Source organism: Chelmon rostratus, chromosome 1, assembly GCF_017976325.1.
Source record: "Chelmon rostratus isolate fCheRos1 chromosome 1, fCheRos1.pri, whole genome shotgun sequence".
NCBI lineage: Eukaryota > Metazoa > Chordata > Actinopteri > Chaetodontiformes > Chaetodontidae > Chelmon > Chelmon rostratus.
The window spans coordinates 2,144,103-2,265,998 of NC_055658.1; the positions used below are offsets into that span (position 1 = coordinate 2,144,103).

Genomic DNA, 121,896 nt, shown 5'->3' on the forward strand with positions numbered 1-121,896 from the left:
TGCAAAAAATATAATTAGATTGCTATAGTGCTGTTAAAAATGGCAGAAAACGCAAATGGGATGAAATCCTCAAATCCACCTCCCACATTACATCAAATATGAACTAAATTATGTTAAGTTACAGCTCTGGGCTTCGGAGACAAGGCAGCGGAACTGTGACAGTTGTGACTGGTTGTGACTGGTTCTGACTGGCTCTAATGTGTACCTTCGGCTGTAACTTCGGCTATGAAGATGGCTTAAAAAAAAAAAAAAAAAAAAGGTCCTGGCAAGACTCGTTGCACCAAAATGCAGAAAAAACAGAGGAGTAACGTCAAGTTTTTTTAAAATGTCAACAACCGACACATAGGCTAACATTAATGCTCAGACTTGCTAATTTTAGCAAGGTCTAGCTCTTTCTATGTAGAATCAGGCACACAATTGTATGATAACCTTTATTACGTTAGACTCGCCACGCTACTTAACTTTTATACAACCCCCTGTTGTTTTAATGTTGAAATAATATTAAATTGAGACAGAATGCTAGCACGTTTTCATTTTAGCTAACGTAATCTAGAAAAAAAACAACACTAACAGCTTTGTTGTAGCATTGTTAAATAACGTTAAACGGCAGAAAACTAAACGGATGAAACCCTCAAATCCCCCTCCTAAATCAGAGAAAACATGAATAATCTTAACTTACTCTGTGGACAGTGTGGAGGACGTCACGCAGGCAAAATCAAACCGTCTTGACCATTGAATTCCCACACTTTTCTTTCCCATCTTCCCATAATGCTTAGCTGTTTACAGTAAACATCTGAAATTGCTGTAATTAACTGTCTTTGCTATAATGATGTTTTTTTCTCCCAGAATGCATTGCAGTTTACAGTATGATGCTGTATGGCAGCAATACAGTAAGATACTGTTCATATTTTGCTGTAAATTTACATCAAAGGTTTACAGTGTGCCGAGCATAATTCTGTAGCGTTTTGGGATAAAGACCCCAGCTTTTCATCAATCACCTTGGTTGTGTTTGCTGTTATTTCCTTATTAGTTTGACGAAAAGCCGGGTCAAGTGCATCCTCGGTATTAGCTATTAGCTGTTCTTGCTCCTCTTCCACTGGGGAGGACCAGGTAAGCTAGCAGTAGCTTCTGGTCTGCTCGCCTCGGTTTTTTATGCTTTCTTTTAGTGGCATCTTGTCTTGGCATCTCAAAAAGTACTCAAAAATACTCATATTGAAATACACAACTTGAAAATCGTCGTAAATGTTAAGTTGGGCGGAGTTATGTTGAAAATATCAGTGCAGTGGTGCGAAGCTCAGAAAAGTCAACCACTCTCTACGCCGCCATCTTTCTTCCTCCCTTTTAAGCTTTTGAACCTTCACTGAGTACATGTAAATAGAAAGAGGTAAACTCAATAGATGGCCTTCCATCCCTCTCCATTGGGGGGCATCCTCTTCTCTAAAATAAAACATCCGCTTTTATTTTGTATTTCTCTATTTCTGTTGTTTATTTTTTGAAGAGTTTCTCAAGGACATTTCTCAAAGATGTTTTCACAACAGTTCAACATGGCTGTTAGTGCCCTCCAATCTCCATCAATCATTTGTCAGTATCTAAAATGTCAAATTTGAAATACACCAGGTGCACCAGGTTTCTGCACCTTCATATCTAGACACAAGCTCACCATCTTTGCTTTCTTTTTCCCCACCACTCATACTAGGGCCTTCATCTGGGTGAGAATCTTGTCTTGTCTTCACTAATTCTCGCAGAGGAACGAGGCAATCAGCTATGTGTTGCCACATGGACAAATATTACATTACTCTGCCAGTCATTACAGCACAGACACTCGACAATGATATAATATTTGCAGAAAATGATTAATAAATGTTAATTGCAAAAAAGGGATTATGGATAATCTCTCACGGCACACTAATCTTAGAAGAAAAGTCAACTGCTAAAACTAATGACATCTGAAAAACGTTGCCATTACTTCAACATCAATACCAAACATATCAATATCCCTCACATACATTTACACCATCAAGCAATGTGCCATCATCAGTCGCTGCATTTCGAACAGCTGAATAAACTCCCATTGCTCCATAAGTTGCCGGAACTGTATAGCTCTGCAACAACTGCATCAAGAAATGGTACAGTAAAAGTATGACATTCAATATTAGAAAAAGCCACATAGCATTCAACATCCATTTCGTGATGAGTACCAACAACTCCACATTTTAAAATCAGCAAAATATTTCTCAATTCGTCATTAGCAGCGTTGCAGCACTCTGAATCATCATCATGTTGTCAGCCATGTTTCAGACACACAAATGATATAATTTTCCATCTACGTGCAATCACATTTCACAATGTGTAAGACCATTTTAAAGCAAATCGCATGCTTACCTGGTAAGCATGTTACAGGACTCAGGTATACATGCCTCTCTAGGAGCAATGAAACAAAAATATTTGGCAATATATTGAAAAATAATACACACACACACACACACATATATATATGTGCAATGAACACCAAATCTGTCCTATATTTTTACATGAAATAGTTTTATTGAAACACTCAGTATCTTTACATTGACACAAGTTTACATAAAGCAGATATTTATCAACACTTATACTACTTTGCATACAATATTTCATGAAAATATGCATGATGGTATATATGAAAAAAGTCTTAATTGAAAAAAAATACTGTTAATCATTTTGGTAACATAGTAGTGTCATGACCCGTGCCATGCTCGCCGGTTTTGTTTAGTTTTCCTCTTGTTGATCCTTGCCATTGCCTCATTTACTTAGTGTTGTCTCAGTCATGCCATGTTTTATGTAAGAGAGTTTTTGTATTGTTGTATTTGTACGTTCATAACTTACTTTCTGTTTTCTTTTTCTAGTTCATAGCTTTGTCGAATTGTTCTCTCTTTTAAGAGTGATTTTCTGTTTGATTACATTTGTTATTTAGATTCTGGTTCCTCCATTTTTAGGACTGTATTTTGAGTTGCTACTTTTTCTTATCTAGTTCTTTCAGTTGGTCAGTTCCGTTTCATAGCCCTTTGTGTTTTCCTCCTTCGGGAGCGTTTTTGGTTTTCTAGTTTTGTAGCCGTAGTGTTTTAGTTTTGCCATGTTTCAAGTATGTGTGTTTCTTGCATTGTCTTAGTCGTGCCATGTTTTATGTTTACACCAGTTGCTAGTCTCGTCTGTGTCTTAAGTTGTCTTGCTCTAAGTTAGTTAGTGCTTGTGCTGTCTCATCCATGCCCCGTTGTGTTTTGTGTTAGTGTGTTCCTATTGCTCAGTTTTTCCCTGTGTTGCCTTGTTGTATGTATAGCCCTTGTCCCTAGAGTGTGTGTGTTAATTATAGTTTCCATAGTTGTAGATTTTCATTGTGTTCCAATAAATTAATTAATTTGAATCTAGCGCATCCCTTGGTTTGTCTGTGCTCATGTCCGTGCCATGTCCTGAGTGAGTTTTCATTTTATTGTATTGTCCATAGTCTTGCCATGTTGTGTGTTAGTGAGTTTCTTGTGTTGCCTTAGTCTTGTCCCTAGCTCCGTTGTGTTGCGTGTTAGTGTTAGTCTATGTCCCCCGTTGTGTCTGCATCTGGGTTCTATCCCTCACAGTTCTCCGTAAATCCCCCCTTCCTGACAAGTAGGATGAAAAAGACGTGAGTTTATACCTTAATGCATTGATCCCCAACCCGCACAGAAAGAAAAAATAATTGCCATTATTTTGTTTTTTCACATAATTTGCTTGATTTATTTTTCGAGTCTTAATGATGTTTTATTTTGAAAAGTGGCCGGATTCTCTCTGTTACATCCGTCTCGCTTGACGACACCATAAGTCACGTGATATAACCCGCTAAATTAAATCCCAAGCTAACAAAGATATATAATATACTATGGACAAGTAATTAAAATATTTTACGTTACGTTGCTTACTAATAAGATAAGATAAGACAAGATAACCCTTTATTGTCTCACAGTGGAGAAATTTGCATTTTATAGCAGCAAGAGAAATGGAAAAATAGAATATACATCACCACACACATTCCAATGTGGAAATATTAAAGAATATAAATAAAAATAAAATGAAGTGTAGGAATTTTTAACTGTACACAGTACAGAATGATATATACATCCATCTAATGAATGCATTAGTGAGAAAAGCGATGCTACCGGAAGTGCCCTCGCAATTTTATTTTGAAATATATCAGGTGATTTCCTGTACTGACAGTGGAGGTGCCTGACATTGCCAGTCTGCAGCCAGGTCCTCTTGACATGTTTAAAAAGTGGATTTATGTTCATTATTATTGTTATTATTATTATTAAAGAGAAAATACCACAGTTTTTAATTATTTTGTTTTTATCTGCTACACCTTTAGACTGGGCTGTGAAAATATTGTCAGACATTAAACTGGGCCATGGTACAGAAAAGGTTGGGGACCACTGCCTTAATGGACTGAGTAGAGTTTCCAATTTCTTCTTTTTTTTTTCTTTATTTAACACAATGTGGTTATACAGAGTGTCAACTGAGAGTGAACATAAAAAAATAAAAACTGATAATAATAAAAAACAGAAAAATGCAAAAATCCACTTATTCAAATATCAGTGTAAACACAAGGAGTCATGTAAAGGCAGCATAAACATATATGGGGTAGCAAATCATATTCAGTTGTGATCGAAAGAGGGTGAACTTAAATAATCTAACCACATTCTATATTAAATTGTATTAAATTAAAACAGGGAATTTTAAGTATTTAATAAACAAATGTGATATTTTTATGGCTTTCTTGTTTGAAGAAGTCATTATTGTGTTGAAGAATTGTTTGAGTTCATTTTCAGAGTGTTTTCCATTCGGCTTTTTCTTTGTCCATTTTGTTCTGTGAATATGAAATTTGCCCAGCATGATGATCGTCTGTAACAGGAGGGAAAGGTCGTGAGGTATGGAGGGGTTTTCAATGTGAAAGAGGATGTGGCTTTCCTGGAGGCTGATCCTGGGACCGGTTTTGTTATGTGTTAGGTTTTGTATATAAGTCCAGAGGTTCTTACTGTAACAGCACTGACAAAAGAGGTGGATGATGGTTTCTGGTTCTGTATGGCAGAAGTCCCAGTTGTGATCTATGTCCAGTTTAAAATCTCTCCAGGGTTTTTTTTGCCGGGTATACATTATGGCAGATTTTGTTTTATACTTCTTTGACTTTGTTGTGAATGAGCAGCTTCTCGCCAACCAGCCACACCCCTCTCCAGTTTATTTCCCCATAAAGTGAGTTCCAGTAAGAGTTGGCTGCCGGTCGATTTGAGGGTTGAATGAGGTTCCTGATCAATTTATTTGAGCAGATTTTAGTTGTTATATCTATGTTATGGATGAATAGCTTGGTGTCATTTTTCTTTGTAAGAGGATGGAACTGGGAACCTTTCAGAAGCTGCAGAGTTTCCATTGGTATTATATAACTGTAGTGTATTCTGTTTGTGAGATTGTCAGATGGTAGTTAAATATAAATAAATTGGTTGTATGATAAGACTTTCCCTTGTTCATCAATCAACTGATTAACCCACACTATCCCCTGATCAAACCATGATTTGTAAAATATTGTTTTGTTTCTGTGCTGTATGTGTTGGTTGTTCCAGTGTCCGTTTGTAGACCAGCCCCCAGGAAAGCAACGCCTGTTTATGAAAGTTTGACAGCTTAATAGGTATTTTGTTCATTTTACAGTTACACTTGAGTAAAAAATGAATTCCTCCTAATCTATTGAATATGTGATTTGGAATTGCATTCCATATATTAATCTTATCTCTGACAAGACAACATAACCAGTTGATTTTGAAGACATTGTTCATGGTTTCAAAGCTTAAGACTTCGAACCCTCTGTTTCCCCTCTGGTTACAGAGAATCTCTCTTTTTAGATAATGGGCTTTGTTTCTCCATATGAAGTTATAAAACACTATATCCAGTTCTTTGCATATGTTTACGGGTAAATCCAACAATAAAGACATGTATACAGACCTTGATATTCCTTCAGCTTTAGCTAACAGAACTCTACCATAGATAGACAAATCTCGCATTAACCACATATTGAACCTTTTTTTTTTTACCTGATTTACTTGATGATGGAGCTAAAGTTCAGATCAGATCGGTTGGACTGGTTGTTTATTGTAAAACCAAGGTACGTAACTGTGTTCTTGACAGGAATATCACAGACTTTTGGCAGGCTACAAGTTTTAAGTGGCAGCAATACAGATTTTCCTAGATTCATTGTTAATCCAGATACATCAGAGAATTCTCTGATACAATTTATTACTTTACTTACTTCTGTTTGCGTCTTAATGAAGATGGCAGTGTCATCTGCCAGTTGTGATATTTTAAATTCTTGGTCAAAAGCACAGATACCGTGAAAATTTGTCATCTTGACTTGTGTAGCCAACATCTGTGCAACAAGGAGGAACAGGTACAGGCTTAGAGGACAGCCCTGTTTTATTCCTCTGTCAATATTGAATCTAGGGGAGGTTCCATATTGTAGTTTTACTGAGCTGTTGCATCCCTTGTATAATGTTCCAATGATATTGTCATGCCCTCCACCTCTGGCTCCACCTAGCGGAGTTTCTCCCTCTCTTCTCCTTCTCCCTCTTTTTCCATACAGGTGACGGCAGACAGGGAGAGTGGCTGAGCGTGGGCAGGTGCAGCAGATGATCAGTGATCATTGAGTGTCTCCAGCTGCGGCGGGGAGTGGTTCTGCCTCTGTCATTGTTTCAGCCTCCCTTAAAAGACGCCAGCAGACCACTACACGACGCCAGACCGTAAACTTACCTCGTTTCCGACCCTCCTCGCTGCCTTGGTTTTCCTGCCTCATACCATCATCATCCTCCTGCTCATTGACTGGCTTTCCTCCACCACCGACATCCACGCCTCTGCTCCTGCCCGGCCGGCTCACCACTCTCCCCGGTCATACCACGCCTGCTGTCTGCCTACCTCCCCTCTACAGTAATCCCTCTGCTGGTTCACCCTCTCTTGCTTTGTCCATTTAATGTCCTTAGTCTTAGTCTTGTGTAGTTATTAGTACTTTCTCTGTGGTGTAATTTGAATCCTGGTTAGTTTTAGTTTCTCTCTCCCTTGTTGTAATTTCTCCCCTCCTTAAGAGGGTGACTTGCCTACATTCAGTTATATATGGTTGGGTGCTCCCAGGTGCTTAAGCAATGTAGCTTTGTATGGGAAAGGAATGCTTCAGCTGCCAGTATCCAGTCTAACAGAGGAGTTTAAATGCACTAAGGTTAGGACAGAACTCTTATTATCTGGGAGTAAGGACATGTTAGTTAGCAATGTGGTTCCGAATCCTTCTGGGGGGAGGAAATGGAACCCAAGGGCAGCAGTGCAGGAGGCAGAGGCAGCTCTCAGGCATGCAGAAATAGTAGGAAATGTTCAATTTGGCCGGGGAGGCTTGGGGCTTGGCCCAGGCAAACCAGTGTGGATTAAAGCAGGTCTAAAGGAGAAAAGAAAGCTTGTAGTGGAACAGGTGCGTAGGCAGGAGGAGTTGTTAAGAGGGGCAAAAGCAGTTGGTCAAGCCAAACAGGGACAATGGTTGAATTGGGAAGGTGTTGAGAAGAGGAAACTTAGTTGGAGGGACCTGTGGAATATGGAGGAAGGCCGTATTAAATTTCTGATAGGGGTGACATACGATGTGTTGCCAACCCCGCAGAACCTAAGTCTCTGGGTACAGGGCGATCAATCGTGCCCACTCTGCTCAGGTACAGCAAGTTTAAAGCACATTTTGTCAGGTTGTAGAATTAGCTTATCACAAGGCCGGTATACATGGCGGCATAATCAGGTGCTGAGAAGCTTAGCCGCAGGCATTGAGGAGAGAAGGAAGCAGGTGAATTCTGGAAGTTCTAGAAAGGAGAGGTTAGATGTGCAGTTTGTTCGAGAGGGGGAGAAAAATAGAGCTGCTAAGTCAGGGAGAAAGCAGGTAGGTGGCTGCCTGGTAGGGGCTGATGATTGGCAAATGCAGGTCGACTTGGGAGGAAAGCTAGTTGTGCCCCAGGAAATAATTTATAGTAATCTGAGGCCAGACATTGTCTTATGGTCCATGAGTAAAAAGACTGTGTATTTTATTGAGTTAACAGTCCCTTGGGAAAATTCAGTGGAGGCAGCTTATGAAAGGAAGAAGACTAAGTATGCAGATTTAAAGACAGAATCTGAGCAGAGGGGATGGAAGACCAGGGTCTGTCCGGTTGAAGTGGGGTGTAGAGGTTTTGTTGCAGGGTCAGCTGTTTCACTGTTGAGGGAGCTGGGAGTGCATGGGCAAAATTTAAGAAAGACAGTGAGGGAGATGTCAGATGAGGCTGCTAGGTCTAGTCAGTGGATATGGATCAGGAGAAATAATAGTAGTTGGGGGGTGGAATAGGGACAGTGGGGGGGGGGGGGGGGCAGAGGACATGCATGCCTAACCCGGCAAGAGAAGAGGTTAATGTCTGAACAAGACACCTCTCCTCTGCTCTGCTTTCCCCGCCCCATCTTCTCGCTCTGCCAATAGGAAGAGAACCAGGAAGTTTAGATAAGGTGGGGGTGTGGCCAGCTAGAGTCTCTCTTTGGGACCATGCGGCCTGTTCAGGTGAGTTTGCATGGTAAGACACAGAGTTGGCTTGTTTTTTTATCTTTTTGGTTGTTTTCCTGTTTTGTTTGCTTCTTGAAGGAAATGTTAGGGTTTGTTTTCCTGCTCTGTTTGCTTTTTGAAGGAAATGGTAGGGTTTGCTGCTTCTTGAAGGAAATGTTAGAAGAGGCTGTTAAATCTAGTCTGTGGTTTAGGCCTCCACCTTCAGCACCTTCTAAATTTTCCACCCCCTACCCGAACAAGGGTCTGTATCCAATCCCTACTTTCATCTTTTGACTCTACCTCTTTATTTTCTATCCCCTACCCGAACCAGGGTTTGTATTCCCACCCCGCTTTTTCTTGGTGCAGTTGGTGAGAGGCAGGGGTAGATGATGGTAGTGTGGCAATCGGCAGTTACATGTGGCATCTAGGTCTGTGGTAGCATTGTAGCAGCTAACAATAGCTAAAGCGGTGAGAGTATGATAGTATCTTAGCAGTTAGTATTGGTGGCTAGCAATTAACATTAACAGTATAGGTGAATCTAGCTTTATTGTCTTCTTCTGTTCCTCTTAGCGGTTAGCATTAGCATTAGCAATCGTTAAATGGTAGCATCGGTACTGGCCACTACCTGGAGCATCTCTGGGTCAGTTGAACGTGGCGGTGCTGTTTGGATTGTGTAGGAGCAGTGTGAACTGGCACTAGGGGGGGTGACTCTGGGACGCCGGAGTTCACTGCCTAACCTCCTGGAGGTGTAGTGGGACTAAGTAGGCAAAACACCGTTGAAGGGAGGTTTCCACCTGATGACCCCCAGAGACGTGTTAGGAATCACTGCTCTTTGGCAGGTATAGAGGCAGATTAGAGCTCCAAGGTTCTTCACTGAGAATGAATCCTCTTTTTGAGCACAAGTATCTTGTGTTTAAATTAACTAATTCCTGTATTTTGCTTCCCCTCCTTATGAGGGCGACCTTAGTTTACATTCAGTTCCCTTCCTGCATTTCATTGTATCCCTGTGTAAGTAAAATAAATTGTTATCTTGTGAACGTTTGGTCTGCTGAGTATTGTGTCTGCACCTGAGCCTCTGAACCTGATTCGTAACATTACGGTCTGGCCATGATGAGCTCAGCAGACATTTCGTCAGACCCTGACCAAACGTCCTCAGGACCTGCCCTACAGCAAGCCATGGCCAGTCATGGAGCTTTGCTCGGGCAACATGAGAATATTATTAAAGCTCTTGTTGATAGTAATAATGTCTTGATTAGTCAAGTTCTCAACTCACAGCTAAGGTTTCAGCATTAACTGCCCATATGGCAGCTTCCCCCAGTGATAGCTCAGCTGTTGCTGCCCCTGCTAACGATGCTTCTGCTAGTTCCAACTCCGCCCCCCACCAGGTAATTCGTGAGCCCTTCGTACCAGTTCCTGAGCGCTATGATGGTGATTTAGGTACGTGTCAGGCTTTTCTCACACAAGTTTCCCTTGTTTTTGACCTTCAACCATTTTCCTATTCTACTGAGAAAGCAAAGATTGCATATTTAGTTAGTTTGTTGAAGGGGCGAGCAAGAGAGTGGGGGACGGCAGTGTGGGAGAGGCAGTCTGTGGTGTGTTCATCTTATGCTTTGTTCTCCTCTGAGATGAAGAGAGTTTTTGATCACCCAGTCCGAGGAAGAGAGGCTGGCAACCGCCTCTCGTCACTCAAGCAAGGGAGCCGGAGCGCAGCTGAGTTTGCAGTGGACTTCAGAACCCTTGCTGCAGAGAGTGGATGGAATGATGTTGCTCTTCAGGGAGCCTTTTACAAGGGCCTCAACGAGGGTTTAAAAGATGAGCTTGCCACACGAGAAGATGTAGCAGATTTGGATGCATTAATCTCTCTCGCCATTCGGTTGGATAACCGAATTCGAGAGCGGAGGAGAGAGCGTGGCCAACGAATCACCTCAGCCCCTGTCCGCCATCTTGACACCCCCACTACCCAAACCTCGGCAGCCCATCCATCGGAACCTGGGTCAGAGCCCATGCAGATTGGTCGAGCGCAACTGTCACAGAAGGAGAAGAATCATAGACGCGCCACCCACCTTTGCATGTATTGTGGCAGTGCAGATCACTTTGTTGCCCGCTGTCCAAAGCGATCGGAAAAAGAGCTGGCTCATTCGTAATGGGAGAGATACGGATGAGCCAAACAACTTCAGCCCCTCTCCAAGAACTGCAACTTACTGCTACCCTGTGCTGTAATGGCCGTTCCCATTCCACCTCTGTTTTAGTAGACTCTGGGGCTGCAGAGAATTTTATGAACAGACAATTAGCGGAACAGTTGTGTATCCCCACGGGTCCTCTGGAAACCCCTCTGGAGGCCAGGGCCCTGAATGGTCAATCTCTGGGCCGGGTAAACAGAAGAACCGTTCCTGTCACTCTGATCCTAGCCGGGAATCATCGAGAGAACCTGTCCTTCCTCCTTTTTGACCGGTCCAACCCCTCTGTGGTGCTGGGTTTTCCCTGGCTGAAGAGACACAATCCCCAAATTGACTGGGTAAAACAGGAAGTCAGTTCTTGGAGCCCCCAGTGTCATGCCAGTTGTCTCCAATCGGCCCTAACCCCTGCCAGTGGGACAGAAAAGCCCCCAGCAAGACCCATAGACTTATCTTTAGTTCCTTCTGAATACCATGACTTAGCCCCGGTTTTTAGTAAAGACAGTGCTTTGTCCCTACCCCCTCACAGACCCTATGACTGCTCTATTGAGTTTTTGCCTGGAGCCACACTGCCAAAGAGCCGTCTCTATAACCTCTCAAAACCTGAGCAAACTGCCATGGAGACATACATCAGGGACTCCCTGGCCTCAGGAATCATCCGCCCATCCTCATCGCCTGTGGGAGCAGGCTTTTTCTTCGTGGATAAGAAAGATAAGACTCTCAGACCATGTATTGACTTTAGAGGTATCAATGACATTTCAGTCAAAAATACTTACCCACTGCCATTGATTAACTCTGCTTTTACCACCCTCCACAACGCTTCTGTTTTTACCAAGCTTGACCTAATGAATGCCTACCACTTAATACGAATTAGGGAGGGAGACGAGTGGAAGACCGCGTTTAACACCCCCTTAGGTCATTTTGAGTATTTGGTAATGCCTTTTGGTCTGACTAATGCTCCGGCGGTTTTCCAAAACATGATTAACGATGTTTTGAGGGACATGCTTAATAGGTTTGTTTTTGTTTATCTTGACGACATCCTTGTTTACTCTCGAAACCAGGAGGAGCATGTGCAGCACGTCCGTCTGGTTCTTGAGCGGCTCCACAAGAACAGATTATTCGTCAAGGCTGAAAAGTGTGAGTTTCATGCATCCACGGTATCCTTCCTCGGCTACATCATCTCCCGTGGAGAGGTTCGTATGGACCCCCTGAAGGTCACTGCAGTCAAGGAATGGCCTGTGCCTGAAAGCCGAAAGCAACTCCAGTGCTTTCTGGGCTTCGCCAATTTTTACCGCAGATTTATCCGAGACTATAGTAGGGTGGCCGCGCCTCTAACTGCCCTGACCTCCACCTCTCGGCCTTACCAATGGACCACTGAAGCAGCTCAGGCTTTCCAGTCCCTAAAAGAGCGATTCACCTCTGCCCCCATTCTGATTCAGCCTGATCCCTCTCTTCAGTTTGTAGTGGAAGTTGATGCCTCAGATACTGGGGTGGGAGCTGTTCTCTCCCAGAGGGCCAAAGCAGATAACAAGCTCCACCCTTGTGCTTTCTTCTCTCGCAGACTTTCCCCAGCAGAGAAGAACTATGATGTGGGAAACCGTGAACTCTTAGCCGTTAAACTAGCCTTGGAGGAGTGACGGCATTGGCTCGAGGGCGCAGAACACCCATTTATTGTGTGGACTGACCATAAGAATTTGGAGTATGTGCGTTCAGCCAAGAGGTTAAATTCTCGCCAGGCTAGATGGACATTGTTCTTTGGGAGGTTCCGCTTCACTTTGTCTTACCGGCCCGGCTCTCGCAATGTCAAACCTGACGCTCTCTCTCGCCAGTTTTCCGGTGAAGACTCTGCTGAACCTCCAGAGCCCATCCTGCCAAAGTCCTGCTTAGTTGCCTCACTCACCTGGGACATTGAAGACAAGGTCCGTCAAGCGCTGGAGCACCAACCAGACCCAGGTAAAGGTCCACCTAATACTCTGTTTGTTCCTGTCCCCGTCCGTTCCCAGGTGCTCCAGTGGGCTCATACCTCTCGACTGTCTAGTCATCCTGGCGCCTCTAGAACCCTGGATATCCTACGCCGACGGTTTTGGTGGTCCACCATGCGCAAGGACGTCAAGGAATTTGTTGCTGCATGCTCCACATGTGCTCGCAACAAGACTTCAAGCCAGCCAAGTTCCGGAGTTCTCCAGCCCTTGTATGTGCCCCATCGCCCTTGGTCACATATTGCCTTGGACTTCGTAACTGGGTTACCGCCCTCCAGAGGTAATACAGTTATTTTAACATTGGTGGACCGATTTTCCAAAGCTGCTCATTTTGTCGCTCTTCCCAGACTCCCCTCTGCCAAGGAGACTGCAGACCTTCTTGTGCACCATGTCCTCCGCCTACATGGGATCCCCATGGATGTGGTATCCGGCCGTGGCCCTCAGTTCACATCGGAGGTCTGGAGGGCTTTCTGTTCGGCCTTGGGAGCCAGTCAGTTTGACTTCTGGGTTCCACCCCCAGTCTAATGGACAGACTGAACGGACTAATCAGACACTAGACTCTCTACTCCGATGCGTTACTTCAGAGAATCCGTCTGCCTGGAGTGAACAACTGCCCTGGGTTGAGTATTCCTTTAATTCTCTCCCTAATGCTTCTTCTGGTCTGTCACCTTTTCAATGCTCCCTAGGTTACCAGCCACCCTTGTTTCCTTCTCAAGAGGAGGAGATCTCGGTGCCATCAGTCCAGGCATTTATAAGGCGCAGCAGACAGACATGGAATAGGGCACGGGCATCACTCCTGCGAGCCAGCCATCGTATGGAGGTCCAAGCTAACCGTCACCGGCGTCCAGCCCCCACGTACGTGCCTGGACAAAAGGTTTGGTTAAGGGCTAAGGATCTTCCTTTAAAAGTGGAGTCCCGTAAGCTGGCTCCACGTTTTGTGGGCCCCTTTGTTGTTCAAAAAGTGATTAATCCTAGTGCGGTGCGTTTGACCCTCCCTAAGTCCATGAAAATCCATCCAACCTTCCACGTTTCTCAGCTCAAGCCTGTGGTTGAGAGCCCTCTGGCCCCCCTTGTCCGTCCCCCTCCACCGCCCAGGATGGTGGATGAAGCACCGGCCTACTCTGTCAAACGCCTGTTGGATGTCCGCCGCCGGGGTCGCGGCCTTCAGTTCCTGGTAGATTGGGAAGGCTATGGGCCGGAGGAGAGGAGTTGGATCCTACGTCGCCAGATTCTGGATTCTGCTCTCATCCAGGACCTACGGAGACGGCGGCCGGATCGGTTTCAACATGTGCCTGGAGGCACACGTAGGAGGGGGGGTACTGTCATGCCCTCCACCTCTGGCTCCACCTAGCGGAGTTTCTCCCTCTCTTCTCCTTCTCCCTCTTTTCCATACAGGTGACGGCAGACAGGGAGAGTGGCTGAGCGTGGGCAGGTGCAGCAGATGATCAGTGATCATTGAGTGTCTCCAGCTGCGGCGGGGAGTGGTTCTGCCTCTGTCATTGTTTCAGCCTCCCTTAAAAGACGCCAGCAGACCACTACACGACGCCAGACCGTAAACTTACCTCGTTTCCGACCCTCCTCGCTGCCTTGGTTTTTCCGGCGACCTTAGTTTACATTCAGTTCCCTTCCTGCATTTCATTGTATCCCTGTGTAAGTAAAATAAATTGTTATCTTGTGAACGTTTGGTCTGCTGAGTATTGTGTCTGCACCTGAGCCTCTGAACCTGATTCGTAACAGATATTGATAAATAGATCTCCAAATCCAAAGGTATTGAGTGTTTTTACTATGAATTGATGGTTTACTGTATCAAATGCTTTGTAAAAGTCAACAAATAAAACAAGACTGTCCTCTTTGATGTATTCATTGTAATCTATTAAATCCAGTATTAATCTCACATTATTAATTATACTTCTACCTGCCATAAACCCAGATTGTTCCTCATCAATAATTTCTCCCAAACCCACCTTTAGTCTCTGCGCAAAGATGAAGGCAAATATTTTAGCATCATTGTTTAATAAGGTTATTGGCCTCCAATTTTCTATATTCATTTTGTCTTTATTAGGTTTGGGTATTAATTTTATAAGTCCTTGCTGCATAGAAGGTGAGAGTTTGCCTTTGGTGATTGCTTCCTCAAAAACACATGCGAGAAACGGGGTGAGGGCATCCTTAAAGCTTTTATAGAATTCGCCAGGAAATTTATTATCTTTTAGTGAATGAATAGCTTTAAGTATTTCAAAATTAATGATTTTTTTGGTCGCACAGGTCCTTAAATTTGTTATCAATTTTTTTAGTGTTGTGATTTATATTTTGACAGTACATATCCATTTGATTTTCGTCGAGAGTTTGTCTGGAGTACAGTTTTTCATAAAAGTTCACCACGTGGTTAGAGATTATTTATTGATCTTCACAAATTGTACCATTAATTTTAAGTTTGCTCACAGAAGACATTTCAGCATTTCTTTTTTCAAGGTTGAAGAAATACTTAGAGCACTTCTCGCCTTGCTCTAGCCATTTTCTTCTGGATCTAATGAAAGCACCTTTAGCCTTTTCTTCATAGAATAAATCCAACACAGATTGCAGTGAAGCAAGTTCTCTGACCTCCTCCTCACATGGGTTTTCTTTCTCAGTTAAGTTCATAATTTTTGTTACAATTTGGAGTTATTTTTCTCTTGTTGTTTTAGACATTTTTTTGCCCAATGTGATAGCCAATCTTCTGATGACATATTTTAATAACTCCCAGGACTCTCCATACAGGTTGGTAGTCACTGCTTGTCTCCAATATTTCTATCAATTTCATTGTTTAGAACTGTATTAAAATCCCCTCCCCAGATGATCTTAGCTAATGGAAATACTGACATCCATCCATTAACTGCATCTTCTATAGCCAAAAATAAATTAACATTTTCTTTTTTTATTATTGGTTGCATAAACATTTACCAAAATAAGTTGTGAATGGTCTGAGTTTATAATAACATAATCCATCGTCCTTTATCATCTGAAAGGTATTTAATAACTTGGTCTTTAAAGTTTCCCTTTAGAATAGCGACCCCTGCTGACGTGTTTGTACCAAATGAGAACCAGATGTCTTTTCCCCATTGATTTCTCCAGAATAAACTGTCTGACTTTTCGGCATGCGTTTCTTGGATAAAGTAGAAATCTGCTGGTTTCCCCTGACAAAACAAAAACACCCCTTTCCTTTTTAGATCATTTCTAATCCCCCTCGAGTTAATGGACAAAACAGAAATAGACATGACTGAACTAACGACTTAAAAAAAGACAAACAGATCGGACAAACAAACAAAATATAACGGGATCTCGATCCTCTCTTAGGTCGAGATAAAGAACAATAACGCTGCACCCTCTCGGTGTTTGGCAATAGGGCTAAATCAATATGTTCCTGTGTATAATTAATAATATCTGTTCATTTTAGTAAAGGAACAAGAAAAATATAATGTTTTTCAAAGTTTCGGCACGTGTAGTGTGAACTTACGTCACGCAGTCACTCTTCGTCCATCGATGTAGGCAAATGGCCCCCTGAAGCTGGCTCTCTTGCCCTCCTTGCCCCAGGCCTGCTCCACCTGGGGCCACAGCTTGTTGTGGGCATCCTTCACCTGTTGTGTGAGGTCTTCAAAGACCCTAATCTTACGCTCCTTAAGCACTGATCTAGTCTTGGCGTCCCTCCAGACGCGGTCCCGGTGGGCTCTGGACATGAAGAGCGCAATGATGTTGCGACTGGATCTCTGCTCTCCAGACCGGGGGCCCAGCTGGTGTGCGACGTCCACCGTCAGCTCCAGCTGCTCCTTGATTCCCGGGGAGATCTGTCCAAACAGGTCGGTGATGATCTTCCTGGTGTCCTCACTGGTTGTCTCGGGGATCTCGGCCACCCGTAGGTTCCAGCGCCTCCTGTGCGCCTCCTGTACACCTCCAGCTCGTCGCATTTCTCCCGCAGCTCCGCTTTCTCCTTTTGAAGTGCAGTAACTTCATCTCCAAGGTTTGAACTTTTGTTGTGACTTCTTCCAGCTGCTTCTCCATGCCGCCCAGTGTGTCTTTGACCTCTTCACAGTGTTTTCTACAGATTGTGTGCGTTTGAGTGTTTCCATCTGTAACCGTTCGATTCTTTCAACTGCAGCGAGAATGCGGGCGTTAGAGATCTGCTGGTCATTGTCCTCTGCACTGGCTAAAGTTTTGGATTTTTTAGATGGTCTGTTGGGTTGACTGGCAGTGCCTGAGGCATCTGTGGTGGAAATTTTCTTGAGCTCCTCGTCCATTTTTTGCAATTGTTCGTCCATGGCCTTTCTCGCGTAAGAGTGTATATCCTGAATATTGCTCATATTTGTCCAGAAGCAGCAAGTCCTGTTCAAAAGAGGCTTGTGACGCCAAAGTGCAGCGTTCAGGCTCACCCACACAGGTGCCTTCGTTTAACCCAATCAGCACCGCGGCTCTATGCCAAAGCTTCTTTGAAAACTTTAAGGTCTTTTAGTCTGTTAGTCCTTCTCAATGACGTCCTTCTAGCTTCTTAAAGCCCTTTCAAGATAAGACAAGAGTAAATTTACCGAGATTGGTGCATTGCATTGAGTGTCGCAACTCTCTTTTTTAACGGTCGGCCACTGGGAGCGGGCCTCGCAGAAACCGGCCGATTTCTTCTTATAAACACACCTGTGTCACACCAATACTTGTCAGTGCACTCTTTCTAATGCCAACAAAAGTACAGTTCAATTCGGTAAGAGACTGAGAAACAGCGATTCACAAAGGGAGTAAGACATAGATGCAAAAGTGATCTTCATTGGCCAGACTACCATAGATGAAGGATTATCTGTAATCTGTAATATCTTCTCTTTGATGTTCCAGCTGTGTTTGGATTGGTAAGTATATGAAAAAGTTTCCATTTTTCCGTGAACTGTTTTTATCCCACATTGTGTTGCACACAGTACACTGACCCTCATTAACCCTGTCCCCAATGTAATATTCAGATTTTGTATACAATATATGTGACATTGTAGGTGACCTTGTACTGTCTTAAATTCTGAGGTGCTTTGAGGTTGACGGAGAGTTTTCTGGACAGTGAATATTAATCAAATCAAGAAGATCAGAGAGAGCCACACCAGTGAGTGTGTGTCTCAAAACAAATGAAAGTATGAGTAAAAAACTCCGAGCTTTGGTTAGTTGTGAACCGGTGTATAGAGGCTCTTCATTTACCTGAGGAAACTCTTCATACAACTCTGGCAGATGTGATTCCTTGTTAATTGACTCATCAGTACTATTTTCATCTACACTGGAAAACTGATCTCCATGAACAAGGACTGATTCAGAGTCAGAGTCAGCAAAAGACTGCCTGGTTTCAAACACACTACTATCGACACTTTCATCCAAGTCATCAGGAATAAAGTTGTTTGATGACTGAGATGGTGGGCTCAAAAGTCCTCTGGAATATAATTGAAAACAACCATTTAAATATAGAAATAACAACAATAACAACAATATTAGTCTACGTAGGCCACTGAAAACAAAACAAAACATGAAGATCCGCTTAATCACTGTTTACAATTCAGCTTTTTTCCCACATGAAAACAGTGATGACTCATTCTTTTGATCTTTGGTTAAGGTTAATTCGACCTTGCTTGTTCAAGTTGTAGGTTCATCATTTGATGTTTAAAACCACATGCCTTTATTTTGAAATCTAGTGGAGTTCCTAAGGCTTTCAAAGATACCAAGTATGTGCTGCTGGGAAATGTATAAAATGATGCACAGGATATGTATGGTTTCTCTTTGATGCAAAACTGCAGCCATAAAACAATGGCAACTTGGTTTTGAATGTATCACTCAATTTAAGTGTGATGTGCCTTCAATAGAGCAGCAACAAGCACAAAACATTATGTGACATTGCTGTAAATTTGAGTTTAAAGGGTTGAAAATGGCATTAAATATTAAAGTTGCATAAATAAAACAGTTTATTTAATGTTGTCTTATCTCAAAATACTACCAGGTGAAACATACATTGTACTTATGGTAAAGTCACCAACATCATGTACATGCTCTTCTAAGATTTATTTTGAGGTGATTACTTGTAGTGTGCGGCACGTGCCACCACAGCTCAGTCTCTCTGCTAGTGGATAAAGTAGCACAGCTGAGCCGAGAAACATGCCATCTGAGGCGTAAAGTTACAGGACTAACTAGTAAAAAAGAAAATGCCACTGTTTACGAGTACTGAGATGATACAGGTAAACCAGAAAGCACAGCAGACTACTGGTCAGACTAGTTTGTCACAGTAGACGAATAACAGCTAAGCGAGTGTCAGACAGTGAGTAGAAGAGTGTGATGGTGAATTTGCACTAGCAGTAAATGTACTTACACTCTAGGCTTGAGTTTGTCATAGTTGCAGATTCTCTTAATCAAATTAAAACTCTTAAAATGTGTGCTGTTTCCCAACTACGGGAATAGCGTCACTATGATAATTGGCACTACCTCCAGTAAGGGACTACCATATACCCCGGCAAAATGTCAAGGAAAGTATGAAGGTATTAAAAAAAGATACCACCCAATCCTACCTAAAACCTATTCAACCTTTTAATATTTTTTTCTCTATGTTGTTGCAAACACAGGCCAGATTTCTGCTACGGTTATTAGTATTGCTACAAAATGCACTGTTATCTGGACATCAAATGGCTGACACTTACAGAGGCTTCTGCTCCTGACAGACTTTGTTGTCCACTGAGAGGAACCCAAGCTTCAGAATCATCATCAGTTATCTAGAAGACAAATGACACAATAAATCTTCTCACACAGTTTACGAAACAGCCTAAATGTGTTCAAAGTTGCTAAATTCTAACTTTGATATTTGTTAATTTTTCAGACAAAAAACTTTAAATATATAAAGAAAGTGTAAATAAAAAGAGAAAAGAAAAAGTAGACTATACTTATGGCACAGTGGGTGACATCAGGTGCATCTTTGGATTGACTGTCAAACTCGTGGTCAGAGGAACTAGGATTCAAGCTCTGTTATATGGGAATAATACCAACATTCTGACCAACTTAACATATTATGTTACAATGAAATATTAATAAAGCACAGAAAAGTAGGGAATACATTACTGAGCTATTATTGGTTATAATGTATCTCCACAACAAAAAAGTTCGCATTTGGAACTTACATCTACTTCTTCTGTTGTTCCTCGTAAACTCTGTGTAGATCTTCCACTCAGGAGGCTCCACACCTCAGAACTGTCAGGGGGTCTTGCCTAAAAAAATCAAAAAGGAAAAAGCTCCCCACTTATCATGTCCAAACATCTTTCTATGGAATGCATCTTCAATATTGTGTCAAGAAAAGTAATATTGTGAAGTTATTATGCATGATCACACACTATGAACTGGCAAGGCATTGGCAAAGTTTAAGTATCAAACATATTCCAAAATATAGACAATGATCTTAGCTGCAGGAGTGGGGTATGGCAATACAAGACTGACTATGAAAACTTTTTTGTCTTCCGTTTTTAGCATGTGCTATCACTTTACACATGTATTTTCCAAAAGGTTAACAAAAGGTGTGAATTTATATTGCCATTCAAAGTTCATCACTCACCAAATCCTGGGTTGATGGATGAATCTGAATACTGGCCTCTGCCTGTGCTTTCCTGTAATAATGCAAATGATAAGAAGGAAAAAAAAACTTTTCCTAGTTACTTCACTAAAAAGTTATTGAATTATTTTACCAATTACTGCATATAAAAATAATTATTTACTCAAAAATGTAACTTTAACATTAATTTAAATATTTGCTTTCATTTAATTATTAATGCGCACACACAGTTATATTATCTTAGTGTAGCTACATCAGGGGTCACCAACCTTTTTGAAACTAAGAGCTACTTCAAGGGCACTGAGTAATGCAAAGGGCTACCACTTTGATAATACACTTCTGAAATAACAAAGTTACACAGTGTACCTTTAATTTGATATTATTATTAATGATATTCTATGTGAAGACACTGATCGCATATGATCCATCACAATAGTTATTCAGAATGATTAAACAAGGTAGGAAACAGATACATTTCAATATGCAATATCCAATTGTTTCATTTTCAAATGATCACTTCCACAACATTTTGCAGGAAATCTTTTTCAATTTTTACTAGCCACTAACAGTTTTTATCAAATTATAAACTCTGAACCATGTTTGTACAAATTATCAATTATGTAAGATTTAACAAAAATGGACTCCTTTTAAAATAAATCTTATCACATTCGTACTAATCACTACATTTGCAGCAATTCAAACAAATCATCGCGTCTGTTACACTTAGTAACACATCTGTAACAGTTTTTCAACATTTTAATTTATCTTTGCCATGGCACTGACATGTTGCCACCAACAACATCTGGTATTTGTTTCTTTGTTAGTGGGAAGCCTGGCATTGCATGCTCTTCACCAGTGTACTGTAATCTGGGATGTAAGTTGACACTGCAACTCTGAGTGACTCTTGCAGATGTGCATCAGTGAGGCGGGTTCTGTGTTTGTTCTTGATGAAGTTCATGTCAGAAAAGGCTGATTCACACAGATAGGTTGAACCAAACATGCTGGCAACCTTCATGGCTGCTGTGCATACACCACTGTACTTTTCAGTGTCTGCAAGGCACCAAAAGTTTGATGCGTCCTGGTTGGCTTTGAGGTGGAGGTCATTGTGCAATGTTACAATTTCAATCTCCACCTGTCCAACATCCAAGTTGAACGTTGCACTTAGTTTCTCAGCAATGCATGTTGTATCCACTTGCATGAAAGGATTGGAAATGAATGACACACGTGGCTCAAGCTGATCAAAGTCACAAAACCTGTTCTCAAACTCTTGCCCAAGTCTGTTTATGACTTGAGAGTACTTTTCTGCAGCTTTGTCAAAAGTCTCAGATGCAGAAGCATTGTCTTTCAGCACTGACTGCACAGAGGGAAAGTGCAGCACCTTTTTCCTCTGTAAATGCATGGAGAAAATGCTCATCTTGGCTTTAAATGCATTGACAGAACTTATCATGTCAGCAACAGTCTTACCTTTGCCCTGCAGCTCACAGTTCCAAAGGTTTAGTTTCCCAGTGATGTCAGTTAAAAATGCAAGGTCAAGTATCCACTCAGTGTTCTCCAGCAGAGAGGTGTTTTCACCTTTGGACTGCATGAACTCTCTGATTTCACCCAAAAGCGACAAAAAACGTTGCAAAATCCGTCCCCTGCTCAGCCATCGGATTTCTGTGTGCAGTAACAGGTCACCATATTCAGCTGACAGCTCCTCCAATAGCACCTTGAATGTCCTGTGCTGTTTTGCTTTGGAGCAGATGCCGTTTAAGTACAGTGTTCGCAATAATCATCATTGCTTCTTTGAACCTCCCCGTCTGAGAATGCCTTCTTCTTCTTTATCAAAAAATGTGTAGCTCTAAATGAGGCTTCGGTTGCTTTTTGAGAGTTTTTCACCGGCCTCTTAAAAAAAAAATTGCTGTTTGCCCAAAGCTGCCTTTAACTCACGGGCTTTTTCCGTCTGTAGTGCGCTGCCTGGTGGGTAGTTAGCATGGTAGCTTTTGTGACATGTACTGAAGTGTCTCTCCACGTTGTGCCGCTTAGCCGTCGCCACAGTCGCACCACATTCACTATGAAAATGATAAGTTTTCTTCCTTTTTTCTGCCATGTTTTTGTGGGTAGAAAATGCGTTCGTCTCCTCATCTTTGCAGCGCAAACCGACCCATACTACGTCAGAGTTCGTATATTAAACTTTTTTTATGATATACATTTTTTTAATGTTTTTATGTATTCGTTTTTAAATTTACATCACTGTAAATGTAATTCAAAAAGAATAGCAACACACTTAAATAAAATTTTAGACAGAGCTAATTTGTGATTAGTGCTATTTTTAGAACTGGCTTACGGGCGACTGATGTGGATGCTGCGGGCGACCTGGTGCCCGTGGGCACCGGGTTGGTGACCCCTGAGCTACATTTTCTTCTTCTTGAAACTGCATTTGAACCCACCATGAGGGCATTTTATTTAGCATCACCTAATAACAGGCAATATATCCTGAAGTTAGCTAATCAGATATAACCCTGCAAATTTCAACATTTAATTTATATTTTTAACAGGACTAGTTATAAGTTAGGTTGCGCTTATCAAGGCTGCCCAGTTGGGCTCTGTCCTAAAGTTAAAACTGCCAGTTGTAACCATAACACTAACCTTTTTTTCCATTGTTTTGTTCTCGCTGGAATCTCTGTTTTATCTGAACCAGGAAGAATATATTTTCTCTTCAATCAGTGCATTCTTTTCTCCCTTAAGACATATCTGGGTCTAGTATAGTTTGAAATCAAAACCATCAAAACACACAGACCAGTGAGCTGTCATTGCTCCACAAAAACAGAAGCTCTAGAACCAGCGAATACTAGCCAATCACAGCACAGTAATACTAGCCAATCGCAGCACAGTAGGGCGGGATGATGCAGACACTGCGGTACACTCTACAGAGAAGGAGGGAAAAAGACGGCTAGCTAACTTCACAGTTTTACTTTGCTAATTAAAAGAGACAAGCAGTGGAAACTAGATCACAATAGGATGTGATCAAAGACAGTGCTACCATCTATTCAAGCCCTTTCTTTTAATTCATTAGTGTGCATTTCTACCATTTCTGAGCCACACCATGCTCTATAGTGTCAACAAATAATGTAATCTGATTAAATTTTAAGAAGAAAGGAATTGATAATTAAAAACATCAAGACTTTAGCTGATATCAGTTTGTACGCTTTCTATGTTGGTTCATCCATCATCAAAAGTGAAAATTGAATATCTTTACCCCATAGAAGAAGCCCAAACTTGCTGCTCAGAGATGGGCTGAGGATGAAATTCTTTCTGAAGAAAGCCACTTACCCCTGGATTCCAGAGTCCAGATGAATCTTCAAGCAATGGATATAATACCCAAATCACTGACCTCCAGAACAAGGTCAAGGCTTTGCAGAAGGAAAATACCAGACTCCGCAGCATGGTTGTCAAAGGTAAGTATCTCTTTTAGATTCAATTATAACAAGTGTTTTTTTGTTACAGATTAAATTCATTGATGTTTACCTCATTTTATTTCATGAAATACATTATTGTGGTAGGAGGAAATGGCTTTGCTGCCAGATGAATCTTGAATTTCAACCTGCATTTAGACACTGCATTCAGCAAACCACTTATTAGTTGCCTTTAGTTGAGCACAGGAGGCAAGAAGTAATAAATACAATTGCTGAATTGTATTTGAAATGCAATCTTCAACAATAACAATGGTTTTTACATGCTTAAAAGGGGACTGGTACCCAAACCTTTGAAGTGATGTGCAGTGCAGTTACCTACCATTGAAATAGATCCTGTTTAACACTGCAAACAGCTGTACTGGGATACTAATCTTGAAAATTCAGTAGCAACATGGAGAGCATTAACAGTAAAGTTTGTAACACTTGCAGCCTACAAAAGTAATAAACGACAAGCATAATACAAATCTGCAGCATTTAATGTAGCAATTCAACAAACATAATACATTTCCCACAAATGTTGTAACAGTTGCCTACTAAAAACGTAATACCTAATTGTCTAAAAATGTAATAGCTATTACATTTGCAGATTTGGTGGAGAAGGTAAAAAATCTTCAGCTTTCACAATTGGAATAACCTCCCACAAATTTAAGATGAAAATGAAAAATTATCTATGGTTAATGGGTTTGAGTCAGCTCATGAGAAAATGTCATGGATTTGGCCAGAGCAAGTCAAAATGTGTCAAAGCAGTCCACCTTCTACCTTCTCTTCCACTTCCACTCTCTCTCACACACTCTCTCTCAAACACACACACATAGCTTTATCATTCCTTCTCAGTTTACAGAATTATTTGAGGCATGAACATATCTTGTTCATATAGATTTATTTATTTATTTATCCCCTCTTGGGATGGGGATGTCTCTACAGAGGCTCATCTGTGTTTCATTAGCCTACCTGTTCAGCACCACAGACAGCACAACTATATATGTAGGTACTTTTATCACAGTTTAGAGAAATAAAAACGCTATTGCCTGTTCTGAACCATCATAACTGTATTTTTTTTTCTAGAGATTCCAGCCATGTTAGTGGACATGAGAAAGGTTCTCACCAAGAATAATTCCTCCAAAGACCTCAATGTCTCTGAGATTCAAAGTGAGGGGGAACCTGTGACACCTTGCCAACCTTCAGAAGTAAGTCTTTTTGCAATTGGTACATTTGGGTTGAAATGAAACCATAAAATAGCATTCTGCTGCTTGTGGTGATTTTGTTTGTATTTTGTTTTTCCTTTTTTTTCACAATTGTTTAGGTGAAACTGGGGAATGATGGCACCATCACCGTCTCACCCCATTGTTGGGAGACTGCAAAAGCATTCGGCCAGTGGGATGGCACGAGTTTTGCTGATGGGCCTCTTCAGTGTTGATGTTCTCCTGAAGTCCAACCTGACTGGAGGGATCAACAAGGTTGATCCCACAGCTGAGCGTTGACAGGCTCTTGATGGGAAGAAACTGCAAGCTTTACTTGGTAAGATATCCAATATTTTCAGAGCTGGCAGCAAGCTTTGAGGTGTTTGTATTAATTAATACATTATAAGGACAACTATTCTAAATATCAAGGACAAGTAGCCCTCTGAGGTTAAGTGTAGTAGTTTTAATCAGATGAGCACCTAATGTCAAAATCATTCCAAAGGAATTCTAGGACATACATCATATGGAGTAAGCAAATACTACAATACTAGCTCAGTAGAGCATTGTTTGACTTGTGTCAGCAGCATATGCATATACTTAATAGTAGCTAAATGTAGAACTATCATGACCTGTGCCATGCACGTCGTTTTTTTGTTTAGTTTTCTCTTGTTGATCTTTGCCGTTGCCCCATTCATTTAGTAAGTGTTTGTCCATGTGCTGTCTTTGTTCTCATCCAGGCCATGTTTCATGTTAGTGTATTTCTAATGTGGTCTAAGTCGTGCCACGTTTTATGTGAGAGTTTTTGCATTGTCTTAGTCTCAACCCTAGCCCCGTTGTGTTTGCGTGTTTGTGTTTTTTTTAAGTTTCCCATTGTGTGTTGTCTTTGTCTGGGTTTTCTCACATCCTGTTTTATTTTGAAGGTTCATGTTATGTGTCTTTGTGTTGCTTTACTTCCTGTGTTTTCCGTCCCTGTGATTGTCTGATTGTTTCCACCTGTGTCTCATTAGCGATCCCTCCTTATGTATTTAAGTCCGTGTCTTCCCCCCTGTCCTTGTTGGGTCGTTGTCTGCGCTACCTTGCTTTCTTGTCACCTTGCCGTATACCTTAGCCACAGCCTGAGCCACAGCCAGTCATAGTCATAGTCACAGCCTTAGTGACAGTCATAGCCATAGCCCCATAGTGAGTGTTATTTGTTGAGTTTTCTTGGTTCATGTCCGTGTCGTGTTTCAGGTGATTGTCTCCTTGGTTTGTCTTTGTCCTTTGTTTGCTACAGTCCCTGTAAGTTTGTTTCTTGTCTTTGTTCCTGTCCAAGCCTTGTTTCATGTTAGTGTTCCATCGTCTTTAATGTTTGCCATAGTCCCTCAGTGAGTGCTATTTTGTTGTGTTATCTTTGTTCATGTCCGAGTCTCTGTTAATGTCTGTGTAAACCCTCAGTTTGTCTGCGTTCATGTCTGTGCCGTGTTCTCTGTGAGTTTTCCTTATATTGTAATTTCGCCTAGTTGTGTTATTTTGGTTACCGCTAGTTATAGCCGATTTTCAGTTCTTTGTTAGATTGGTCCTTGGTTTTGTTTTATTTAATAGTAGTGTTATTTTCCTATGAGTTTTCAAGAAGTGATTTTTGTTTCTGTTTTGTTATTTAAGTTCTCAAGGTCTTTCATAGCTTGCTGATTTGTTCTCCTCGTTAAAGAGTGATTTTCTGTTTGATTACTTTTGTTACTTAGCTTCTTGTTCCTCCGTTTTTAGGAGTGTATTTTGAGTTGTGAGTTTTTCTTATCTAGTTCTTCCAGTTGGTCAGTTCTGTTTCATAGCTCTTTGTGATTTCCTCCTTCGGGAGTGTTTTTGGTTTTCTAATTTTGTAGCTGTAGTGTTTTAGTCTTGCCATGTTTCATGTATGTGTGTTTCTAGTATTGTCTTAGTCGTGCCATGTTTTATGTTAACGCAAGTTTCTAGTCTCGTCTGTGTCTAAAGTTGTCTTGTTCTAAGTTAGTTTGTTCTTGTGCTGTCCCTGTCTCATCCATGCCCCCGTTGTGTTTTGTGTTAGTGTGTTGCTATTGCTCAGTTTTTCCCTGTGTTGCCATGTTGTATGTATAGCCCTTGTCCCTAGTGTGTGTGTTAATCATAGTTACCTTAGTAGTGTCTCTCTTTGTGTTTAATAAATTTAATTATTTGTACCAAGCACCCTCGAGTCTGCATCTGGGTTCGGCCCATAGCTTCCATAGTTCCCCTTAGTCCCCAACTCCCTGACAAGAACTTCTTTTTTAAGATAGCATAATCACAGGCAACTCTCCTTGAAAGCCAAATCAGTGAAATTCAATACAAATGAGTCTGGTACTGACTCAAAAGTCTAATGGTAGACATATCAGAAACCCCAGTTTGCAAGACTATGTAGTCAAATCAGTGGTTCACAACCTGGGGATTGGTGCCCCTAAGAGTGTCTAAGGATAATTTCCAGGGGTCTCCAAATAGTTTAAGAAAAAATAAAATACTTAGCATAAACATTGCCTGTACCAGAGATATTTTTTTTATTTAAAATACATTTACCATAATTGAATATATTTATGAGAATCAAACAGCGCAGGTATATGAATTCTGATTGGACACATAAAAAAAATAAAAAAAACACCAGACAGCATGTACTGCAGAAGGCCCATGTTTAATTGGCAGTAAATAAATACATCCACATTAAAATGCTTCTATAGACTTCACTGAGGGGGCTGTCACTGTCATATCCAGGTTTTGGGATTGTCTGAGAACATCTGGATCCAGGGCTATGAGTAAATGTATCAGTTTAGTTCATTTTGTATCAGGGTTTGTCATGACTTGATAGCATATCCTGTTGTACCACTCTGAGGCCAATAGTAAATGATCTCACAAACTCTTGGGATGATTTCCATGAAAAATGATTGGCACTAAAGAATGGACCATTAAACAATAAATATAGGGACCTCATGTCCTGTCCACTGATAGTGACACCTTCTGGCCAAAATGTATAAACTATTCAATTATCTGTATTCTTCTTATTTAGCAAGCCCACCCACATTTTAATTTAGTATGGTTATTGTCATATCTATTTGTCATTGCCCTGTTCTGCAGATGCAGTTGTAAACCACCATCCAGGAACCAAGGTGTCAGACATAAGAAAATTCATCCATCACATCAACACAAGAATCTGTGAGTTAAGGCACCAGAGGTCCGTTTCACAAAGCAGGTTTACTGAAAACTCCGAGTATGTTAACCCTGAAATGAGGGAAACTCTGAGTTTTCCGTTTCACATAGGAAGGTAAGTCAAACCAGAGAAAGAGGGGTAACTCAAGCCTGTTTCACAGACAGAGGTAAGTTAAACTCCGAGTCAGTTACCGCAGTAACTGACTCTATGAACCTAACCTGGTCGGGACCAGGTTTTACTCAAGGAACCTCGAGTTTCTCTGTGTCTCCGCCCTCTTTCAACCGCACACCGCATTCATTTCCTCATTCATTCATTCAGTCGGCAGACGAGTTTTGGCATAGTTCTGCCGTCTGTTATTAAAAAAAATCATTAAAAATATCAGTCAGTGGAAGTCCATTAGGCACAGTAGGTGGTGACTTTTTTCGTTAACATGGCATGTTAACGTCTTTTGATCATGATCCCGTGGATGAAGGTGCAGCGATACTGCGCAGAGAATTAAATATTCGTCGGGAGATAGTTATCAGACCACGATGCTCTTGCTTTTCCAGACAGTTATTGATTATCGGCCACCACCCGTTCTTCGTGCATCTGCCTTCTTTCTGTTGGCTGAGTAAAAGTCTGTGTTATTTTAAATATAGGCTTAATTATTTAACATAACATGATATAGATGAGAACACTTTTTTCATTTTTAAATTTTATTTCATTCGTTAACAAAAAACAAAACATTATATGAACACAATATAACCAATTTTACAATGAAAGGGAGCCACTTAATATTTACTTTACAATGTAAAACATGATCAAAATGAGGTAGCTACCTCCATGAGATCATGCAGAGGTCTTACCTGTTTGAACCATGTTTTTATATTTGAATTTAAGCTGCTGCCAAGTGCGCTTCTCCCCCGCGGGATTGCACCTAAATGAAATAAATTAATAGGCAACCATTCAAGCAGTTTTGCCCTGTAATATTATTGTGATTTCAAAGGACTACATTTATACTCACGCATTGACCCGAGCAGCAAGGTTCTCCCACGCCGTCTCCCTCTCCTTCGCAGCTGCAGCGGTGTTGGACTTCCGTCTAAAAACGTGTTCATATTCGCTGCATGAGCGCATTAAAATGTCTAATTTCCAGTGGCGTGAAGTACGCAGCCTTCCGCTTCCCCGTTGCCATGGTGAATCCTTAAATCGGGGTTCCATTGATGCTGTCTTTTTAAAGTTGCGGTGCACGCGCTTAACTCGAGGTGAACCTACTCTGAGTTAATCAAACTAACTCAAATCTGCTGTTGTGGAATCGAAAACTCAGAGTTTCCTATCTCAGAGTAGATCAACTCAGAGTTCAGGGTTACACTCAGAGTTTGTTGAACCTGCTTTGTGAAACGGACCCCAGGTGAAGATGGACTGTTGAATAGGATAAGAGCCTGTTCGCTTTGGTCCTTTCCTTCTTTTATTCTTTCAATGTTCTGGACTGTGTCTGTGATAACTTATCATGTTTAAAATGTTAATTGTGAGAGTTAAAATTTATTTCAATGGCAAGGCCAGTTAAGTCTTAATTTTGGTGGCTTCCAGATGCTGTATTGAGTAGGATAACGAGATTTTCTTTCCTATGCAGGGCATTGTCTTAATGTTTGATCTTGTTATGTTTAAGGGTGGGGAAGGTAAGTCTGGAGAGGGTAGTTGATGAATGAGTCTAACTCCCAGGTCGCAAAATACCAACTTTTGGGTTATACTTTCTAGCTGAATACTGACCCAAAACGCTGGTACTTGAGAACCAGGAGAGGACACCCAACAATCAAGTATCTTTTGCCTTCCTTACCTTTGAAGCAGACTTAAAGAGTAATAAATAGTTCCAATGGCAAGGCAGAATAAGTATTAAGCTTGGCATTATGGTGTTGGTTCTGAGATGGTGTATTGTATTAAGGTTACCAGTACCATTGATGTATGGGTTCAATAAACAAAGATTATTTTGATTGGTTACCTATGATTTAGTATGTTTTTTTTAACATATATATATGTGTGTGTGTGTGTGTGTGTGTGTTTTGTACATACATACATTTTTTATTATATAATTGTGTATATTGTACATACATGTTCCCATATACATGTGAATATATTGTGTCAGTATATTTTGTATTATATTACCATATATTGAAAAATACATAAAGGAAGTGCCACTTTCCATATATTGAAAGATATATATATATATATATTTACTCATATATGTTAATATATGTAAGTATATACTTCGTAATATACTTCACAATATATGTATGCATATATGTGCACATATATACATATATTATAAAGTGCACCTTGAGGTCACATGACCCCAAGGCGGTCCATATAATGGCCCGGATGGTTGCGCCCTTGTTTGGCCAGTCATGCTTAGGTGTGGACGATGGAGAGACGGCAATGCAGCGTGCCTCTGCGACCGGTGAGTGAACTGATGTGTGTGTGTGTGTGTGTGTGTGTGTACGCACGGAGGAAGCAGGACGCCAAATGTGCACCCTTGACTGTGCTACTGAACGTTTAGGGGCTGGAAATTATTATATGTTGTGTAACTATATCCTGAGGACTGAAGAGCGCGAGGGCAAGCTGCCACTCGCAGCTTGCGACACCGTGTGGTGCGGGTGTATGTGTATGTGTGTGTGAGTGCATCTGCCCGCAATCTGCCATAGAGCCATCATGTTGGCTGCTTCATTACACCATCCTCCTCCTCCCCGAGATTAACAATGTTCGGTAACCTGGAGAGGTAGTCTGCCACCACATTGGCCTTGCCTGATTGGTGCTGGATGTTAAACCTGAATGGCTGCAGTGAGAGGTACCAACGGGTTAGGCGGCTGTTGTGATCCTTCATGGTGTTGATCCATGTCAGTGCCCGGTGGTCAGTCTCCAGATCAAATTCCCTTCCCAGCAGGTAGTATCAGAGACTTTCTAGGGCCCACTTAATGGCCAGGCCCTCTTTTTCCACAGTGGAATACCTGGTCTCACGTGGCTGGAGCTTGCGACTCAGGTACAACACCGGGTGTTCCTTGCCAGGGTCCCCTTGAACCGGGACTGCTCCCAGGCCAACCTCCGATGCATCCACCTGCACCAGGAATCGTTGGTTGAAGTCCAGACTCTTAAGTAAAGGAGACGAACACAGGCAGGTTTTGAGAATCCTGAAAGCCCTTTCACACTCCTCAGACCAGGTGACAGGGTTCTTCTGGTCCTTGCGAGTCAAGGCTGTGAGCAGAGCGGCAATGGTGGCGAACTGGGGTACAAAACGCCTGTACCAGCCAGCCAACCCCAGGAAAGACTGTACCTCTTTCTTGGTCCGTGGTCGAGGGCAGTTCTGGATTGCTTTCACCTTATCCATTTGCGGCCGCACCTCTCCTCGTCCCAACTGGAAGCCAAGGTACCATGTCTCCTGTTTCGCCCACTCGCACTTTGAAGAGTTGAGTGTCAGCCCAGCCCTCTGGATCTTCCCCAGGACCAGTGCCAGGTGTTGGACGTGCTCAGCCCAGCTGTTGCTGAAGATTACCACGTCATCCAGGTAGGCGGCGCTGCAGTGGTCACGACCCTGTAGCACCTTGTCCATCGGTCTGTGGAAGGTTGCTGGTGCTCTGTGGAGTCCAAAGGACATCACGGTGAACTGGAAGAGTCCAGCCGGGTTGCGGAAGGCAGTGTATTGCTGGCTTGACTTCTCCAAGGGCACGTGCCAGTAACCCTTACACAGGTCCAAGATGGTGATGCACTTGGCGGCTCCAATTTTCTCCAGCAAGTCAATTCAATTCTGGGCATAGGATAGGCATCAAACTCTGAGACAGCATTGAGCTTCCTGAACTCAATGCATATCCGGAGTGAGCCATCCTTCTTGAAGACAATGACCACAGGGCTGCACCACTCAGAGTTGGAAGGCTCAATCACTCCAAGCCTTAGCATCTCTTCCACCTCCTCTTTCAGTTTCCCTACCAGCTGTTGTGGGACACGGTAGGGACGTTGGCGGATCAGTTGTCCATCCTTGAGCCGGATGACATGCTCCACCACCGTGGTCCTCCCTAGGCTGGCAGAAAACAAGGAAGGGACCTCCTTGAAGACCTGGAGGAGCTGTGTGGCTTGGTCTGGCTCAAGATATACCAAAACAGGAGCAGCCGGGCTGGTGAGGGACTCCAATTCTGTCTCCATCTCCTCTCCATTGCCCACCTTCCTTGTCATGAGAACCTCCCCTGGAACTGAGGTTGGACGCTGCTTCCACTCCTTCAGGAGGTTCACATGATAGGTCTGCTTTGACTTCTTCTTCTCTCCATCTCCTCTCCATTGCCCACCTTCCTTGTCATGAGAACCTCCCCTGGAACTGAGGTTGGACGCTGCTTCCACTCCTTCAGGAGATCACGTGGTAGGTCTGCTTTGACTTCTTCTTCTCAGGATGGTAGACTTCATAGGTGACCGGGCCCATTTTGCGGGTGATTAGGTACGGCCCTTACCATTTTGCCAGAAGCTTGTTGTTGGAGGATGGGAGGAGCAGAAGGACTTTTTGGCCTGGCTGGAATGCACGGTGCCGGGCTTGTTGGTCATAGAAGATCTTCTGGCGTTTCTGGGCCTCACGCAGGTTGACCTCTGCCTCCTCCTGGTACCGAGCCAGCCGATCTCTTATCTCCAATACAAACTGCATGACTGCCCTGTCATTGTGGTTAGAGGAAGGGGCCTCCCAGCTATTTCGGAGGAGGTCTAGTGGTCCCTGGACATCCCAACCATACAGCAGCTCAAATGGGGAGAAGCCTGTCGATGCCTGGGGCACTTCACGGTAGGCAAAGAGCAGGAATGGTAGCCAGCAGTCCCAGTCTTTGCCTGTATCATCCACAAACTTTTGCAGCATTCTCTTCAGAGTCTGGTTGAACCTCTCAACCAGACCATCTTTCTGTGGCTGGTTCGGGATGGTCTTGATAGCTGAGATGCCCAGTTGTTTGTGGAAGAGCTGCATCAGCCTGGAGGTGAAGTTTGTCCCCTGATCTGTCAGGATCTCCTCTGGTATCCCTACCCTGGAAAAGAGCTGAACCAGTGCGCGTAGAACTGCAGGAGCCGTGATTGTCTGCTGCAAGAAAGCCTCTGGAAACCGTGTTGCGTAGTTGCATACAACCAGGATGTACTGATGTCCACCGCTGCTTCTCACCAGAGGGCCCACAATGTCCATAGCAATCCTGCAGAATGGAGTCAAGATAACTGGAAGAGGTTGCAGAAAAGCTCGGTCAGACTTACGGGCAGGGCAGGTTTTCTGGCATGTGGGGCATGTGGCACAATAGGTTTGAATGTCAGTGTACATGGCGGGCCAAAAGAAGCGTGAACTGATGTGCAGGTAGGTTTTGTGGCGACCAAGGTGACCAGACCATGGAAGTGTGTGTGCTTGGTGCATGACAAGTGGCCTACAGCTAGCAGGGACTACCAGGCATTTGTGGTTGTCATCAGCAATATACAGCACATCATTCTCCAAAACAAACCTCTCTCTTCCCACACAACTTCCCTCTGTACCATCCGCCACCCTTTCAAACACCTGATTTAAAGTGTCATACCCCCTCTGTAGCACAGAAACATTACTCAGTACAGTCCACATTTCATTCAGCAAAGATCCCTTGGTTTCAGGCTCTGGTGTCTGCAGCTGCTTCTCAAAGCGGCGTTGGCGACGGGACCTCCGTGGACCCTTTGTGCCACCATCGAACAGGCTACCGTCGAAGTCTGGGAGTGGTTGGCCACTGAGATCACCTTTGTCTGGGCCTGCAGTAGGTCCAGGAGAACAGGTAGATCCCAACCCAGGAGTGCAGCAAAAGCCAACTTGTCCACTACCCCAACAGTCAAGAGATAAGGCTGTTCATCAATGGTAATAGTTAAGTCAGCTTGGGATAAGGGTGCTTATCCCCGTAAACACACACAATGTCCTCCTGCCTGCTGTAGTCCACACTGCTCACTGGTACCAAGTCATGCCTAACCAAGGACATGAAGCTACCACTGTCCAACAGAGCAGTAACTTGCTGACCATTTACTGACAGTTTTGTAGCGCTTCTGTAACCAGGTAGAAATCTATCGTTAACATAACAAAGTCCGCCAGAGGAGTGCGTAAGTCCGGTGATGATGTGTTCCGTCATCACGCATGAACCTGGGAGGTCGCAGCTGTCCAATCGCGCCACTCGGAGCGCATATTACAAGCTGTCGCCCCGTCTCTCGTTCAGAAGGTGAGGGGAAGCGTGCGGAGCAGCTGCTACAGGTCGGTCGCTACAAACAATTACTATTTTTACTCATAAATTCTTGGTTATATCATTCTAAACACCGTTGTTACATCATCCAGCCCTTTTAGACATTAACCAGCGCGGGGAGCGATAAGCGCAGGGGAGGGATAAGTGGATGATATATTCTGGAATTGGTGAGTCTGCCTTGTTGTTGTTAGCGTTAGCATTAGCGCTAGCATCGGCACTTTCAATGCATTTATATGGACTGGCTACAGCACACTTCGTTTCTAAATGCTAATGCTGGCTCTTTCATTGATGTGATTGATGTGCCACTACAGCACAATTGCGCATGTGTGATTAATTTTGTGAATATGGACATGTTATTTAAGAAATGAGTGACATTTATTTGTTATGCTTATTTATGAAGTGGATTGATTGGTGTGTTTAAACAAATGCACTTTATTGGTAAATGTTTGTTCCTATTGTTACTTATGAAGTGTTGAGTCATGTATTAATTATGGTGTACATCTAACTAGTCAGTGAACTGTTTATTGAAATATGGTCCTGGAGGCAGAATCAAAATCGATGGCGAGCTAGACACTGTTTTGGAGCCGAGCAGTCCCAGTTAAGAGCTCTCCTGGTCTGGTAGGAGGCTCTGGCCGCCTTGTTTCCCCCTCACCTTCTCTTACACCCATACATACATACGCACACACACTCGCAATTTGAACATGGACAGTGGACATTTTGGACTCTACCCTTGCAGCGCACAAACTGGATTGTTTTCCCCAAGCACCTCATCTCCAATTAACTCTGTGTTTTGCGATACATAACCTGGTGTGTGTGGAACTGCTGCCTGCTTACATCAGAGATTAATGTGATTTAAATGTCGTTGATGCATCAGACATGGCAAGTGCACTGTCCTAGTTAATTATTTAATCTGCAAATTGTAAATATTGGGGTCACTGTATATATTGTCACACAATAATATTTATGTGCAGTAGGTGAATGTTTAACATCTCTTGCAGTAGTGCTAGGAATATTATCTTCCTCTTCGTCATCAGCTATTGCCTGGTGGCTCCTGCCTGATCTCTCGCCTCAGAGGCCTGTGCGGGGGTGGCTGGACCGCATGGCGGTGTGCTGCACTGCTGGGGGGTGCAGCTGATCCTCCTCATCCCCGGGCGTTGAGGTACTGCAGGGCTAGCTTGGCTGCCGCGAGCCCCTCAGTGGGCTCATCCTCCTTCACCCAGGTCCGCACCTCTGAGGGGAGCACCCGTAGCAGCTGCTCCAAGATGATGGCCTCCCCGGCCTCCTCCTTGGTGCGCTGCTCAGGCCGAATCCAGCGTCGGTAGAGTCCCTTCAAACGGTGGTAGGCCTCGGTGGGGATTTCACTAGGGGGTACCTAGATGGCCTGGAACTGCTGCCGGGCCATCTGCCGGGGTTCTGGTACCGCCTTCAGAAAAAGGTAAAGAAAAACAATGGCGTAGATGAAATATAGGTTGGTGTCCTTTATTTGCCAGCCTCCCAAGGTGTACGCTGTGCAAACTATTTACAAGTGACAAAAAAAGCAAAAAAAAAAAAAAAAAAGAAATCCCTACAAACATCGAAATGAGTTCTTCAATAACTCTTGCAGAATAGAAGAGAAATGCAAGTCTCTGCTGACATGACCACAGGGAGCAAAGTCAGAACAGCTTTGTTGGCCAGAATGGGGAACTCCTTGGCAACAGTCAACCAAAAACTGGCCAAAGGAAGATCAGCAAATCTTAGTTTGCACATGTTGTTGCCAGAGGTGCACCTTTAAACGGAATCCATTTACTTTATCTGTGCTTGTAAGCAGTCTGGCAGGATAGAGACCTGTGGATGAGCCTGCCTAATTGGCAACACCACAGCCAACCACTAGAGGCGCACCCTTCTATAAAAGGGATCGATCCCTCCCGGCCAGTTCTCTCTCGCCGCTCCTGACGGTAACGGGTCTGAACTTTGCGCGTGGACAGGTAACGCGGTTCGTCTGTTCACCTGCTGCTTTTGGCTCATGTGGCAGGGAGTTAATATTTGTGTGTCATGCAGAGCAGCTGACTTGGGGCTTCCAGAGACTCCTGTGTGTGTGTGTGTGTGTCACCTCGATGGCCTGCTGCGGTGAGTTTCTCTCCCTCTCTGTAACTGTTAGTCATAACTGCGGCTAATAATTGCATGATTGTAGGTGAACGCCAGTAGCTGCATGATTCTCTCCCTCTTCGTTTGGTGTGTCATATCCAGCCAACCCTGCTAACGGTATGTAGCCTCCAGCATTCCTAATTGTTGTAGCGTCGTTTGCCGAACCATGCACGAGTGACGTCGGCATCAGCTGATCGGGTGCGGCGGGTTTAAAGGGACACATCGCCACAGCTACAGAGGGCTGTTGCTGCTCTGTCGTACCGTAGTTTGTCTTACCGCTGTTTTTGACCACTGCTTTGTTTGCAGCTGTTTTCCTTGTTTTATGTGTTGCTTTTGGTATGATGCTTTCTGTTTTGCTTTTCATGCTTTTGCTTTGCACCAAGGTTTTAATTGCCATTTAATGCATGTATTTTAATGAAGTGACTGAATAGTGGGGTTAGATCCTCTCCACATTTGTTTCTTTCATTTTTGTTCTCATTAGTTACTTTATTCAGTTTCTCTGTCTGTTTGCTTACTTGGTTATTTAATTTCTTTGGTTTTGATATTTTGGTTGGGCAAAGGGCTATTCTTTCAGTATTTGTCTTTATTTCTTTCATTTGTGGTTGGTAGTTTGTATTGTTTAGTTGCTGATTTGTATATAAGTTTTGGATATTTCTGTTCATTGAATTTTGTTGCGACCCCACTAATTTCCTTTTGTTTTCCTCTTTAGTTGCTGAGGTCCGGTGGTGGTGGTGGTCCCCCCCTTCTAGTGTGCTGTGCTTCCCCTGGGTTCTGGGTCTCCTCACTGAGTGTGTGCTGTGTGTGACTGTCACGTGTGCCTGGGTGTTTATATTTTTGGTTGGGGATTCTCTACATCAGTCAGTAGCCCACGCACCCCGGTAAGCCTCAGCTTTAAATTAGTTCCCCCTGTTGATTTGTCCCCGTGTGAGTGGTGTTTTAAGTGTTTTAAAATGACTTGTTAAAATAAAGAACATGTTTGTTTGTTTGGAAGTGTGTCTACTGTTTTGAGTAAAACGAACTGTGTGCCTCAAAGGTGAACTTTGTTGAAACTTACTTCTTGGGGTGAAAGTCCCCAGGTGGCGTTGTCGGTTTAGTGTGCAATCTGACAAGAAACTCTTATACTTCTACTTCACCACACCTGTCTCCCTCGCCACAGCAGGTTTTCATTTCGGCCCTGTATCCGTGTGTTCAGTTCATACAGATGATGAAATATATCAGCCAGGTACGCCAGCTTTGCGCACCACTCACCACTTGCAAACAGATTTGAGTAATCAGACCTCTCATTTGTCAGAACACAAGTTCCTCTTGCAGCTCATACATACGGGTCAGCACCTTACCACGCGACAACCATCGGACCTCCGTATGGAGCAATAAGGCTTTATGCTTTGCTCCCATTTCCTCACACAAAGATGCAAATCTTCAGCACATATTCAATCTGAGCCTGGGACAGGGGAGGGTTCCCCAGCTGTGGAAGACATCCTGCATCATTCCAGTCCAGAAGAAACCACATCCTGGGGAGCTGAACGACTTCAGGCCGGTCGCCCTGACGTCACACGTGATGAAGATCATGGAACGGCTGCTGCTCCATCACCTGAGGCCACAGATCCACCATGCTAAATGAAATGAAAGCATACAGTACATCTTCTCATTATTATTAGTTTGCTTGGTGAACGCAACACACTGTTATCTTGAATATAGCATATAGCACAAACAAAAGAGGATCTACAACAGATTAAAGAACAATGGCTATGAAAAAAAAACCACTCTAATCGAGGACTATGAAACAACTACAAGCAAAGAACAGGAAGGCAAAAGCTTAACTATGAAATACAATGACTAAGAAACAAAACTCTCTTAAGGAGGACTATGGCACAAAATGAACAAAACAAAGAACAAGAAGGCAAAAACTAAACTATGAAACTTACAAGCAAAAAATCACTCTCAAAGAGGGAAAAGGCTTATGTGGTTAAATGCTGTGACTGTGGACAAAGACAGGCTCGGAGGACTCGACCAACGGACAAAGACACTCTGGCACGAGGCAAGGGAGACGCAGACTATTTAAACACATGGAGGGTAATGGGGAACAGGTGGAGACAATAGGTAATTAGGGCGGACACAATGGTGACACATGAGGATGGGCAAGTGCTCTGAAACGAGAGGAGAATTAGACTTTCAAAATAAAAACAGGAAATGACAAGACAGAAAACCCAAGACGATACAAACCTCACCACAGTGTGACATTGGGAAGGTGAAGGTGGAGAAGACACTACTGCATCCTGCCATCATGTCATCCTCACATTCAGTGTCTGATGCGTCACTGTCCACAGCCATTTTCTCTGGGGAACACACACAGCAACCATATGGATAAAACTAATAGATAGCTCATGAACCATTTTAAGAGAGAAACCCCTGTGTGTAAATAAATTTAGTTATTTACACAAACCAGTTTAACCTTGTGGATCAATGGTCATCTAGTCAGGATTAGATACCTTTAAAGTCAGACAGCTTTCCTCGTTCCAGGTCCATAAGAACTTCACTTATGTTTGTCAGCTATAATGTCCCCTCAGGCAGCCTATCATACTGATGATTCACTCTGATGTCATGGCCAAGGAGGTCAGCAAGGTCATCCATTTCATTGTTGTGGAGAACTCTGGACAAAGTGGCCGTGTGCTTCCTTAACATAGTGGAGGATAATGCTTCTGGGTTGCTTGCCCCACAGCTTTAAGCAATCTGACTAATAACATCTGATCCTCTGAAGTGACTGAGTTCTTGTGTTCTCCCAAACACTGATGGATTCTCATCAGACACATCACAGTTGCTAGTCTTGACGAGTAACTGCATCGATGCCTGTATATCAGGAGTGAAGAGAATGGGCACCTTTCGCCAACATTTGCCATTTATTTCTGTTTCCTAGAAATGCCTACAAAGCCTATTCTCACAATCACACAAAGCAAACTCCACATCTGGATGAGGTGACGAGGTATCTCTCAGAGTGAAATCATTAAGAGACGTCTTTCTCTTCTAAAAAGGATCATCTCACCAAGTGCATTTTTGCGAGTTCTTACTTGGTTTTATCTGGCCCTCCTTCCTTTGTATGTTGACATACTGGTGCATTTTTCATGCATCATCAGTAAAGGGAAGACATTGTAGTGCATTCAAGTTTGCCTCACTCAAATTCCTGAGGGTCTGGAATGACACACGCTCACTCTATATAGGGTGACATATTTGTTTACATTGCAAATGGCATTCTCATCACCAGAGATCACTGCTTCACATTCAATATCAGGTCATGGCTGGAGATGCAGCCGTAATCCACAGTCCAGGTTCAACCACTCTCCATGGGAACCTGCAAGACGAGAAAGCACAAAGACTCCAGGGAAGAAGCCAAGTTAGAAGTGTGTTGTTATGTGTAGCTTTAAGATACTACATTACCCATGATGCACGAGGATATAGGTTACCTGGGAGACCATGTACCGGGATACAGCGTTCTTCAGTAAAGTTTTCGGCATAAACCCACGCTGACCGTGTGTGTCTTTTCTTAAATGCACTACACGGCATAACATGGTGTCAGATAGTGAAAATCTTTAAAAAGATGTGTTTCGGTGATGAGTGAGAGAGTTTTGAGCCGTGAGGTCGTGTCTATGAGCCCAGAATGCGGAGTGTGCAATGCTAGCAATGGAGGAGAACAGCAGCGAGAGCAGGAGTAGCAGCAGCAGTGGCGAAAGCGGGGAGGAACTCGGCGAACACGAAGGAGAGGTGATGTCAGAGACAGCGCAATCGTCACAGCAATCGCAGCAGAATTCGTCGGCTGAAAGGACAGAAAGACGACCCACAGTCATGGAAGTTAAGCCAAGTCCACCCTCACCCATGCAGTGTAGTGGAAATCTCGCAGATAACTGGAAACGTTTCAAGCAGAGATTTGAAATATATCTAGCTGCTAGTGGAGCAGGGCAGGGGAATGAGAAATTGCAAGCTCAAATCTTTCTGCACATAATCGGGGAAGATGCGTTGGACATTTACAACAGTTTCCAAATTGCACCCAATGATCTGAAACTACCTACACTGTTGAAGAAATTCGAAGATTACTTTGTGCCTACCAAAAACATAACGTTTGAGAGATACAAGTTCTTTTCCTGTGACCAAAAGCCTGGCAATACTTTCCATCTGTACCTGGCAGAACTGTACACATTGAGCAAGACGTGGGAGTTTGGTGAACTGAGAGATTCACTAATAAAGGACCGCATAGTTTGTGAAATTGCTAACAATGGACTGAGAGAGAGATTGCTAAGAGAGAAAGATCTGACTTTGGATAAGGCAGTGGACCTGTGCAGGGCATCAGAAAGCTAACGCGAGCAAGTCAAGGAACTGACCAAAACGGAAATGGCAGTGCATGCAGTAAGAACAAAAATACAGCACAAGAAGCCCCAAAATAAACAAAACAAAGACAAAATGGCGGCTGTCACGCGCTGAGAAGGTGTCCATCCTATGGGAAAACGTACAATATCTGTGGCAAAAGAAACCATTATGCCAAATGCTGCACAGCTGAGATAAAGAAAAAAGTGCACACAGTGGATGAGGAACCAGATGAGTTTTTCGTTGATGTAGTGCAGGCATCCCATGCTGAGAAAGAAGAATGGATTCTTCCAGTGATTGTAAATAAGTCAGTAATACTGTTTTAATTGGATACTCATTCGCTGATTACAAAACGCTGAAAATAAAAAGCAAAATCCATACAGTGAAAATGAAAGTGACGGGCTACACTGGAGAAAATGTACCAGTTAAAGGCAGCAGTACAGCGACCTTCCAGCACAAAGGCCAGACATTAAAGGCGCAGTTACTAATTGTTGAAAAGAATGTGCAACCAATACTGGGTCTAACAGCATGTGAGAAACTTAATCTCGTGAAGAGAGTGTATGTGGTGGCGTCACAGACAGCAGATAAACAAAACACAGACACAGAAAACAGTGATCAAGAGACTTTAATGACAGAGTTCAAGGCTGTTTTCGAAGGACTAGGCTGCTTACCAGGTGAACACTAAATACATGTGGACGAGACAGTTGCACCAGTAGTTCACGTGTGCCGAAAAGTTCCGTTCGCACTGAGAGAAAAGCTGAAGGAAGAATTAGCAAGAATGAAAAAGCTAAACGTCATACAGAAAATCAATGAACCGACAGAATGGGTGAGTTCCCTCGTTATTGTACTAAAGTAAATGGTGCATTACGCATATGCCTGGATCCAAGAGATCTTAATAAAGCTGTCAAACGAGAGCACTTCAAGTTGCCAACCCGTGAGGAGATTATGTCTCAGTTCGCAGGAGCCAAGTGGTTCAGTAAACTCGATGCGTCTTCAGGGTTCTGGCAGATGAAGCTCGATGACGCAAGTTCAAGACTCTGTACTTTCAACATGCCAGAAGGAAGATATAGATTCCTCCGTCTCCCATATGGAATCCTATCGGCTCCAGAGGTCTATCACAAGACTGTTCACACCATATTCGAGCACATTCCAGGAGTCACAACCATGATGGATGATGTCATAGTGTGGGGATCCACAAGAGAGGAACATGACACAAGACTACGACAAGTGCTTGAGCGTACCTGAAGTGTCAATCTGAGGCTAAACAGAGACAAATGTGAATTCGCTGTCAAGTCACTGCCGTTCATCTGAGATGTCGTGTCTGAGAAAGGGGTGAGTCCTGACCCGAGAAAGACGTCAGCCATAGCTAATATGGAGAGGCCCCAGCACATGGATGAGGTGAGGCGGTTCTTAGGGATGGTCACGTACCTAGCTAAGTTCATACCCCAGCTGTCAGCCATTTCGGCTCCACTCAGGATGCTACTGGAGCAGAAAAATTAGTGGATGTGGTTACAACAGTGTAGAGAGTGTTTTCAGAACCTGAAAAAAAATACTCATCTCAGAGCCAGTGCTTAGGTTCTACAATCCTAAAAGAGAGACAAGAATCTCCGCTGATGCTTCTCAATATGGCTTAGGAGCCGTCCTTCTACAGTTGCATGAGGAAACATGGCAACCAGTGGCCTACGCGTCGAGAGCCCTCACCAGCGCCGAGGTCAATTATGCGCAAATCGAGAAGGAATTGCTGGCCACCACCTAGCATTTCCACCAATATGTATATGGGCAGACTGTAGAAGCAGAGACAGACCATAAACCATTGGTCAGCATCATGTCCAAGCCATTGACTGACTGTCCCCTGAGAATACAGCATATGTCAATACGACTGCAGAAATATGACGTGAAATTGACTTATACTCCAGGAAAACACATGTATGCAGCTGATACACTGTCACGGGCTGTTGACAAACATGAGAAACCAGACAAAGAAAAATGTGCTGACATACAGGCATATGTTGACATGATCATGACGTCACTTCCTGTGTCAGGTGAAAGAACAGAACGGCTCAAAGAAGAAACTGAAAAGAACGAGACATTGAAAGAGCTCAAGAGGATGATCAAACAAGGCTGGCCTGAGCACAAAAGCGACTGTCCACAGTGAGTTCGGGACCTGCAAAACAGAGCTGGTGGACAACATTGTGTTCAAGGGCAACAAGTTTGTCATCCCATCTTCAATGCGCAAAGACATGTTCAGGAAGATACATGAAGGGCACCTGGGGGAAGAAAAGTGTAAGCGCAGAGCTCGTGAGGTCATGTATTGGCCGAGAATGAACCAAGACATTGGCCTGACCACAGCCGCATGTGAAGTATGCTTGACTTACCGTTTGAAACAGCAGGCAGAGCCACTTATGACTTACCCTGTGCCAGGTAGACCATTCTACAGAGTAGGAGCGGATCTGTTCGACTGCCATGGAAAGAGCCACATAGTGGTGACAGACTACCTTTCAAACTACCCCGAGGTTGCGACCTTACAAGCAACATCTAGCAAGGCAGTTATTGCGTTCCTGAAAACTGTATTTGCAAGACATGGAGTCCCATGTAAACTGGTATCAGATAACGGTCCGCAATTCGCAAGCAGTGAATATGCTGACTTTGCAAAAGAATGGGGGTTTCTGCACATAACATCAAGCCCTCACTATCCGAGGTCCAATGGCCTTGCAGAGAGCTCAGTCAAAGTGGTCAAAAGTCTCATGAAGAAAGCACACGATGGAAATCAAGACTTTCATCACAGCCTGATGAGCTACAGGAGTGCACCCCTGCAGAATGGCTTGTCCCCAGCCCAAATGCTTATGGGATGACGACTGAGAACCAACCTGCCAATTCATGAGAATCTCTTGACACCCAAAAGAGCGCACATAATCAAAAAAGAGAAAGAAAAAGAGAAAGAGAAACAAAAACATCAACATGACAAAAGAGCAAAGAAACTGAGGGAATTAAGGCCAGGAGAACAAGTCAGGATCAGAGATCATGTGACCGGCATCTGGAATCTTCATGGATCAGTGCAGAAAGAGGTGGCACCACGCCCCTATGAAGTTCAAATGGAGCATGGTGGGTCTCTTCAAAGAAACCGCGTCGTTCTCAAACTGCAACTGTCAAGCCAGTGTAGTCTCAGATCTGAGGGTTACAAGACAAGATTGTGCCACTCCACTCTGTTCACTCTGTGCTCACTCTGTGCTCAGGGGCATGGGGGAGAGAGGGACATGAAGAGGATTTCTGAACATGTTATCTTTACTCTTAACTCTGTATACTCAAATCACATCTATGTTTATTTAGTGAAATCTCCATTTACTTAGTGAGTCATATGTCTGTTTAGTTAGTACTATCTCTGTTTTGCTTGGCCTATGTTCTGTTATATAAATCTTTTTTAAAAAATGTCCTAAGAGTTGGCTAGACACCAATAAAAACACTAGAATAGAGATAACTTGCTAAACTTAGTACAAAGCAGTAATCTGGAAAGTTCCTAAGATCCCAATAGATTCTGAGGCCAGAGGGATCTCAGTGGAAAATCCCCAAAGGCTACAGTGGAAAATTACCAGTAGAAATTAGGTAAGAGATTATTCATTATGCATTAAAGGGGAAGACCCCCCTCTATGTAAACACCAATAAAATCAGTGTAAAGATGTAACTTGACAAAAAGGATGTGGCCAAACTGTGTGGCCAAGCCCCCTGACAAATGTATAAAAGGTGATGCGCAGAACAGAAATTGGGCATTGTTTGGCAGGACTTGCCTGGGCTTTTTGATCTGTGAAGAGAATAAAGCTCCCTGGACTCAACTCTTCTGGACTCCGACTCTTTTTTCCAGACTCTCTGCATTTTTTGAAGAAAAGCTGATTTTTAAAGATTATAAGTGATATTATTAAAGAGCGCACCTGGAATGGAAACAGTCTCTTCAAGTGTGTCCCCTGTGTCCCTGGGGAGGCACTCTGGTCATTACTCGCATGTGTGGAACATTTGATTTAGTAAGTTATGTGTTCAGTAAAGCAGGGGTTCCCCCTGTTTCCCTTGTGCTGTCTATTACACTTTGTTGGCTTTTGTTTGTAGTCTTTCTTTTTGACCCCTGCCAGATTAATTTGCACTGATTTTAGAGTTGATAGCCTCTGTAACTTATTGTTTTTATTCTGTTTGTGATTCAAGAACTGAGACACCAAATAAAACACAGTCTTTTGTCAACCATTTCAATGAGTGTCTCAATTTTACATTCAGTGTGATGATGTGATTAATAGAAGAGGACCATACCTATCCACAACTTTAGAAAGGAGATGAAAAGAATGTACATGCACCTTTCTGCCTTTGCGCGTACACACAGTTATGTAATGTTGTTCATAGGCATGGTCCTCTTCTCTAAATTTCAGTCATCACGCCAAACATCATGACGGTGTTTTAAAAAAATGGAACATGGAATTTTAAGATAACTGGACAAGGTAACCAACAAACTTTTACACAGCAAAGTACAGGTGACCTGAGTCACCAGCAGGTGGAATACTGTTACAGAAAACTGTTCAATTTCCAGAGGGGGACAGTACCATTCAGGTGCTGCCGCTTATTTCACATGATTGTGTCTCAGAGTTATAGTCATGGACCACACATGAAATCTAAGCCTCTCAGTACAGATGACCACATGTATTTCTGTCTAGCTCTGAGGACCAATCAGGAGAGACTAACATCTCTGACCTTGCTGAGATCAGTGTCATTGTACAGAATACATTTTTCATTGTATTCTGCACTTTTATTTATTTTCACTTCAGCATATATATACATAGATATAGATTTAGACATACATTTTTGGTTGGGTGTCCAGCAAGTTGGATTTGAAAGCAGACACAGGAACTAATTTGAGTGTTTTCCACATCAGATGAACAGTGACAGAACTGGTTGCAAAGCAACAAAGAACAGATCACTGTCCTTTTTTACTTATTGTACTGTAACATTTTCAGCATCATACAAAAAGCTGTTTCTAATGTTCTGTCCATCCAATCACATTCATGAGGGAGGCAGAGTTTTTACAGAGAGAGCATGATACTAGTAAGCAATCAATAACATTATAATCAACCATACTCTATCAATGTATATGCGTGTATGTATGTATTATAAAAGTGCTGATCTGATGGTAAGGAGTGACTTATATTATCCTTCACCGTATTCAATGGCTGTGCTGTGAGGGGCAAAAAAGTTGATTCCATCCTATCATCCTTTATTTTAAGCTATTCTCTGTCATTCATTGGGCCATTTTTCAAAGCCCTGTCTCCTCCAGTGCAGAGGTGAAGCTTCTCTAAGTGAACAATAAACATCATCTGTCATGCACTGAATCTTCCAGACTGACAATTAAACCATCAGAGAGCCACTAGAGAGCGCCATAAAGCTGTATTACATGTTATCGTGTGAAACCTTCACTGTAGATGCATCCTGCATTTGTCAGTACACAGTGCACATAGAGGAAAATAAAATTTAGAGACTATTATCACAAACAGGATGCAGCACTGTAATGTTTTAATGCCTCACTGATTAATAGGCCTTTCAAAATGATATGCAAACATAAGAATGCTCCCTCGTACATTTTATTGATTTGTTTTTATTACCTGATGTGTTTTTAGAGATGACTTTGCACAGCTCGGCTATAACATCCCCCAATCATTACCCCAAGCTGAAATTTATGTAAATTGAGGCCCCTCCATTAAATGCACCATGTTTGTCTGATACATAAATGATGCAAATGGATAAAGCTAGAATCAGGCTAATGAATATTCACATTTGTTCACAGAGCTTGCTCTTTCTTTACAGATGTGAGTAGCTAAACTCTGCTTTTTCCCTGTCTTACCCAGAGGTTAGGTTTCGGACATGATCTACAGTATATCTGGTCATATTTAGTCTTGCTCAGCATAAAGGTAGGAAGCACAGGGAAACATCAAAAGTCAATGCCAACAAGTCGGTAGTAACCAACAGGAACCTTAGGACCAAAATTGCAGTACACCACACCAGTTCAATCAGGAGAGACAAGTGAATGAAGCAAAGATAATTGTTTATTATGACAGATGATATGTGATTATTAAGTCTTATCAGAAAGTCTTTGGTGCTCAGACTCTACAGAGTGACTTTGTAATTAAGGAGCATCGCTCTGAGCAGCAGTATATAAATCCATGGAGTCCAGACACTGGTGGTGGTGGTGGCTGATGGCACTGTTGAATGATGATGAAATGATGAAGCTGATAGATCTGTGAAGACTGGGCAGTGATGGGGAGGTGGAGGTGTGCTCATAACAGCAGCATGAAAGAACTAAGGCAGAGAGAGATTCACATTTAAAAAAGACAGCAGCGAGATGATGATGATGATGAGAACAACTGATATTTCAATTGACAGGCTCGGCCAATGACAGCAAAGAAATTGAGAGGAGTAATGCAGGATGGTATGGGAAATAATCTACAAGCCTCACATGCAAAACAATAGTTTTCCTGACTGAACTCCCACTAGAGCTTCATTTAGTTTTGATATTGCCTGGTGAATGTTGCTTGAACATTTCAGTAGTTGCTTGTATGTTCAGGTCTGTTTGCACCAAAAAGGCCACAGGACCAGATTGGATATCTGCTTTTCTGCTCAAACCCTGTGCAGAGGAGCTTACAACAGCTTGGTACCCCATCTTCCAGAGATCTGTGGATTCATACACCCTCCCAAGTCTTGCTAAAAAACTATGTCCTGTGGTCAACAATAACTTCAGGCCTGTGGCTCTAACCTCCATAGTCATGAAGTGTTTCGAGAGGATGATGGTGACTCTGCTCAGGAGGGAACTAGATACACAAGTGGACTCCTTTCAGTTTGCCTATAAGCAAGCATCACTCATCTGGTCAGCAAACACCTCGAGGACCCCAGAGCTTATGCACGAGTGTTGTTCGTTGATTTCAGCTCAGCGTTCAACAACATGCAGCTGCACCTGCTTCTGGGAAAACTGAAGGAGATGAATGTGAATTCTTACATTCTGAGTTGGTATCACTCCTTCCTGACACAGCGCACACAGCAAGTTAGGGTCAACAGCATCCTCTAGGAACCAAGATTGATAAGCACAGGCACCCCACAGGGCTGTGTCAGCTCCCCGGTGCTCTTCACATTGCACACAAATGACTGTGTAACAACACTCTCAGAGAACTGACAAAGCTATCGTCAGCTTGTTGCACGCTGACAGTAGCCCACTGGACTATTTCTCAGAAATAGAGGAATTTGTCCAGTGGTGTGACTAAAATCATCTTGTCCTGAATGTGGGGAAGACAGAGGAGGTAATATTTGACCCAAAGTTGTCATTAAGAACCAACACATCAGTCAGTTGGGTTCATGCGGGTATCTGGGGGTCCACATTGACAACACCCTCAGCTGGAAGGTACATGTTGGAAGCCTCTGCTCCAAACTCCAACAGCATCTCTACTTTCTACGCAGACTAAGGGTCTGTGGAGTGGAGCAGAGGATCATGTTGCTCTTCTACCGGGCTGCACTGGAAAGAATCATCAGATACGGCATTGCAGCCTGATACGGTAACCTGACTGTGCAGTCGAGGACACAGTCTGGTGCGGACTGCCATGAAGATTACAGGGGTCAGGAATCATCCTCCCCTCCAGTTACTTTATGAGCAGTCCGTCACCAGACTGGCACAGAAAATTGTGTCTGACCCGACGATCACCATGAGTCCCAGCTCCTACCTTCCGGCAGGAGACTCAGGGTCCCCAGAACCAGGCTGAACCGCTACAAAAACTCATTTCTGCTAACATCCATCAGACTGCTAAACAACCAACTACCTCTCAGTGCAATAAGATACATGGTGCAATAATTCCCTATCCGGGCAATATCATCTGTTTATAGCTCTCTTGTATGTAGGTAATGTATGTATGTATATACACACACATGTATATATATGTTTATATATATATATATATATATATATATATATATATATATATATATATATATATATACACACACGTATATATATGTTTATATATATATATATATATATATATATATATATATATGAAGTATGTCGCTGCTGTACTTTCTTGTTTGGTTCTCTCTTTTCTGTTTATACCTGTAAACTGCAGCTGGACGGAGTCCAGGAAAAATTTCTCCATGTGGACAATAAAAGTATATCTTATCTTATCTTATCTTAACTTTATTAAGTGTAATACAGTACAGAGGAAATTATGTAAATATTCAGAGAGAACAACACGATCCACACAGTTCACAGTACTCACTGTATTCTGGCAGGAATCATCTGTTTAATAACAGATAATAACAGAAAAACAAAAAATGTTCTGATTTATTGGTAGTTTTGTCCTTTGACAGCAATGAACAAAGTTCTGTATTAGTCTGTGTAAAATAATATCTGTAGAAATATAAAAAAGCAGAATATTGCTTATCTTTTTGAGAAATTTTCAATGCATATTTATGTTTTAAAGTGATGTTTATAGGACTGTGTCTATTACTTAACAGATAGAAAACAATTGATATTGATAGAATTAATCTTGTTGAAAGTGGAAAAAAACACATTTAACATCCAGGTGACTTTAACAGAATATGTCATTGTGTCACGTAAAGTCAATGTGTACATGCACTATTTTCAGATGGACTTGTTTGACTTTATTAGGAGTGAAATAAGCTGTGGGAACAGGTTTGCATGCTTGGATGGTGGTTTCTAAATAATTCAAATCAGATATACTAGCTAAGATAAACAGTTCCACAAGGTATGACAATGAAAGAAAGATGCTCTTCAGATGCAAAGAAGGTTCAGTTTATCAAACAATCTGTTATTCCTCAAGCTAACTGTATTTTGCATACTAGTTAAACAAATGACAATGATCCATCGAACAAAATGCTCACTGTCAAAATATCCCCACTCACCACTTGGAAATGTAACAGATTCATCCTTCTGCACCTGAAAAACCTCTTCAACCCGGTTTATAGGACTGAGGGATGAGAAATGTGTCAAGATCCAATGAGATTAAAACTTGCCTGTGAGAAAACCTGTTTCCATCTTAGGTGTGGGGTCATGACACTCAGTCAAAAATGATCAACGTCTGCACTTTAACCATGTTGTTATTGTTTTATTTCAAATCCAATGTACCACAGTACAACAGAACAGAAAATGTTTCTCCATCCAGTTACTTCCTGACTACGCTGCATGCTTAGAAACCAGCTTCCTAATCAACACAGCTTGCATTGTTAATTCTGCGGTTTTGGAGTTGCTTATGGTGGCTGGTGTTTCAGATGCTGACCTCATCACTGGGGAAACTCTGGAGAGGCCTGTTTATTACACTGGCCCACTACTGGCGTGCCCCACATCCATCACATTGTTCCAGCTTCCCCCTGCAGCTGTCCTTGCCCTGCTGGATCCTCACTTCAGTTCTCCATGAACCTGTTTTACTTCCTCTCTGTCTCTCTGTCTCTCCTCCATTCACAAGGACCTGGATGTCTCTGAAGACCCAGGGTTTGTGGTTTGTAAAACAGTGTACAGTCTCTGTCGGAACAACACTATCCACACATAAATTGATGTACCTTGTTATACAACTAATGATGTCATCAGCGTCCTCTCCATGTGCAAGACAGAATACATCCCAGTCTGTTGTTCCACCCTGGAAAGCCTCATTGGTTTCCTGTAACCAGTCAGTCCAAGTAGTCACAGGCTGCCATTGGACTACAGGTTTAAGACAGCACAAGATGGATCAGATTATAGTCTGATCTTCCAAGAGGGGGGGGGGCTATGGAGCTGTATGCCTCCTTCATATTTGCAAACAGCAGGTCTGATGTCTGACCCTCCACAAAATCTTGTGATGACTGATTTGGCTGAGGGATGAATGTGAACAGCCTGGGCAATGGCATGGGAAAACTTTCCTTTGGAGCTATCGCTGTGGAAAATAGTATAGAAATGGTCTATTTTAGCAACACAGTATAAATAGAAATTAGGGGTATGTGATAAAAATACCACATGATATATATGTATGGCATGTTAAGTACTGCTCTAGCAGCACTTTAAAGCAATAAATTATGAACACAAAAAGAAATAAAAATGTATTAAGTATGCAAACCTTTACATATGCATTGTCAAATATATGTAATCTAATCACTTTGAATGTATCAGTGCACAGGTCACATTTTCTTTCACATTCCACTACAGGAGGCTAACAAAACAGGGCAACAGAAACAGTCTCATTCCCACTCATCAGTATGATGCTGCCGTTTTATTTTAAAAGATTCAGAGATGACCAAAAGTCTTAAACAGCACTGTGAGCAAAGCACTCATTACATCACTTTCACAAGGAAAATGCAGTTTGAAATGATTGTTCACCTCTCAGGGGGACTGAGCACACGTTGCACTGACATATAACTATGATTTACAGTAATCCATTTGTAACTGTAATGGATCTCTAGACTGATGGATACACAAATATCTACAGAAACATTAGACAATAGGAGCACATCGTATCATGGTGACATAAATTGAAGTGCAGAGTGTGGTGCTCCTACAATAATAACCAAAGGTAATGTGATTTACAGCTGACTGAGTGTGATTGGTTGGGCAACCTCTACTTCTCAGCAAGGTCAGAGATGTTAGTCTCTCCTGGTTGGTCCTCAGAGCTGTGCAGAAACACATGTGGTCATCTGTCCTGAGAGGCTCAGCTTACATGTGGGGTCCAGGACTATAACTCTGAGACACAATCAAGAAAAACACAAGTAAACGATGAAGCGGCAGCAGCCGTCCACAGGACACTGAGGACATGATGCAACAAAGAAAATTCTTTTTGAAAGAATATGACTAAATATTGCTTTAAAGTAAGCATATAAAGCTTCATATATAATGTTCTCATATCTGTTGGAGTCATATATTTAAAAAAATGTATGACATTTGTCTTTTTCCCCAGAGATCCATGGAAGTTTCTATGACTCAAACAAAGCAAATACCTCTCTTTCCCCAAATGTTGCAGTCTTTCTTTCAGAATATTTGAGACAGAAAAACCTAGCAGCTGATTGTGGGTGGTCCAAACCCTACAAAATGATACATAGGTATTCTGACAGCAGTTAAACCTCAAAGAATGGGACTCATGGAAGATAATTACCATCAGAGGTGTTGGAAGGAAGCAGGTACTGTTCTTCATTTAATGTGGGATTGTGTTTCTCCCTTCTGGAAGTAGTCGAGGGTGAGAATGGTTGCATAAACCATTTCTAAAAAAGAAAAGTTGCTCATTTTAGCAGACAGGTCTCTCCTTCCACCAGGTGTATCCAACCAAAACTTTTCACTTGCTTTATTAGTACCTCAAAGATTGTTTTGTTCAGTTGAAGAAGAGTAGGACAAAAACCTGTTTTTGAAGAATAATTAAAATGAATGACTGACATTTCCTCTTTTAAGTATTTAATCACAAGGACTAATAATAACCAGGGGACGTTTTGTGCAGTCTGGTCTCATTTATTAATGGATTAGACAGAAACATAACAGACAGGAAATATTCCTATCTGTTATTTTATTTTTTTTAATGTGTTTCTTCATTTATGTTGTACTTGTGTGGTACTTATGTTTCCCCTTTTTTTATTACTGTGGTATGTTTTCCTTTAAGTACAGCATGTGACCACATTTGTTTCATTTTGTCCCTTTTGCTTTGTTACCTGTTCATTATTCATTTACTGTAATATGTTGCCTTGTGTTGCATGATGGTGTTTATCTGTTAAAAAACTTCATTCAAAAACTCAAATTACAACAAAATAATATTCCTGGATGTTCAAAATAAAATTCAAATCATTAATTTGCAGAAATTCGCTGAGACGTGACCTTGGTGGTCATTATCAGACCCAGATACCACCAGTTCTACACTGCCAGCTTCAGTCAGGGGTCACACATTGACATACTGGCACACACAAGCTGGCTGCCATCGCTGCAGCGGTGGGTGCAGACGTCACATCTGCTCCGGCATGGAAGTGATGAACCCCTGAGCATCCTGCAGAGCTTCAGGGATCAAACTCCCACACTGCTTCTGACAGCTGATGCTCTAACAAAGTCCTCCAGTGTCAGAACCTTCTGCAGGCAGGAGGTTTAGCAGATCAGTGCTGGACTGGGGAACTTGACACACAAACATGTGTCAGTGTCATCAATTCTTCAATGGCTAAAACCTAATTTTCTTCCACTAGCACTAGCACTAAATACCTAAAAGTTCAATTATGACGTTTACAGAATAATAAATGATGCTAATGTGAAGTTCAGCACTTCCTATCAAACGTATATCGTGACTGAAGATGATCTGTGTTATTGGTGGCAGCAGGAGCTGGTGGGAACTGTCTGTTGTGTTCTGTTTTATATGCTGTTGGGTAGTTTTATTTTAAACAATGCATAATTTTTGTTAACTCATCATGTTTTTTTTTTTTTTTTTTATGTAAAATCTAATTCTGTGATCTTGAAAGCCCCATACACATTAAAAGCAAAAACAAGTGGACCTTAGTTGTGGTATCTTTGTCCTCATCACTGGCAGAGAGACGTCTTCACCACGATGAGGAACAGCACAAATTTACTGCTCAAAAATTCAAGATTCAAGATTCTTTATTGCCATTGAGCATGACATGTCAATGAAATTTTCATTGCAACCCCCATGTAAGAAACAAGATAATAAGAAAGATAAGAAGACGAGAAAGAATAAAATTAAGATAACTACAATAAAATAAACCAACATGCAATAAAAATATTCGTAAATGCAAAAAAAAAATATATATATACCAGAATGAAAGTATACTAAGGCAATAAAATATACTAAACAATAAACAATAAAATATGGAAGTGAAATGTGCCAACAGAATAAAATATACAAGCAGAATAAAATATACACAGTGAAATGTACTGACAGCAGCTGAGATATACTAAAATGTATACGAACAGTAAACAATAAAATATACCAATGAAATTAAATACCAATGAAAATGAAATGTACCAATATACTCAGATGTATTTAATTTAGTTAAGTATGTGTGTATACTTAAAAGTTAAGTACACAGAAGGTGCAGGTGGAGGTGGAGGTGTAAAATATCTTTACAGTAGGCTCCATGAGGCCTACACAGCAAGAAAAATGCATCATTTATATTGATTCATTCATTTTATTCCCCCCACACACATCTTTACTGACAGTACAGAGCACTTTTCAAAACTCAGGCTACAAAATGTTTCACACAAAAACAGCAAGTTGCAGTATTTTTTACAATCATTACCCAGCACAACAGTTAATCTCCCATCCAAAATGCACTAATGCAACCAAAACCCATCTCAGGTGCATCACAAGAACACTGACAACATTTGTCTCCCAACACTAACAGCAATAATAATAACAGGTATCATTATAATGTGTATATTTAATGCATGGATTTTGCTTCCTTACAATAGTTCTCACAAATTAACCAGAAATTGTGCTCGTGATGGAATAGGCTTTTTTTGTTTGTTTGTTTGATTCAGTTTTCACATTGATAAATTCCAGAGTCCACAAAAAGCACTATAGTAATTCTAGTACAGCGCTACAAAATAAACATGTTACTATACACATCTGTATAGGTGAGACACAGATATAGAAACAAAACAGTACTAGTCAACCCTGCCTTCTGCATTTGGCTGCAAATTGTCGTCCATATCACACTCTTAAATCCACATGGGAAAGAATCTTTTTGCAACATGATAAACATTTTCTTTTAGCTTCAGTTGCCATACCGAGCTCATGTGACCTCAGCACGGTTGGACTCTGCTCAGTTAAAGGATAACTTTCGTTTTTTACAACCTGGACTTTATTTGTAGAATTAAATACGACCATTTAGACACCCAGACAACTTTGGTGGCATTTGGAGTCGTTTTGAAGAAATTAGCCCCAGAAGAGCGGCGCGTATATCCGTATAATGCGAGTAATTGGGGCACCCATGCATAGCCTCTATAAACGCATAATCTGCGGCGAAACTCGTTCATATTCCAATATTTTGTTATGATATGCTGGTGCTGTTCCCCTCTGAGCCCGTGGTGGCATGTTATCAACATCCAGTGTGTCTAGACAACTACTTCTGACGTGGATGACGTCATTTTCGAGCGCTGCGAGCAACCAGCCACAACACGGCTAACTCTGCGGCGGTCGGCTAGTTTAGCTGTAGTTTGCGACTGTTTTTTTTCACAAAATGGATGAATATTTTTCCGACTCAGAGGTGGTGGACGATGACTTTGTTTACGATGGATGTCCTCACCGTTTTGAGCCAGAGTACACGGACGAGGAGCTCGTTGAAAGGAGGACGAGGAGGCAGAGAGAGGAACAGCTGGCCAAACAACAACAAACGGCTGCGCGTCCATGAGTAGACGGTAACTGGTGGTGTTCTTGTGGACAATGTTTATCGATGACAACAGAGGAGGAATGCCTCTGTTGCTCAGAGTAGGAATTGCGGCCAGGAGATACGCGCCTGGATGTGTCAATAAATGTCTGTGTCACAACACTGGAGGATTTCCGCGCAATGATAAACTTCTGGCAAACAAAACCAAGGCAAATAAACAATCTATACGTGTATAAGCTACTTACTCAATCGAAAGTTGCCCACTTGGTCCTGCAGGCTTTGGCTGGGTCTTCCAGTTCACTTTAGGGACACGAAAAAACGTCTCCACCACAGCCCGGTTTGTCATTGCGCGGAAATCCTCCAGTGTTGTGATACAGACGCTTATTGACACATCCTCCTCTGTTGTCATCGATGAAGATTGTCCACAAGAACACCACCAGTTACCGTCTACTCGTGGACGCGCAGCCGTTTGTTGTTGTTTGGCCAGCTGTTCCTCTCTCTGCCTCCTCGTCCTCCTTTCAACGAGCTCCTCGTCCGTGTACTCTGGCTCAAAACGGTGAGGACGTCCATCGTAAACAAAGTCATCGTCCACCACCTCAGAGTCGGAAAAATATTCATCCATTTTGTGAAAAATAACAGTCGCAAACTACAGCTAAACTAGCTGACCGCCGCAGAGTTAGCCGTGTTGTGACTGGTTGCTCGCAGCGCGCGGCGCTCGAAAATGACGTCATCCACGTCAGAAGTAGTTGTCTAGAGACACTGGATGTTGATAACATGCCACCACAGGCTCAGAGGGGAATAGCACCAGCTTATCATAACAAAATATTGGAATATGAACGAGTTTCGCCGCAGATTATGTGTTAAATAGAGGTTACGCACGGGTGCCCCAATTACTCGCATTATACGGATATACGCGCCGCTCTTCTGGGGCTAATTTCTTCAAAACGACTCCAAATGCCACCAAAGTTGTCTGGGTGTCTAAATGGTCGTATTTAATGCTACAAATAAAGTCCAGGTTGTAAAAAACGAAAGTTATCCTTTAAATCACAATGACCTTTTCCATTTGCTCGATACCAGGCGCTGCTCATCCCGGGCATCTGAGCTTGTGATGCGTCCCCATGGACAGATACACGTTGTTCAGATGTTCTCCTCTGAAAAAAACGAGACATCTGTCTTTCATGGTCTCATTTAGCTCTATGATACCTCTGCCCCTCAGCTTCAAGGACAGCTGAGCAGTCAGGAGCCAAGTGAACATAAGGCACACACGCTATTACCGTAGCAACAAAAGGCCCCCACTTTTAATAGCTGAATAAAAACATGCTAATGAGCTCATTCCTTTATTTAGAAAAGGTTCTATTTGAAACAAAAAAGTCAGAGAATGTCTATGCACATGGCTGTCAGAAAGCTTCCTATAGATCAGCCATGTCCAAACTATTCCATAAAGGGCCGTGTGGCTGCAGGTTTTCGTTCCAACCAAGGAGGAGCACACCAGGCCAACCAATCAACATCAAGGGATCCCTTAGTTATCAGCTGAAAAGTGAGATCAGCTGATTAAATGAGTCCAGCCTGGTGCGCTCCTCCTTGGTTGGAACGAAAACCTTCAGCCACACGGCCCTTTATGGAATAGTTTGGACATGCCTGCTATAGATAGTCCTGCCTCTCATGAAGCACATTCATGATGCCCAGAAACGAGCCATTTTAAAAACCTTTTTCACCACCATCAGTTCTGACCAACACAGAACGAAGCTGAATGTATGACTCAGGGCTTTAACTTACTTTGCTCCCTGTTCTGGTAAATTGACGGAGCACTTGTTGAGGTGCCATGACATGAAAAAAGAAGGCTTTCTGCAGGTAACTATGCTAATGAGCAAACACCTTAATCATAAATCAGACTGTTGAAGTTAGATAAGAAAACCTTTAAGAGATATTTAGAGTTAAATTATGATATTTTTGGCTTATTAAATATTAATATGAAATATCATGAAACAGCTTATTTTTGATTGTGTGTTTGAAGAAGAATGCAATTGATCCCTTATTGATTGACACTCAGTTCTGCCTGTCAGTCATTTCAGCCATTTAATTTTCTTGTGGAAAGTCAACCAGAGATTTTTTAGCTCAGTAAATGTTGTTTCAGTCATTATGAACAAACTATACCCCTGTCCATCCTTTATGAGTGTGTGTGTCTGCAACTCCCCACTTAACTTCAGGTGGCTAAATGGAATGTGTTTGCCTGGATCATCATATATACAATTTACTTTAATTTTACATTTCCATAGAAATATCTATTTTGTTTTTATATAACCACATTGTAACAGCTTACTTCCCTGTAATAAGCTGTCAGTTCAGCTAAATAAGCTGAATAGAAGACATGATTGTCAACATGAACACTGAAGTCTGTCCGGCGCTGTCCCTTTAAGCAGTCAGGATGTCTCTGATTGGACTGATGAGGGAGTGTGTTCAGCCTCTGCTGCTGGAGTGTGTGATGCTCCAGCGGGGTTTCAAGCTCAGCAGGTAGCTCCAGTGCAGACACCCGGGTCCAGTCAGGCTGAGCAGCATGCAGGGTCTGACCCCCTCACACTGACTTCATGAACACAGTGAAGCGCGCCCACTCAGAGCAGCATGAGTACAGTATCTGAGCCTTTGGTTGGCAGCAGCAGGTCTCTGTCTGCAGCCAAGAGGCACAAAAGTATCAGGAAGAACTCCAGGAGGATTTATTCAGCCTACCAGGACCACCAGCAGGGGTGAGTGTGCCTGCGCCCATCCTGCTTTTATCTGGACTGCTGGGAAGCCTTTCTGCTTTTCCTTGTCTCTTGCCTCACACTTTATATGGCTGAGCCTTAAAAGACATCCTGTATGTTATACAATCAGTCATTTACTAAATATAATCACGAGAGAAAACTTTCCTGTGTGTAGAGTTGTGATTTACTGCCATCCAGGGACATCCTGACCTGTTGGTCCTCTTTGTAATCACAAGTGGTTATTTAGGAGTTTGACAGATATATTGATCAGTTTTTAACTAAATGTAATGTAAAGATGTAAACACCACTAAACTGTACCTGCAGGAATACAGTTCACAACACACCATAATCAGTCCATCACTCCACATTTTCATTGCTGTGCCATCAACCAGTTGGTTTGATTTTGATGATAGTTTGGTGATAGTGGAGGTCATATGTTATCAGAGTTAACCCAGTTAACACACTGTATTTCATTCTTAAAGGCCAGAAACACAGTGTGGTTTATAACATAATTCAATACTTTTTAGATGCTGCACAGGATCTATCATACACCCAGGATTCATAAGATGAAGTTGATGACATTATGTTTCTGCCAGTTTGTTATTACTACGCCCCAATGATGAAACAAACCACTAGCATTAGCCAAAATCTGAAATACCGATTGATCACATATTTTGCTCATAACTCAGCTGAGCAGATATGTGCCTTTGACCAATCCTAAATGAAGTCACTTGAGACGTCCTGTGCTATCTCATAAACATTCCCACCAAGCTTCATTCAAATCCGATGACGGGGGGAAACTCAGATGTCATTTGGACCATAAAAGTCCACCACAATGGTTTTTCAGTCATTTTGAATTTTCTGAAAAACAGAAATATCAATACAGTTTCTCAACACTCAAACTGGTATACACCACCAGGGGACTGAGATAAACATTTCTATGGCTGCCATCAGCCAAAAACCTTTGCAAGAAGCAGTGCTTAGCACTGAAGCTCTTAGCAGAGCTTGAGTGTGCAACTACTGAAAGGGTCCAGGCTTTGTGATGATGAAACAAGTGTGTGATTGGTCTTGCTCCTTCTTTGAAGAGAATTAAACTAGCTGAATTAACTTTGCTGTCATCTGTGTAGGCTGGAATCTACTCGTTGCTGCTCACAGCTTTAATTGTTGCCCATTGAGTTGCTTCCTTCTGTTGAATGTCGAAGGTCTAGAACCTGGAATTGCTGCTATATTTTTGTTGGTTTTATCAGAAAGTTAAAAAAAGCTGTTTTTTGCACATGTTTTGGTCCTTTCAGATTCTAATCTTTGGAAATCCATTGTTAATCTTTCATCCACGTGCACAAGACAGTTGGAATTCACTTGATATTGATATATATGATATTTGCAGTGTTCAGACAGGTTTATCTCATATCACTGTGTCAGTGTTGTTCAGACAACATCATAATTAATGTTGCTCCAGGACCGTCACTGCAACTGACCAAAACGTGACGACACACAGGGAGCAGGTCAGGATGGATTAACATTCACGAGAGATTCTGCGTTCCCTGTGTTCACATGGTTCCTCTATTAATCATCATGAACTATTTAGTTAATGTACAAGTGAGGAGATAAAAGGCAAAGTTGAGTGACAGAAAGTCTTCCAGTGTTCATCAGTGTTCCACCTCTTCTTTATCATTGTAATTGTAATATTGTTTATCATTTTATAACAATGTATCTCAGATTTCTTGCTCCAGCATAAAACACAAAGGTGGATTTGATTATTTCCATGTTGATCTTTGAGAAGGGACTGTATTAATACTATTACTCGGAGAGGGTTGCATTTCATTTCCACCTTTCTTGTGAGATTTCCTGTAAAAGCGTTACATCATAATGGCAGCTTTTGTGTGCTCATGAGTCATAAAGGTGCATTTTGCTGAGGATGAGGGATAGTGCAGGGGATAAAAGTTTCTGTGTCAGGTCTTTAATTCCCTCATTAAAATTCATCAGCCAAGAATTTAAAGATTCCTTTTAGACATTTTAGACAGACGAAACTTTTTGACTGCAGGGGGACTTTAAGCTTTTGGTTTTCCTTCAGACGCTTCATCAGGAGCAAGTGGAGGTGTGAGAAACTACAGCTAAGAATATTAGGTGTGCCTCTTGATTGCTCAGAGGCATCAATTAGACTGAAAGCAGCACCACAATACAATTAAATTCATATGAAGTCAGCCTGAAATATTCAGTTCAGCATTACATGTGCACAGCTAATCTACCCAAGTGAAAAAATGATATACTAGTGTATTCAAAATATATTTAAATATTGCAAAGTATGTCTCCACTACATTTATATAAAAAGATTGACAGCATACTTTTAATAAATATACAACAATAAAATATATTTTTTAGAAAAATTTAAGTTCAATTTTTAAAGTGGACTTTTAACATAATTGCTGTCAAATATTTTGCTAGTGTATTTTTAGTGTGTTAAAACACTACTTACATAACAGTGCATTTGAAAAAAACTTCAAAAGAATATGAATTTTATGTTGTCATGACATACTAAAAAGTATATTTTTACTCTCTAATCTGTTTATATCTATTTTCCATTCAGTGCAGCACAGTGACAAAAGCATGTCCTCACTAGGCCGACCTCATATTATTGCACAGACGATGCTAGTTAGTGTCACATTTTAAAGCTTGTTTTATTCTCGTCTTAAGATCAAACACTTAGAATGCTGAATCATGCTGTCAATGACAGTCGAAAAATAGGAAGTGAGCAATATTTTCAAAGGATCAGTCAATTAGAGGAGCCAAAAGACAGTCAGTCATTGAATGAAACAGATAATACTGAATGCATAATATATCAGAGGACGTATATGTTCAGTACGTCCTGTTCCTCCTTAGTTTTAGTACACTTAAAGCGTTTTGAAAATGCTTAAGAAGTACATTACTATCCCAGTGTAGATGTATTTGTATCTATTAATGTTAGATTTAATGTAAACTCAATGTACAACTTGCATTACATTATGAATGTATTTCAGTTGTACTGTAAGACGAATTGCACAAGCAAATATAAAGTAATTAGTATATTTGCAGTTTATTAAGTATACTGAAAATAGTCCCAATCTAGCACAGCCAAGTGTACGTAATGTGTTCTTGAGTTGGACTTTTGTACCACTAAAATATTATTTAAGTGTCATAAGTACAAAATTAGTTTATTCCAATTGTAGATGCAAGTACACTTTAGCATGCTCAGTATACTAATATTGGGTATATTTTAGTGTATTTTTCATTTTTCTCACTGGGGTAAATAACTACTAACTGGTTAAATCAAATATGAACCCATATCAGTGTTTTGATGCACACAGGTTCTTCAGTCTATGTGTGGTATGACGTGCATTTCAGCAGTAAGCTGAGCTGTGAAGTAACACACTTAAAGCTTCATCAGAATCCAAATCAGCGGGGCTAAAAACAAGCTCGCCTGCAGCCCGCTGTAGTGAGGGCTTCCAGTGAGAGCACGCTGGATTTTAACCATTTACAGACAGAGGTTTGTCCCCTCAGAGCATCAAACACTGCTTCTGTGACTCAAGTCTCATGTTAGTGGTTTGATGATGAGAGCCGAACATCTGATCTCTACAACATCATCTGATAATTAACTCAGATTGATTAATAACTAATTCAGATTTCTATTTAACTTTTGGGATGAATGAAACCATCAGTAACAATAGGAGCCTAACAGTGTTTCATTTAGCTTTCATAGCTTGCGTTGTTATAAAGTGACACAGAGACACAAGACACAAGAGTCGGCCCCCCTCTGCACCCAAATTATCTTCCCACAGTCCCAGTATTTTTTCGTTTCTTTACAACGTAAAAGACAGAGCTATTTTTCATTGTGCTCCTGTGTCCTATCCTGCAGCTCCTCAGATGATGAAGATAAAGAGGATGAGCGGGTGGACAGCAACGACCCAGAGGAGATGTTCCAGAACATCCAGTATCAGAAGGAGATCATTGCCAACATTCGGACCAGACCCTGGCCAATGAGACGCAAGCTTAAAGTCCTAAAGTAGCCCACTGTTTGTTTGTTCCCTCTAGATCTGTGGAGTGGTAGTGTGCTCCCTCCCTCCTCTTCTGCGTTTAACACACACAAACCAACACACACACACACACTATATTTGTATTCTTGAGAGAGGCTACTTTTCTTAATGAAAGTGCTCTGAAAATGAAAATGCCACTGAATTTAAAGCAAGTGTGCCAAAACCTCAGCAGTGCACCCTGCAAACCCTCAGGAGGTATGCAGTGCTATTATCATTTCACCACTAGTGTTGGATGAGTGGGCCTCTAACAGCAGAGACCAGGATTTGTGTGCACAAGAGTCCCACATGAGGTTCAGTGACTAAGGCACTTTGGGTAGAGAATATAGGTCATTTTGATTCATCTTTGAAAACACAAACAGAAAACACTTAAAATCACCTTTTTTAAATTAAACCAAGACATTTTTACCAAACTTGAGCAAGAGCTTTGCTTGCCTAAACATTACTATATGAAATGTTCTTCAGGCCTTAGTTGCCACAAGTGGATATTGAAGAAAGCAACTGAAATATGCTGTCAGTGAATGTTTTGCAGACACATTCATTAAACATTTGTCCTGGATTATGTTTCTCTCAAAACGTATTTGATGGTAGTTATTAGTGGTGCCTGATTGTGACTTTGGGCTTCGTTATAAAGCGTCCGCAGCTGCATCCCAATTCTTATTCCTACTTGTCACACTGGACTTGATCATGGATTAGGCAGAAGACATACATACAACCATACATATAAATGTATGGTTGTATGTATGATACTTTTGTGTGAGATAGGTTGAGTCAATGTTGTGCAGCAGGATCTGAACTGAGTTTTTCTTTTTTAAGGTACGCTTTGATTTTTTGCGGTGCATAGTCATTTTCCAACCATTTACCACAAACACCTCTGTGGAAAATGGCTCAACACATGTGAAATGTAAGCTAACATTCTGCCAGGTGTCCAAATGCCACATGAGCCTTGTGGAAGTCCACATTTGAAAAGAAGCTTATCCCTCGTGATCAGACACATAACTGTGAAGGCTGTGTTCTAACATTTGACTAAATGTAATTAGGCTAGTAGATAGAGAACAGGCTGAGCAACAGAGAACCAGAGGAGATAGAGAGCCTCTGAGATGTGCTGAGTATGTGCCGTGGATAACAGGTTTTATATGGGCAGTTTGTTATTACTGCAGAGGTTTTATTACCATCATCAGGGAAGGGATGCAAGCCTGCGTTTTTACACCCTCTCTAATCTCAGGCTGAATGTCTGCGATTACTCCCCCCGCAATAACAGCTCATATTTCACATCACAAATCAGAGATTTTCCAACAAAGTTTAGTTTGAGTTGTTATTGTAATTTTGACTGGAGTCTTAGCCGTCATGACATGATGAAACGATTCCAAAATTGACCAGGTCTTTTCCTCTGGCGACTAGATAATATTGAGCATGTCTAATGCATGGCTTAGAGCCGTCAGAATTCTTTCCAGTGCTGTGACAGGATGAGCGGGCTTCACTATTTTATGGGCTGTAAATCTTGACTTGAGACAGTTTATTTTAATGTGACCAGTCTGCTGTGATTGGTTTTAGAAGACTCTGAGTTTATTACTGATGTGCACCATAATTACAAAAAGGTTCAGGCCATAGATTTCAGTATAACGTTTGTAAAGCATTAAAGAGTAAATATTCAGGAATACACAAATCGTTCACTTATTCAGTTTGTTTTTTGTTTTCTCTGAAAATTTGAGAAAACATTTGATGACAGAACAAGTCCAATGTGAGTGAACATTCTTAATCTGCTTCAGCTTGTGTATATTTGTTTCCTAGGCAGGCCAGAGAGATCGTTCTGAGGTATGAGGGCCGACTGACCAGAACCAGAGGATACCAGACAGCAGGAGCTGATGTATGTATACCCCAACGTCAATATGCAGTAACACTGATCGCAGCTTTAAATGCAGCTTTATAGAGAATGAAGAACAGTTTGAAATATAGCTTCGAATTTCAGGTTCAAGCCATTTTGTTCTCAACAGAAGGAAGCAACTCAATGGGCCGAAATTAAAACTGTAAGGAACAACAGGCTTCATGTTTCTCATTTCATGTTTCGAGCTCATTCCAGCTGACATGGCATGAGACAGAATATAATAAATATAGCCAAAATTTGCTGTGTATGTTCTGGAGATATCGCGAGATGGCTCCAGTAAGTTTGGTCAGGACTGCTTGAGTTATGTGGAAATATGTGATAGGTCAAGCCAACTTGCACCAACCAATATGGCACTTCAGACTGTGACCTCAGAACATGTACAACTAAACTGGTGAAATTCTGTCTGCTGGATTTTGAGATACATGTTTTTGGTGTTTGTAGTGCCTCCTATAGGTCAGGCTTAAAATGCTTTGATAGGCCGGTCATGGTCTGAAGATATTTTCCCAGTGCCATGTTTGTCATGTGCCATGTGTTTCCATTTGTTTTCCTTGCTCATCTATAACTGAAATAAGTATCACATTCTTCTGATGCTGTAAATCCACTTTGGTGCTGATGCCATCAAAATCCTACAAGTCCAATCCATCATGGATGTTTGCTTGTAGAGCACACTGGGCTGGACTTTTTTGTTTCATTTCACATAAATAGGACTTACTGTGTGAGGGGTGTGGCCTTTACAACATTTTTACAGCGCCACCATCTGGCCGATTGAGGGACAGAGGGACAGAGGGTTTATTTACAACGTTGCATTGATGGATCAGGACAGTGCCACAAAGAAGTGAAATTAAAAACAATAAAGATGGCTCTGCTCTGGCTGACCTGACATCCTCTGTCCTCGAGTGTGTCTCTGTGGGCAGCTCCAGTGAAATATGTGCTCTGTACTGTAGAGTCACAGCTCCATTTATTCTAACTGTGTGCTGAGAGAAGCTTCTTTGTGTTATTTCACTGCACTGCAGTAATGATCAGAGCCAAAATAATAAAACATCTTGCTTTTGCTTTGTTGTTTATTTTTGCAAAGCTTTTCTCCTGCTGTGGACTGAACACACACACTGTATGTTGCCATGTCTGCTTTATCTGTCTCTCTGTATTATATGCACACATAGACAGAGAGGAAGACAGGCTATGCATAGAGAGCTATGCAGCCGTAGCACAGCAGCATGAGTGGATTTATAGCCTGTTATAGCTCAGTTTAATTAAAATGTTCAGGCTGCTCAGGCACCATTAGAATAAATTGACTTTTATTGAGCAGTCTGATTCTGAGTTATTAATTCTACAGTTTGGCCCCCAGTTAATTGAAAATCAGAATTTGAGGACCTTATCTTGATTAATAATCATCATGTCAGTTCTCATTTCATTTTTCATCACAAGATGTGAAAATGTTCACAGAGTCACGATGCTTCAGTTCTCATGTGTGTGCTCCAGAATTACATCCTGAGCAATGCAACGACACAAGACTTACAGTTTGTAAGCAATGTAATAACTTAAAGTTCAGCCATTCACCTGAGACAGCTGATGTGATTTTCTTGAAACCGATGCCTCATATTTACCTGACAGGCACTTCTCATGGACATGGTGATGACAGGTCTGTTGCAAAGGCAAAGGCAGAAGTAGCATTTATTGCTCTGCTCTGCAAAAACCAGCAGTCAGTGTTGGTTCCTTTTGATCATGACCATGAGCTTTTTAACCACTTTTCTATCATTTTTGTGGCTACAGTTAAAGCAAGCTTTACCACAGAGGTGATGGATCAGAACACTGACTGAAAAATATTGGAAACCCAAATTGTTGGAGGATGCCAATTTGTCAAAATATTATAATTAATCGTTAATCGTTTTTATAATAAATGCATTTCAGGAGGCACTGGCAAAGGGTCCTGCTGATAGGATCACCAGATCAGAACACTCATAGGTGTCATTTGGGGGACTATTGTAAAAGACACAGATCATCATGTTGGCCTGACAGAGGTTACAGTGAGTCCAGAGTTCCTCAGTCCTCTTTAAACCCCACCTTCTCCTCCTGTAGCTGCTGAAGAAACTTTCCCGTGTGCTCTACAATGTTGTGGTTGTTTTCATTCCCTGGGAAGTGAGGATCAAGAAAATCGAAAGTGAGTCGTCTTCTTTCTCTACAGAAATAATTAAAGCAATGCTTTGGCTGTGTCATGCCCAAAATATTGATATCTGTCACATCCAGGGATGCCGTACCTCTATATTACTGTTTGTGCATGGAGCGTACGCAGCATGTCAGTCAGTCTCACTAAGATGTTTCCTCTGTCCTGCTGAGGTCACTTTGGCTCCGGAGTGGCGTCCTACTTCATTTTCCTCCGCTGGCTGTTTGGGATCAACATTGTCTTGACCATAATGACTGGAGCCTTCATCGTCCTGCCAGAGGTCAGCAAGTCTCTGACACTGTATGATACACAAACAGTCATGTACAATACTGCATATCATATGTGAATAATGCTTGATTAGTTGGCGTAACAGTGATTTATCATATTGTGGTTGGTGACAGCGCTTAAGAATCCCCTTTATTTTCTTTCTGATTTGATTCTGCATGAACATCAGTACAACAACAATAATTTGAGGTACGTCTCTATTCATGATGACTAACAGGTGCAAAGCATAAAGAGTTAAAAATAGTAAACCATAATATATAATTGGAAACATACATCTGTATCAGGAATAAAATAAATAAAATAGAAATGTGGGGTTAGAAAAAGAACTTTGCCTTCTTAAAAAAGATTTGGTGTCATATGTGACAAACTGCTTTGAATCATTGCTCAATTTTTTGGTCACTCAAGTGCTAAAACAAACAACTTCACAACGTTTGATCACAACCGATTTCTTTCTGGCCGAGTTCAGTTAGAGTAATAAATAAAACACTTGCTTCCTTATTGATTTTGTTTTAACTGACTTCTTCACCTCTGTCAATGTGGTTCGTTCGTAAGTACAGATCAGAGGATCCTTTGTGATCGAGTTTGTAGCTGTTGACTCTCCAGCAGCTTCAGCTGCCGATTAAAGCACAAACTATACATGAGAGCAAAGCACAGAGGACAGAAATGCTGCTGGATTTATGTTTGTCACTGACATGCAGCTACAAGCAATTTCCCCAGACATGATTTATCCGATCGTTCCCAGGGCCTCATCTTATTCCTTCATTTATTTCTTCCCCATCGCTCTCCCTCCATCGTGGGTTAGGACTAACCCACCGCTGTCTCCTCTCATACATCCCATCTGTAGCTCACCTCTGCTTCCTGAGTCAAACATCATGGATGTTCTGTCAGACACGATGTCTGTGCCTGTAAGATTGTAAATAGGATGGAATAGAGGGTCACCTCAGTTATTCCTCCCTTTTTATTTCTAAAAATTGCCTTTTTTAGGGTAACGCTATAGATTCACTTGTTGTAGCACCACAGGCATGCCACACAGAAGATATTTCTATCACACTTTTTTTTCAGGCTGGTTATGTGTCTATATGAGGCATAAACTATCAAACATTGTTTTATTTATATTTATCTATCATATTGCACACAGTGCAACATTTAGAACATTTGAACTAAAGACAGTTGATTTTTTTACTCTGATTAGTGGGTATGTTGATGGCAGCTCAGTGAATTTGCATCTAGTGTTAAATTCTGGATTAACTATGACACATGCAACCGTTACCGTAACCATGAGCAAACCATTCTGTCTTCATCATCAAAAATGATGGAGGCTATCACATCATTTTACCTGCTGTTGTTTCCCTGCTTCTCTGGTGAAGTAAAAATTGCTATTATCATGTAATACTGTGGGGCCCCGTGAGTTTTAGTTAAATGTATAAAGTGTAATGTCAACAGGTGGAGCAGTAATGCAGGCCGCCAGATGCAGTTAGTTTAGAGGTGTTAGTAGGTGCATTTTTGAATTTTAGACAGAGCCAAGCTAGCTGTTTCCCCTTGCCTTCAGTCTCAGTGCTAAGCTATGCTAACCACATCCTGACTCCAGCTCTGTATTTAACACAGCAGCATGAGATTGACACCAATCCTCTCATTTTTACTATTAGAAAGAAAGCACAATGTTGAGCGATTCCTTTCATTAGCATATGGCCGAAAACCCAACAATCTGCTACCATCAATAATTACAATGACCTCCAAAGGTTTTTTGCTCCACTCTTGCCTGTTTTAATTTTTCAAGAAAGCCTTGTTTTCCAACACTTATTCAATAACATAATGTGTTTCACAAGATCCAAAGTTTAAATGAAAGTATGAGGTACTCTCTCTATGTGTTTCTCTGCCTGTGTATGCCATACACTCTTAATATATCGTTATTATTATGCATTGGATTGTGCTTGTGTGTACTAGCTGCTGGCTGGAGCTCCGTTTGGAACAACGAGGAGTAAAACTATCCCCAAGGAACATCTGGCTTCAGCCCAGGACCTAGACACCATCTGGTCTCTTGGGGTAAGCCTGTCTTCCCATTTTAATGCTCTGTCAATAACACATTACCAATAGATAGAATGGACCATTACTCAAACATTACTTTACCTGACCTCCAATCCAAGGCACTGTCACTCAGTTACTCGGCCTCTTCTGCCTAAACAAAATTCTGATTGTGTGTTTTAGGTTGTTGAGGAGATTCAAACTGTCTGCCTTTTTTTCTTTTCCTTTAATGAACAGCTACTTTTAAACTCACTGCTGAAGAACAGCAGGTGCCAAACATCACACCAACATCAGGAACTGTTCGGTCGTATCTAAGTGAAACCGTAAGGAACATTTCCATGAAAGTTACCCACGTCTGAATGACAAGAAGCCATCCCTTCAACAGACAGATGAAGCCAGCACTGTTACATATTCAGTGTCTCAAAAGGGCTTTTTGTATGTAATCCCAGATATCCATAGAAATTCACAGTCATCTGCCCATCACATATTAATATTTCACAAGACAGTGCTGTTGGAGGAAAGTCAGGGAGTCACCACAAACACAAACAAACCTCTGCATAGCACACACTCGGCAAATGAATGGCGTTCAGGTCTGTAGTTGTTGCAACACCTTGCTGTGAACCGAGTATGATAAGATCCATCCAACAGACGAAGCATTCATGATGATCTCTGATGATTCTCTACTTGCTTTGCTGTTTATGTGTTAGCTGTGTTAGACAGCATAGCTGTTATACTCCCTGTAGTTGATTTCCTTGTCATGTAATTACGTGCTGCACCTCCTTGAGTTTGTTGTGAACATGTGTTGTGTGTGTGTGTGTGTGTGTGTGTGTGTGTGTGTGTGTGTGCTTGATCTCCACAGGGCTACCTGCAGTACTCTGTGTTATTCTATGGTTATTATGGCAGGGTGAGGAAAATTGGCAGTGCAGGGTACCGGTTGCCTCTCGCCTACTTCCTGGTTGGGATGGCTGTCTTTGCCTACAGTTTCATCATTCTGTTAAGAAAGTAATCATTCCACTATTTACAACTCATACTGATGTGAGATAAGTTGATGATATAATGATGTGATGTAATGCCTGAGGATAACCTGAGCAGGTTTTCTGATCAGGTCTGTTTTCGATAGATGACTACTTCATGTAGTGTGTTATGTCACCAAACACCTGTTGGTCCTTGAAAGGTGATGTTTTGCGGACAGAAGCTGAATGAGCCATTCCCATAAATAATGTCACAGTAACCTACTCATTAGAATCGATGCTTCTGATTTTTGTGCCGGCTATAAATGTAAATACATCCTGATGGTGCCAGGGGAAAGGAATCATTCATTCTCAAATTACATACATTACATGACTAAGATCTCTATTCTAAAAAAGGTTGCTATGGTAATATATTGAACGATTGATACCATGCTTTGAATAACACTGCTGCAGAATGGCCAAGAACTCTCGTCTGAGCCTGGCCAGTGCCTCTGATGAGAACTTCACGTTCTGCTGGAGGGTTTTCTGTGCCTGGGATTACCTGATAGGAAACCCAGAGGCTGCAGAGAGCAAAGGAGCTGCCATCGTCAACAACATCAGGGTGAAAGACACACACACACACACACACACACACACACACACACACACACACACACACACACAAACACAGGACATCTCTTTTCCTCTTGTGTTTTTGTATTAATTCACCTCTAATATAAATCTAAAATTGTGACTTCGGTTTACTCTCAATCACACTGATGTTTTTTCTGAACAGGAAGCCATTGTCGAGGAGCAGGAGAAGAAGAAGGATACCAGTCTGTAGGAGTCTTTTTTTTAAGTTCATGTTTCCTGTGCATGCTCTTGATGTGCCTACTGTTCCTTCTGTTAGGCCAGTCAATCTGATTTGCATCACCCAGCATGTGAAATATCTGCAGTTTGTGTGCAGTGACGCGCACTAATCCTGACATAAATTATAAAAACTGACAGTAAATCCCAAAAAGGACATGACTGGATGGACAGAAGATGTGTCCTGTGTCTCCCCCCACTTCTCAGCTGTCATTGGTTCACTGTCATCCTCCACTCTGTCACACAGACTGAAACAGCTTCTCACCCCCACAAGCAAGCACCAAGTTCATAGTGGGGAGCGATGAAACCTTCCCCCCAAGAGAGAGTAGATTTTGAGGCTGCAGGTGGATGCTAGGGTGGAGGTGGGGATGGGTGCTGGCTATGTAGCAGCAAATGGCAAAATATTTTTCAAGTGAGTGCTGTTGCAGCAGGCCTGGCAGTGGAGGAGTGGGCAGAGCTCTGACAGCTCAAACAAAGGGTGTGTTGGGTTTATGTTGCAGTGAGAGGAGTGTGTCATGTGAGCGTAGCAGCACGCAACAGTCGGCTGCCACAACTAGGAATTACTGTGAATTTCCAGAATTTTTGACGGTGAAACCAACGCTCTCCGACTGATCAATGCCTTTCTTTGAATCTGTATGTGTCCACAGGGCAGTTCTGATCAGTCTGCGGATCTTAGCCAACATCCTGGTGCTGCTGTCTCTGGCCGGCAGCATCTACATCATCTACTTTGTGGTGGACCGTTCTCAGAAGCTGGAGCAGGAGAAGCCGGAGCTGACGCTGTGGGAGAAGAATGAGGTAGTAGAGCACAGCAGACATCACCATCATCATTAGCTTGATTAGATTATCGAACATATAATACAGTTCCAAGCAGGCGATCAAAGTGGAGACCTGAGACTGATCCAGTGGAAGACGACTGTTGAATGTCAGCTTCAATCAGTCCGCGACAGCTGATCATGTCATTCCCTTCAGAGAGGATCATGTTTCATCAGGCTAATGAAATTCAGCCTGACAAATTTGTTATCTGTTTAAACCAAAATCAATTTAATAGAATTTTAAAAGTTGTGAGTTTGAGTGCTGAGATGAAGTGTTTGTCCATGTTACCATAGTGAGGACTTAGCCTGATGAACACATTTCATCTAATTGATCAAACAGTGAAGACTTTTGCGTGTTTGCCGATAAAGGCGAGATAGAGGATGATGTTTTCTCAGGAGGAGGGACTTTGGAGCACACCCTCCATGTCAGTGGTGTCATGTCCTTCCTCTCTCCAGGTGAGTGTGGTGGTTTCTCTCATCACCATGATTGCTCCGTCTGCCTTTGAGCTGGTGGCTCAGCTCGAGATGTACCACCCGCGAACCTCGCTACGATTCCAGCTGGCCAGGTACCCATCACTCCGACAGCTGCTGGCTAATGCAGCGCTAATTACACACTATATAATACATTTTTCTTACTGCATACTGACATGTGTTATGTATTTACAGAGTGCTTGTTTTATACCTGGGGAATCTCTACAGCCTCATTATTGCCCTCCTTGATAAGGTCAACAGTATGAGCTCTGCAGTGAGTATAGATGCTGTAGAAAAATGGAAGCATGTGTTTGGGTTTTGATAACCTGGTTCTTATTCTGATCACAGTTACAATAAACTCATCTACAATGAACAGGAAAACCATGTTACACTGTATGGTTGAATGTGCTGTCATTATATCTTATTTCATTTTATCTTCAGTTATGATTTTTTTTCTGAGAGTGAGATGAGAAGAAGGTATCAAGCTTGTGTGTGTGTGTGTTTTGGAGCTCTTGAAAATGAGCAATCTGTTGAACCGTTCCTTTCACGTTACAAAGTAGCTATTGAATAATTAGTTGCCCGTATGAGAGAAGTATAGCACACAGCTGGCGACAGACAATACTATATTTGTCATCCAGGTCCCAGTGAATCCAGGTAATTGGTCTGACTCCAGCTCCTTCCTGGCCACCATCTCTCAGCCTGAGGCAGACAGCCTCTCCACCTTGGTTTCTGAGATCTCTGCCTCTGAGCATCGCAACAGCACCAGGGCGACCATCGCCACGGTGCTGGACGTTACGAACGGTGGCAGGAGCAGCTCGGGGAGCTTCTCCAACCAGACAGCTCTGTTTGAGAAGAACACCCGCTCCCAGCAGGACCAGTGCTGGGAGACCTACGTCGGACAGGTTCTCTCTTCTGTACTACTTCTTGCTATACACTTAATATTCACATGGCCTGTTTCTTGCAGGTTTGTAAGTAGATGATGTAGATTTTGGGGGTTGTTCCTGTAGCTGTATTTGATTGTTCAGACTGAGATAACATTTATAGAATTCAAATGTGCACCACATTAAGGACCATATCTGAAATGTGTGTACATGTTTGCATATTTCCATGATGTACCCAGGAGATGCTGAAGCTGTCCATCATTGACATGATCTTCACGGTGGCCAGCATCTTGCTCATTGACTTCATCAGAGGTTTGGTGGTTCGCTACCTGAGTGACTGCTGCTGCTGGGATTTAGAAAGCAAGTTTGTAAGTTGCACATAAGATGAGTTTTGTGTTTTTATGCTCTAAAAGCAGTTGATATGAGCAGTTTGTTCGCTGCCAACCAATAGTCCATCACATACTCCCATTCTTGTTTTTTTACTTTGGTTTTTATAAGCAAACAACACATACCATGTTAATTAGTGAGCCTTAAAGGTCAGGTAGGAAGACTTTGTTACCTTTGGACAGAGCCAAGCATGACATGTGTGCTTTTTAAAAAATGGTTAACCTCTCAATCAGCCTACTCTGAGTTTATGTGCACTGGGAAGTATACATTTCCATATTACGCTTGTGTAAGATGCATATTATACCATGAATGGATTCCAATCGTGTGGTGTCACAAAATCAGAAATCTGGTTGTATGTCCATGTGTTGAACTAATATTTAAGGCAGCATGGGGCAGATGAAGGTTGACATATCTCTCTAGCATCAGTGTCTGCACATGCATAATTCTGCACAGAGAATCCAAGTGAAGTAACAATAAAAGTAAAGTGAGTAGGTAAAAGGCATTTTTAAGGGTTTGGTGGTGGAGGGAGTAAATAGAATAAATGTTGGCAGAGATTATTGACAGAAAACGTGGGGAGATCGTAAAAACATTGTCATAAGACTCCTGTTTGACCATTTAATATCAATGCATTATTTAAAAACCTTATAGTTGAAAATCTGAAAGAGGACAAACATGAACAACACCACAATGATGCCTTTTCTGTCTTTTCGCAGCCTGAATATGGAGAATTCAAAATAGCAGAGAATGTTTTGCACCTGATTTATAACCAAGGAATGATCTGGTAAGATATCTTTCTGAGTCCACTCTATCGCCTTGGCTTTGCCGCTGTGTTTGTAATCGAGGATCTAATTCAGAGTTAATAGTCTGGCCTGACCAGAATGCGTGACCATGTTTAAAGGACTGTGACCCTCTATAATATCTCCATTACACCTCTGTGGCTTGCTTGACTGTATTTCCTCAACTCATTTCAGAAATGTCGCCTTGCAGCAATGAACATAATGAAGTGAAACCCTGAGCCGGTGGATATAATGTCTTTTATATGGGCTGTGACCCCACTGGCTGTGTGTGTGTGTGTGTGTGTGTGTGTGTGTGTGTGTGTGTGTGTGTGTGTGTGCGCTATGCTCTTTCTTTCCTCCAGGATGGGAGCATTTTTCTCTCCCTGTCTTCCTGCCTTCAACGTGTTGAAGCTGATTGGTCTGATGTATTTGAGGAGCTGGGCTGTCCTCACCTGTAATGTTCCCCATCAGCAGGTGTTTCGAGCATCCAGGTCTGACACACACACACACACACACACAGGCATGTCTGTGGTTCTATGTGGGTTTTGATAATATATTATTCTTATAGCACACATACTGAGACAACTATTAGTCTGACCTCTGAAGATAGATACAAAGACACACACTGCCAGTAGAAACAGTGGATTATGTTTATGGACACCTTTCCTACAGCTTTTAAAACTGATCTAAACTATTGCTTAAAAAAGACAATTAAGATTGGTCTAATCTCTTACTACAGACCACTCTCCAACCTGCTAAGTAAGATTAAGATTTCAGAGAAAAGTTATTTTTAAACAGCTGAATGACAACAAGTGTGTTTGAAAAGTCTGGTATTAGGGCCCAGCACAGTATGGAAACAGCTCTAGTCACAGTTGTGAATGGCCTTACTCGCTATTATCTCAACCAGGTGTAAGTCTGGAGGGTCATGTGTTTGGTCGCGTGTGTGTGTGTTTAAATGTCCGCAACCTAATATTTTTTTGCACATTTATGACTGTATGTTCAAGGACCTCTCGTGGTTTCAGTGAATCAATTTTTTGGAAAAAAAAAACATTATTGACTGCCGTGCTTCATACCGCTGTTAGATACTGCTGACTCCTCTTAACTGGCCGGTAGGGGCCTAATGTGATTAACTGCTTCAGCTTGGAGTCTTGTTTCTGCTATGTGCTGGTCATGTTAATGTTTGTGGATCCTTTTGTTGGCATTTTCACTTCGAAATTATTTTTACATCGCTGGTGTTTGAGAACCTGCATATTGTTCATTATGCATTCCTACTCTCATGCATACATACTGGACCCTGAGCCTGGCCTGCACTCTCTGTTCTCCACCCACGTGCCCCCAGCCAGACTTAAACTCCCTGGGAACACAATGCGGCCCTCAGATGTGCCAGATTGCAAACAGAAGATGACACAGCAGGGGTCATCACATATAATACACTATCTTTCTGTTCATGGGACACATATTACACACAAGGAGAACACAGCTATCTGAGGATGAACTTACAGACGTGGAAGAGTGATTTCATGTATTATTAGGGCTGCTATGGCTGTGTCCTGCATGCCTCGGGGCATTATTTCTAGATGAGTTCACCAGATAAAAAAATGTGTATGTGTATTTAATCTAAATTCAAAGGTAATTTTTATTAACAGCATCAGTACTCTGCTCTTATTATGGATCATCAGCAATGGTTTTCTAGCTATTCTTCTCACCCCTTTTCATTTTGCAGGTCTGGAGTAATGGTGACAAATCAGTGTGTAGTCCTACAGTACAGTATATGTATCTTCCTATACATTACACACATACACAGGCCTAAAGCGCTCAGCCCACTCTGATTTATGTAACGACACTGTCATTGCCTCTTTCAGTCCTTATCAGTCACTCCCAGATGTGCTGGAAAATCCAAGCAGCCACACACACACACACACACACACACACACACACACACACGCACACACACACACACACGCACACACACACACACGCACACACACAGAAAGAAGAGAAGATTTCATATGAGCCTTTAGATGCAGTTGTGCTTGAGGAGAGAGAGATTGATACTGACATGTTGCTGATAGTAAAGAAGGCATGTTATGCCCCCTACTCATAGTTATGGAGTGCTGAGACACTTGAATGTGTGTAACACTGACAGTATTTCTGTGGCTGATGAATTTTGTTTTAGCATCATAGCAGTAGTCCAGTGGTTGTTGGCCTTGAACAAGAAATGCAGTAAATAGTCCAGAGTTTGAAAATATGTGATAATTCTGTGTGGGTTCAGTGACCACTTCCACATTTTACACAGTCATTTGCCCCATTAAAGATAAATATAATAAATCAATATATAAATACAATATAAATACCAATAAGTGCAATCTTGGGTTTGAGTTTTGGTATCATTGCTGAATTGGCCAATGGCATAAAATCACAGATTTTTTATTTAATCAGAAGACAATGAAAAGGTTTTGGAATGGTAGGTCAGTGCACTGTGGAGTCTCCATCCTTGCTTCAGCTGCTGTAGTCATGACAGCGCTGTCAGGAGACGTTGTGATCACACTCACGGGCTGTTAAAGGAAACAGCAGTGGAGTCGTTTCTCTTGTGCTGCATTGCTTGGATGTTGTACGGTCATCTTAAGCATTCTGTACCAGAGCTTAGAGGTGTACACTTCCAGTTGAAACATCTGCATTTGAGTTTAAAAATGGCTGGTTTGTGCCTGTTCCAATGGTGATTATTAGCTGTAACACACCTCAAAAGAGTTTCTTTTAATTGTAAACTGCATATGAACTTCATAATTTAGTGCTAGTTAATTCATTATGTGTTGCTCATGCAGGTCTAACCTTTTGCACAGAACCTGAGTCTGTGCTATTTTATTTGCAGGAACAGTGTCTTTAGAAACTATTTGCCAGGGTTCTTTTCTTCTTTTTAAACTCACTCTTATTCAATCTTTGTTGTTAAGATTTACACCTATTTCACTAAAGCGTTTCAATAGATCTAAATGGGACTGGATAGTGTGAATACATTTGAAACTTATGTCCTCATGCACACATGTCCTCGTGGTTTCAGACATGTTTTTAGCCTTACGTCACTGTACATGATGGTACCAGACTACAGGTCGTAGGACAATTTAGACAAAACTAGTGAAAGCAAAATTGCTGCATGTTCTTATAAACAGCAGAAGAAGATGCATCTGAAGAAGATGAATGGAACAAGATGGGTTTTACAGCTTTTCCTTCTGAAATCAAGTTTTTCCACGTAGACTTGAATTTCTGTAGCATTTTTTCTGAACTGCTCAGCAGATTAAATGTCTGAAAACAACAGGAATGTGGAAGTTGTTCATTTTAATACACACACATTGTCTTTGCTTTGTATTTTCAGATCAAACAATTTCTACTTGGCGATGCTGCTTTTCATGCTGTTTCTTTGTATGCTGCCCACCATCTTTGCAATAGTGAGATACAGACCATCACAGCACTGTGGACCATTCAGGTAAACACACAGTGCCAAAAGATGTCAATGTGCAATGTATTTTATTTCTTACTGTGACAATGGAAGACAGGTAGGCCCTTATGAGCAGCCACAGTGAGCAGAAATACACGCCCATTTCACAGCTTGTTGACATTATTTAAAACCTCTGGAGGGCAGGTGTGGTCAGCCCACCAAATATAAAGCCATGTGAAAAATGAACACACTCAAATCACACATCAAAAGAAGATTTACTTAGCTCAGTTTAGCACAGAGGCTCTAGCATGTGAAACTACAAGCATTGCTCAATCAAAAATGAATTTTTAAGCCACTTTTACTCTTTGTATCAAATAGAAAGTCCTGTCCTACTGGGGTTGCCAGATTGAAGAACTATCCTAGCTGAACTAACTGCACATTTGTATTTTGTCAGTAATCTGTATACTGGGTTGTTCCCAGGTTGTGTCTTCCACGTTGATCCTTGTTGATGAGAGCAGCAAACAGCTCTTTGAAAGGGAGCTGTACTTTGGACCACAGTTTGGACAGGGCCTTTCTCACTTCGGTCATAATGTACCTGTCATTAGCTGATGCTGTCTCTGAGCTTGGATGTGAGCAGAGCTGCCGCCTTCTCCCTTAGGTGTGGTTGCGTTGGTATTGTTTCTAAATGTTGACGTAAATGATAGTACTTAAATGTGTATTTCAGTGGCCAAGAGAAGATTTATGACATAATCTCTGAGACAGTGGCCAGTGACTTCCCACTGTGGTTCAGTAAAGTGATGAGTTACGTCACCAGCCCTGTCGTAGTGCTGCCAGCACTGCTGCTACTGTTGTAAGTCTGCACACACACACACGCACACGCTCAGGCACATGTCTACATATCAACAAGCCATCATGACTTTTGCCCCTGTGTGTTTCAGCATGCTGATATACTATCTCCAGGCCATTGCCAGATCCCTCAAATTCACCAACAACCAGTTGAGAATGCAGCTCCAGACTGTGAGTTTCTGATGATTCATTATCATACTGGATAAACCAATATTCATTAAAAACATATATCATTTGTAGGACTCAAAATATGTGTCTGTACACACAAAATGACACAGATAGTCATTACCAATACTGGATACTGTTTCAACAACATAATACAGCCGTGGCTGAGGAGGATGAGCGGTCATCGACTTATCAGAAGGTTGGTGGCCTTAGCAGTCTTCATGTTGAAGCATCCATGATACTGAACCCCAAATTGCTCCCAATGCGGTGTCATTGGTGTGCGAGTGTGCGTGTGAATGGTTACCAGTGAACGAATGTGTTTGTGAACGGGTGAATACTGGTGTTTTGAGTGGTGGTTAAGGCTAGAATTGCCCTAGATTCCATTTATTATTGAATACATGCTCTGACACAATATAAAACATAAAAACACACTACAAAATTATAACATACAAACACCCAATTGAACTGATATGTAAATAGCTGTACATAACGTGTAAATGACAAAGTTCACCGCCCTAAAAACACTAATACACGAATAGAAACCATACTGGCATACATGCAGCAGCAAAGAAGAAATGTCAAAGCTGCTCATAGATAGCTTAACACTGGCAGCATTAACATGTAAATAAACTAAATATTTAAATGCTATACAACAAAATATCTTACATGACACTTAAATGTACTATCATAATTAAATGTAAATCTAATTTACACACACAGAGGTTGAAAAGGGTGAGGTAGCTTAAGCTAAACATAATCTCCTAATTATGACCTAGCTGTGTCCTATGATTAAAATAATCAATAAACACAATAGCCAAAAGTAAAAAAGGAGAATAATAATAATATTCTTCCACATGACCACTAGGCAGAGGAAAATACTGAAAATAGATGCCAAGTTCTTACAGAGCATGACAACATTTGCATTTTGCAAAGAAAATGCCCAACATTTGGACTGAGTGGACATTTTACATTTAAAAATAAATGATGGACGTGATGGATCTAATCATAGCTGTTTTAAAATAGATCTAAATAGGATTACAAACACTAATCAGCAACAATGTTGATAACCAAATATCCATATTTAACATTTTTTAAGCAAAAAATGTAGAAAACAATTATCTAAAAGAACCCATAGATGCAGTCAAAAATAGAATATTACAGACAATGATATCCAGTGGTCTGACCAAATTTTCCTTTAATCTCTTCAGGAGCGGACTGAGGACAAGAAGAAAGTCTTCCAGATGGCAGCAGGTATCTGGTGTTTTTTCAGGTCTCCTGTGCGCTCCATCATTGCTCGTAGTGTTGTGACACTCACCCAGTGACATTTAACCCAACCTTAGCGAGACTGCAGGCTCCAGAGGCTGCACCGGACAAAAAACAAGATCAGGAGGAGAGTGACATCACAAGCCAGGAGGCCTCCATCCACACTCCATCTCCCCGACGGAATGGCAGCGTCACAAACTTTCATTCTCCTGTTCGTCACGGAAACAGCATCCGCACCATCACCCAATCAGCGTCGAGGGCAGACCTGAACAGAGGAAGTGTGGCTGGATCTGTCAGAAGTCCAACAGTGACCATACGGCCCAAACACAGGCTGGAGCACATACCTAATAGGTCTCACACACACTGATACATTGCTTCAGGCAATCAGGTTGACTTTAGACAACAGGTGACCTCTTACATGCACTATATCCACAGTGCAATTTGATTATGACTATGAATGTATTGTACAATTGACAGTGAACAGTGAAGATAAAGCCAACGGGAATGTCTAATATAACAACATTTTTCCATTTCCATTTCAATTTTTAGACCATCCTTCGAGTGTCATACTACATTTTTGAATGCATATTCAATTGAATTAGATTCAACTTTATTTCAGACTATTAGGTTCAATATCAGTATTAAAAAAACAAAACAAAAAAAAACCCATTAAACATTGCAGCTCACTAGTCTACAGTGATTACCTTGTGTCTCTTTGTGTGGGCTCAGTAAAGGCCATTATATTTACCTTTTTTTAAGCAGTTAATCAACACATACATTTATACATTCAATTCCTCAACATGGCATGAAAGGTAGGGACACGACTCGTCACAAACATATGGCTTGCACTTGTGCAGACATTTCAAATCGAGTCATGCTTTTGAACAGCATCATGCAATGACAACATACCAACAATAATTACATGATGATAATATGAGATGATTCTTATGTGTTGTCATGTCTCTTAACAGGCCCCCACCATTTCTTGGTGGTCCTAGTGGTACCTGCAGATCCAAGTCCTACCACCAAATGGCGTACAATCCTCCAGCTTGCTGCTCTGACAACATCCACTCTGACCCCCTGTGCAGGAAGACCATACGCTCCATACACCCTGTTGAGGCAGCCGGGATCATCACTGCACAGGGCTATGGAGGACGACGCGGTCACACCACCCGGTATGTGATCGTTAATGAGCATGAGCCCAGGAAGAAGCTACTGCGCTCAGCTACACGGATCCCACGCCATTACCTCATGAAGGAGTCTGCAGAGATCCTGGAGCTGTACCCACGCAACATCAAACGCTACACACCCCGCACCACTCACCATCAACCGCATCCTCACCGCTCCCACCCTTCACAGCAGCATCTCAGTGAAGAGGAAGAGGAGGAGGAAGAGGGAAAAGGCAGGAGAAGGATGTCATTAGGGAAGGCTCATCGGCCCCGTTCCCTTTCAGACCTCCACCAGCCAGCACACTTCTACATCGGTGACCGTGTAGAGAGCCACACGTCCATGGCCACGGACAGCTGCACTGCACAAGGAAGATATGGAGCACAAAAAGAAGATGAAGAAGAGGATGGTGAAGGAGACATGGACTGGGGGGATTTAGAGTCACATTCCCGGTTCAAGGCCAATGTGAGAGGAGCGCACCCTCTTCTTGTGCGAACCAGGCGTCACATCCATTCCCCTGGAAGACACCATCAGTCCCCGGCCAGGAGCAGGCACACGGAGACTTATGTGAAGCCGAGGATGAGACCAAAGCTGGAGACGCCTCTGACCGAGTCAGACTCAGCCTCTCTGGCCTCCAGCAGCGACCAGCAGAACAGCAGCACTGACCAGTACATTCAAGTCATCAACAACAAAGAGCGCTGTCTCAAGTCTGATACCAGCCAAGGAAAGCTGGCCAAAAAAATTTCTAAAACCAGCTTTGATCTACATTTTGCAGAGTCAAATGACCTGGTCTCCTCCAATGTATGACATCTTTACTAAAATGGTGTATTCTGTTGAAATGTTTCTCAAAATATCATACACAAAGCCTACTGTATAGCCTGCAACTATATGCTATATGGGTTAATACACTGAAAGCACAGAGCGTATATCATTATAAATGTGATTTCTTTCTACAACGTATGTGTGTGGTTTTGTGTCATTTGAAAAAAAAAAAACGTCAGATAATTAAATGGGCTATTGTAGCAATGCGTGCAACAATAAAACCAGATTACACTGACACTATTAATGTATCTTGCATAATTACACCTGTTTCCTATGCAATCGCAATAAAATAGTTAACAATCTCACGTTTGTCCGACCTGGTCTATACCTGAATAACCGACGTTTCATCTGTAATGAGGTGACCACTACAATTCCCAGCTTGCTTTGCTGCCACCACCGCAGCCGCAGGTGTGTGAAGCCAACCAGATTACAGAGAAAGAGTCCGGCGCATTTGCCTTCAAACTAAAATATTTACGTGGAACCTGACCGTCAATTAAATGTTGTGCTGTGTACAAACCAATAGCACAGTACTCGATTAAGTCACTAAATGCTGTTGAAATTATACTGAAAGTGTTATTATAGCACATGAAATATTTTCAGAAAAGTTTCAAGTTTGTGAAGAGGAGTTTCTTTTGAAAGCCATAACCGGAAGTGTATTTTTATCTGGATAAGATGACACCTACGGTTGTGATTCCCGTCGTACTGTCGGCTATTCATTCATCTACTTTTGGATTTTAACGTTTAACAGGGACAGATGTGGGCTTCCGTGTGGCTTTAATGCTATAATTAACAGTAGCTGACAGAGTCGGGGATGTTGTTTTCGATTCACATACCTCGTACCCGCGAGCTAGCTGCTTGTTAGCTGACGATGCGGGCATCGCATAGCACGTTTCATTCATTTTGGCTAACGCTAGCTGTGTAGTGGCTGTTCGCTCTCACCTGAGCAGGTATTGGTGCAACGTTTCTTGCTAACATTAGGTAACGCTACTTGTCGCTGCTACACTTCCGCTGTGATTTAAAATTTTCTGTTGAATTCAGAGATAACAGTCTCGCGTGTCCATCACAGCGGCCGCCGCTGTAACGTCAGCTCGCCTGCAAAGAGAATTAGTTAGCAAGGTGTTACCTTGACTTTTACTTCTTATTATGGATTATGAAGATAAAGCAAAAACAGTGGCTGAATGCTTGCTGAGCTACAAAAGGGACGAGTCCGGCTGGAAGGTCTGCAAGAAATCGGTAAATGCTTGCTGTTACTATTGTCTGATATGAAATTGTACGATATTTATCCACTTATCCACTGCTGATACATGCTGTTCCCTGGTGTAACATTAGAAAACCGACAGGTGAATGTGCTGATGTGGCCTTGCTCACCGACGTAGAGGGGTACGTGACAGGACAGGCTTAGGAACTTTTAGGAAAGGCTCAACTCTAAGATCCGGCTTTTTTCACTTGGGTTGTTGTTGCTCCTCACTGAAATCCACGATTTTAGTTCAGTTACACTAGTTTTTGCAGGAGAGTGAACCAATTAAAAATTTGAGTAACTAGTAAAGTTTACATAATTCAGTTATGTAAACTTTTAAAGTTACTCACCTGTGGAATGAAATGTTCTCTGAAGAATGCAAGCATTGATTACATCTTTGACAGTATTTGACAGTCACACTGTTAGTTTTAAGACAGCTCAGTGGTTATTTGCTACCATTTGTCAGGCCACAATATACAGTATTTTGGTAGATGTGTTAAGGTCATTGGTATTCAGTGTTGTACAAGTATGCTATGTGAAATGTTTAACCATTCCAATCTTACATTGGGGAGCTGTTATAGCCTGACAATATTTGCATGGCACAGAACTCTTTCACAATTACTGAATTGATATGTTTAATTGGCTGGACAATTAAGTGCAGTTCAGGGCCGACTGGTGCCGACGACCCTGGACACAATTAAAAAGCGATGGAAAACATTCAACCATTGTTGCTCAATGATGGCCGACTGTTAGCTTGGTGTGTCAAAGAATGGTGACCTTACTGTCACACTTGCAGGAACACATATTGTATGACTTAGTTTGTTGTTTTGAAATAGAGGGAACAGCATGTGCCAGGGTCCCACAAAGGCAAATCGCTCACTGTCAGTGTATTGTTTTCTTTGGCAGAATGACGTGGTTGTGTCCTGGCGGCCCTCATCTGAGTTCCCAGGGAATGTGTGAGGAAAACTTACATTTTTCTTTCTCATCTAGTTTTCATTTAATGGTTACATCTGCAAATTCAAGTTAATTTCATTTTTATAGTCTGTACAGAATATGACAGAATGGACCCTCAATTCAGATAAAAAAAAAAAAATCCTTTAATGGGGTAAAAAAGAAAGTCAGGAAGAGCAGCAGAGTTGGGATCCCTCTCCCAGGACGGTCAAACATGCAGTAGATGTCCTGTGTATAGAATAAAACTCCCAAAAAATCACATTTTAATGGCTAAAAAACAGATATATAGACTGTAAAACATAATGAAGAGTATAGATGTAGGAGCACATTGAGCAACTTTGAGTGTTGGCAGATAGGGAGGACATAAGCCACATGACTTCCTCTCAACCACAGAGACCTGGAAGGAGGACAGGCCACTCAAACACAGAAGAGGCAGCACAGCATTCACACAGAGGGGAGAGACAGACAAATACGCAGAGAGAGACAGGACAGCGTGCAAACGAGGGGGGGCTGAATCTCCAGGGGGATCATGATCCAAATCCAAACGTCTGGATGAGCCACCGACAGGCAGGAGAGAGAGAGAGGGAACTGGATGGCAGAAGGTCCAGCAGAGAAGAGTCTCAGTGAAACGAGAAGGAGAAAATTAGACACACACACACAGAGAGAGAGAGAGAGAGAGAGAGAGAGAGCGAGCTTGGCAGCTTGTGGCAAACAGAAACAAAGACGACAGGAGTGAGAGAAGTGCAGTGGTTATCAGAAGTTTACAGTTTGTTAATTTCTCCTCGGCAGTATAAACATGGACCATAAATATCAAAGTTAATGGATTCATGAGACCGACCGCCTGTAAGGTTGATGATTCGGGGACAAGGCCTGGGGTTTTGAAGGATTAGCACTAATTGAAATTTAGGGCCAAAAGATGAGTTTTCAGCACAGTCAGACTGTGCGATATCAACAGGCAGGTTATTCCAGAAGAAAATGGCATGATTGGAAAAGTCAAAATATTTCTATCCAGCCAGCAGACTTTTCTGGGGACAGACAGGAGCCCTGTAGTCTGAGGATGGAATATAAGTTATAATGAGATCAGACAGATATAAAGCTTCAGGACCGTTTCCAATTTATGAATCATCAGAAGCACCTTAATGTCTGACCTGATGTGATCGGAAGCAAATGAAGCTGAAATTGGCGTCATGCGGTCTCATATTCTAGTTTTAAATAAGAGACTAGCTGCAGCCTTCTGAACCATCTGTTGGCTTTTTGTTCTAGCATGTGGCGGATCAGACAAAACATTACAGTGATCATGTCTGGATGAAACAAAGGCGTGAGTTAAGATCTCATTAAGGCATCAGCCATGGCCAGAAAAGCCTAATGTTAGCCATGTTACATCAGTGGAAAAAGACGATCTTGGTGCTTTCTTTAGTGTCTCATCGATGTAGAGGGTAGGATCAATATATAGAGAACAGGAGAGATCTTTAGAAAGTGTAGCTGGAAGGGGTCCAGGAGAAAGGTAGTTGATTTCAAAGCTGAAACCAGTTTGGACAATGTGTCAAGAGTGATAGTCTGAAAATGTGCGCTGAGACTAGCTGGACTCAAATAGTAAATAGAGGACTTTGCTGTTGTGTAAGGGTAAACATAGGGGTAACAGTCATGGCTTATGCCTACAAATATGACTGTATGTTTATAATGCTAGCCTCCCTACATAGCATGATAACTAAAACTGAGCTGAGGAAGTTTAAAACCATTTCACAGCAAGACATCCCTCAGAGATATGTTATGGCAGGTTGTGAGTTTGTAGTGAGTGTATCACTGCTGCTACCTTAGCTTTAACATAGCATTTGAAAGCCTAGTATTAGCAGTTATTTGCTGCGACCAGAGAATACTTTCTGTAACTTCCAGATGCCTGGCACAGCATTTCACATTTGAAATCACACGCTATTAGAAGAGGTCTTTTAAAACTGTGACTTTGGATGAGGACAGATTCAGCCACAACATGAGAAGCAGTAGAATTGCATGCCTTAATAATCTGCTCTCCTGACTGTATTGTGTCATCTGACTTCCTCTGCAGTTATAAGGGGGAGGGCATTGTCAGTGGCAGCCCTGAGAAAGTGTGGGAGTGTCTGAAACCAGTACCCAATGGACTCAGAGTCAAGTGGGACAACAATGTGAAAAAGTTTGAGCTTTTGGAACAAATCACAGAGGTGTGTAACAACAGGTTTCTCTCTTCTGATCTGAGGATGTTTTATCATGATCATTCTGTATTAATGAACCCAGTTTTCACTCCATACAGTTGTCAGATTCCTTTGATTTCCATCATAGATTGAATGATTTTTAAAGCTGCACTGGGTGTCTTAACATACTGTATTGGTGCCTTCAAATGGCAGCTAAACTGCTTGGAAACTGTAACTCTGAGCTGCCAAACCAGAAATCTAGTGAGGTCATGTCAGTAAACTGATTATAGATCCTCAGTCCATTAGCTTTAAACCATGAGGCATAAGACAATGGCTGAAAGATGATTTGTGCAGTTTATACCATTTATATTTTGATGAAGTTTTACTCATCTCTTCTTGTGTTTTTTTGAATTTGACCAGTTAGGATAAATCCACATACATTTCTTTTGAAATGAAAATCCAGCCTGGTGCAGCTTTAAATGCATACATGTGATACCGGAGGTGTTATCCATTTTTGCTTTTGCTTTGTTCGACTCAGTCTTTGAGTACATTCCCTTGTCTCCCACTCTTGCACAGGACATCTCTATCTGCCGAACAGTCACGCCCTCGGCAGCTATGGGCATCATAGCTCCACGAGACTTTGTAGATGTTATTTTAGTTAAGCAATACGAAGATGGCACCATTTCATCCAATGGTGCGTAATGACTCGTTCTTGTCTCCTCTTCTTCCTGTGCTTGTTTCTCTTATAATTTCTAAGATTGATTGTGCCATAGAGTGGGGGCTGGACTGTTTTTACTTGCAGGAATGTTTTGGATGCAAGACTGTTTGAGGATATCCTACAGGTCTAAACAGACTAAATACATGAAATGACACATTTTAATAACAGATTTCCTTGACTGGGTTATCACAGCAAAAAATTCAGGAAGCTAGTTTAAGTTTTTCAAAGAATCGGGGTCCTAAGGTTGTACCTTTTGATTGGCCAGTGGCTACAGCCATACTGTTTGCAGGACTAAAGGTCACAGATTTGTTCATGTGTTTACCACCACTATTGCAAACACAGGTAACTGCTGGTTGGAAAATAAAGCATACCAGTAGGAGTCAACAATGTAGCTGCGAGGACATGATCCTCCACCGGCTTCCCACCAACAAACACTCCCAGCTGTGTTTGATGGGGCGCCTGACCAAGTGAGAAAGAACCCCACCAAGGGTCACATTTGGTTATTAGCGGTTGGGAGAGAGTGCAACTTCCACTCCGCCACCCTGGGTTTCCTAAGCCATCACTACAATCTACAGTCAGTCTAATTTGCCTGATCTTTGCAGTTGTTGAGATGCAATGGAAACACACGCATGCACTGAGGGACCTTATAGTCACCAAATTAGTCCCACAGTTGAGTTCATGGGAGTTTTTTTTTTTTCAGAACGGCCATAGTCATACCACAAGATCATGCAAATTTTCTATACAACAATGAATTTCTATTGATGTCTTTGCCTGCCAATGTTCTGTGAAGAACATTTTCCCTGGCACCAAAGTGGCCGAAATAGGACAATCTATCAAACAGTCTGGCAATCTCAACATGAATGTCGGGACCTTGAATCTCAGCTTTGTATTCATGACGTAGCAGCAAACAACCTCTATTTCTTTCTTTAGTTTTGTTTGAAAGGTAGATCCTGTAGCTTAAAGGACATTTCCAGTTTGTTAAAACTTGGCTCTTATTTTTTTGGCCATTCATAGAAAATCTGTGGATTTTTACAAATACTTATCTGAGGAGAGGGGAATTTGTTGTATTTTTCCATATGACCTCACAATTTCAAACTGTAAAACCACAGTGCATTAAATTGTGGTTCCTCTTTACAGTAATTGAAAGCCCTAAAGGTGAACAGTAATGCCCGTTGTCAGCTTCCATCACAGTTTACAGATCTGTGTCCTGATAGCAAAGTGACTTTGATAATCTGGATAAACTGTTGCCTTGTTTTTAACGAGGACAACTGAAATGAAGATACATCTGAGTCTGCAGATTCGACCAGGTGAATTCACAGAATAAAACACCTTTAGCACCCACTCTAATGTTTAAAGAAATATTTAGCCTTTTGTGAAATACACACCTCTATTGCAGAGGGTTAGATGAGATGTTTGATAAATTTGCACATCTGTTCGTTCAATGTGGAGCAACAGCCAGCTTAGTTTAGCTGTAGCTTCATTGTGAAGGGACAGATATGAGAGCAGGATCAATCTCTCATCTCATTCCCAGCAACAAAGCAACTAAGTATACATTATGTCCCAAAAGGCAAGCTCCTTCAGTTCAAAGTTAAACCTACTGGGCTCCGGGTGTAGTTTCTGAGCTCTGACGGTTGAGAGCCAGCTGTACAGACAGAAATATTACCCCTCACAAGATCAATATAATGAAGACCAACGTGCACGTATGCATGTGTTCTCTGTGTCATGTCAAACAGCCACCAATGTGAGTCACCCGGGCTGCCCCGCCCAGTCTGGCTACGTGAGAGGATTCAACCATCCATGTGGTTGTGTCTGTGTTCCCATCTCAGGGTGAGTGCACCATCACACAAACACACCCCTCGAGTACAGTGTGTGTACTCGTGGCCAGAGTTCAGTTCCGCTCTGCTTTTGCTTCTCTTTTTGTGCATTACGGTTTCTCTTGTGTGTTTCTTCCGTTCCGTTTCCAGAGAGCCCAACAAAACCCAGGTGTTCAGCTTCTTCCAGACGGACCTGGGCGGCTTGCTCCCTCGCTCCGTGGTCGACTCGTTCTTCCCATCCAGCATGGCTGAGTTCTACGGCAACCTAGCCAAGGCTGTCAAATCCCTCAAGGACCTTTGACACCAAGAGTTCAGAATCCTGCCTTCAGACCTGAGGTCTGCTGACCGGTCAGGCCAAAATTATATTCCATTTTCCACTGAGATTATCAAACAGTTGCTTATTTCAAATAGATCTAATCCACAGTAAATTTCGTGTGCAATCCTATGTTCCTGTGTTACTGCAGGAGGAATCTAGTACGATCTTCAGTAGTCGACCCCCTTACGTGAAAGCAGTTTACACTGAAAAGTCCCACAGTAAGAACGAGGGCTTGCATTTGGCAAAACCTGCTTCTTAAACTCTTTACATCCCCACCCCTAGGCTGAATTTATTTCCTCCAATCTAAAGAGTGACAATAGATGTAAAATCTATATTTGTATATGTGCTGAGAGTACTGAATATCTTTCCTTTTTACCAGAACGATGAGACACCAGACATTTCCTCTGCTTATAATTGCATACTTCAGTGTGTACAGTAAACATGCATGTTGCATGGACCTTATTTACCCTATGCTGGTATCAGATTATTGGTTTGGAGTACTGCCTCATACCTCATATTTCGTTGTTTGTGTTGTACTTGAAATGCCATAGTTTTGCTCATTCCCAGTCACCTGTAAATCATGAATATCTGCCTCGTTTATCAGCTACACTGAAGCACAGGTGGGATGGAACAGGTGGCCTTTTTAGACAAGGCAGCTCTTTTTTTTTTTTCCGAAACTAACACTTTTCATAGGACATGTAGTCAAGACAAGTGTCTTCCCTGTTTTCATGGCCTGGTTTGTAATTTCCCTTCTCTTTTTCTTCATATACAGCTGCTCATGCTGTTTGAAGGTTAGAACCACACCAGCTGCCTGCAGTGTGGCTCACATGTTCAGTATAGTGTCATATATATCTACAGTTTATTTGAGTGAGCTTTACTGAGGCTTTTCTTCCAGTCTGGGTTGACAAAAGTGGTCACCAGCTGATGCTGGATTTTCCAGGCCATCTACTAAACCTTTCTTACTGAAAGGCTTTTGATGTGGGGAAAAAGTTGGTAGTAGTAACATGGACAAATGCAAATCACATATTTAAGATGCAATAAGATAGGGTCATCAGGAATGTGGGGCTCAGTGTCTTGCCCAGGGATGATTTATCCAGCGTCCATCATGTGGATGTCATCAGATTGTCTGACCTGTTGCAGTGCAACACTGATTCTGCTTTCAGGTAACATGAAGTGAATCGGGCATTGTTTAGTTGATATTTGCTGAATGATAAAGTGGAATTACTATCATTTCCACTGTGCTGTTTTTACTTTGTGAGACACAAACCCCCTCCCAGCACACAGAAAAGGAGTCAGGACAGGGTTAATGAACGTTGCAGTGCAGTGACTAGCCCTACACCCTCTTAGCACAGTTGAATCTGTGGTGTAGGTGAGCTATGAAATGGTGTGAACTGGATTCCGATTCAGTAAAATCCGATCGAAGCCCATCCCAAACCGCCGTCATCTTCAAACATCTTCAGGCTGATGTGGCAACTGACTGCACTTAACTAGCTGTCACATGGTGTTACCATGGTGGTCTTAATTGTAAACCACTTTTGTGCAGTGATGGAACATCACTACATTTATTCAAGTGCTATACACAGGTACCAATGTAAGGTACTTTACTACAAGTACTTATTTTACTACAAGTACTGCTTGTACTTGAATATTTTCTTCATATTTTTACTTTAGTACATCTCAGAGGGAAACATTGTAGTTTTTACTCCACTGCATGTGCTTATCTGACAGCTTTAGTACCTTTAGAAATAGAAATTTTTGCATATAAATCATGATCTTATTAGTTGATTCGTAGAAAGTAAAAAAAACTTTTTTCAGTGTCAGTTCGCCAAAAAATTTCTTATGGTTCCAAAAGAGAAGATTTGGTTCTTTTCCTTTAAATTATTTGAATAATTTCTTTTGGTATTTTTGATTTTGACGTTTAAAGTATTTTGAAGGTATTGTGAAGGTTTCACTTTGATTCTCACAGTTTTCTGGATTTTTGCAAACCGAACAATCGAATCATTGAGACAATAATCAGCTGATTAATAAAGACAAAACGCTACAGACAGAAAAGTGTTGTTACACATTAATGCATTAGTGATGATAATGTTTGAAATATGATAGTATAACAGTCACAGGAGCCATTTTTAATACTTGAAGCACATTTTCTTTTACTTTTTTTACATTTTAAATGCAGGAATTTTTAGCAATATTTATACACTGTGGTGTTAGTGCTTTCACTTAAGTAAAGAATCTGAAGAGTTCATCATTCTTAGACTTTGTGAGACAGATTTAAACCCAAAGTTTGTTCTATAAACACTAATCTCACTTCTGGAGAGAGGTCCCACCCCTCCAAATCAAACCACGTAGAGACAAGAGACTGAAACCTGGTCACATTAAAAGATGCTCATCCTGCACACCTTTTAGAATAGATATCAAATTCTTTATTTTTTGATGCCTGCCTAAATGACATAAGATTATGATGACCCTTATTATACAGCTAACCATCAAAAGAATGTCACTTAACAGGATGAGCGTTAAAGCAGGTGTAGCTTCCTGGCAGCACCCATCTGGGATGGGCAGGTTCAAGGTCTTACTTTACATGTGGATAAAAACTCTGCAATTGACGTGATGGGATATGTTGTGGTAGTAGTCCATTTTCCTGTTCAGTATGCAGGATTTATCCCCTTAGTCCAGATTCTCACTGTCTACACATCATATTCAGTGAAGTTTGTGTATGGGGGAAAAGAAATGCGGAAATGTCCTTCTGGAGTGGCCATTGATGACAGTAAACTCACTTGTCCAGATCCTGTAACTCTTGAAGACACATGTAATAACTGGGCAGAGGTCCAGCCACACTGACCACTGGTTTGATTTCTGTCCTGTTGTTGTTTTTAACGTGAAGCCTCTTTTTCAGGTCAGACAGTCTCTGCTCTGTACCTTCACACTAAAATCAAAACTTAAGGCACTTGAAATAAAAAGTCTCAAATCATGTCTGTATTCAGTAACTTAACAGTGTAAACGCTATCTTTACATAAAGGTTGTATAGAAAATCTAGAAATGCTACTTATATCACAACTGCCAGAATCGTCTTTAGGTATTCAGGAAAGAACTGATGTACTGTACTGAATTCATGTTCACACACTGAGGCTCGCTTTGGTGGAGGAAAGAGGAAACGGCTGCATGTTTGAACACACTGTGTATCCTTCCCTTCATTCCATCCTCATTCAGGCTGAAGAGGATGCTTCCTTAATGATAATCTATGGATTTTCTCACTTAAGTTAGACTTTATTGGATTACATTTATTGCTTGAACGTAGTCGTAACTTCATGAAGAAATCCCTCAGTATGAAATGAATGACTAAAGATGAGATGAGTGTCTGAGTCAGGCAAAGCTGGATGAAAGGTTTGATTTGTGTCGTGAACTGTTGGCGTACCCACTTTCTCCAGAGCCTTCATCCGTATAATAAAACCTAGAGGGGGCATGTTTCAACTAGCCTTTTATTAAGACTATTAGGATTCCTTTAGAATGTTTTACCGCTTTACCTGTCACATCTTTTTACCTCACAGTCTTTCATGAAATGTTAAGTGGCTCACATGGTTGATTTGTGGCTTGCTGTTTCTTGCTCTGATGGACGGAGAGGATAAAACTGCTTTTTTTTAACTATGCTTACTCCAATGTCAAGTTTTTACGGCTGACCAATATTTTTAGCCCAAAGTTGCTGATACCAGTTTCTTTTTTATAGTGTCTAACAAAGGAAGTTTTACTGCTGATGGCCATACTTTGGACTACTACATCTACTATGTACGTTAGGAGAATAATGCATTCAGCACCTCATTTTAGAGATAGTGAACATCAGCAAAGAACAGCTTTCCAATGAGGCCAAAGGAGCCTTCACCTGTTCCCTCAACTCTGGATGCTGCAGGTGTTCTACAGAGAAATAAAAGTAATTAGTTACTAGTTTGCACAATGAGGCCACTGGATCACTTTGTGGGGAATCTGTGTGAACTGACCCTTCAATAAGCTTTCACAGCTAATCAGAAATGTAGTATAAAAATACTAGAAATTGTCCTCTGAACCACTGAGTCTAAGGTGGGCGACACTGACTGGCTGATACCTGATTTCTGTGAGATGATGCCAACGTCAGTGTGCCCAAAGTGCCACTGTTTGATTTCTTTTTTTTCCTGTGGCCCCTCCATGTGCAGCTGTGTCTATCACTCTACGCCCCCCTGCCTCCGCCTGATGACTGCTGTGATGGGTCCTTCAGGTAGAGCCTTGATCATGTTCCAGGCCTCAAAGCGAGTCATGTCCTGCACACTGACCCCCTGGACCTGCAGCAGTGCATCTCCATGCTGCAGACCACTCTGCTCAGCTGCTCCACCTGACACACACACACACACACACACATGTTGGGCTGGGTACTCAAAAGAAATCATGGTATCTTCCACAGTATTACCATACTAGTTTCAATATGTATGTTTCGCTACCAAAAACAGCCATGATGTTTTAAAGGTGCAGTGTGTTGGATTTTAGAGGGATCTGTTGGCAGAAATTGAGTATAATGTTCATGATTAAGAATTGTGTTTTCTTATATAGCCCTTTATATCTACAGAGGGAGTGGGTCCTCTGCCATGCTTCTACAGTAGCCCACAATGGTCAAACCAAACACCAGAGAGGGCCTTTTGCATTTTTACATTAACTGAGGGCCACTGTAGGTTCTCCTACCAAAAACGGAGGGGTGAGGGGAAGGGTATTCAGATGGCTGCAACCTCGCCACGAGATGCCACCAAATCCTGCACACTGGTCCTTTAAGTAAACATCAGTTTCTACAAACTTCTTTGTATTTCTCAAAAAGCCACATAAACCAGAATTCACTGCCAAGTTTCAGTCATTTAAAGTTTGATATAGTTGCTGCTATGACAGACATGAGTACTACTGCTGTATTACTACTACTACTACTACTACTACTACTACTACTACTCCTCTCCCCCTTTAAGAAAATCTTTCCTGTGATAACATTCATTGACAGGACATCTTTTAGAAGATTAACTCTCAGTCCATTTCAATGAAACCCTGATAGATGATTCGCGATGGTTAACAGTAAAGTATAACTTATGAATTGACTGGAAATTGTTTCACTGTAAATGAAATCAGTGCTGTATGATGTCAGTGTCATGAGTGTACCTTTAAAGATCCTGTTGATGACTAAAGGCCTGTCTCCGTGGATTGAGCCTTTTCCTCCCTCCAAAGTGAATCCGACTCCTCCAGCGCCTTTCTCCAGCTCCACACTCACTGGAGCCCCCAGCTCCTCCACTGCACAAAGCAATCAACAGAACAGGGGATGTGTAGCCTGCACACCTTGACTCCAACCTAACCTGAACCTAAACTTAATACATTAACTGGTGTAGTTATATCATGGTAACCACATGGTGAGCCACAGGGTTTATTTTCTGCGTGAATTGAAAACCATGTTTTCGCCGGGACTGTAACTCTGGAGATGCTCGAGCAGTTGAGGCCCTCTGTGCTGATGTTTGACTCACTTGCAGGGTTGGGCTCTTCGCTCCTGCAGCCCCCTCCCTCTCTTCCGTCCTCCTCTGCTCTCTTGCTGATGACCACCACACTCATCTTCAGATTGCGCGCCTGACGCAGAGCGGCGGTGGCATCAGCGTGCGTGACGCCACGCAGCGTTTGTCCGTTTATTGACAGCACCAAATCTCCTTTCTGAATGGTGCCCTCCTGAGCCGCCAGGCCGCTGGGAAACACCTTGTGGACCTGGATGGGAAACAGTCAGTGTCACTCAGGGAGATTGAGAGACAGCGTGCACAGTGTAGCGTAGAATGCAGAGTAGAGGCAGCATCGGTAGCAAAGCTGAACATCTTCAGCTTGTTTTATTGGTTTATGGGGCTGGTTGCCTGCAGCTGACACAGCTCAGCATTGCTGACACACACACTCTGAATCCTGTCAGCCCCTCTTCTGGCACTCAGTAGATAAGAAAGCGACTGTGAAGTGAAGTGACCTATCGGTTTAATACATGTTGGGGTTAAGGTAAATAATGTAATAACATCCAGGCAAGGATTCCTTAAAGGAAAAACCATTCCCAGCTTTACTGCACACACTAGGCCTGACTTGTAAACTGTTGTTTACATGTAGTAATAGTGTAGTTCTACCATGTGACCATACTGCTATCTACTGGTCATGTATAGTTAGTCCTGCACTACCAGCATATATTACTGATTAATCTCAGTGGTATTAAGGTATGGTATGGTATTAATAACTGCGTAATCTCACTTAGTAGTAAAGCTGGGGAGCGTTCATTCCCCTTTGGTCAAGTGATCATGTGTATTAGGCTGAACGTTTTGAATGAGGCACTGCCAGAAAAATCATGTGTGTGTTCTTTAATTAACCATAGGGTTAGTTTCATATATTGTTTTTATTGTAGTGTTTTAATGGGTCATGGGGGAGGACTGATATATGACTTTTACGCATAAACCCCAGATTAAACAATTGAAAGGTTAATCACAGAAATGTTCTCTCAACCAGTTAATGTGAGGCAGGAGAGAGAAGAACCCTGATTGACCACAACAACATGACCACACCCACGACATACACTCAGTATTTCCAGAGTATAAAGACAGCAGACGCCTTTTGACCGACGTCAAAACAACAATTTTAACCTTTAGATCAACGTAACAATGGGCAAGCATGTTATTGGTCCCATGTGTAAGAGAGGGCACACTCTCCAGAGGCCTTGACATAACAATAACCCAGGGACAGTGTGTAGCCTTTTGACCTGTGTCTCCAAACAAGTTTGTGCTAACAGACTAGCCTAGAGGTGCTACTTTCATGCAGAAACAGCGAATATGTTCACCACTGAATTGTTTCTGTTTTTAACCAAGACGGTTCATTTCAGAAAAGCTTTCTCAGACATCATTGACCATGTCACTCTGACCAAAACTAAACACTTGTAGAGCCCCAGAGGCAACCTGGAGAAACTGTGAAGATGAAGAGAATCTGCCAGAAGCAAAACCAGCCTACAAGCTGACTTTGACATATGTACTTCATAACAATTACATAAAATCTTCCTGACAATAATACATTTCGCAGCTGAAATCTCCACCACGAGTCTGTCTTTTATATGTTATACTGAACATTATCAGCACCACATTACTGAAAGGCTCCTCACTTTACTGGGTAACCCAAGCACTCAACAGGAAGGTGTTGTCTCGTTCAGGACGCAGCAGGCAGAGTCACGCAAAACCAACACATTACTTCACTACTTAAATCACCTCGCTGGCTCCCAGTGCAGAACAGAATCACAGACTACAGTCCAGACAGAGCTGTCAGGTCACCAGGGGGCGTTTTTCTAACTGCATCTAGAAAAAGGTCCAGATGACGTGAAGGTGCTTTAGTTACTTTGATCCTGAACTGACTGCTGACCTGGCATCTGTCAAAGCTGTGTCCCACACTCAAGTAAACCAAAAGCTTTCTGTTTTCTCTCTCTCTCTCTGTGTGTGTGTGTGTGTGTGAGAGAGAGAGAGTGAGTGAGTGAGAGAGAGGGTCAAGTCAAGTTTGCTTGCTCTAATGTGATCAGCAGTGTCGTGTAGAGTGCAGCTTACTGTAGGAGCTTTGTTCTCCAGGTCAGACCCTCCAGCGATGCTGAAGCCCAGTCCAGCTCCCTCCTCTTTATGCAGAATCACAACATGGATGTTCACCAGCTGCTGTGGAAACAGGTAACACTACATGTTTAACTGGCTTTTTACTTTGAAGGGACTTTGAGCCACCAAGCATTTCTCACATTAACAGAACTCTACTCATTCATAGATCATGTTTCCAAATGTGACGATGACTGTGAGCAAACCATCAGGCTAATTAAGGTCTGACACCCTGAGTTCCCCGGAGCTCTCAGTCAGATCCAGCCCTCATCCCTCCCCAGCTCCACCATCTCATCCAAATATGCCCACTTCTGGCTCCAAAAAACCAAGCTGGCAACAGCCAAAATGCCAAACTCGAGGCTTCAAAACATGGCGTCATCCACAACCCAGCGGGCGATATCATGGTGGCCACGTCCACTTCTTTCAGACGCTCTATGCGTTTAGCCCATGAACATCTATGGCTTCTGGGAAATTATGCTAATTAAAACAAAACCGAATAAACAACAACATTATTTATATTTATTTTAATATTTAGAACATTAGTCTTTTAAAACTCTGCTGCCCTCATCTAAATAAATGCAGTGAGCCACAACACGCTGTTCCAAGGCTAAATTTTAGTTCCTCGTGCAGTGACAAATGTCAGCAGGATTCTGAATGAGGTTTTCTTCCTTCTGGAACATAACCTGGAAAATCCGGTTTGACTGCTGCCCTGTGCTTCATGGCGAGCTACTTTTTCCAAAAAATTGAGATCAAAGTGTCTTTTCCAAAGAGTTCTTGCCAAACTGGCAGAATAATTATGCACATAAACAAGCACAAAACTCACGCCCACGGAAGGGACTGAAATAAAACAAGAGTGAGACTTTTCAGCTATGCTGGCAGCTCTGTGAGGCTACTTCAGCACAGCGGTGCTTTGAACTCGATGCTAACACTAGCATGTCAGCATGCTCACAGTGACAAAGCGGTGTTTGACAGATCAGCAGACTGACCAAGAGCCATGCTGCTAGCATAGCATTAACACACCACCTGCTGAAAAAAGACATTTTGGGTCTCGAAATGTTTTATGCCAATTGCTTTTTTTTTTTTTTGGGTGACTAGTGCCAGTAACCAGTGTACAATACTTGTTCCAACTTGATTATGTTGAAGTCCCTGATCACATTGGCACAGTTCTACACATTCACACCTGGAAGCCGCCCAGTGAAGCCAGCGTCTCATTCGCTGGCCACTGAGCAGCTCCACTGGAGCGGCTGGGGTAAAGGGCCTCAAGGGCACCTCAGCGGTGGTCGAGTGGGAGGAACAAGCGCTGCCTTAAAAACAAACAAAAAAACCCATTACAAATCTCTGTGCAAAACTAGTGCAAAGGGGACCAAGGGGCAAATGAAAAAATTAGGAGCAGTTTTACGTTTGCGGTAATAGTGCGATGTGATAAAAACACGGCCAGGTGGGTTTGAATATTTCACCGAGTCTAAATCTAAACGCTAAATAGAAAGCTGACGGTTAACATGTATCCTCTCTGAGAGTGTGAGGGGTTGCTATACATAGAACACAGAGCACTGATCTTGTGTTTTCAGATCATAATCTGTATTCACAGGAGGATCTCAGCGTGCTGTTTAACACACAGCAGATGTTGAGCACATGATGGCTCTCAGATGGCCACATATTTGAGTTGTCACTGAGATTTCCATTTGACCATGACACATGTACAGTCCCCCCCCCCCCAGGACCCATACACACATGCACGCACGAACACACACACGCGCGCACACACACAGACCAAAAAGTGAGCAGAAAACACAACAATTATAAGACCTGAGTGCCAGAAAACATTATTCAACGGGATCATAAAGACACACCGGCCTCTTTGATTCTCAGTAATCAGAGACAGTAACAGTATGAAGTGCACACAAAATTAGAGTCCAATACCACAGCACTGCAAAGATATGTCATGCATCTAAAAATATATTAGTACAAGTTGACAGTAAATACAGTATTTCATGATATTTGCAAATCCCCCATTCGTTCATAATATGTCAGCTCTGCCAGAGTGCACAGGATTTACACTCCCACACTATACTGCAGCAAAATGAATGTGGTGACCATCAGTCCATCAGTCATCTCTCTCTGAGCTGATGAATGCAGATCATGTTCTTTTGGTTTTGGTTTCTGCACAGACACCAAACCCCTGAAAACTCACTGTGACGACAGCATTGTGTGAAGCGGCTCACAGTCACTGCACTCAGCTGAAGAGGAAGTTTCCTTTTTCAGTTTCAGACAGAGCCAGTGTTTAGCAACGTGGGAAAGTTAGATTCTATAATAATTAACTAACACTGAGTGTTTTATGTGGAAATTTTTGTTTATTCTAGGATTCATATGATTCAATATGAAGACTTGTAGAGCCACAAAAAACAAATGAATAAAGGATTAAGCATTCTCCCCACTAAAAAGTAGGTCGCACTCTATTTAATGGGGTGTGCAAAGGAGTGACATGACACTGTCACAACCATAATATGACACCATGTTCATGTCATGAACATGAAGTTGTCACTGGTTAGAACAGTTTTTAGCTGTCATACCTCAACATGAAAAAATGGAATAATTCAAACATTTCACAGACTGTTTTTGGTGGCTGGTAAGAATTGGTATGGAGGTTTAGGTGGTGGTGGACTCGTGACAACCTTTTAGTTTAAACTAATCTGAGATTGGGTTTTTACCTTCAGCGTCTCTTCGTCCAGATGTTTGACTTCCTGGATCATTCTCTGTATTTCCTGTGAAGGGATGGCTGAGATGACAGAATGAACAGATGCAGAGGTGACTGCTGCCTCGTCATGAGATCCCCCTTCCCCTCGCTCAATGGTACATTCCCTCAGTGTTGCCAAGCTGTGACAAAAAAAGGGGAAAACACACTAGAGATGAGGATGTAACATCTCTGAACATTGTGCATGGCAGCGGTGTGTAGTGTGCTGTTTTGTAAAAAAAACTGATCACCGCTTCTCAGAAAAAACAGGATGTCATTTTTTTAAATCTGAACCCACTTCCTTATGAATATAAAACAGGCACAGTATGCCTTCTGGGGGAGGAGTGCCTGTTTAAATGATACATTACACTCAGCCAGCCCTATGTTCAGAAGTCTTACCTGACAGAGAATCCCCTGTCAGTGCCGTCTGGGGTGGGCTCAGACTCCTGTGGGTTTGGAAAATCCACTGTAGAGGGGTCCTGCAGGTTTGAGGAGTGGCAGGGGTACATGTGTGGAGACCGCATCAACGCTTGTGAAAGCTGGAACAGAAACAACACATTGAAATCGAAAAAGATATAATTAAAATCGGGTTATTCTTGTATTAAACAGCATGAGGATACGGCAAAGATATTTAGATTAGCACCATAAATATATCAAATTGAGCTGTTAAACATAATAACATTTCTAGTTTCATGTTTTAAGGCTATGTTGGACCTGTAGACTAGAAAATCAAAATACATGTGAATTGCAAATCTGATAAAGCAAAAAGATAATTGAAATCATAGTGTGAGAACAATTGAGTTTATTACAGGATAATTCTGGTTTATCATCAGTTTAGATGTGGTTATCATTCCGATGAGTGAAATTAATGTATAAGCGACCTCAAGATAATTGCTGGGATGTGGGACAAAGACAGACGATGGATTAAGAAGGATGGGCCCCAAAGTTAGCCAGCGTGTTCAGAAGAGAAATGATGGTCATTGTTAAATTATTATCCAAACTGTCTGCTGTAACCCTCCACCACAGTCTACAGACCCACTTCCTGCTTCCACTTTGACTTTGACTTTATTGTACTTAAGGGCCCCTTGTGTGATAACAGTGATCTTGCAGGTTCACTGCGTGTTGTGGGACAAAGGTCTAATGAGATTCTGTTTGAACTGTGTCCCTGACCATACAATGTCAAGTCTGAGGCATGTCAAACTGTGCATTGAATACTTTGTGTCATAAAGAGAGTTTAGAAGGTGGACCCAAATGCAGGCTGACAGGATCAAATGCAGAACTATTTATTCAAAACAAGCTGAACCTAAGACACAGGAACAGGCAAACAGAGCAGAAAACTGGACATAGACTGAACACAAAGTACATTGTTGAGGGGATGACATGCAGGTGGAGGGATGAAGACATGGTGGAGAGGCTTAGGTGACAGGAATGAGAAGATGAAACAGGAGAAGACACTGGGAGCAGAGCTGGAAGCCAGGAGAGAAGAGGAGGGAGACGACACCCATCCAACCAAACAGCCAGAAAGCAGTGGGAGACGCAGGGGAACGCACAGGAGAGCACAAAGCAAACAACTGAGGGCACAGCCGTGACGGTGGCACCTTGTCGATCAAAGCTTGCACAGTGTAGAGCAGGTATGTCAAACTATTCCATAAAGGGCCGTGTGGCTGCAGGTTATTGTTCCAGCCGAGGAGGAGCACACCAGGCTGGACTCAATTAATCAGCTGATCCCAGTCTTCAGTTGATAACTAAGGGATCCCTTGATGTTGATTAGTTGGCCTGGTGTGCTCCTCCTTGGTTGGAATGAAAACCTGCAGCCACACGGCCCTTTATGGAATCAGCTTGACATGCCTGGTGTAGAGGGACTGGAGGTGAGTGCACGCACACAGTTCTCCCATGCAGTAAAGGGTTATTACAATCTAGAAGCTATTTCAGGTGTGCTAACCTCCAAATAAAGTGGAATAGCTAGTCTGGCTAAAGTGTTGTTTGTAGCTTGTTTACGACTGTGTGATTGACAGTTTGTGTTTCTTGGCCCATCAGACTTTGTTACAGAAGTGTTGCCATGTTCTCAAATCTCCATTATTTCTGTGGTGAGTACAATGTTTATAACCGATGAAAATGACGTTCAAAACCGATCAAATAAGACCAAAGATTCAAAGCTGGAATTTCCCTTTAAATAATCTTCATATGACAAATATAGCACATTACCATAGTTCCTCATGATTACCTGGTTACTGAAGGCAAAGATTCTCCCTAAGCTCTCTGCCTCCAGGCCTCTCAGGGGTTGACTGTCTGCGGGTGGAGCAGCACCCACAGTCGTGCCCATCGGCTTTCCCAGGCTCCATGCTCCGTCCCCCTCTGGCTCCTCTGGGGGACTTTTCCCTTCTACTTGACTGAATCTCACAGATGTCGCAGGAGGTAAGGCCTTGGGCTCTGTGGAACTGTGAAGATCCTCTCTTTGTTGCTCAGGCTCCTGTTTTGGCGGGGAGGTATTCCCATCATCACAGGCTGCAGCTGAAGAAGAATCGTGAGTCCCTGAACCCAGATCAGTGCTGATGGTGTCAGAACATGGGAGATCTGTAGGGTACTGGAATGGGGGAGGTTCTTCTTCAGAGGACTTGGCTGTTGTTTTATTACTAGCTTCAGAAGTGGAGGAGGTGATAGCAGAGGGTGTAGCAGAGATGGTTTTGCTGTCTGTCATCCTAACAGACGAAGGCTGGTTTGGCTGGAACTCTTTGGGGATTTCATCTTTGCTTTTCCCATCATCTCCATGTGAGGCAGGATAACTTCTGGACTCCTTCTCCACTACAGGAAGGGAGGTGGAAGGTGCCACAAGCCTCCTGTTGCCCCCTTTCTCTGGGCCCTCTGGACTGGAAAAAGACTCAAATGAGTGGATCTTTTGTTGGATTGATAGCTTGGCTGCAGATGAAGCAGACCTGACTCCAAAACTTTTGTTGAAGCCCACAGTAGGCCTCTGCCCTGCTGGTTTATCTTGCTTCTTCTGGTCCTGCTCATCCCGAATTTTCCTTAAACTCTGGCGAAACCAGGTAGGCTTGGGTGCCACTGGGGGCCCCTTCTTTGCTTCTGCAGGGGTTTCAGATGTGATTTCAGAAATCATGTCAGCTGGAGGATCTGAGGTCACGTCTGTAGCTGTGCCATTGAGCCCGGGGTTGTTCTCTTTGTCACTCATGGTGGCAGGCATGCTGTGGACGTTCAGAGGCTGTGTCCTGTCTGCAATGTGGTGGCAGTGATGGTGGTGGATCTCAGATAGCTCTTCAGGGGAGCTGTCTGAAAGACGAACCCAGGGATCCTGAAGCTGCTCCTGGGTATGCTGGTCAATACGGGCCTGTCTCCTCAGAGCTCCTCTCTTTGGCTGTGAGCAGAGCACAGCTGATGAATCACCTGTCCACACAACACAGAGCAAAGTAGAAAAATCAGAGGTGTGATCGTGTGTTTCAAACATTGTCATTTAACAAACTCATACGAACATTAATGTGTATTCACACCATGAAACAAATGATGGTTGGAATGGTCACCATGCAGGCCATATGAGAGGGGTAGGGAACCTTTTTGGCTGAGAGAGCCATGAACACCACATATTTTTGAATGAAATTCCAGGAGAGCCATACAATATGTTTAAAACTAAAAATACAAGTAGGATATTTCGATGCAAATGCAGCATGGCGTATGTCGAAGTGCCGCTTTATATTTGACCGCTTCATAGATGCAATTTTATCATTGCATATTAGACACACAGCAGAACCAGCTTTCTCCACAAAGGCAAATTCCTCTGTCCATTCCTGCTGAAAAGTACGATACTCGTCGTCTTTTTTTCTTTTAGCCATCTTCTCAGAAGCATGTCAAAAATTAGCTAGCTGACAGCGGGATTAACGACACTGTAGTGCGCCCCTTTGCGCATGCGCACATCGACCGCTATTTTCGACAGCAAAATACGGCAGCCTCACTTAAACAGTGCCTGTCACTACCCGATCTGCGTTGCCTCATCTGCGTTGCCTTTGTGATTGATGGATAGATAGATAAATAGATAGACACAACGACATGTATGTTTGCCACTTTCCCACTGAAATGACTGCGAACCGGCTTTCTAATCGCTGGCTCGCGCGTGCGCAAAGGATTTGCGGCCGTCAAAAGAGCCACATCTGGCTCGCGAGCCATTGGTTCCCGACCCCTGCCCTATGAAGTCAAGTGATTTCATGCATTTGAGTACATTTATATAAAACTAGCAAAAAACAAGTGTAACAAACTAGTTTATCATGGAAGTTTAACAAAACCAGGCTAAGCTTCTGCAGCCATGCTAGCAGCTCTATGAAGCTGGACTTAGACAAAACAGTGCTTTGAGCTAAATGCTAATGACAGCATGCTAACATGTTCACAATGATGATATTAACATGCTGATATTTAGCAGCTTTAATGATAGTCATGTTTACTGACTTAATTTAGCCTGTTAGCACGCTAACCAAGGCTTATGGGAATGGCCTATTTGCAGGTATTTGGTCATAAACCAACGTATTGGACATATGCAATTTTGACTTGATGATGGTTAAAGTTATTCCAATTCACCCCAAGTGAATGTGTAATTAGGATACATTGTCTGTGAACACGAACCTCTGAAGTTTAGAAGTTAAGATATTTCACTAAAAGACTAAAATGCAAACCGTGGCGCTACAGGAAATGATGGGTATTCACCAGCATCACCAGTAGGAATCAGCGGTCTTTTGCAGATAAAATGGATGGTCAGAAAGTGTTGAAACATGCACATGTATACATTGATCTAATCTGCCAAATTTAACAGTCTTTACATTCTAAGTATTTATGATGTATTGACTTTTCATAATAATACCACATTAATCCTGAAAATGTACTTTATCTGTGACTTTGTCATAACTTTATGACTGTTCATTCTCAAAATATTAGGACTTTTTTTTTTTTTTTACAAAATCTTTTTCCCTAACCATGGTCCTAATATTAATAAAATGACATATGCCATGATAGAGGTTTTTAATCATATCACCACTCCATTTTGTTGGGTGTGGTGTCTAAATCTGGCATTGTGAAGACGCAGTTAGTCATCATCAGACTTTTTAGGACACCTATATATAATTTCAAATGAGGTTAATAATGCTAAATTTTACCTCTAATATTTGTGCTTTTACTTAAGGTTCCCTAAGGTGTAACTGAAGCCAGTGATCATCAATATTGCTGCAGCCCCAGTTGAACTCCATCATTATATCCTGATTGAATTTTATCTACAGACAATAAAACACTGCCTGAACCAGGAAATGGAACTTCAGTTACTTTCCACTGAAACACTGAAAACCACAGCAGCAGCTTCAGCTTCCTGTCACAGTGTTGAATTAACTGCTTGCCTAATCAGCCGGTTCTGAGGGTGCATTCAGGCGCTTAAATGTGAGGTTAAAGTGCTTGTCTCCTACCTGTGTGTAGTCTGTCGTTGGTTGTGTCTGCTGTGTCTTGGTGAGTGAAATCTTCTTTGCTGCCCTCTGACTGTTCTCTTATTTGTTCTCCTTCCTGCTACACAAACAGGAAGTATCGTGTCACAACAGCTTCTCTCGCAGCAACCACATAGATGTGCAGTAATGCATGTTGCTTCCGCTGAGATATTCATCCACATCACTGCTACTGCTTTCACACCTTTTCATTCAGTCAGTACCAGGCTCATAACCTGACAAGCAACAAGCATGATGCATATGGGCAGAGGTTAAATTGGGATTTGTGAGGAGAGGGGTCCCTTTCCACTGATATGGGGTGGGCTAGTTTCATAGGGACTATGTCTTCAGTAGAAAGTAGCTCCAATGAAAACTGCAGACATTGTGTTCTGAGCACTGTTTTTGGAAAGAGATGTTTCTATTGAAACTCATACCGTGAAACAAATGATGGTTGGAGTCAAGTGAGTTCACGCATTTGAGTACATGACCAAAGTTATTCCAATTCATCCCTATATGTCACACAAACTAAAGCCATTCACCTCCACTGTATTGGTAAACTTTAGGCGACAGATCTCTCAAATTAAAAAAAAAAATCCAAATTGCCAGAAGCACTGGGGTGAGGTGAGAACATTTTAATTTTTTAGGCTTTAGGGCATTCAATCGTTCGCAACTGGACCTCGTCAGTTTGTCTTAGAAGACTTCTTGCCTCTCATCTGAGCAGGCTTCATCAGTTCGTACGCAACCAGACTAGATAGGACAGCTCTAGTCCAATGCAATGGTGTTAGGTTCAAGTATTTATCCCCTGAGTGAGGCCAACCCACAAAAACAAAAATGGTATCACTCTACTCTACCATGAGAGGCGAAACGTCTTCTAAGACAAACTGACGAGGTCCAGTTGCGAACGATTGAATGCCCTAAAGCTTACAATGACCTGGATGAATGAGAATATTCACAGGAATTTTAATTTTTTATCCTTTATCTATTTTTTGGTAATTTGGATGAAGTGACCCTTTAAATGAATTTCAGGATAAAAGTTCACCTCTGTGAAGCACCATAAATTTATAGGCCCAAACCCACTTCCAGTGACAGATGATTATTCTTTTTAATGATGGTTCACCACACACTGACATTCCTGTCAATACATAAAAATAGACATATCATTGTGCTGTAAAGTATATACAGTATCTACAGAAATATATAGGCTTAGTCCACTAAGTTGTGTTTTCAGAATTTGATTATACAGATACAGAGTCTTATTTCTTATTTACTGTAGTGATTAAATAAGTCCCGTGCTTGCTGTAATGCCATTACTGAAAATATCCTGCTGCTGTTTGATGGCCACTGCTATTTAATAAAGTTAAAGAAAAGGAGGCTACATTCTACACTCATTTGGTCAGAATGACACAGTGTCTGTAAGCAGATGTTTCAAGCTTAAAGTGCGATAGCTGGCAACTGTGACAGCGGAGGAGAAAGAGCTGAGTTTGGACAGGATGTGATTTACACGGCAGGAGGTGGAGCTTCGGCCCAATTTAACTCCTTCATACAGGCACAAAACATGCACTACTTGAATGCTGACATGCACACGAACACACACACATGCATAATAAGTATGACTGGAACATAGGATGGGTATTGTAACCACCATATTATGCAAGTATACACATTTAAACTACATGGCCAAAAGTATGTGTCCACCTTAACATTACATAACTCCAGCTCAATATCCCTAGAAATGACATTCATATCGGACGATTCTGCATCGCTCAATACAGAGTATGTGCACAATTTTCAGTGCCATTGTAGGAAGCGATCTGTTGATGCAGTGAGGTGCAAAGTCAAGAGACCAGAGTCTGCAGTCTGTGGCAGACCTGTGATAATGTTTGCCTTTGAAAAAAAAAAAGTTTCATAAAACGTAGCCACAATCGTTTCTTAACTTTATCCATACCTATGCTATCATGCACAGACTGTGGAGGAAGGAATGGTAAAAACATTGGCACTGAATGTTAAACTGAGCATAATCTAAGGTGTTGCAGAATCGTCTGATTACAGTGTTCTTGCTTAGTGATAAGGCTGTACAACCGTGTCTAGTTGCTGAACATTTCATTCCAAAACCACTGGCATTCTTCTGCTGCTACAACAGCCTCTACTCCGACGGCTGTTCACAAGATTTTTGAAATCTGGTTTAAAAATAGCTCCAGTGCAAAATCACACAAAAGTAAGTGGACAGTGATGTCCACATGCTTTTGCTCATAGAGTGTAGATAAGAACAAACCCTAGAGTGGAAGAACTGTGGACTGATTGGGTATTGCATGCAGTAGTTGTCATATTTTGGTTAAACTGTACTTTCTATTTAGGCACCCTTTATGAAGAGCTTGTAAGCTGTAGCTAACGGCTTTATTAATGTTAAGAAATAATGAATGATTGATATTTCAATCATAGGCCATTCAGGAGAACAACGTCTGGGTTGCCCTTTGGAAAAGGGCTGCTCTTACATTAACCTGTTGAATCTGCAAGTGTAAAAGTTAATAAGATGTCCAAATGGCATTAACCCTTAATAAAGCCTTTAGTGATAACCTATAAACCCTTAGAAGTAGTACCAAAAAGTACAGCAACCTAATGGTGTACTGTCAATGTGCTGTGAATAAAGGAATTGCCCCATTCTCTTTAAAATCTATGACTTGACTGACAGCTTTATGCTTTATTCATAAAAAGTCATTCGTGTTGGGCATGCTCTCACCAGCAAATCACTGAAAGCCACATCATTTCACATACATTCCTTAAGAGTAATCTGAGGACGTTTCGCAAGGCCTTGTATATACTGCTGAAGAGCTGCAGGCAGTGGGAGGAGAGGAGTGCGTTAGATTTGATTCTTTTCAGAAGAGCACGATTAGTATGCTGAGGAAACATGATTAGTACAAGCAGGAACAGGACGCTGCAGAAGACAGTGCAGTGAGGAGGCAGCAGTGCCCCTGCTGTCTCTGCTGAAGGGAAAAAGACTGCGAGGCAGATAAAGCTGACAGCTTCTGTGGTCTCATACCTTCAACATCCTTTTGTGACTGAACTCAGATACTGTTAGATAAACCAAATTAGCCACTGTTTCAGAGCAGCACCTCTCAGACAGTGAAAGGTCAATACAGTGAAGAAGAAGAACCTCCACATGCAGGGCCATTTTAGTCTGTTGAACTTTGGACTTGGTTTTGTTTTTTTCCAAATGTTATATTTGAAGGAATTTCACCTTTTCTATCCCTACCTGCAAGTACCCAGTGTGAGAGGTAGGGTTTGGCAGTACCAGTCAGATTTGGCTGGTTGGATTGTAGACACTGGTACAGGCTGGTTCTGATCTCAACTTGAGGACAGTAAATAACTCTCACAGCACAGGGGTCAAAATCTCTCACTTTAAACCAAAAATAGAGTATGACTTACAGGCCAGTTAAACAAAGGGAACTAATATTTTTGCAACCACTGTCATTAGTGTAACTACATGTATATATATCTTTACATAGCTGCCTAGTATTCAAATGTTTGAGCCCTAGCTTCACTTTTCATGCTTTTAATTTACAGGTTTGTCACCTTCAAGTCTGCAGCATGTAGTGAGTCTGTAAATCCTAAATACAAATGGCCTGTATGGCGATCTGTCTATAACTATGAATGATCTGTATGATGGATGGAGGAGAATGTTCTCATCAAATTCTAAACCTTTGTAATGTCAGAAATGTCTTTATGGTGCAAAACAAAAAAAGCTAATATTTATGGATATTTGTCACTTCTCGTTTTTGAATTTAATTTGGTGAACGCTGCCGCTTACAGCATTCTGTTGGTGGCTAATTAAAACAGGAAGCATAATGTCGCCATGGAGTTAGTGAGTTTGGTATGTGGGCCTCTATCTGCATCATGAAAAGCCATACTGCATGATCTACTATAAGATTCTGTTTGCACTGTAACCATGGAAACAGTCAGCTATCACTGCATACATACACAAGTTGGGTTCAAGCGGCGGTTAATTATTTACTTGCACATAAAGATTTGTCATACTGCATATTTGCAATGAGAAAGAGTATCTGCAATGACTTCAGGACCAACGGTTGTTAGAGTAAATACCATGGCGTCCCCATCATGAAAGGCACCCTGTGGAGTTTTTAGCCACGCGTGGTGCTCTGGAGCACTGTGTTTATGAGCAGATCATCCTTGATGATCCTTGGTGATGTGAAAAACATTGTTTGACCATGGTTTCACATTATTTCACTGAACAGTTTGTGGCAATGCAATGAAAATGAAAACAATGCAAATTACAAAAGGCTTAAAGCATATATTTATGTAGTCAAAGGTAAGAGGACGACTGAAAAAAGCAAAGTGTATAAGGGAACACAAATATTAAAGCTTTTTAAAAATGTGTTCATGAAGAGCAAAAACAAGCTAGTCAACAGACGTGTACAGTTTTCACAGCTCCTTTAAGTTGAACCCTTCCTGTGCTGTACCTGACAGCTGACAGCAGCCTCCAGTCCTTCATCTCTGACTGGGGATCCTCTACTGGAGCTGCTGGAGTCTCCATTATAACCCTCCTCACTGGTCACATCCTGAGGCCAGCAGTACCGATGTGGAGAAGACCGCACCCTGCAGGCGGCCTGTGCGCGTACACACACACACACACACAAAGATATTAATTGTGTGAAGCAAGTATCTTAAACTGTATGTGTGTAATTGATTCTTAAAGGCTATAGTTTCATCCCTTAACCTTTAATTTATTTGTGTTTCAAAACCACTTTTATTTGAGTCTTAACACGTGTTTGAAGTGGATATGAAAGAAGGAAAGAAGGAAGGAAGGAAGGACAGAAGGAATGTGGATGTGGTACCTTGTTTCCCCTGAAGGCCAGATCTAGGGCCTGCTGACTGGATAAGGTGGCAGAAGAAGAGTTGTATGGGACGTTATAGTCTTCATCAGGATACACGGGCACTGACAGTCTGTTGTCAGACCATGTCTCTGACATAGACTGTTCAACAGGAGTGGGACAAAATAAGATGAGACACACGCCTACACATCAGAAGAGGAGATCACTTGGACACACTGATAGATTTGATCATACATAAATATTCTCACACATTGTAAAAAAAAAAAAAAAAAAAAATCAATATATAGAAAATGACACAGAATAAGCATTGTGATAAAATTGTGCACATGTAGTAGTAGCAGTTATACTGTTGACAGCTAATTCTAACTCTCTGAATACAGTTAGCGGCATCTCCATCCAACCTGAGGTCTGTTAGGTTACCTTGGGTGCGTCTAGGCTGTGGACGCGGGCTGATGGGTTATGGTGTGTGTTGTGGAGGTTGTGGATGGCGACGCAGCGGTTGTGGTGGTGGCTGGCGGTGTTGTCGCTGCAGGAGCGGGTCATGGTCTTCTGTGCACGTCGAACCGTCATCTGACTGAAGCTCTTCTCTAAACAATGTTCGCATCTCTGCCGGCTGTGAGAGCAAGAGTCCAGTCTACGCAGCCCTGGCACAGGAGAAGAAATACAAGAATTCTTCTAAAAATATCACAAGATGATGATATATTGAAATAATAATGATAATAATAATAATAACACAATACTCACTGATCTTAACGCATTGGCTGAATTAGAGATGTAATGGAACTGAATAGAGGCTTTACTACAAATACTAGTGCATTCATCTCATAAACTGTGCATGTCATCATAATGACGTCAGTCACACTTCATCAATGTGTAATAGTAAGCATTAGAAATACTGAAGTACAACTTTAATAATTCAAAAAGTACAAGAGTTATTATTAAGAAAAGTCATATCACCCAACAATTAAGCACAATTTGACCTACTGCATGCATAGTCTTTGTAACATTTAAGCTTTGGGAAGTAAAAATTTCCAAACATTCTTTGTGAATCTCTTAAAAAATGCAAATATTTGATTTATGAATTTTAAAATTAAAAAACGCATTCAACAGGAATTGGTACAATAACAGCAGAGCAAAAAGGCCATGGAGGAATGCTAATTAGTGTCCAAGACAACATGAGTGAAGACAAACATGTGCCTGTGGAAAAATATGGAAAAGGATGGACGAATGAATGTGTCACCATCAATACTCCACTGGCTCTTATCCTTCCTCAGTTTGCTGTTTTCCACTGCCTGAGCGATGGCATCGTTCAGCTGCTGCTCTGATACCTGTGATACACAAAGTGCAGACGATGGGAGAGTCAGTGGTGACGAGTAAGTCAGGATGACGAAAAGTACGGACTCTAAGGGCAACTCACATTTTAGAGAGTTATAAAGGTCAAAAAGGACAACACACAAGAGTATAAAACAGTCCTAACATACTGTACATATAAGTAACACATATATATATAGCATAACAGCATATTATCCTTAAAAACCGAATTGTATAAAGCTACTACATAGCAGAATTGTTCAGTATGTAAAATGACGACATCCTCTGTACTCCTGTTCAGCTGTTTAGCCATCCTGTAACAATGACTGAATGAGTGATTGATTCTAGTAACAATGAGCCACACTGCTCCACTTTATGTTGATATGTTCCTCCATTACCATGAACACACACACACAGTCATTGCTTTTGACTCAATGCAACATACATCCTGCTGCTCCATATACTCAGTAGAGAATCACAACCATAAATCTCCATCAATGGCCACTGAACAACACCACCAGTGTGAATGGGTGTTACATAACTTCCTCAAGGGCATCATCTCAGCTAATTGCTGACTGTTGTTGAGGTCCTGACAATTCACTGAGTGTTCAGTTTTCATCCCTGCTTATTCCTCTCTTTTCACAAACAAGGGAGTGAGAATGAGAACTACTACAGCGTGTACTGGGAGGAAGTCCCAGAAACAACACACACACACACACGCACGCACGCACATGCACATGCGCGCACACACACACACACACACACACACACACACACACATTAGGTTTCCATCACTTTTGGGGACATTACATAGACTCACATTAATTTCCTGGAGACTTACCATAACTATAACCACTACTTAACCTAACCCTTATCCTAACCTTAACACAAGTCTCCCCCTTTAATGATTCATATTATGGGGACCTGCATTTTGTCCCCACAAGTAAGGCGAGCCCCCACAATGTGACTGTGTAAACAGATTTAAGTCCCTACAACATGAGGAATACATGGCCACACATACACACACACAGTCACATTTATACACAGGCAAGTTAAAGTCTCTGGTCCAACTGTTGGAGTCTGGACTGAGCAGAACACCAAGCTGAATGCTGAAGGGAGTCCAGGCCAACAGCACAGGGACCCACAGCTGAACTCATGAGGCAACATTAACACTGAGCCAGTAGAGGCTTTGCCCTGTAAGCCCATAAATGTGCACTGGTTAAAGTAAACGAGGTGGAGGGGTTGCATACTTTGGGGTCTGGGTGTCGACTGATGATGATGTGGACTGGACCTGGTGTGCACTGGCTCAGGACTGTGTAGACGTCATTCAGCGCCATGTTGTAAACCACAGTGTCGTTGATCTCCATGATCTCATCCCCACACCTAAAGGTAGGGAGAGTTCAGGAGAAGGTGTTGAAAAAGAAAGTGAAAAAACACAGAGAGGATGAACATGCAGTCGGTGTGCACAAGAGGATCCAAATAAAACATTTATTATTCACATAAACTTTGTGTATTTTCTTTTTATCACAGTAGGCATTTTAATACTCTTTCTAACCATGTAGTGATTTCTCCTTACCGGAGTCTTCCATCCATGTGTGCTACAGATCCAGGAGAAAGGGTGTGAATGTAGATCCCAGGGCATCCGTCACCAGATGGAACACAGCACAGTCCAATACCCAGACCGACACCAGCTTCTGTGAAATGACACATGCATATAAACCTTTATTATGATGTGATCTGTTATGAAATAGCATTATAGGAGGCTTCACTTCAAAAGAGATTTAGCATTTAGAGATTAGCATTAAATGATAAAATGCCCAAAAGATTTCAATGATTAATCAACTGTCAAAACCAGTAACTGTCGTGTCAACACTGTCCCCTGAGGCTGACCTTTCTGCAGGATGATCTCTATCATGATGCGGTCTCTGGGTTTAGCAGGCTGACCCGGGATGCTCAGGGTGTTACTGCAGCTGTTGTTAAGGTAGTTGTAGTCTCCCATGTCAACGCTGATCCTGGCCATGCCTGTAGTGGAGCTGAGGGAACGTGACCTGCACAGCTGAGCTACCTGGGCCTGACCACACAGAGCCCCCACACGCAAGCTGGTCCTCACCACCAGAGTCAGCAGGCCCTTCTTGATTTGCTGCACAGAGAATATGAAAATGCTAAATGCTTGAAGAAATGTTGGCTGGCTAAAAATTAGAACTGTTGAAGATGTAACCAGGGTGGAATAACTCTACCACGAGTAAAAATGAGCTCTGGGTCTCTGACAGCCGAGTTTCTCCTACTCTCTTTGCATTGTGTATGCATTAGAAATAAAAATTGACATACATATGCCATATACAGGTGCTCACGTATTTGATGCAGCATTTCAATCTTTTCATCTTTTCAAGGTGTGCAATTCTCTCACACTCTGTGCAGCTCACAGATGTTACCATGCTGCCTCTGTCCTGATCCCAGGTTTCCACAGTCACAGACACAACAAGAAGGACTGGGCTGTTCAGAGGTCATGCTCGTCCAGTATGAAGAAGTAATAAAAGGGACACAAATATGGTGGTAGCCATCTGTGTCTTTCATTAATTTAAGTCTCTGTAATTCATAAGTATCCAGGATCTTCTTTCCCAAACTTTTGGCAGAAAAAAAAAAAGAAGATCTGCAAAAGAATGTAAGCAAAGCAGAGAGAAGTGTCTGCTCTGTAAGAGAGGAAGTAATGTTTATTCAACCATCACATTTCAGCACTGAGCAATAATCAGGGCAAGTGGGCAAAAGCACGGCCATACATACACTACGAGATGGCTGAATGTTTGTCAATTATCCAACTGACAAAATGCCATTAAAGGATGTTACACTGTTACAACAGAAACTTCAATGTGAGGAAAGCAGCCCACACAACAACATGTTGCATTAACATTTGATGTAAGACAGGGACAAGTTGTTTTTATATGGGTTTAATTCTAGTGGAAGATGAATCCCTTATTGTACAACTTTCAGTCTCTTTATAATTAGCTCATATTGATAAAATCACCTTTTTTCCTTTATGTGTTTCCTTTGGTTTTTCTTTGTTTGTTTGTCTCTCCTCCTGGTGTACATGCACACATGCATATACCTGAGTAGATATGTTGGGGTGGAAGAAGTAGTAAGATGCTTTACTTGAGGAAAAAATAGTAATACCTTAGAATGAAAATGCTATTTAACAAGTAAAGACCCTGCACACCCACAGTCCACCCACACAGGTCTCTCCACTTATCCTGCCTAATAAGTGCAGTGCTTGATTTCCCTCACACTTCTGTTGGTGTTACCTGTTGGGGCGGCCCAGCTCACCCAGTTATCATTCTTAGTGCATAGAGATGGTGAAATCACATAATTCCCAGCACAGCTCCACCCAAATTACACCTCACTAGAGGTGAGGTGTCGAATCAGACAGTTGTGTGAGTTTTTAGAGCCTATAATCTTCCTCAGCTGCCATTACATTTCCTTCAAAATGCTGTTGCAAATATGTAAACATCATTTTGTGGGGGGCAGGGATGTATAGCTGTACTGCTTTCTGCTGGGCACATGCATGCATATGTGGGTTTCATGCAGGGGTGGGCAGTGAGTTATCACTAAGCAATGAATAAAAAAGTGTTTTGTTTGTTTGTTCGGTGCTTTAGGAAGGGTAACATTTTATGTTCCTTTTTAAGAAAAAAGATTCTTCATACTCAAGAATCAGTCCACTTTTTACTTCACTACATTTACTATTTATATCTCGTTGCATCTAGTCTGTTACCTGCTCTATTATTTAGCTAAATTAACTGAAATGAGCCGTCATCCAAGCTGTGTGCGCAGTTACGCAGCAGAGCTCTAAGCAGCTCCTCTGGCAATACAAAGAGACATGCGCTGTTCCAGATATCCATGCAAAAATCAAGGAAATCAATTTAATGTTTGTTTGTTCTGCTGACGTAACTCAGATCCAGGAGCTGCACTCTATTCCACGTTGGAAAGCAGCCCGCATCACCCTTTCACAACAGGCAGAAATACTTTCACTTTCCATTAAAAGCATATTGAGTCAATGCAGAACAAATGCAGACACACTGTGTAAACATGTAAGTCAGCTGATCACTGGATTGATTCTGATGCATTAACAGAACCCTCTGGGTGACCAGAGCATGGCTTTCTTTAAATGAAAACTTCATTTCTCTAATGGTTTCCATTTGTTTCATAGTGATGACTGATGGTGAATCAGATAAAATGTTGCTGGTCAAGCTGATCCTGGTTTTCATTCTGTAAGCTACCAGTTGTTATTTAATCAGGACACACTTTCTGAGAAGCAGAAGATGAACTGAGAGAGCAGATATGATGAACACTCCTGTTGGACTAACGCGTGATGCACAGGTCTCCCTCTTTGTATAAGCTTACCCTTCTTCATCAATAATGGGCTGCTCCCGTGTTATGCCACAGTAATTCTTGATGTTATGAAGAATATGTTCATAGATACTTTAGGAATACAATCTTGTGCTGGGTACCTGTGCTACTGGAGAAGACACATCATATGCAGCACCCTTCATTTCATATCAAAACAAATGGTTTGGTGGCTACACGTCCAGATCAAGATAACAGCAGATACAGGCAACAATAGCTGGTCAGGCAACTAGCAAGTATGAACAAACAACCACGATGCACAGCAGCCATTTCTAACCTGATACAGCAGATGTTGCACTTATTATTCCAAAAAGACACCATACTATTGAACAAGAATAAGACTTCAGGCTTGACTCTGACTTCTATAAAATGACTTGCACATGCTAAACACTATTAATGAGTCTATGTGTGAATACAGTATACTCCTGCTAAGAATCACTAAAACAAATCCCCAAAGGTGACGTACATAAACAGCAAAAATCACCATTCATTCCATCACAAATACCATCACAAAAACAGCAGAATTTAAGACCTGATTGAATATCAGACAGTTCAGATACAATGAAAAACTACAAACCCCTTCTAATAGAAAAATAACTAACAACTATCTGATGCTATAATCTTCATCCATTCCTCTTGGATGTAAACTTCTGAGATTAGAAATCCAGTCAACCAGTTAATATTGCTCCCAGACTGATTTTATCAAATCTATTGTTGAATGTTTTGTCTTAAAAATAATTCTAACTGCTGGGTTTTTCCCTCCCCTTTATTGAACCTTCCAGGTTCTATGATCCTGTCTCTTTGGAGAAAATTGCCTGACAAACAGTAAGGTCTTACTAAATAAATACCTCTGCGTTATTTCGATCATAAAATAACCCTGATTTGAGTGAAAGACTGCTGTTAGGATCATAACGTAGATGCCTTACTTTGAACTTGTGCAGGGCTTCATCGTGAGTCAGACCATGCAGTGACTCTCCGTTCAGCTCCAGGATCTCATCACCTACACAGACACAGCAACAGAACATGTGAGAGCACTGACGGCTGGGCATCTGCTCTGGGACACGACTGATCATATTTAACACAAGTGTTACACTCTCTGAGACTGCATGAACACATCATTTCTAACATTTTGCTTTCATCTCTTACTACTCGACTGACAGAGCTGAAACTGATCACATGCACTTTAACACTCACTTCAGCTGCTTGTACCTTTTACTCTTCAACTGAGATTTCTCTCACCACTGACAACTCAAATAATATGTCATTTATTGTTAGTGCTCACATACCAACTGTTACTGTTGTAAGTGCACAAAACACAATAACGTCGAGCTCAACTGAAATTTCAACGGCTTTCATAGTTTACAAATTTTCCACTGCTGCAGTCTCTAGTTTTTAATTAAAAGTTCAGCTGCTTTCAGTGCTGACACTTAAACTAACACTTCTTACTGAGGCACAGCACAGTTCATCAATGCTGCATTCAAATACTGGATGGTTGTAGCATGCATGACTTTAAATATATTTTGTGATTAATTTTTTTTTCAGTGACAGAGTCTTGCATTGAATGCAATTTGGCACATGGTTAAACTATGGAGCTTTACTTTACTTTTTCCATAGCACCCTTATCAGCCGGAAACAGTAATTAGTAATAGAAAGCAGCAGGATGGAAGTTATGGAGAAAAGACGTGAATTACATTACTGAAACACTAAAGTTTGTGTATGAGCTTCATGTACGGTGCTGTCGCTCACCTTCCTGCAGCCTTCCATCAGCAGCTGCCGCCCCTCCAGGGAAAATGGTCTTGACATAGATCCCCATTGGTCCATACATGCTGTCCCTCCCTCCCACTATACTGAAGCCCAGACCCTGAGAACAGCAGCAGAATTCAACAACAACAATATAATCACAAGCATAGTTTTTAACATAATCATAATTCCAGCTTGGTGCATTTTGGCATGTGATTTACAATTAAGACTTATCCTGGTTGAGTGTTAAGTTCATTCTTGACCTGAGATAGTGTAGTTCATGTAAAGAGTAGAAGCTGATGGAGTTTTCTCAGACTGTGAGACACAGTTGCTGAAGCTAACGAGTGGACCAAGATCATTCAATCAAACTAGGATGTTAGACACGAGCACAATGACTGCTAGCATTAAGAGAACATGCAATATAAGACACAGACATGATTACAATATAAGAAACAGCAGGGGTAGGTCTGTGATAACCTTTGCTTACAGTGTGATGATAGAGAGAACCAAGTGTTTCCTGTTGGTGGTGGTGTTCTTACCTTGCCGTGGCCCTTCATCAGAACAATATTACAGATGATGAAAGCTCGCACGTTGCTGCAGGAGTGTACAAGCTGGGCAGAGCTGAGAGAGCGGGAGGGACGGTGCACAGGCTGGAGAGGGGCAGCATGGAACACACACACACACACACACACACACACACACGAACACACACACACAAAGCACGGAATTATGTCAGCAATATCATTTTGTCATCATCTGACATTAAAATAATACCATCAATATTTTGTCTGATTTTTAAAAGTTTCTATTGGCTTACGTTTTTTAAACATCTGTTAAAATTCTGTGCAACTGTCCATAATTCAGGACGTATTTTTGGATACCAGTGTATCAGTCATGTTCTTTAATTAATGTTTACATCCAATAAAATTCCCAGATCCTTCTGACAGATCATGATCTTCTTCAGTGAACACGTATAAAGAAGTGTTTTTCCAGCCCATCCTCACCAGAGAAACAGCTATATGGGCTTTCTGTGCAGGTTATTATGACCCATATTTACATTTATTGTTAGGCTGCAACCTCTAGTGGCCCAGGAAATTATGACGAGAGGAAAGGAGGACGTCAGGTGACGCAGTATAAAGAGCAAGACAGTCTGCATATGCAGGAGGTGGGGTGGATAAATGGCTCAAACAAGCACACAACTGTTTATGTTCTGTGTGAAGCTGAAAGTGAGTGCTGTCTTATTTTAATATGCATAACATAGTTAAATTATGTAATATACCTAACAGTAACATTTTTAACCCAAACCATGATCCTTTTCTAAACCTAAACAAGTAGTTTTGGTGTCTAAATCTAAGCAAACTGCAAACGTTTCACATGGTATGCCTACTGCAGGTACTCTCCAACTGTCATGTGCCATTCAGGAGTCATTGGCAATCGACATACTCAGTCTTTAGGTATGAGGATACATGGCATTTTTCAGTTTGGAGAATGATGTGTTTCTTTGTGTTTTACCTAAACTGACGCTGTAAAAATCACAGCTCTTCCTCAGTCATTGAGGGAACCTCCAGGCTATCACCTGCCCTGTTGACTGTTTAACTCAATGTGACTGAGATTTACTGTGTGCTAATTTCATTAAACAAGCACACAAAAAACTGAAGTCACAGAACTTCCTAAAAGTAGATTTTGACCCAGGAGCCCTATTTGAGACACCTCAAGATCAGAAAAAGGCAGGATCCACCTCAGAGACCTGTACTGTTCATTTATTGTGCTCTGGTGGTGTGCATTGCAGTGGTGTGATCTTAAATTGATCATAAATCAAATACTTGTGTAGTGGTGTGAGGAAACTCCAGCTGCTGGGACAGAGACTTCCTGTTTCCATATAAACCACCATTCCCATGAGGATGACTTGTGTACAGCTCTGGGGTCTTCATGATGATGCTGTCCAGGTCCCCGATCCAGTAAGGGTGAACACCTGGTTATACACACAGTATGGGCAGAAAATGAACATCAGGTTAAAATGAATCTGCCTCAATCTGTTTCCAGACCCAGAAGTCACATTTGAAACCACCCATAGGGAAGCCAGTGAATCAATTTTAATGCCCTTCTGTGTTTCTCTGTCCAATTATACACAGAGTGGCCTGTAACATAGAAACAGCTACACCACAGGGTAATACTGCAGCCTTCAAACATTTCACACTTTACTCCAAATGTTCAGATATAACCATGTGGTACATGGTTATATCATTATACTCAAAGGACGTTTCATTTAATTCAGGATAGCAATATATCCAATTTCCCCACACTGCACTATCTGTTTCAGCCTCTGCCCTCTGGAAGGCGCTACAGCTCCTTGTCCACCACAAGGAGCATCTGCCTCCTAGTTTCTAATTATCTTGCATTGTGATACATGCAGCTCATCATTTATTCTTTGATATATTACGTGTGCCTAAACGTCACACTGCTGACACGGTGTGCTGTGTTTTTGTCTGTGCTGCACTGATAACAAATTCAATAAAAGTGAAGGGATGCATTGGATTTAATTCAAATATACAGGAGCCTCTATTATCTGGATCACTGTGACTATATGTCGTAACTAGCTGTTATATTTTGGATCACTACAAATACAATCTACAATCTGTTCAGTTAAATCTCACACTAGTGGAACTGTAAGCGCAGCACTTCTCACAATTAGGACCACATTTCCCAGAAGCGGTGTGGCTTCCCAGTGCTAAAAGGGTATTACTCCCTGGCCTCACACCTCCCTGAAGACAAAAAACATATTAGAAACAATTTTCCCATCACCCTCTCTTCTTTCAGCATCGGCCATTACTACACCGTCTAAAAGCTTTAGCTGTGCCTCTGCACAGAACAGCAGCCTCCTCCTGTTTGTGCAGCTTTCTGCCTGAATGTGACTCGCTCAGGTCGTACATGCAGAGTGAGATGCAGTAAAGCTAACGCTTCTCACTCGTGTTGGTGGATGACACATGAACTACAGCTGAGTGAAAGGTGGAAGATACACACTGGTTGAACTGGAGCGTGTCCTGTTGCTGGCCATCTGCTCTGATGGGCTCTGCTCACTTTTGTCCGTTTCCCAGCATCTCTCCTCATTCACCTCTGGGATGGGTAACTACACACACACACACACACACGCACACACACACACACACACACACACACATTTATGTCAATGAGACACAGATTTTTTTGAAAACATTCATTGAGATTAGAAAACAATGTAAACAATGACATAATTCTAGATATAAAAGTGGATGAGATTCCACTTTTGGCGAAAGATTAGTTTACCTTGAGGTGGTTGTTGTTGGCCAAAAGTTCCTCGTCTGTATATCCAGGCAACGACAGAGGTTCAGATGGAGAAATGAGAGCCGGATGCTGTGGGCTTGCAGTCAGGCTATGTGAATAGAGAGCATCTTCACAAGTGGAAATGTCCTGCGATACATAACACACCAGCAAAGACAGTTCAGCTGTGGCACAACAATGGAGGAATGTAGCTGTAAAGTTCACTGGAGCCTCACTTCAGTTATTGCTTCACATGATCATCTCTGTACTAATTCTGATTGTACAATAGAGAGCAATAGATCACAATAATCATTGTACGTTGTCGTTCTAAACTCTGAATATCAAGACAGTTATTATCATACAATATCATGCGCTACCTATTTTAGCTTAGACATGAAAAACATAACAGCCACAATCGTTTGAAAGTATTTTATGAAAACTGAAAATGGGAACAACATATTGGGAACTGTGGGTTTTATTATATCACCATTTATCAGCCTCATCTACTGTGTAAGTATGATTCAACATTAACTAAGACTACAGTTCTCAAATAAAAGTAGTCTGTGCCTTCAAAGCAGAGGTAGTAAAATGTGCAAATGTGGTGGGAATGCAGGCAGATCGTGTGACAGTGTCAACGTCCCCCTTCAACTCACTACTGTCACCACATGTACAGTTTCACAGTTTCAGACTTCCCTGAAACCACCGTTTTCCTTGCTGGTGGATCTAAACTATATTTCAATAGATTTGGGTCTAATTTGACGTGGAGCAGCTTCAATGTGCAAAAATTGTGTGGCACCTATAGAAAATCTAATATCTTTATGTATATTGATTTTTGTGACTTTGGGGTCACATTGGGAAAAGTTCTGACATTTCTGGCTTAAAGAATGACATTTAGGGTGTTTTTACTCCTGCCCAATGTCAAAAAAACAGTCTGGATATAGCAACATGATCTATATATCTGTTGTGTTATTATGGACTAGTCTTTGGAAGCACAGGAAAGGTGGTGTTTCATTGCTGAGGGGAGCCATTATGAAAAAAAAAAATCAAACAGAGACAGTGTTGAAAACAGAATCAGCTGAGCCCAGACATCACATGTTCTACATTCTTTCCTACTGCTCTTTTTTCTCCATTTCTATTTCATTCTGCCGTTCAGGTTTCCACAGCCTCTTAAAAGTGACTCAAATAGACTTGGCAGGATGACAAGGTGTTACGCTGCCCAGCAGGAAAGCTACCACGGCAACCAAAATACTAAAACCTGAAAAAACCCACGTAGACTGGCTCTGTGGCTGCTGAGGAGCAGTGAAAACACAGCATGCCGGGTTCACTGCTAACAGCTCTGCCACCAACGACACACAGCTTTAATGCTCATTCTTTGTCTAACGGCAATACTGGCTATATATAAATAAAGCTATAATCTAACTAAATTTGTTTTCTTACAAACATTTTACTTTTTAAAGATTTTAACTGGAACCTAATGCAAAATGACCGTTTCCCTGAATCTCCATAAAGAGCTGAGGAGATTCCCAAACTGTGCTTTGTTAATGATCTCAGAAAGAAATCGAATTCCTCGACTCTTCCTGTCTGGAATACGTATTTTCTACACTTCATGTTATTCCAGTAATTCCATGAGCAGTGTGAAGCGTACAAATTATATAAATGTTACTGAGTTTTCTTCTTCTCACATTGCTCTTTTTTTGTTGACCAAATTGAAATTCTTTGAATTCCTGTGTGTGCGTTACCATTTCAGACTGGATTCCAAAGAGCCTCGTGTTTCAGTGTGTGTGGGAAGACTGGGAATGTTGCAGCATGACAAACATGCCGTGCCCACACAGACAGAGCTAGTGTAGTGAGGGAGTGACTGGACTGTCATTATGAACCCATCGACAGCCCCGGGACACATGCAGGGCGTGTATCTGATGAGTTGTTCATCTATATATTTATATGCACTTTAAATTTCAGTGAATGCATCATGTGGATGAGCACTCGGGATGCTGAAGCTGTTTCATGCCTTTATTACTTCTTACTAGAATACTGTGATCATGTGACTAAATAACTTTTTTTAATTCTCTTCACCTCTCTTCACTTTACCCGACGAGCTGCTAACATCACTGTGGTTAAAGCCTTTTTACATTT

At 41.8% G+C, this 121,896-nt stretch overlaps 3 protein-coding genes across 3 annotated transcripts; 2 read left to right on the forward strand and 1 right to left on the reverse strand.

The window, feature by feature from the left end:
* Window positions 1-57,775: 57,775 nt before the first annotated feature.
* LOC121609320 (transmembrane channel-like protein 3) lies at window positions 57,776-81,133 on the forward strand. The gene is made up of 22 exons (XM_041940915.1): window positions 57,776-57,897; window positions 61,784-61,930; window positions 63,750-63,825; window positions 65,920-66,001; window positions 66,178-66,284; window positions 68,234-68,332; window positions 69,171-69,313; window positions 69,736-69,883; window positions 70,058-70,101; window positions 70,776-70,923; window positions 71,397-71,506; window positions 71,607-71,685; window positions 72,050-72,313; window positions 72,532-72,660; window positions 73,393-73,460; window positions 73,818-73,946; window positions 76,823-76,933; window positions 77,610-77,735; window positions 77,824-77,902; window positions 79,105-79,147; window positions 79,237-79,510; window positions 80,131-81,133. Exons 1-22 carry the CDS (start codon window positions 57,776-57,778, stop codon window positions 81,131-81,133), a joined length of 3,531 nt encoding a protein of 1,176 aa, XP_041796849.1.
* A 1,039-nt stretch (window positions 81,134-82,172) lies between these two features.
* stard5 (StAR-related lipid transfer (START) domain containing 5) lies at window positions 82,173-91,909 on the forward strand. Its single transcript, XM_041934204.1, has 6 exons — window positions 82,173-82,381; window positions 83,292-83,341; window positions 85,399-85,531; window positions 86,078-86,195; window positions 87,953-88,046; window positions 88,184-91,909. Exons 1-6 carry the CDS (start codon window positions 82,292-82,294, stop codon window positions 88,332-88,334), a joined length of 636 nt encoding a protein of 211 aa, XP_041790138.1. The 5' UTR covers window positions 82,173-82,291; the 3' UTR covers window positions 88,335-91,909.
* il16 (interleukin 16) lies at window positions 91,900-116,541 on the reverse strand. Its single transcript, XM_041934191.1, has 17 exons — window positions 116,473-116,541; window positions 115,653-115,726; window positions 112,222-112,471; window positions 111,908-112,025; window positions 111,582-111,714; window positions 110,261-110,348; window positions 109,441-109,664; window positions 109,024-109,161; window positions 108,649-108,795; window positions 104,162-104,255; window positions 100,936-102,110; window positions 99,111-99,250; window positions 98,689-98,854; window positions 95,945-96,043; window positions 93,869-94,100; window positions 93,513-93,641; window positions 91,900-92,709 (listed from the first exon to the last, which is right to left on the reverse strand). Exons 1-17 carry the CDS (start codon window positions 116,537-116,539, stop codon window positions 92,543-92,545), a joined length of 3,441 nt encoding a protein of 1,146 aa, XP_041790125.1. The 5' UTR covers window positions 116,540-116,541; the 3' UTR covers window positions 91,900-92,542.
* Window positions 116,542-121,896: the final 5,355 nt, after the last annotated feature.

Bases quoted from the DNA above. Each gene is read 5' to 3' on its own strand.
- LOC121609320 (XM_041940915.1), top strand. From the start codon at position 57,776: ATGAGTACAGTATCTGAGCCTTTGGTTGGCAGCAGCAGGTCTCTGTCT. The intron at 72,661-73,392 runs GTAAGTTGCACA...GTCTTTTCGCAG, and splicing joins GGGATTTAGAAAGCAAGTTT to CCTGAATATGGAGAATTCAA. The intron at 73,461-73,817 runs GTAAGATATCTT...TCTTTCCTCCAG, and splicing joins TATAACCAAGGAATGATCTG to GATGGGAGCATTTTTCTCTC.
- il16 (XM_041934191.1), bottom strand. From the start codon at position 116,539: ATGGGGATCTATGTCAAGACCATTTTCCCTGGAGGGGCGGCAGCTGCT. The intron at 98,855-99,110 runs GTAAGACTTCTG...TTTTTGTCACAG, and splicing joins GACAGGGGATTCTCTGTCAG to CTTGGCAACACTGAGGGAAT. The intron at 93,642-93,868 runs GTGAGTCAAACA...TGCTTTGTGCAG, and splicing joins CGAAGAGCCCAACCCTGCAA to TGGAGGAGCTGGGGGCTCCA.
- stard5 (XM_041934204.1), top strand. From the start codon at position 82,292: ATGGATTATGAAGATAAAGCAAAAACAGTGGCTGAATGCTTGCTGAGC. The intron at 82,382-83,291 runs GTAAATGCTTGC...TTTCTTTGGCAG, and splicing joins GGAAGGTCTGCAAGAAATCG to AATGACGTGGTTGTGTCCTG. The intron at 85,532-86,077 runs GTGTGTAACAAC...ACTCTTGCACAG, and splicing joins TTTTGGAACAAATCACAGAG to GACATCTCTATCTGCCGAAC.